Raw genomic sequence first — 144179 nt, 5'->3', positions numbered from 1 at the left:
TCTTTTTGTTTATTTTGTTGTTTTATTAAGCATTTGTGTTGTTCTTTTATGTATTTCTTTGTTAATTTGTGTTTTTGCTGTCTTTTTTTTTTTGCTATATTTTTATGCATTTACTTTTAAGGTCGCCAGTTTCCCATGTTTGTGATACACGCACAACTTATTATTATTATTTTTTACCAATCTTAAAGCATGGTGATGTTATTTTAGCCTGTGTTGCATTTTCCATCAGCAAATTTAACCCAGAATTGTCTTTCTGGTCAGACTTTGTTTGAATTGAAATTATCGTGATTATATTGTATATCGCCATTTTGAGGAAGAAATATTGTGATTTAAGTTTTGGTCCATATGGCCCAGCCCTCAATACATTACCTTTAACCAAGGTCAGGGTCAATTATAATTGTAATCCCTTAATTGATAATAATTACAATTATGACATAATTATAATAATCTTATATATCTATAAAAGCAAAGAAGGTCTGCGTGCGTGCATATGTGCATGCGTGTGTGTGTGTGCAGTGCAAATTTCTCCCTGATGCAGTGTTTGTTGGACCTGAAACTTTATGAACGGCTTCCAGATACCCCGAGTTAGTACATCCGTTAATTTGGAGTAATTTATCAATCGCATGTCCCATAGAATTAATCCAGGGAAATCACAAACACTATTTTACTTCACACCCACAAATAAACCCCTTTATAACACTACAGAGTACAGAGTATGTACACCTCTTTGTACATCCAACCTTCAAACACATACTTGGCCATAAGTGACTACTACTTGAGCTCCTCCCACTACATGAATACATACTTCTGACGGGCACTGTACTAGTAACTATCAGTGACCTGCCGTGAGCACTAGGGTTGGGTAGGCAGGGCTTTGCAAATCCAGACCACCAAGGCAAGGCAAGACAAATTTATTTGTATAGCGCATTTCATACACAAGGCAACTCAATGTGCTTTAATTGTTTAAAATCAATAAGAACATTTAAAATCATCAGTAAAATCAATTAAAATCATCAACAAACAGATGACATCATCAACAGGACCATAAATCTCTCTCAATCATATGCAGTAGATAAAAAAAAGTTCCTTTAACTTTGATTTAAAAATGTTCACATGTGATGCTGACTTCAGCTCTGCTGCAGTTTGTTCCACTTCTTTGCAGCATAACAACTAAACACAGCATCACCATGGTTACTGTGAGCTCTGGGCTCCACTATCTGACCTGTGTCCATAGATCTCAGAGACCTGCTGGGTTCATACCTGACTAACATCTCACTGATGTATTCTGGACCAAACCCATTCACACATTTATAACCAGCAGCAGAACTTTACAGTCTCCTCTGAGGCTGACTGGGAGCCAGTGTAAAGACTTTAAAACTGGACTAATGTGTTCTGACCTCTTTGTTCTCGTTCAGACCTGAGCTGCAGCGTTCGCCAATGTCGACACCAATGACAATTTCATGTTTTTGTTGGCAAGTGTTAATCTAACCAAATCAACATCATAAACACCATAAAAGAAACATAAACATTATTTAACATAGCCTCCATACTCTATATATTAGTATTAGTATTATCTCTGGTCTTTTGGAGAGAGCAGACGTGTTTTCACTCGCACCGATAACTCGACCTTGGCTACAGCTACAGCTGAACAGCCTGAAAAATTGGGCCCAAGATGAAAAGAAAAATGGCTAAGAAACCGCATGGAGGCCCTCCAGAACCTGATCCAGGTTTGGAAGAGGTCAAGGAGATGATATGCGAGGGTCTACGAAACCTCAAAGACAGTCTATCTGCTCTACGAATGTGTGCTAACAGATTTTTGAGCCCCAGTGTTGGAAAAGGGTGATCACATATGGATGTGCTGACGTGGTGACGTATCGATCATTTCCTGTTTACGCTCTACCGCTGTTTGCAGCGCTCTACTACTGTGTTCTGCTAACTCTAATCAAACTTGTTGTCATTGATATTTTAGCCTTGAAAACACTTGTTTTAATTTTTTACCGTAGAGTTAAACGTACGAAGGTTAAGTAAAAAGCAATCTCGCCTCTTATAGGCAGTGTAATCTCCTTTAAACTTCCTTTTGTCCTTAGCTTAGCTTAGCTTAAATTTAGCACCTATGGCTTCTCTCTCCTCCCCTCCGCTCTCCTGCCCGGTGTGTCAGATGTTTAGTTACTCCTCGTCCTCCTTTAGGGACAATGGTAGTTGCATAAAGTGTAGCGTACTGTTAGATATGGAGGCGAGGATCAACAATCTGGAGAAGCGGTTCCGTACCCCTGATACCAAAACTGAAGCTAGCAAGCAGGACCTAGCCAGTGCGGACCGTGCTAGCTCTAGCTTAGCCTCCCCCCCGGCCAGCAATGACTGGGTTACTGTCCGTGGTAAGCATAGTCCAAGGTCAAAAAGCCGCTCGGGACACCACCATGTTCACGTCTCAAACAGGTTCTCCCCCCTCCGTGAGGACAACACACTCACCGGGGAACAAACTCTGATAATTGGCGACTCCATAGTGAGAAACGTGAAGCTAGCGAAGTCAGCGGGCATCGTGAGGTGCATCCCAGGCGCCAGAGCGGGCGACATAGAATCAAATCTAAAGTTGCTGGCAAAGAGTAATCGTAAGTTTGATAGGATAGTCCTCCATGTCGGCACTAATGACTCCCGTCAGTCGGAAGCAACCAAAGTGAACATTGAATCAGTTTGTGCTTATGCTAAAACAATGTCGGACTCCGTCATTTTCTCTGGTCCCTTACCAAATCTGACCAGTGATGACATGTATAGCTGTTAGGGTCCAAGCAGTGAGGCAAGGAGACAACAGCGTTACATTTCCAAAAAAGGTGCTTTATTGGCCACAGACTAACACAGGCCAAGAACAGAGGTAGCATGTGCAACGAGAACTAACACAAAACCAACTGCCTCAAATGAGACAGGAGTCAACTTAAATACAGTTTGGACCATACCAAATATAAATAAGGAGAAACACAGGGGATAAACAACCAAAACTAAGGGACAAACACAGCCCCCTTAACCTCAGTCCCCCTCTGCAATGGTCTGGTCCACTTAAGGCCGCCTCCAGCTCTCTCCAGGCCAGCCCCTCACCACCTCTGTTCTTAAAGGGACAGAGAATAATGTCAGTGGCAATCATCAAATGATTTAGGAGCTGTTACCTCTGTGTGGCCCGGCCATCACACACCCCCCCTCTTCAGGACTCTCGCTACCCCAGCGAGAGAGATAATCGGCTGTTACATTATCCTTTCCTGGGATGTGTTGAATGGAGAAACAAAAAGGCTGTAGGGCAAGATACCACCGTGTTATTCTCCCATTAGTATCTTTCATCCTTTTGAGCCATTGTAAGGCTTTGTGGTCCGTCTCCAGGGTAAACTCACGGCCGAGAAGGTAATATCGGAAAGAATCCAGGGCCCACTTGATGGCGAGAGCTTCTTTTTCCACTGTTGAATATCGAACCTCACGGGGGAACAACTTCCTGCTAATGTAGGCCAGTGGGTGGCGATCATGCTGGGGTCCCTGCAAGAGGACAGCTCCGAGTCCTCTTTCCGAAGCATCAGTTTGCACAATAAAGAGATCATTAAAATTTGGAGAATATAAAACTGGATTCTTACTCAGTGACTGACGTATGTCCTGAAAGGCTGCCACTGCTTCCTTTGTCCACTGTATGTGGTTCGGATTCCGAGATCCTGTCAGGTCAGTCAGAGTTGCCGCCCGAGCAGAAAACTGGGGAATGAAGCGATGGTAGAAGCCAGCCATCCCCAGAAAGGAGCGCAGCTGCTTCTTTGACTGGGGCAGGGAACAAGATTCCAAAGCCTTTATTTTGTTTACCTGCGGCCGCAGCACTCCACCCCCAATGACATGTCCGAGGTACTCAGTTTGGGAAGCTGCAAAGACACACTTGGCTGGATTTACAGTAAGGCCAGATGCTTGCAAACACTGCAGAACAGCTTGCAAGTGGTCCATATGCTCCTCCCAATTTGAACTGTAAATGACAATGTCATCCAAATATGCTGCTGCAAAACTTGAAAATTCCCTGAGTACCTGCTCCATAAGTCTCTGAAAGGTTGCTGGTGCACCATGTAATCCAAAGGGCATCACCGTGAACTGGAAGAGTCCCCATGGCGTTCGGAAGGCGGTCAATTTCCTGGACCGCTCAGTGAGGGGAACCTGCCAATATCCTTTAGAGCGATCTAGAGTTGTCAGATATTTGGCCTTCCCAAGCCGTTCAAGCAGGTCATCAATCCTCGGTGTAGGATAGGAATCAAAGAGTGATATAGAATTAAGGTACCTAAAGTCTATGCAAAACCTTATGGTTCCGTCCTTCTTTGGAACCAGGACCACAGGGTTACACCACTCGCTTTTCGAAACTTCAATGATCCCCAGGGACAGCATTAGGTCAACCTCCTTCTTTAACGAGATCCGCAGGCGCTCAGGAATCCTGTAACTGAGTCTTTTAACAGTAGCACAATCTTGGAGTACAATATCATGCTCAACAATATCAGTTCTTCCTGGGTTTTGCTGAAAAACATCCATTTTACAAAGTGTGCTCACCTGGCCTCTTTGTTCTTGTGGGAGGTATGTTAAATCAAAGTCCTGACCAGAAGCTGCAGATGGAAGGTATTGCTCTTCAACCTCCTCCTCTTCTTCCACTCCTCTAATTAGCATCACACTCCTTCCAGGCCTCTCCACCCACTCTTTCAGTAAATTTATATGCAGCACTTTATTTGAGTGGCGCTGTCCTGGACCTTCAACCTGATATGTTGTCGGACCGAGCTTCTTGATCACCTTAACTGGCCCCTGCCATTTAGCCAGCAGCTTATCGTTTTCACTCGGCAGAAGCACAAGAACTTGTTGTCCAGGGCTGAACGATCTCTCACGAGCTGACTGGTCATACCCGGACTTCTGCTGCTGCTGGGCCTTCTTCATGTGTGCTTGAGCCAGTTCGCTCATCCTTTCCAGGCGCTCCCTCATCTGCACAACATATGAGACCACATTAACAGGTTCCCCCCTCCCCTCCTGTTCCTCCCAGATCTCTCTGAGCAATGAGAGTGGTCCACGTACCTCATGCCCATACAAAAGTTCAAACGGAGAGAAACCTGTGGAGGCCTGGGGTACTTCCCTGTAGGCAAACAGGAGGTATGGCAGCCATTGGTCCCAGTCTGTGCCCGTGTTGTTGACAAATTTCCGGAGCATCTGCTTTAAGGTCTGATTAAAGCGCTCTGTCAGCCCATCAGTCTGAGGATGATATGGTGTAGTCCTCAGACGTCTGATGCCAAGGAGCTGATACACCTGTTTTAGCAGAGTGGACATAAAGTTAGTGCCTTGATCTGTCAATATTTCTCGAGGAAACCCAACTCGTGAAAAAAACTGTACCAGGCAGAAAGCAACAGTTTTCGCCTTGATATTTTTCAATGGAAAGACCTCTGGGTACTTGGTAGCATAGTCACTTATAACTAGCATGTAGCGATATCCAGATTTACTCCTTTCAACAGGCCCAACAATGTCCATTCCTATACGTTCAAATGGAGTTCCAATAATTGGCATGTTTTGGAGTGGAGCTCTGGAGGGCATTCTTGGTGATGTAATTTGGCACTGAGGGCAACTGTGGCAGAACTGTGCTACGTCCTTGTGGAGTCCAGGCCAATAGAAATAGTGAAGAATGCGTGCTGCTGTTTTGTGCTTACCAAGATGACCAGCCCAGGGCACTGAATGGCCCAATTTGAGTATTGTACTCCTCACCACTTGGGGGACAACCAGCTGCTGTACTGTCCCCTGCTGGCGATACAGTATGTCATTATCCAGTATATACTCGAACATCTCTCCGGCTGCTGCTCCAACTTCCTGGAAAAGAGGCACTAAAGATGGATCAGACTTTTGCATTTCAACAATATCTGTAGGCATTTCAAAATCAATAGACAACTCTGGTTCCGTATTTTCGATAGGCGTCACAATTGTATGTTGAAACTTTTCTTGTCTTCTCTTCCTCCGTGATTTCCGTGCCTTTCCAGGTTTTGTCTCAAACTCCTCATTATAAAAGGGCAAAGCACTAAGCAGATCAAAAGTCTCTTCACGTTTTTGAGCTTGAGCACGAGTAAAAGCAGCACAACAAGTTTGGCTTTGATCCTTCTCCAGTAAATCAAATAACACTGGTAAGTCCCGGCCTAAAACTACCGGGTATGGCAAACTGTCCACAATGCCAACCTTCAGCAAGTAAGTTTGGTCGTCTATCTTTAGATACAAATCAGCTGTAGGATAATTTTTCTTATCTCCATGTATACAACAAATGGGTATAGTATCTGCCACATTTATCTGGTTCAAAGGGATATGTTCTTTATGAATCAAAGTCTGGTCACTCCCAGAATCCAATAGAGCTTTTAGAGCAGTCCCATTCACTTCAATGTTGGCCATTTTCATAGTTTGGAGATTATTTACTGAAAGTTCAGTTTGCGACCAGGGAGCATAACACATTTGGGTCATTTTAGCTGTATTTTTGGGACACATCGGTTTTATATGACCCTCAATCCCACAAAGGAAGCAGATAGGTTTTCTCCCAGAATATTTCTGTGGCCGCCTTGATTGATTTTCAACATTTTGAGGTTTACTCACACCTTCTGCCCCTAGGTGGCGCTGTGGAGCCGAACCATAGTCCCAGGTCATCTTCCATTCTTCACGGCTCCATGTTTGTCCTTGCTCTCGCGCAGCCACAAAAACGTCAGCCAGTTCCGCTGCCTTCAGGGCAGTTTTGGGGTCACGTTCTTTAATCCAGACCTGAAGCTCAGGGGACAACATTCTCAAGTATTGCTCCAAAATAATCACTTCACCAATATCATGGATGGTTTTACTTTTTGGTTCAATCCACTTCACATACAATTCTTTCAGCCGTGCATACAGTTCCTTTGGGCTCTCACCTGCATGAATCTCAAGAGAGCGAAATCTCTGCCTGTAGGTCTCTGAACTAATATTATATTTTGACAAAATTGCAGATTTTACTTGTACATAGTCAAGTGAATTTTCAAAGTCCATGTGCACATATGCCCCTCTTGCTTTCCCTGTTAATAATGGAATTAGATGGAATACCCAATCAGATTTAGGCCATCGGCATGCAAGGGCGATACGTTCAAATGTGATCAAAAAATGTTCCATATCATCATTATCTGTTAGTTTTTCCATTCTAGGTTCATGACAAGTGTGGGACTGACCAGTCAGAGTTTGTGAGGAAGACATGTGCTCTGCTTTAGCCTGTGCATCAGAAAAGTCAGCTTGACAAGATTCAGATCCTGGCTCTCTACTTGATAGTGGATCGGTGTTTTCACTACTCACTTCTAACTGCAAGAGTTGAAACTTGTGTTCCAGAGCTGCAAATTGTTGCTGTTGTTTGACCTCTCGAACATTCTGCTGCCCCATGTGTGTCTGAAGAATGGCCATTAGGTCTGAGAGTGTTGGCTCCTCCCCTTCTTCCTCAGTGCCCTTTACCTCTCCAGAATCTCTATTTTCCTCCATTTCTCCTTCAGAGTCTTTTCTTTCTACTACTCCATGTGGTTCTTTCCGGGGTCGTCCTCTTCCTCTCACAGGCATTCCCAAAAAAAAAATTGAAGGTATGATCCAAAAAATGATCAATGAAGACAGAAAAAAACCTTGTCCTCACTGGCTGATTCCACCACTGCCACCAATTGTTAGGGTCCAAGCAGTGAGGCAAGGAGACAACAGCGTTACATTTCCAAAAAAGGTGCTTTATTGGCCACAGACTAACACAGGCCAAGAACAGAGGTAGCATGTGCAACGAGAACTAACACAAAACCAACTGCCTCAAATGAGACAGGAGTCAACTTAAATACAGTTTGGACCATACCAAATATAAATAAGGAGAAACACAGGGGATAAACAACCAAAACTAAGGGACAAACACAGCCCCCTTAACCTCAGTCCCCCTCTGCAATGGTCTGGTCCACTTAAGGCCGCCTCCAGCTCTCTCCAGGCCAGCCCCTCACCACCTCTGTTCTTAAAGGGACAGAGAATAATGTCAGTGGCAATCATCAAATGATTTAGGAGCTGTTACCTCTGTGTGGCCCGGCCATCACAATAGCCTATAGCATGTCATCATTTAACCGCTGGATATCGAGGTGGTGTCCAGAAAACGAGGTGGGTTTCATTGATAATTGGAGATCCTTCTGGGGAAAACCGAACCTGATAGGAAGAGATGGAATCCATCCTACTTTGGAGGGAGCATCTCTACTATCAGAAAACATGGTACAGTCACTGTTATGACATCTCATGAATGAGACCATGTTACAGAGGGGGAGTCCTCCACGCCCCTCTGCGCTTGCCTTAGGACAGTTTCCCTCCCATTGCTACTATGATATCTGTGTTCATCGCCATGGCAACTGTTGTGATGGTGGTGAATATTATTTTATAGAGACGGTGTCTGTCCCCCGACCCATATTTCACAATGATTTTAACATAAAATCAAATAAAAGAGCTATCAATTATAAAAATCTGAAAAAAATTAAAATCTCAAATCTAGAAACACCAAAACATAAAAGCATTAGATGTGCTCTATTAAATATTAGATCACTGAGATCCAAATCTCTACTAGTAAATGACCTTATCTCAGAAAATAACTTTGATTTATTCTGTTTAACTGAAACATGGCTGTATCAAGATGAATATGTTAGTTTAAATGAAGCCACTCCTCCCAGTCATTTAAATACTCATATGCCACGAGACATAGGCCGTGGAGGTGGTGTAGCAGCTATTTATCATTCCTCTCTCCTAATCTATCCTAAACCAAAGGCCAGTTACACTTCCTTTGAAAGCCTGGTTCTAAATTTATCTCATATCGAATCAAAAACCTGCCAGCCAGTCTTATTTGTGATAATTTACCGTCCTCCAGGCCCTTATTCTGAATTTATATCAGAATTCTCTGAGTTTATATCAAACTTAGTCCTCAGTTCTGATAAAATACTGATAGTAGGAGATTTTAATATCCATGTGGACAAAGATAGTGATAGCCTGAGCTCAGCCTTTATGTCCCTAATAGACTCAGTTGGCTTTTTTCAAACTATTAATGAAGCTACTCATCGTTTAAATCATACTCTTGATCTTGTTCTAACATATGGCCTTGATATTAATGAACTAAAAGTCTACCCTGAAAATCCTCTGCTATCAGATCACTTTTTAATATCTTTTAACATTATCCTAGAGGATCTCGCACTGTGCAATAAAATAGTTACGAGTAGAAATCTGTCCAACAGTGCTGTGGCTAAATTTAAAGAGGCCATTCCTGCTGCCTTAAACTCAGTGCACCATCCAATAAATAACTATGATATTAATTATAACCCCTCTCAACTGGATCTGCTTGTCGATAGCTCTGCTAGTCTACTAAAATCCACCTTGGACTCAATTGCCCCATTGAGGGAAAAAACTATTAAACGTCAGAGGAAAGCTCCGTGGTTTAGCTCTGAAACTCACACACTCAAACAAACAACCCGTAAATTAGAGAGAATGTGGCGCTCCAATAAAACAGAGGAGTCACGAATACTCTGGCAAGAAAGTCATAGTAAATACATGACAGCCTTACGACATAGTCGATCTACATACTATTCCTCACTAATTGAAGAAAATAAAAATAATCCGAGGTACCTTTTCAGCACTGTAGCCAGGCTAACACAAAGTCAGAGCTCTATTGAGCCCATGATTCCTCTAGCCCTCAGCTGTGAGGACTTTATGACATTTTTTAACCATAAAATTCATAAGATTAGAGATAAAATTAGCCACTCCCTGCCTTCACCTGGGCCTGCTGTACCATTAAATGTAAATAGGCCTAACCTAAACTGTTTCACACATATAGGACTTCAGGAACTTAACTCTATTATTTCATCCTCCAAACCATTGACCTGCCTTTCAGATCCGATCCCAACTAAGCTGTTTAAAGAAGTTGTTCCCCTGGTCTGCCCATCTTTGTTGGAGACAATAAATATATCCCTATCAATAGGCTACGTGCCACAGTCCTTTAAAGTAGCTGTAATCAAACCCCTTCTCAAAAAACCTACTCTTGATTCCAGCACTTTAGCAAACTACAGGCCTATATCTAATCTTCCTTTTATTTCAAAGATTCTTGAGAAAGTTGTGGCGGCTCAGCTCTGTGAATTTCTTCAAAACAACAGCCTGTTCGAGGACTTCCAGTCAGGTTTTAGAGCTCAACACAGCACAGAGACTGCTTTAGTTAAAGTAACTAATGATCTACTCTGGGCTTCAGATGAAGGACGACTCTCAGTGCTGGTTTTATTAGATCTTAGTGCAGCTTTTGACACTATAGATCACTATATTCTACTAGAGAGATTAGAGGAATTACTTGGAATCACAGGGACTGCCCTAAACTGGTTTAAGTCCTACCTATCTGATAGGTACCAGTTTGTACACGTGAATAATAAGTCTTCTGTGTACACTAAAGTAAGCTACGGGGTTCCTCAGGGCTCTGTGCTAGGTCCAATCCTCTTCTGTATCTATATGATCCCCCTTGGTAATGTTATGAGAAAATACTCTGTTAACTTCCACTGCTATGCTGATGATACCCAACTGTATGTATCAATGAAGCCAGGTGAGACAAATCAGCTATCTAAACTTGAGGTCTGTCTAAAGGACATTAGGGCCTGGATGGACCAAAATTTTCTTCTTCTCAACTCAGACAAGACTGAGGTCATTGTACTGGGCCCACGACACCTTAGAGAAACCTATGCTAGCCTAACTGCCCTAGATGGCATTACTCTGGCACGAAGCACAACTGTTAGAAATCTTGGGGTTCTATTTGATCAGGATTTATCCTTCAACTCTCACATAAAACAAACTTCAAGAACTGCCTTCTTTCATCTCCGTAACATTGCTAAAATCAGATCTATCCTGTCTCAGGGCGACGCCAAAAAACTAGTCCATGCTTTTGTTACCTCTAGACTGGATTATTGTAATTCTCTTTTAGCAGGCTGCCCGAGCAAGTCGCTTAAGACACTTCAGCTGGTTCAAAATGCTGCAGCACGTGTACTGACTAAAACTAGGAGAAGAGATCACATTACTCCTGTATTAGCCTCTCTGCATTGGCTTCCCATAAAATATAGAATTGAATTCAAGATTCTTCTTCTCACTTATAAAGCCCTAAATGGACAGGCACCAGTCTATCTCAAGGAGCTTGTAGTGCCATACAATCCCCCCAGAACACTACGCTCTCAAAATGCTGGACTACTCGTTGTTCCATTTGTCTCTAAAAGTAGTATAGGAGGAAGAGCTTTCAGTTATCAGGCCCCACTTCTCTGGAACCATCTACCAACCACGGTTCGGGGGGCAGACACCCTCTCTACCTTTAAGGTTAGGCTCAAAACATTCCTCTTTGGTAAAGCTTTTAGTTAGGAACCAGCTCATAGCTCATAATTACGATGCAATAGGCATAGACTGCCGGGGGGGGGGGGGGTCTGGCATGCTCGGTTGGAGAGAGGTTGGAGAGGGCGTTAAGAGAGAGGTCATTTAGGCTAGAGAGGGACCAGAGAGGGTCCCATTCCTCTCTCAAACACTCCCTCTATGTCTGCTTCTTCCCTTGTGTGTTTGCTCCTGTACTCCTTCTGGCTTTTGTCTTGCAGGTCCGTGGGATCCTCAGTGTGGAGTTACAGAGTCTCAGCGGCTCTGTCTCCACCCTCTCCTCTGCACACACCCAACACAGCATAACATGGATGGCTGTTCATCATAGGAATGGGATCCACACAAGGTTCCTGCTGCTTAACAGAAGGTTTTCCTTGCCGCCATGATGAATTCATGTTGGGTGTGGGATACATATGTATGTGTATATATGCATATGTGTGTATCCATAAAATGAAGAGTCCGTCCTTAAGACTGCTCTACTGTAAAGTGCCTTGAGATACCATTGGTTATGATTTGGCGCTATACAAATAAAGATTGATTGATTGGAAAAGATGCTGGAAAAATCACTGGAAAACCTTCAAAGTGAAGCAAAGGTATTGAAACAACAGAATGAGAGAAATGCTGAAGAGATAAAACTGTTGAACGCGAGGGTTGAAGAGCTGGAACAAAAGGAAAGAGAGAAAGATGTCATCATCACAGGCCTAAAGATAAAACCCAGGAGTTAAGCGAGTGACGAAGAAACAAAATCGATTGAACAACAGGTCATTGACTACTTGGAGTCGAAGGACATTGTCCTGAACCCTGACAACATCAACTCCTGCCATCTCCTGCCAAAGAGAAATGAAAACAGAGCTGTAAAAATCCCCTTCATGAATGTGAAATTTAAAAGAGAACTACTGAAGCAAGGCAAAAAACTGAAGGAAACGAAGGTATTTATTAATGAAAACTTGACAAAACGAAACGCAAGCATTGCATGGAAGGCACGCCAAATAAAAAAAGGAGGAAAGATTCTAAAGACGTGGACGAGAAACTGCAGGATTTAAATCACACCACTGGGAGAAGAGAACGGAAAACCAATATTCATCAAAATGATGGAAGACTTGGGAAAATACGAAGGATCCACCTAAACAACAACATTACTGATTGTAATCACGGACATGGACCAAAATCTATATAAGCACTGGAAACAAAACTCAGACTGTGATTATTACTGACACTGAATTCAATGTGGAAACCAAGAGTAAAAAAGGTTTGTCACTTATTCATTTCAATTGCTAGGTGGTGGGGTGATTAAGGATTACGTGACTACCTTGCTTTTGAACTAAGACATAGTAATGTGTTTATACAAGAAAGAACTAACAACAGCTGGAATATCCTTGATGTACAGACAAAACAAGCTGCAAACTTGTGTGTCCAAAAGAGACATTCCTGAGTGGTGATGTCATGGATGGAAAGGGAAAAACCTTTCAAACAACTTCGAAAGAAGATGAACTTTTCTTGAAATGGAGGAACGCAAACAACGTCTAGCAGGGAACAAGGCCGACACGAACAACGATAGAGAGGAGGAGGAATAAATTTTAAAAAAAAAATAGACAACACTGACTACAGATGAGAATAAATCCTACACAAAAAAGGACTGTTCAGAACAACCTAAGAATGTTTGACCAGAGAGACAAGCTTTGATGTAAATTTTCGGTGTACAAAACAGGGGACGGGGCCTAGATAAGCAAACTGCTTCTCTCGTCTCCTTTTTCGGCATGTACAAAAAAAAACAAAAAAATATAAAAAAGAGTGAATGTAACCATGTCGGAAATAAACTGAATAAAAAAAAAAAAAAATTTAAAAATATCTCATGACACGGCAGCACATCTGTTGTTTGTGTTTGAAACACAGAAACATGGAGAAAATGACAATAACGAGAGACAGAAGGCGGAGTCTGATGGAGTAGGACGTGCTTTGTGGAGGCTCCCGTGGATCTGATTTTTAAACAATTTCAGGGTATTTTATTTCACCGATAACCAACATGCTAACAAAACCTAGGAACATGAACAGCTTGGGAGGTGCAATGTCGCAGCCTGCTACCACTGCCTCATCCTCTGCTCTTAGTGATCCAGCTCCAGCCCCACTCCTGCCACGAATCTGGACCCTCACTGAACATAGCCAACACAGATTCCAAAGCGGATTTGCTTGCTAGTCTCCTAGAAGAGATGGTATACAGGAGTATTTAAAACTGAACTGGAGACAGCTATGACCGATACTTTAGCCCAAATAAAGTCTGTGACCACAGAGCTAAGTGGTAGCATATCTGCTATCAGAGCTGAGGTTGGTGAGCTCAAGGGGGCGGTACATGCTATGGAGAGCTCATTAACTGTGTGCAATGATGACGTGATTTCGCTCAAGACAAAAGTCGTGAGCTGATCGACACAGGTTCTCCCGCTTATACAGGTCACTTCAGCAAGACCTGAACCTGGTGAACATAGAAGAAACATGGAAGAAACATGGAGAAACATGGAGGAAACATAAAGGAAACATGGAGGAAACATAAAGGAAACTTGGAAGAAACATGGAGGAAACATAAAGGAAACATGGAGGAAACATAAAGGAAACTTGGAAGAAACATGGAGGAAACATAAAGGAAACATGGGGGAAACATAAAGGAAACTTGAAGGAAACATAGAGGAAACATGGAGGAAACATGGAAGAAACATAGAGGAAACATAAAGGAAACATGGAGGAAACATAAAGGAAACATTGAGGAAACATAAAGGAAACATGGAGGAAACATAAAGAAAACATGGAGGAAACATAGACGAAACATGGAGGAAACATAAAGGAAACATGGAGGAAACATAGAGGAAACATAGCGGAAATATGGAGGAAACATAAAGGAAACATAGAAGAAACATAAAGGAAACTTGGAAGAAACATGGAGGAAACATGGAGGAAACATGTAGGAAACAAAAAGGAAACTTGAAAGAAACATAGAGGAAACATGAAAGAAACATGGAAGAAACTTGGAGGAAACAGAAGAAACATGGAGGAAACATTGAGGAAACGTAAATGAAACATGGAGGAAACATAGAGGAAACATGGAAGAAACATAGAGGAAACATGGAAGAAACATAGAGGAAACATGGAGGAAACATAAATGAAACATGGAGGAAACATGGAAGAAACATAAAGGAAACATGGAGGAAACATGGAGGAAACGTGGAGAAACATAGAGAAAACATAGAGGAAACATAAAGGAAACATGGAGGAAACATAAAGGAAACATGGAGGAAACAGAAGAAAAATGGAGGAAACATGGAGGAAACTTGGAGTTGTACTTATTATACAGAAAATACCAACAGTCCTCACAGTTTAAACAGTTTAAAGGAAATGTGGTGCAGTTAGATACAAAATATTTTAGGTTATAGGTTTTCTAACTTTTGTTGAGAAAAGTTTTTTTTTTAGTTATAAATAAAGTGTCCTGAATATTTTTTATTTCAATTCAGAAACAAACAAATCAATTAAAAAACATGGATGGATGGATGGATGGATGGATGGATGGATGGATGGATGGATAGATAGATAGATAGATAGATAGATAGATAGATAGATAGATAGATAGATAGATAGATAGATAGATAGATAGATAGATAGATAGATAGATAGATAGATAGATAGATAGATAGATAGATAGATAGATGGATAGATGATGGATGGATGATGGATGATGGATAGATGGATAGATGGATAGATGGATAGATGGATGGATGGATGGATGGATGGATAGATGATGGATGGACGGATGGATGGATGGATGGATGGATGGATGGATGGATGGATGGATGGATGGATGGATGGATAGATAGATAGATAGATAGATAGATAGATAGATAGATAGATAGATAGATAGATAGATAGATAGATAGATAGATAGATAGATAGATGTATAGATAGATAGATGTATAGATAGATAGATGTATAGATAGATAGATGTATAGATAGATAGATGGATGGATTGATAGATGGATGGATTGATAGATAGATGGATGGATTGATAGATAGATGGATGGATTGATAGATAGATGGATGGATTGATAGATAGATGGATGGATTGATAGATGATGGATAGATGGATGGATGGATAGATGATGGATAGATGGATGGATGGATAGATGATGGATGGATGGTCCTGGCTCGGCTGGCTGCTTGTGGCTGGCTCTCTTCTGCTGGACTGCTCAGGGCTGTCTGGCTCTCTGGCTCGCTGGCTCTGCTGCTGGCTGCTGTGCTGCCTGGCTCAGCTGGCTGGCTGGCTGCTGCTGGCTGGCTGCCTGGCTCGCACTGGCTCGCTGCTGTCTGGCTTCTGGCTGCGGCTCACTGGCGGATTGCTCGCTGGTCGCTGGCTCGCTTGCTCTTGCTGGGCTGGCTCGGCTGCTGACTCGCTGGCTGCTCGCCGCCTGGTGGCTCGACTGCTTGTTGATGGATGGATGGATGAATGGATGGATGGATGGATGGATGGAGGGATAGATGGATGGATGGATGGATGGATGGATGGATTCCTATCTTTAACAATCTAAAGCTAATCCCAAACTTCTGAATAGTTGTTGTTCTGCTATGTTCAGTAGGTCTACTATTCTTCCTCCTACAGTCCTGGTGGTAAAGTTATGGTTCTGAGATCCTGAGGAGGTCTCCTGCTTAGTGCTTCCTGGTCCTCCTTTGTTCCTGTTGAGTAAAGAGGTCTCAGTGAACAGAGCTAATGGACACGCTGGTCTCACTGGGGACACTGGTGACCTTGGCCCTTCTTTGTAAAAGCTTTGTTCCTGTAGCTACCAAAGGGGGCGGAGCCAGTCAGTGTGTTTAGTGAACATCTGTTTGTGTCACAGTGATGTCGTCCAGTCTTTTTCACATCTTTCAACATGCCATGAAGCGACTGAAAGCTCCCAATGGTTCCTGAGCTAAAATCCATACACACACACACACACACACACACACACACACACACACACACACACACACCTGTAAATCAGCATTCTGATCACACTTCCCACTGTCCACTTGTTCTCAATCAATACGCAGTGAGCAAACGCCTTAGCAGACACAGATAACTGCACTGACTGATCAATACAAGCCCCGCCCACTCAGCTACCACACACCAGTCGTGGGGCAGTGGGTCCCTGAGGTGGGCTAGTGGAAGATGTTACATGTCAGAAAGACTCAGTCACTCTTTAACCACACTGTTGGGGTACCAGGGTCCTGTTGGGAGTGATGGAGGCTTTTATCCTCCGTATCCATTGAAATGTTCACTCAACTGTTACACTTTGTATTTCACCTGTCACATGACCCCTGGTACCTCCTTTAGCCTCTTAGCTTTAGCTCATACATCAGTTGTTTTCACTAACTTCACATATTTTCCTTTGGATATATATATCTATATATATATATATATCTATATATATATATATATGTACAGACCCTTTCCAAAAAATTAGAATATCATAGAAAAGTTCTTTAATTTCCATAATTCCATTCAAAAAGTTAAACTTTCATAGATTATAGATTCAGGACCCACAATTTATATGATCAAGTATTTATTTGTTTATTTTTACATAATTTGGGCTTCCAGCTCATAAAACCCACGAAAACAGGTTTTCAAAAAAATAGAATACTGTGAAGAAATCACTATTTTTTTTCCAGTTTTTGCAGAAAAGAAGAGAAGGACTAAACTGTTGGTCAGTGGTCCATGGTCCTCTTTTCTGATGAAAGTAAAGTGTGTCTTTCATTCTGGAATCAAGGTCCAAAGGTTTGGAGGAAGACGTGTGAGGAACAGAACCCAGGCTGCTTGAAGTCTACTGTGAAATATCCACAGTCAGTCAATGTTCTGTTCTGTTCCTCACCCACTCAATTGTGTATATTTATAGTGTATAGTAGGGCTGTCACTTTAATGCAATAATTGCGATTAATTAATTACAGGAAAATATAACTTTGTTAATCACTATTTCTTTTAGCACTCCAAACAGCACAGAACCTTTCTTATGTCTAGAGTTCCCGTAATACTCATAATACTGATGCACAGACCACAATACAAGACGGGAGACTGCTGAGCTGCTTTTAAAAACACCGGATGGAAAACTAAAGCCTAGTTGTGTGTGAATTGTGCAAGAAAGAGTTTGCCTTCGCTACCACCTGAATGCTAAACATGTAGCAGCTAGCATGGACACTCGGACAGTGCTAACTGCAACATGCTAAGAGCATGCCGTGTCTGAAAAATGAACAAACTCACTGGATAACGATTATTATCTGAAGGAGAGAAAAAGCAATTAACTTAAAGCACTGCATATGACATTTTATTTATTTAGTATTTTCTATTATTTGGAGATTGATGTTGTGGCAGTTATTATATTTATCATCATATCATCAAATGTGTGTTAATGTGAACAATTTATCGTGTGTTTATACACAATGACTGCATTATATCGTTGTACTTTTGAACAGAGACGTTGCTCCTTTGCTGAGTCATGTTAGATTAGAAAACTCTCAGTACAGACAGATTGTGCTGTATTCACAATGCCAGCAAAAACCAGTCTCTGCTCAAGGTCTCATACCAAAGCAGAGCTCTCTAAGTGATTTTCCATCTAACTTCCTCTTCATCAGCTATAAAATATATTGTTTACTCTTTCAACGCGTCCTTTGCTCTTTTCTTTATTAAATATGTTTTTTATACATTCCCGTCTCAGCGTGGACTTCATCAATGCAGAGCAACTGTTGGGTCTAAATCAGAGGACATCTGAAATGTAGCCTTCATATTGACTGAAGAACAGATCATTATCATTATGACATGCAGCGCTAGGACTAATAGTCATATATATATATACATATACATATATATATACAGTATATTTAGCTTTTAATTCATGATATCAGTGAGACCGCTGCTTCTGTTTGTATGATTAAAGGGATCCACCATTGTTTTTTATTTTTATGTCATTATTATTTGGGCCATAGTATATAGTCATCTTAAAGATGTATTTTATTATTATTTTGTTTTATTTTATTTAGATTTTTGTACATTAATTAACTAATTGGTTTGAACCGTGTTCCTGTTGTAATTTACTGTGTGGAAATTCTGAGAGTTTTAGTCTAGACTTGGTGCTTTGTTTTATCAGTAATTATTGTTATTTGTCAAACATGTTGTATTCTCTCTGTTTTTAATACCTTTTATATGTTATGTTGCTTTTTAAAATCTGGCCAGGGACACCAGACCAAAACTAGCCTCTTTTGGCTAAATCTGGCTCATTTACAGCACGTCTGTTTATTAATGCATTGCAATTCAATGTAAATCCTTGTTTTAATCGCAAATAAAATGGGTTAAAAGTGTCCAAAAATGGTGGAAAAGGTGGTGAAATGGGATTTAAAAACCACAGAAATTGGTTAAAGTTGCAAATTAGAGCGTATAAAAACAGAGATAAAAAGTGGTAAAAAGGGTTCAATGTGTTAATATTGGCTTCAAAGTGGCAGAAATGGGGGAGGCATGACAAAGTGGGAAAATGTGCAGAAAAGTCATTGAAATGTGATGTAGAAGTGTCAGAAATGGGAGTAATGTAGCAAAAATACATTAAAAGGAACAAAAATATGGAAAAAAGTGATGAAAATTGGTCAAAATATGCTGAGTTTGGTGTAGGAAAAGCATAAAAATAAGCAAAAACAGGCTCAAATTATTCATAAAATATTATTGGTTTGTAGAAGGCATCTGGTGTCTCTCGACCAAGATTGAGAACCGCGGTGTGGACGGATAAGAAGCGTTGGTGTGTTGTGTAAACTCAGACCAGGTCCAGTTTATGTTTGTCAGTGACAACAAAAGCTTTGGGGTCATTAATGTTTCAGATGATGCCAGAGGGAGAGCCTCATTGCTCTGCTGGGATCCACTTCCTCTGACTCCGCCTCCTTCTAATGGAGCGATTGACAACACATGAAAACAAACAGTTTGTTCTGCTTCAATCTCCACAGGCCAGGGTTTGACTCAATTATAACTGTAATTGTGTAACTGATAATGAATTACAATTATGACGTAATTATTATATGTGTATAGAGACAGAAAAAAGGCTCAGACGCCCTCACCATAAATATTAATACCAATATTTTTCATTGATTAGGAAGCCTAACGAGATAACCAATAGATGAGAAATGAATTAGATGATAAATAATATTTATTAGTGTATTTAAAGCTGATTTAAGGCATGGGTCAAACTGACCTGTTAGCATTAGAGATGCTAACAGAAAGCTAACACAACATGAAGGTTATGTAATAAGGGAATATTTATTAAAGGATCATTAATAGTGATTATTGTAACTGAACTTTAGTAACAGAATCAGAGGTGAAAGTAATAGTACACACATTACTGTAATTAAGTTGTTTTTATGTGTACTTGTACTTTTCTGAGTATATTTGTAATACAGTAAATTCACTTGTACTTAAATATGTTTTAATAGAAGTAAAGTAATTAGTTACAGTTCTACTCTAAACCGTTACTGAGTGAATTACATTTTTTGTGATATTTTTTTAAATTTTTGTTTTATTTCTGATCAAAGCCACTTTCTGTGGTTCAGGTTGTAGTTTTCTACATATTATATTGTATTGTATTGTATTGTATTATATTATATTATATTATATTATATTATATTATATTATATTGCATTGCATTGCATTACATTACATTACATTATATTATATTATATTATTTTAGAGTTCATAATTGTGACTATACTTATATTCTGAGAATTTATTTTATTTTGCATTGAATTCATTGGTGTTGTTTTATTTTTTAGAAAGAAACAAACCTTTTATTTTAATACAGATTTTTGTGGAAAATAAATGAAGTTCTAATTGTGGTTGATTGTGTCTTTTCCTTTTTTAGTTTCTACATGAGATGTTTACTGTATGTAAGGGAACCGTACTAAGATTTATTAGCAACAATAAAGGTGGGGTGTTAAGGGAACTATTGGTACTATTTGTGATTATTTCCCTGCTCCAGACCTTTGGGGCTGAGGAAGTACTTACCCAGTGCTTTGATGCTGCTGCAGTCTGACACATGACCACACAGACCCCTGGATGGGCATTAGTGCAGGCTTCAGCAAACCCAACATCACTACTGCCACCGCTCAAATCATTCATTAAATCAGAACACAAAAAGTAACTTTACTTGAATGCTTCAGCATAAATATTTGATCAGGGCTGAGAATAAATCTTTGTGGTTTGGATCTCCTTCCTCCTGCTGCAGGCTCTTCCTATACATCTCCTCACTTTGTTATTTAGATGCAGCTGCATGCTTGACTTGGTCATTTATGAAATGGATCTTATGAAATTTTTACAAAGATTCAAAGCTACAATCACATTCACTCACGTTCACGTCAGTAATATGAGCTGAAAGATGCTAAATGTACCAATGTTATCACACGTTTTCCTCTGTTCAACACTTTACTACATCAAACACACATTTTGCCTACGTGATAATAAAGCTGTGTATAGAAAAATGATAACATTACTAACATTACTAACCATGATGTCTAATAGTAGAGTTGGGTCAGTCGCTCACATTTGACTTAATAAACACATCATCCATCATTGTGATTGGCCTACTCTGGTTCAGTGAACAACAATACGTATACTTAATGTATACTTTATTAATCACTACGGTGATTACAAATAAAGTATATATTATTATTTATTCTTATTCTTATTATTAATATCATTATTATTCTTATTATTAAACAAGCTGTGATTTAAACCAAGGAATATATTCAAATTAGGACTGGGACTTTAGCGTGTTAATTGCTTTTAATTATTGCAGACAAATAACGCACTAAAATAAAATAATGCAATAACTCCAAACAGCCTTTATCATTGCATGAGTTCCCAGTAAACACATAATACTGATGCACAGACCACAACACATGAAACAGGAGAACCAGAGAAGACGTCGTTGCTGTGCTTCGTGGGCGTATAAAAACACTGGATGAAAAACTAAAGGCCAGTTGTGGAGCAGAGCTCTGCTAGCGCCTCAAACAGCTAGCACTTCAATGCTAACAATGTAGCAGCTAGCACCTCAATGCTAAACATGTAGCAGCTGGCACTCCATTGCTAACATGTAGCAGCTAGCACCCCAATGCTAACATGTAGCAGCTAGCACTCCAATGCTAACATGTAGCAGCTAGCACTCCAATGCTAACATGTAGTAGCTACCACTTGCAGTGTTCATAACACTGGTAGTAGCTGAATAAGAGTTTTAATTAATTTAAGTTCATGTCTAACACAGACACACGTAGGAGTGGGTGATATGGGGAGAAAATCACATCACAATTTTTTCTTTGTAAAATCACGATCACAATACAATTTTTTTTCATTCAAATCATTTAGACTATTTTAACGTTATTTACCAATAAAACAAACCAATTCACTTACTTAAAATCATCTCCCTAAATGGAAAAAAGGGAATAAAAGATGATTTAAGACAATGTAATTTTCAAATATTTTTTAAAATTGTGTGTAAGCAATTTATCAAACTGGTTCTAAGTATAATTATCATTAAACTAAAGGTCTGACATGTTCTTATAGTCACACAGTATTTTTACTTTGTTTAACTAAAGTAGTGTAGCATTAGCATTAGCATCACATGCTACATACCAAGGCATCATATCAGTCTAGTGATTTCTATTAGTTATTGAGGTAACACACTCATATTAATAAAATCATACTTTAAACAGTGTTTGAACGCCTTATTTCACACAGTTTATACAATCATATCCTTTACAAGATAAAACGTTACTGCTTTGGTTACATTAGGCCTGGGTGATATGGACCAATATTCATATCTATATATTTTTTACTCTAAATGACAATAGGTGATATAAACCATTTATTTTTAATCAATAGTTTTACTAAAAAAAACAATAATAGGTCAAAGTCAGTGGAGCCACAAAGACCCTTTTATTAATCACTAGCAGCACAATAACTACATTTTGTGTCACTTTTGACTTTTTCCTTCATTAAGGCTGAAATGTGATTAAATGATGTCGTGATGATTTTTTCAGGGCAGCTCTGAGTTGTTGAAAGTAGTTTTTAAAGTAAATCACATTCAGGACACTGTCTCTTTAAGAATGTGTAAACAGCCCCGTTAGCTGCAGCAGCAGCAGAGTTAGTTAGAGAAGAGAAACACATGCAGTGTTTCCTCAAACATCTCTCAGTGTTTAACAGACAGACAGACATCTGCACTGAGCCTCTGACAGACAGTCACTGACACAACTGACTGTGTGTCTGTGTACTGGGGGGGAGGGGTTAGTTTTTTAGTCGAGTAAACTAACACTATAACACACACACACAGCAATATATACAGTGAACAAAAATATGTAGTTACATACATCTCAGACAGTCTGTCCTCTAGAAATACTTTAGTTCTGAAAGGATGTCGATGAGTCGGTGCATGTTGTGTGATGTGTCTAGAGACGGCTCATCAAGACCCGCCTTATGTTGCTTCTGATTGGTTTATTATTACGTGATGCCTGCCGTGGTTGGTTAGATTTAGGCACAAGGAGACATGGATTGGTCTGGGATTGGTTATCTCAGTCAGTCAATCAGAGTTACTCGAGCTACGGCAAGCCGCGAGTATTGAAAAGTATTGAAAGAGTATTGAATGGGGAAATATAAGCGTGAGAAATGTCGTGTGGCGTGTGGCGTGAGAATGAATTAAATTGCGTGACTGTCACACTCAAAGCGTGAGGCTTGGCAGCTCTGCTAATATGTAGCAACTAGCACCTCGATGCTAATATGTAGCAGCTAGCACCTCATTGCAAACATGTAGCAGCTAGCACCTCAATGCTAACATGTAGCAGCTAGCACCTCAATGCTAACATGTAGCAGCTAACACCTCAATGCTAACATGTAGCAGCTAGCACCTCAATGATAACATGTAGCAGCTAGCACCTCAATGCTAACATGTAGCAGCTAGCACCTCAATGCAAACATGTAGCAGCTAGCACCTCAATGCTAACATGTAGCAGCTAACACCTCAATGCTAACATGTAGCATCTAACACATCAATGCTAACATGTAGCAGCTAGCACCTTAATGCTAACATGTTGCTGCTAGCACCTCAATGTTAACATATTAGAGTTAGAGTTAGTTAGAGTTGAGTTTATTTGTCATTGCACATGTTACAGAGCAACAAAATTACATTTCAGTTTCATCCCGTCCAAGAAAAACATGAAAAGACAATCATAACATGGGAGCACAGGAGCGGGAGAACTGCGGTTCGCCACAAGGGCGGCGCCCCTGATTTAGATGAGAAATAACAACGATGGGGAAAAAGAAGAGATAAAAAAAAAAGGCAAAAACCAAACTAGGCCCTTGTAGAGAGGGGCGGAGTTTGGGATCATGAAAAAAACTCTTCAGCAACATTGCGACAGAAACCAACAAACACAACATTCAATTCAATACAACAGCACGTTAGCACAGGGTCTTTAGGATGAGTTGTTCGCAGGTCAGCCACAGTGTGGCGCTGCCCTTATGGCGCGCCTCCTACTGCCCAACCGCTGGGAGGGAGGAGGGTTGGTGCCAGAGGAGATGGGGACAAAGACAGGATATGTAGTGATGTAGGGGGAGTGAAAGTGTTTGTTGAGATAAGCCTGTTTACTCAGACTCTGCTGCTGACTCTCACATAGAGATGACCTCGAGAGTTCGTGGCAGAGCCGGGCCCAGGTGTACATGAAAAGTGAGAGTACGGTCACAGCATCTTATCAACATTCCGTCCTTGGAGAGTGCTGCCAATGGGCGCTGCTACCACACCTCCATGCAGCATGGATGGGAGGGTGGGCGGAAAGATGGCCGACGAGGGCATTTGAAATTGAAGACCTGTAGCTGCGCTACTGACAACAGCCGGATGACGTGTGGCAACAGTTCAGCGTCACAGTTCCAGGTGGGAATGTAGGGAAGGAGCGGGGGGAGGGAGTGGGGGGTAAGAGCTGCCGTCTGCAGAAACTTCCTGGTGATAAGAGATGAGACAACCTTGGCTTTAGCCTTGGCTAGCTGGGGAGCTGAAAGGGAGATAAGCAATGTGTTTTTGATACAGGCTATGTCAATTTTCAATAGCCTTCTGTCCTCGGTCTCTCTACTGTAATCAATGAGTGGCATAACTACTTCCACTTCCAAGCCGGGTCTCCAACTTCTCCCAGTTGTTATCCATAACGTGTAGACGATCCATAAGCAGCTCTTGCTTGCTTTTGATGTCGATCAACACATGAGTCTGAGTGTTCAGAGCCCTGCTACATCCTTCAGAAATCACTGGCAGCTTTTCCAAAACAGTTGCCAGCGTAGTACGGACTTTTCGATAGATTAGGAAGCCACCAGCTCCGATCAGCAGCATGCCTACTATCATTATTCCAATCATGTAGATGTTCTCCACGTCTTCCACGGAAAGGATGGACAGACACACAACTCGCCACTTGTTCCAAGGGTCAAGTGCGTATCCAGCCGCAAACGTCCCGCTTGGACATGCGGGTTCACAACCCCTGGTTCTTTTCGTCGAAAAAATCTGATCAATAGCACTGAGAGACCAACTAATTAATTCCATTATTCCGGTTTTGGATGAGTTGCAGAGAGAGACTCTTTTAGGTGCACAGGACCAGACAAAGCAGCAGCAGGGAGAGATTAGAGTGGAAGGGAGGGAGAAACAGAGAGTGCGACTGTCCTCGTCGAGATCAGCAAGAAGAACTGATACTGTCCCTGTTTTATTTAACCCATAAACTCTCCTTTTGCTCTTTGCCTTTTTAAACTGACAAGCTTTAGATTTTACTGTAATATATAGTGTATACTACAGAGTTGTTCTTTTTCCCAAAGAAACAAAAGACTTTGTTACATAGAGATGATAAGGATTCCTAGATTTGACCCTGACTCGTTAGGTCTAAATCTTACTCCAACGCTCTCATAATCTCATCTATTGTGATTTCCACTCGTTCTCTCGCACAATTAAAAGCAAAGTGGTGTTTTGTGTGTAGCATGCAAGGATTTGCTTCGTTCTTCTGCTCATCTGAAATTCTCCACCATGTTAGTGTTTCTGAGTGAACAAGAAAATCATCCATGCACTAAAAGGCTCTGCAGCTGCAGCTCTATGTGCTGTCATCTATGTTCACTGGATTTCTGTGTTTCCTTATTTCGTTTATCAGGGTTGAAACCTTTTAACGTCACCTTTAGGATTCATAGCAGAGCAGACGAGGTGTACTAGTAGATCCAGTGACAGACTAACAGTGGTTCTTTTTGTTCTGGTACAGAGTGAGTGTGTGTGTGTGTGTGTGTGTGGGGGGGGGGGGGCATTGATATGGGATGCTAAATGAACCAGAAAAACATGTCTTTAAATAAGAGGATGGACCCATTCATCAGCCCTGTGGGTCCTCACCGCGACCTGCACCCCTACACACACACACACACACACACACACACACACACACACACCCCACGGGCCCATGCTGTTCTGGGCCCCCAGACCTTCAGAACAGAGCCCGGCTAATGGAAAGCTTTTAGGTTATCTGGAGAAAGTGTCCGATCTCATTTGGCTTCCACCGTGTTTTTTTTTTTTTGCCAGTGCGTGTGTGACAGGTGTGTAACATAGAACACAACAACACTGTCCAAACACACAGGATCATTCTTATGCATTCAACAAAATGATGGTTGTTAAAGTAAAATTCCATCATTAATGAAGGATTTTAGAAAAATGTAAACATTTACTACGTTTTTACAAAATGAAAGCTTTATTGTCTGATTTTTTTTGGTGTTGTTTTTTATTGAAAGCTTTTTGTGGCAGTTGAATCCATAGGCAGAGTTAGAGATTCTTAATGAGGGGAAAAGAAAAAATAGAAATAAATATATAGACCATCTCGAGATCTGCACCAACCACATTGTGTGTAACATATACAATAATGCAAAAAAGATTAGTAACATCATTGATACAGTTGACAACACAAATTTACATCGACGCGTGTTTTAACGTTGTAAATTCTTGATAAAATCTTTCTGCTTCAGTTTTGCTGCAGTACCATACATGACAACAGAGGCAATTACCACCATTTAGTCCGGTTACAGTCTGTGTCACTACACCCGTCCAAAGAGTGGTAGTGACTGTAGTGTTACGCTCTGAGTCTGATCATTGATGTGATTGGACAGAATACAACACACACACACACACACTTACTGATGTGCACGCGTGTACACGCCTGCACTCCTAAGACATAGTGAAGGTCACCTGATCACTATAGCTTCACTCACACCTGTCACTACACCAAACTACTTACATTAGGTAAGTTTAGTGAACGTTAGACACGTGTACACGTGTGTTAAACTGGTGTGTATGAGTTTAGAAGTGATTCACCCCCCATATGGGTGTGTGTGTGTGTGTGTGTGTGTGTGTGTGCGTGCGTGCGTGCGTGCGTGCGTGTGTGTGCGTGTGTGTGTGCGTGCGTGTGTGTGTGTGTGCGTGTGTGCGTGCGTGCGTGTGTGTGTGTGTGTGTGTGTGTGAACATTCCCAGCCCTGGTTGCAGTGTTGCTGAGGCCTCACTTTGCCTCCTGTTATTATTTTTTTACTGAATCATGAATAAATGATGTCCCAGCGTTAGATGACAGCTGTGCAGTTGGTTTTCAGACCAGGTGAATAATGAATAAGTGTGTAGAACAAAAGAGATGTGTCCAATATGAGGCCTGCAGGCCTCTGAGGGACAGGTGAGCACTAATTTAGCTGAAGTGTGTTGGTTCAGAACTATTTAATTAATATTCCATATACTTCCTGATTCAGAGCATTCTAATGAGTGTTTGTAGAAAGAAATCCTTTCCTTTATCACTTTCTCTCACTTTGTGTCTGGACCAACCTGTGTGAAATGTGCTGAGTGAGAGCAAATAGTGCTTTATTATTACAGCACACACAGCCTCAGGCTAATGATCACATTAGCTCACTGTCTCTCAACAAACCGTTCACCAGATGTTTTCCACACTTTAACGCCTGTCAGCTGCTTGATTGTTGTCATAATGCTACGCTACCATGTTTTTAAAGCTTCTCTGATGGTGTCATATTATTCAGCTTTTTAACTGTTTGCAGCAGAACTCCATCTTTAATTATTTATACACTTGTTTCTTATCTGTGCAACTCATGTTGTCAACCAGTGGTTCTCAAACTGTTCTAGTCCATGACCACAAAAATAAAGGTCCCAGAAAGGGGACCCTCCAAAATAAAGGTTCCAGAGAGCGGGGACCCTTCAAAATAAAGGTCCCACTGTAGCTGAAGGTGGTTGAAACACAGACATGAACATTGAAGAACAGTCATGTGGAGTCAGGTTCTGTTTAGTTTTTATTTGTGTTTTGCCCTCTTGTGGTTCTCTGTTGGTTATTCTGAGTCTTTGTTTATTCTGTTTTCTAGTTTGATCTCCTGTGTTTAACTCTTGTCTTTGTGTTTCAGGTATTCCTGCTCGTGGCTCCTCCTCCCAGTGATGTCAGCGTGATTGAGTTGTGACTGATTAGCTGCCTCATGTTTCCACCCAGGTGTGGCCCTTTCCCAATCAAGCCTCCCTCACTATTTAGCTGTGTCTGATCACTGTGTGATGGCTGGATCATTGTTAATGTCAATATCCACTGTTATCTAGTTAGTTTACTATTATTATAGTCATCGTAAAGATGGAAATCCTTTTTTTATCATGAAAAATGGGTTCAAAGTGACCAAAAATTGTGGAAAATGAGGTAAAATGGGATTTTAAAAACCATTGGTTAAAAGTTTAGGTTTAGCGTGGACAAAAACAGATAGAAAATGTAGTAAAAAAGGATGAAAGTGTAAATATTAGAACATTTAGTTTAAACTGACAAATATTGGACATGATAAATGGTGAATGTGGTTAAATTGGCAAAAATAATCATGAAATCTGGTGAAAAGAGGTTCAAAGTGACAATAATGGGTCAACATGTGTGACATTAGGTGTAAAAGTGGTGGAAAGTGTTTATAAGTGATGAACATGTCTGGAAAGTGGAAAAAATGTGTAGAAAAGTCATTAAAATGTGATGTAGAAGTGTCAGAAATGGGAGAAATGTAGCAAAAATACATCAAAATTAACAAAAATATGGTAAGAAATGGTGATGAAAGTTAAAATATGGTGAGTTTGGTGTCGTTGCAGAAAAAGGGTAAAAATAAGCAAAAATGAGCTGAAATTGTTAATACAAAATTCTTCGTTTCTTGAGGACATCTAGCGATCCCCTATCAGTGTCTCACGATCCCAAATGTGGTCCAGACCCAAAGGTTTAGAACTCCTGTATATTTTTTATTCGACTCCCACCTCTAATATATATATATATGTACAGTATATACAGTGGATATAATAAAGTCTACACAGTCCTGTTCTAATGCCAGGTTTTTGTGATGTAAACAATGACACCAAGATAAATAATTTCACAACTTTTTCCACCTTTAATGTGACCTAGAACCTGTACAATGCCAGTGGAAAACATAAAATAAGAATAAAAACTTAAAATAACCTGGTTACATAAACACACCATTAAACTAATACTTTGTTGCAGAACCTTTGGTTTTTATTCCAACACTCAGTGTTTGTGGGTCAGAGTCTATCAGTGTAGAACATCTTGATGAGGTCATATTTACCCACTCTTCTTTACTAAACTGATCTAAATGTGACAGATAGTGAGGACATCTCCTGTGTACAGCCCTCTTCAGATCACCACACAGATGTTCAGTAGGATTCAGGTCTGGACTCTGGTTGGTCCATTCCAGAACCTCCATCTGATTGTGGTGAAGCCATAGTTTAGTTGATGCTGTGCTTAGGATCATTGTGGTGTTAAAAGATAAAGTTCTTCTTCATCTTCTGATTTCTAACAGAAGTCTGAAGGTTTTGTTCCAACACTGTCTGATATTTAGAAGTGTTCATAATTCCCTCCACCCTGACTAAGGGCCCAGTTCTAGCTGAAGAAAAACAGCCCCAAAGCATGATGCTGCCACCACCATGCTTCACTGTAGGTATGGTGTTCTTTTAGTGATGAACAGTGTTGTTTAGGAATTATGGCCAAAAAGTTCCACCTTGGTTCCATCAGACCATAACACATTTTCACACATGTGTTTGGGAGATTTTAAATGTTTTTACAAAATGAAGCTGGGCTTAGATGTTTTTCTTGGTAAGATAAAGCTTCTGTATTGCCACCCAACCCCATAGCCTAGACATATGAAGAAGACAGAAGATTGTTGTCACATGTTCTACAGACAGTACTTGTCAGCCTCCATGACCTCTTTTCTTCTCGTCTAGTCATTAATGTTGGACGAACATCTTGTTCTTAGTAAAGTCACTGTTGTGTCATATTTTCTCCACTTGATGATGACTGTCTTCACTGTGTTCTATGTTATATTTAATTCATTAGAAAGTCTTTTGTACCTTCACTGACTGATATCTGTGAACAATGAGATCCTCTGATGCTTTAGAAGTTCTCTGAGGACCATGGATTGTTCTGGAAGATGTAGCTACAAAAATATGAGGAAAAGCTTCTAGAACATCTGAACTTTATTTGTGGTTAATCAGAGACACTTTACATGGTGACAGATGTGTGCTGACTCCATTTAACATGAGTTAGAATGTGATTGGTTCAATCTGAACACAGCCCCGCCCCCAGTTATAAGAGGGTGTGAACACTTTAGTGACATCATTCTGTCAGTTTTTATTTTTACTTCACCTTCTTTAAAGGTTTCACTTTGTTTGATCATTGTACAGGTTCTAGGTCACATTAAAGGTGGAAAAAGTTGTGAAATTATTCATCTTGGTGTTATTTTTTATCACAAAAACCTGGCATTAAAACAGTGGTGTGTTGACTTTATATATGTATATATATACTGTATATTAGAGGTGGGATATATATCCTTTGTTTTTGTTTTCCAATGTTTTTTGATATTTTCTTTGTTGTCTTTGCGTACTGTGCCTTAAATGTCTAGCTTTTTTGTCCTTATACCTTTCTGGTGTGAAAATAAAATAAAATATTATTAATGCAGATGTGGTCACTGGTGCACTTAAGGCCTCAGACTGCAGCGCTCTGATTACTGGCCCTCGCCCATCGATCCAGCCACATTCTATTCATATTTGATATGCCTGGAGGGTGTGTGTGTGTGTGTGTGTGTGTGTGTGTGTGTGTGTGTGTGTGTGTGTGTGTGTGTCTGTGTGTCTGTGTGTGTGTGTGTGTGTGCGTGCGTGTGTGTGTTTGTGTGTGTGTGTGTGTGTGTGTGTGTGTGTGTGTGTGTGTGTGTGTGTGTGTGTGTGTGTGTGTGTGTGTGTGTGTGTGTGTGTGTGTGTGTGTGTGTGTGTGTGTGTGTGTGTGTGTGTTGCTAGAGCTTCATATGAGGAGGAAACATCACACATGGATGTTTCAGGTGTCTCCTCCTCCTCCTCCTCCTCCTCCTCCTCCTCCTCCTCCTCCCTCATAGATATACTGTACATATAGTGATATATTCACATTTACCTGGGAACAGAGATGAGCTACACTTTCATCACAGTGAGGGCCACAAAAATTAGATTTTGTTGATCCGAGGGCCAAATGATCAACATTCACGTCATGGTTTAGAAAGAGGACCAATCTAAGTTATTTTAATACAGAAAACAACACAGGGTTTGAATGTCTTTGTTGTTGTTTTGGATGTTTTTCTTTCATATTTTGTGCGTATTTGTTGTTTTGTGTGCTTTTCTCTCATTTTTCTTGTCGTTTAATGTTAGAAAATAATAATTTATTTTGTGTCATTTTTGACGCTGATTGATTGAATATTTGAATGTGTTTTGTTTTTTTTACTGATCTCTTATTGTAACATGTGCATTGTGTTTTTTTAGTCTACAGCCTGTGTCCAAAGAATAGGTAATATGGGTAGATACCCCTCCCTCCCCATGACAGAACAAAACATTACTGTATTTTTATCAAAGTATGATTTATAAGAAGTCAAAACAGATTCTTATGGTCACTGGAATTGGTGACAGGCTTTTGTTTTGTTTTAGAACATTTTAATAATATACCCTGAGGAAAATTGTTGCGATTTATCAAAAACACAAAATTGTGAAATAAAATGACTTCAAAACGTTTGTTGATGATGAGACATCTTCAAAAAAAAAAAACAAATTGGTTTGCTTCTGAATCTATTTTGGCCGTCAGATGATAAAAAGTGACACAATAATAGTCAAAAATATTTTTTCTTTGAGAATAATGTTGAAGAAGATTGTCCATAACATCGTCAATATACACGGCAGAGTTTTTTTATGTCCATTCCACAAAATTAGAAAATTAGACTTTTGGTAAGAACAAACAATTATTGTGTGAATATAGTCCCAGAACTAATATTAGTCCTTAGAAAACTAAAACTAACCGAGATGGACTGTGGTGATTTTAATAATACTCCGTCGTGTATTTTGATGATGTTATGGACAATTTTCATTGATTGCAAAGTCAAAATGTTTTTGACTGTTAATTTGTTACTTTTTGTCATCTGACGCCAAAATGGATTTAGAAGCAATGCAAATTGTTCTATTTAAAATGTGTGTCATTATTGTCAACATTTTGATATCAAATATGACATCAAATACTTTTTTGAAATATATTGTTTTGATAATTACGTGTTTTCGATAAATTGCAAAAATTGTCACCAGCGTACATCCCTAAAATGTGTTCAAAAACACTTCTGACACATTTCCAGAGACAACGACAACTTTTTTCTCACTTATATCATATTTTAAAAAACAAGTTCTGATGAATTACGGACGGCCCGCAGAACGTCTCTGCACTGAATAGTACGTACCACGTTCCCAAGAATTCAACCAAATGACTCGGTTCCACTGAGTAAAAAATGTCTCCTAAAGGCTCTAGACATCCGCTCATAGAATATATATATAATAATAATTACAGCCCGATTCAACGAGCATTAACGGAGGAGTAGTCATTGGAAAAATGAGGCCCCATTCATATACTGTATATATATATATGATTATTTTTCTAGTGCTGGCCATAGGCCTATAAAAGATATTTTTATTTACAGTGATAACAAATCACATCATCAACACTTTTTGTGTTTAATGTACGTTTACAGTTTCTCCACCAACAGAATATATTGTGCTTAAAAAAGGTGATAACATTTAGAATCAGGTGATGTGTCTTAAACTCTCCATAAAACTGATGCTGAGCTTGTGTTTACAGTTCATGACCCCCCCCCCCCCCACCCCCCAACAGAAACTGGTTCCTCCTGGTTCCCAATAACAGCCATGAGGGTGAGAGACATTTAACTGTAAATCTGCTCCAACTGTTGAACGTCTAAACATCCAACCATGGTCACAACAAACAGAGGATTCTGGGTAATCAACACAATCACAGCAACAACTGGTGGAAAGTCCTGGTCCTTGATTTGAACCACCACAGATAGAAAGAGTATTATATATATATATATATATATATATATATATATATATATATATATATATATATATAGGGCTGGGCGATATGGAACAAAATTCATACCCCAATATAATTTCTGAAAATGGTGATATATAGGATATAATTGTTTTTAACTTTATAAAGTCTGACTCCAAAGGTAAGACTTATCATTTATGTTATGTTTTGTATTGTACACACAAGAAGGATTTCATGTTTGAATTATTTTCATTTTTCACTTTGTAACATTTGTAACAAGTTTAAATATTTTGATTTAGATTTCAGATTGTGAGTTCAGGTGTGTAGCACCATTTCCTTTGTGTATGTAGCTGCATCACACCTTGGATGAAATAAAATAACATGTAATATTACAGACATATTGATTGATACAAGCAAATGTATCAATCAACGTGTAGCTTCAGTATATGAAAAATGCAAACACACGTGCAAACACACACAGACACACACACTGATACAGTATATTAGCTAGATTAGTTAGCTAGTTAGTGTTAGAATAAAACAATGAATAAAAACTAATAATAGTCATGAATGACACACACACATACAGTACATACAGTAATGTAAGCTAGCTCAATTCGCTAGCTAATGTTAGCTAACTATGTAAGGCTACTACATTATTATTAGCCCACATGCTATTTTCTTGAGTTTGTTGTGACTGTGTCTTGTTTTGTTTTTGGCGTACGCTGAGGATGTTTCTCATAGTTCTACTCTGTGCTCCCCAAAGAGAACTCAGTTTAGAACCTGCCTTTTCTCCCCCTCTCCCCTCCTTTCCTCCCGTTTTCCCACTTTTCATCCTAAAATGATGTCACCGCAGATGGCTGCGTCGGTGTGTTGGTGTATGTGTTCTTTGCTCCAACTGCCAGATAAATTCCTTGTGCTGCTTTTAAACTGTACTTGGAAAATAATAATCTGATTCTGATTCTGACATGATAATAAAACACACACACACACACACACATACAGTACATTCAGTAATGTTAGTTAGCTTAGTTCACTAGCTAATGTTAGCTAACTATAAATAGTTTAATACAATATTACATGATAATAGCACATACTCTTCCACACACACACACACACACACACACACGAATGTGCAAGTATGTTGTTGAAAATTAAATACATTGTTGAAAGATGATAATATTTACAGTGTGTGGTTCCTCACAGCAACAGTTGATTAGAATCAAAGGATTTCATGAGATTTATTAAGTAATACATGCTGGTCATTTTGACCCACTTATGGAACTTTGTGGTAGTAATACAAAAGCATTTTTTAAAAAATGTATAAAAGGTCAATTATTTTTTTTGTTTTTTGAGGAATACATCGAATATGAAATTATAACAAATTTTCATTACGAAAATATTGCAAGAAAAAAATGTCACTGGGTCATTTTTGACCAGTTTATGCATCTAAGGGCAAACAGCCTCTAAGGGACAGCACGTGTGAGTGAGCCCTGTAGTGTGTGTTGTTTAGATAAATGTCTGTGAGAACACACACAGTGTTCATCTATCTATGTTCTGAGGAGTAGAGAAAGAAACATCTCCTAAAATAAGTATTTTAATACAAAAAAAGCTATGAAATTAAAACAAATCGATTTATCCGTTATTGTAATTTTCTATATCGCCAAAATAAAATAAAAACTTGACATATCTTGAATCTCGATATATTGCCCAGGCCTAATATTTACTCAAGTAGAAATACTGGATTTAAAGTCATCATATATAAAATACTCAAGTACAAATAAAAAGTAGCTCAATTAAATATTAGTTAAAGTAAAAGTTACTGTAGTTCATTGTTGGTAATAAATCTTGGTACGGGTCCCTTACATACAGTAAACATCTCATTAGAAACTTAAAAAGGAAGAAACACAATCTACCACAATTAGAACTGAATTTATTTTTCACAAAAGCATCTGTAGAAAATAAAAGGTTTAACAATTATTTTATAAATAAAATATCACCAATTAATTCAATTCAAAATATAAATAAATTATCAGTCTTTTAAGTATAAATACATTTGATGATGTGATACATTACTTTAATCTGATTAGTCAGCTATGATGTGATACATTACGTTTAATCTGATTGGTCGGCTATGATGTGATACATTACGTTTAATCTGATTAGTCAGATATGATGTGATGCGTTACGTTTAATCTGATTGGTCGGCTATGATGTGATACATTACTTTAATCTGATTAGTCTGCTATGATGTGATACATTACGTTTAATCTGATTAGTCAGCTATGATGTGATACATTACGTTTAATCTGATTAGTCAGCTATGATGTGATACATTACTTTAATCTGATTAGTCAGATATGATGTGATGCGTTACGTTTAATCTGATTAGTCAGCTATGATGTGATGCGTTACGTTTAATCTGATTGGTCGGCTATGATGTGATGCGTTACGTTTAATCTGATTAGTCTGCTATGATGTGATGCGTTACGTTTAATCTGATTGGTCGGCTATGATGTGATGCGTTACGTTTAATCTGATTGGTCGGCTATGATGTGATGCGTTACGTTTAATCTGATTGGTCTGCTATGATGTGATGCGTTACGTTTAATCTGATTGGTCTGCTATGATGTGATGGGTTACGTTTAATCTGATTGGTCGGCTATGATGTGATGCGTTACGTTTAATCTGATTGGTCGGCTATGATGTGATACATTACGTTTAATCTGATTAGTCTGCTATGATGTGATACATTACTTTAATCTGATTAGTCAGCTATGATGTGATGCGTTACGTTTAATCTGATTGGTCGGCTATGATGTGATGCGTTACGTTTAATCTGATTGGTCGGCTATGATGTGATGCGTTACGTTTAATCTGATTGGTCGGCTATGATGTGATGCGTTATGTTTAATCTGATTGGTCGGCTATGATGTGATGCGTTATGTTTAATCTGATTGGTCGGCTATGATGTGATGCGTTATGTTTAATCTGATTGGTCGGCTATGATGTGATACGTTATGTTTAATCTGATTGGTCGGCTATGATGTGATGCGTTATGTTTAATCTGATTAGTCTGCTATGATGTGATGCGTTACGTTTAATCTGATTAGTCTGCTATGATGTGATGCGTTACGTTTAATCTGATTGGTCGGCTATGATGTGATGGGTTACGTTTAATCTGATTGGTCGGCTATGATGTGATGCGTTACGTTTAATCTGATTGGTCGGCTATGATGTGATGCGTTACGTTTAATCTGATTGGTCGGCTATGATGTGATGCGTTATGTTTAATCTGATTGGTCGGCTATGATGTGATGCGTTATGTTTAATCTGATTGGTCGGCTATGATGTGATACGTTATGTTTAATCTGATTGGTCGGCTATGATGTGATGCGTTATGTTTAATCTGATTAGTCTGCTATGATGTGATGCGTTACGTTTAATCTGATTGGTCGGCTATGATGTGATGGGTTACGTTTAATCTGATTGGTCGGCTATGATGTGATGCGTTACGTTTAATCTGATTGGTCGGCTATGATGTGATACATTACGTTTAATCTGATTAGTCTGCTATGATGTGATACATTACTTTAATCTGATTAGTCAGCTATGATGTGATGCGTTACGTTTAATCTGATTGGTCGGCTATGATGTGATGCGTTATGTTTAATCTGATTGGTCGGCTATGATGTGATGCGTTATGTTTAATCTGATTGGTCGGCTATGATGTGATGCGTTGTTTAATCTGATTGGTCGGCTATGATGTGATACATTACGTTTAATCTGATTAGTCTGCTATGATGTGATACATTACTTTAATCTGATTAGTCAGCTATGATGTGATGCGTTACGTTTAATCTGATTGGTCGGCTATGATGTGATGCGTTACGTTTAATCTGATTGGTCGGCTATGATGTGATGCGTTATGTTTAATCTGATTGGTCGGCTATGATGTGATGCGTTATGTTTAATCTGATTGGTCGGCTATGATGTGATGCGTTATGTTTAATCTGATTAGTCTGCTATGATGTGATGCGTTACGTTTAATCTGATTGGTCGGCTATGATGTGATGGGTTACGTTTAATCTGATTGGTCGGCTATGATGTGATGCGTTACGTTTAATCTGATTGGTCGGCTATGATGTGATACATTACGTTTAATCTGATTAGTCTGCTATGATGTGATACATTACTTTAATCTGATTAGTCAGCTATGATGTGATGCGTTACGTTTAATCTGATTGGTCGGCTATGATGTGATGCGTTATGTTTAATCTGATTGGTCGGCTATGATGTGATGCGTTATGTTTAATCTGATTGGTCGGCTATGATGTGATGCGTTGTTTAATCTGATTGGTCGGCTATGATGTGATGCATTATGTTTAATCTGATTGGTCGGCTATGATGTGATGCGTTGTTTAATCTGATTGGTCGGCTATGATGTGATGCGTTATGTTTAATCTGATTGGTCGGCTATGATGTGATGCATTATGTTTAATCTGATTGGTCGGCTATGATGTGATGCATTTGATTGTTTAATTTTTTGTAGTTTAATAAACATTTTAAAATAAAATAATAATAATTTACTCAGTAATGGTTGGGTGTAGAAATGTAATTAATGACTTTACTTATTTTAAACATACATGTAATTGTACTTAAGTACCCACAAAAGCAACTGAATTACAGTAATGTGAGTACTTGTAATCTATTACTTTCTCCTCTGGTTTTCTTTATCTATAAACCTTTTTATGCCATTTAAAAATAAAAATAAAAAATAGGAATAGTAAAATAATAATTAAAAAAATTGGCAAAATGAAAAGTATCTCATAATATCTATGTATCTATCATAGTATGTCATGATCATGAGATGGTAAGTCATAACTATGAGATGATTTATTATCTCATAATTATGAGAATTACGAGATTTCTAAATCAAGGAAATAAAAGTTTATCTAATATGAAAGCCAGTTTCTGCCATTATAATATAATAATAATAGTCTATTATGTCGTAATTATGAGATACTAGTAGTATAATAATTATGAGATTACTTAGTATCTCATAATTATGATATACTACGTAGTATAATATTAATTATGAGATACTAATAATGATCTCATATGAGATAACATCATAATTTTGACTTAAAAATATATTATTGTTATTTAACTTTTTGCTATTGTTTTTTTTATGGCAGAAATAAGGAGCTTCAATATTAGATAAACTTTCGTTTCTTTGATTTTAAAACAAATCCAACATAATGGAATAAGAACACAGTGTTTATTTCATAAACATGGATAAAAGAGGCTGAAATTAAAGATGAGTTTATTACATATTTACACATTTTTCATCTTTAATAAAATCATGTTTCATTTATTTCGCAGCTTAAATCTGTTTGTTTTTTCCTTTAAAATGTGTTTTTCTGTTTCTTAAATATTTCTTTATAAATAAGATAAATTAAACATATTCACGTATTAAAAATTAAAATAAAAAATGAATGAATTCAGGTCCTAAAACGGACGCAATAACGCGGCTCCTCTGTCCTTTATTTCATTTTATTTCCTGTTATTTCCCAATGTTTCCTTTTGTTTCCTGTTATTTCCTGTTCTTTCTTGTTATTTCCTGTTATTACATGTTCTTCCCGTTGTTTCCTGTTCTTTCCCGTTGTTTCCTGTGGTTTCCCGTTATTTCCTGTTATTTCCTGTTATTTCCCGTTATTTCCTGTTGTTTCCTGTTGTTTCCTGTTCTTTCCCATTGTTTCCCGTTGTTTCCTGTGGTTTCCCGTTGTTTCCTGTTATTTCCCGTTGTTTCCCGTTCTTTCCTGTTGTTTCCTGTTCTTTCCCGTTATTTCCCGTTGTTTCCTGTTCTTTCCTGTTCTTTCTTGTTCTTTCCTGTTCTTTCCTGTTGTTTCCTGTTCTTTCCTGTTCTTTCCTGTTGTTTCCCGTTCTTTCCTGTTGTTTCCTGTTATTTCCTGTTATTTTCCATTGTTTCCTGTTCTTTCCTGTTCTTTCTTGTTATTTCCTGTTATTTCCTGTTGTTTCCTGTTGTTTCCCGTTCTTTCCTGTTACTTCCTGTTATTTCCCGCTGTTTCCTGTTGTTTCCCATTCTTTCCTGTTGTTTCCTTTTGTTTCCCGTTGTTTCCTGTTCTTTCCTGTTGTTTCCTGTTGTTTCTCGTTATTTCCTGTTATTTCCCATTGTTTCCTGTTGTTTCCCATTCTTTCCTGTTATTTCCCGTTGTTTCCTGTTGTTTCCTGTTGTTTCCCGTTCTTTCCTGTTGTTTCCTGTTGTTTCCCGTTCTTTCCTGTTGTTTCCTGTTGTTTCCTGTCGTTTCCTGTTGTTTCCCGTTCTTTCCTGTTACTTCCTGTTATTTCCTGCTGTTTCCTGTTGTTTCCTGTTGTTTCCCATTCTTTCCTGTTGTTTCCTTTTGTTTCCCGTTGTTTCCTGTTATTTCTTGTTATTTCCCGTTGTTTCCTGTTCTTTCCTGTTGTTTCCTGTTGTTTCCCATTATTTCCTGTTATTTCCCATTGTTTCCTGTTGTTTCCCATTCTTTCCTGTTCTTTCCTGTTGTTTCCTGTTGTTTCCTGTTATTTGAGGCCGTGCTGCGTCTCACGGTGCCTCCGCAGGTCCACTTTCCTCTGGAAGCCTTTAGCGCACATGGAGCATCCGAACGGTTTGTATCCGGTGTGTTTCCTGCTGTGTGTGATCAGGTTGGAGCTCTGGCTGAACGCTTTCCCACACACCTGACATTTGTGAGGTTTTTCACCTGCGAAAGGAGAAACATTCACTGAATGATCCGATCAGAAGAAGGTCCCATGATTTTCTCAGTGTTCCTGTTTATGGAGAGTGCGTAAAATACACAAAAATTATATTATATTATCACTATATAAATAAATATATTATCACTATATTATCATTATATTATCACTATATTATCATTATATTATCACGATATTATCACTATATTATCATTATATTATCACTATATTATCACTATATTATCATTATATTATCACTATATTATCACTATATCATCACTATATTATCATTATATTATCATTATATGATCATTATATTATCATTATATTATCACTATATTATCATTATATTATCACTATATTATCATTATATTATCACGATATTATCACTATATTATCATTATATTATCACTATATTATCACTATATTATCATTATATTATCACTATATTATCACTATATCATCACTATATTATCATTATATTATCATTATATTATCACTATATTATCATTATATTATCACTATATTATCATTATATTATCATTATATTATCACTATATTATCATTATATTATCATTATATTATCACTATATTATCATTATATTATCACTATATTATCATTATATTATCACTATATTATCATTATATTATCACTATATTATCACTATATTATCATTATATTATCACTATATTATCATTATATTATCACTATATTATCATTATATTATCACTATATTATCACTATATTATCACTATATCATCACTATATTATCACTATATTATCACTATATTATCACGATATTATCACTATATTATCATTAGATTATCACTATATTATCACTATATTATCACGATATTATCATTATATTATCACTATATTATCATTACATTATCACTATATTATCACTATATTATCACTATATTATCATATATATCACATATATTATCACTATATTATCACGATATTATCACTATATTATCACTATATTATCATTATATTATCATTATATTATCACTATATTATCACTATATTATCATTATATTATCACTATATTATCACTATATTATCACTATATTATCATTATATTATCATTATATTATCACTATATTATCATTATATTATCATTATATTATCACTATATTATCACTACATTATCACTATATCATCACTATATCATCACTATATTATCACGATATTATCACTATATTATCATTATATTATCATTATATTATCACTATATATCATTATATTATCACTATATTATCACTACATTATCACTATATTATCACTATATTATCACGATATTATCACTATATTATCATTATATTATCATTATATTATCATTATATTATCATTATATTATCACTATATTATCATTATATTATCATTATATTATCACTATATTATCATTATATTATCACTACAGTATCACTATATTATCATTATATTATCACTATATTATCACTACATTATCACTATATTATCACTATATTATCACTATATTATCACTATATTATCATTATATTATCATTATATTATCACTATATTGTCATTATATTATCATTATATTATCACTATATTATCACTACATTATCACTATATCATCACTATATCATCACTATATTATCACGATATTATCACTATATTATAATTATATTATCATTATATTATCACTATATATCATTATATTATCACTATATTATCACTACATTATCACTATATTATCACTATATTATCACGATATTATCACTATATTATCATTATATTATCATTATATTATCATTATATTATCATTATATTATCACTATATTATCATTATATTATCATTATATTATCACTATATTATCATTATATTATCACTATATTATCATTATATTATCACTACAGTATCACTATATTATCATTATATTATCACTATATTATCACTACATTATCACTATATTATCACTATATTATCACTATATTATCATTATATTATCACTATATTATCACTACATAATCACTATATTATCACTATATTATCACTATATTATCATTATATTATCATTATATTATCATTATATTATCATTATATTATCACTATATTATCATTATATTATCACTATATTATCATTATATTATCACTATATTATCACTACATTATCACTATATTATCACTATATTATCATTATATTATCACTATATTATCACTACATTATCACTATATTATCACTATATTATCATTATATTATCACTATATTATCATTATATTATCACTATATTATCATTATATTATCACTATATTATCATTATATTATCACTATATTATCATTATATTATCACTATATTATCACTATATTATCACTATATTATCATTATATTATCAATATATTATCACTACATAATCACTATATTATCACTATATTATCACTACATAATCACTATATTATCACGATATTATCATTATATTATCACTATATTATCATTATATTATCACTATAGTATCACTACATTATCAATATATTATCACTATATTATCACTACATAATCACTATATTATCATTATATTATCATTATATTATCATTATATTATCACTATATTATCATTATATTATCACTATATTATCATTATATTATCATTATATTATCACTATATTATCACTATATTATCATTATATTATCACTATATTATCACTATATTATCACTATATTATCATTAATATATCACTATATTATCATTATATTATCACTATATTATCATTATATTATCATTATATTATCACTATATTATCACTATATTATCACTATATTATTATTATATTATCACTACATTATCACTATATTATCACTATATTATCACTATATTATCATTATATTATCATTATATTATCATTATATTATCACTATATTATCATTATATTATCACTATATTATCAATATATTATCACTACATAATCACTATATTATCACTATATTATCACTACATAATCACTATATTATCACGATATTATCATTATATTATCACTATATTATCATTATATTATCATTATATTATCACTATATTATCATTATATTATCACTATATTATCATTATATTATCATTATATTATCACTATATTATCACTATATTATCATTATATTATCACTATATTATCACTATATTATCACTATATTATCATTATATTATCACTATATTATCATTATATTATCACTATATTATCATTATATTATCATTATATTATCACTATATTATCACTATATTATCATTATATTATCACTATATTATTATTATATTATCACTATATTATCATTATATTATCATTATATTATCACTATATTATCACTATATTATCATTATATTATCATTATATTATCATTATATTATCATTATATTATCACTATATTATCATTATATTATCACTATATTATCATTATATTATCACTATATTATCATTATATTATCATTATATTATCACTATATTATCACTATATTATCACTACATAATCACTATATTATCACTATAGTATCACTACATTATCACTATATTATCACTATATTATCATTATATTATCACTATATTATCACTATATTATCACTACATTATCACTATATTATCACTATATTATCACTATATTATCATCACTATAGTATCACTATATTATCACTGTAATATCACTATATTATCACTATATTATCACTACATAATCACTATATTATCACTATATTATCACTACATAATCACTATATTATCACTATAGTATCACTACATTATCACTATATTATCACTATATTATCATTATATTATCACTATATTATCACTATATTATCACTATATTATCACTACATTATCACTATATTATCACTATATTATTACTATATTATCATCACTATAGTATCACTACATTATCACTGTAATATCACTATATTATCACTATATTATCACCATGTAAAAGCAGTTATTAAGTCAGTTATTCTCAACATGTGGCTCTTTATGTCTTCATTTTAATTATTATTCCCCCAGAAAAAATTCAAAGTGGAAAACTTTTTAAACTCTTTTTATCTTTTTCCTTTTCAAATAGTTCTGACACTTTTTTATACCTATTTTTTTTTGTCGTTTCTTTCATTTTTTGGCCATTTTTCATCTAAATAATCACTTCTTTCCCTTTTTCCTACATTTTTCATCCTACTTTTGGACCATTTGTGATCACCTGTTGCCATGGCTACTTCCACTGGCTCGTCAAAAACGAAACAAAAAACCGAACCGGCCCACCGGGACGATATGCGGTATACCAGATGACCGTGCGCACTCTGCGCACACGTGTGTTTTACGCACAGCTTGGATGAACAGACTGACACTGTCACGTGACCCACCTGTGTGTATGAAGGTGTGCTTCTTCATGTCGGACTTCTGGTGGAACCTCTTCCCGCAGTAGTGGCACGGGTACGGGCGCGTGTCCGAGTGGATGAGCAGGTGCGTGGAGAGCGTGGACGAGCGTTTGAAGCTTTTCCCGCAGATTTTACAGTCGAAGCTTCTTTCCTGGAAATAAAATGAATAAAAATAAACGGCTTAGAGTCGAGGGTGCACGCGCAGGCACGTCCCACTGCGTGTGCGTGCGTGTGTTCACCTGAGAGTGCACGGCTTTGTGCTGCTCCAGGCTGACCGCGTGTCCGAACGTTTTCCCGCACATTTCACACGCATATGGCCGCGTGCCGCTGTGTGACCTGCGCACGTGCACCTCCAGCCCGTGCGGAGTGGAGAACACCTGGAGGGAGAGCAGAGGAAATACATATGAATATTTATTCTTTAATCTTGAGTTTCAAAAAGATACAGAAGAGGAAATAAAAGAATGCAATAATGTATATGATATATTATGTATTATAATGTTTATAATAATAATGTATAAATACACCTCTGTCTGTTTATATAAACAGTGTTTATGGAGCGTCACATCATTCACTTTTGGAAAATTAGAACATTTCACGTCCCTTTGATTTTATTCTATTTTTTTCCAAATAAAACTCATAATTTTTTCATTATATATATATATTTTTTTACTTCTAAATATTTTTATATTCTGCAAAGACATCAAGATGGTCAAAATCTACAATATATCTGATATTAATAACTGTTTCCATTTAAAGTGAGGTTTTTTTTCCCGTTTTTTAGACACTAAATGAAGTGCACACATTATATAACACACTTATATGTCATATACAACGAGCAATAGAACAATGAACATGATAGCATATTAAAAGCCATAACTTCATATACACAGAGGAACAGAATGAAGAAACAAAGAAAGAAAAACACAAGATAAATATTACATAAATGATAATTTAATGGTACAGAAAAAAACACATTTAAAAAGTTTTTTTCTTTCAATGTAATTTATTCTACAACGTTTTTTGCATTATTGTTTTTGTTTGTTGTATTATTTTAAAGGAACATTTTAAAATATTGTAAAAAGCGATTTTCAAAGGCCTTGAAATGAGGTTTGATTTTAGAATTAAAAAAAAATATTTAGCAAGTATAATTATACTGTTAATAAGGAGGATATTGTGTGAATTATTCATTATAATAAAAATCCATTTGTGGGACATTAATGTAGAAATATATATATATATACAATTTTCTGCAGATGAAGAAACGCTGCATTAATTCATATAAATGTAATAAATAGAATATATTGACCTTGCTGCACTTGACACAGGTGTAACACCCCCCACTGAGGAGGAGGCTGGACACCAGCAGCTCAGACTGGGCTTTGGGCTCCGGCTCTTTACCACGCAGAGGAGAACCGGTTCCCCGGTAGTCCCCGTAGGCCCCGTAGGTCCCAGGCTCCCGGTACAGGCCCGGGTGGAAGAAGGCCCTACAGTCCAGCTCCATCCGGGGGGGGAGGCTCTGCTGCTGGATCAGCTGACCTGGACCTGGACCCAGACCGAGGCTACTGCTACTGGGGCAGGGCCAGGCGTAGGGCCGGAACGGGACCGTAAAGTGTGGGGGGTCCTCCAGAGATTTATCAGAGTCCACTGGAAGAAAGAAAGAAAGAAGAAAAGGGAATTAATAGTGGTGTCAATTACATTATTCAATTACAATTGCATCTTCAATTATCCATTTTCAATTACAACTCAAATATGATTACAGTGGCCAGCATTTTTTCCAAAAACAATTAAAATGAAGAAGTATTATCTCTAATGCTAACAGGTCATTTTGACCCATAATCAGCTGTAAAATACACTAATAAATATTATCTATTATCTATTGATTACCTTGTTAGGTTTCCTAATCAATGAATATATTGGTATTAATATTTAATATGTGGGCGTCTGAGCCTTTTTTCTCTCAGTATATCCATAGATTTATATTATTTTAAATAAATAGTAAAATCATCTTAAAGAGAAGTGACAAAGTTTATCAATGAAACATATTTGAACTAAATATGTGTCAGACATAGAACTGTAACATGGTTTGACTTTAATTACATTGTAATTGACAGTTTTTATAGAATGTTCATACCAATTACAATTACAAAGTTAATTATCTGAACTCAATTACTGTACGATTACAACAGCAACATATTTTTTTCAATTACAATTACAAACGTATTTATGTCATAATTGTAATATAAACTATTACACAAAAACATTGTCAGCATGATTGTTGACAAACAAACAAACAAGGAAAGGAATTCAGTGGACATGACTTTATACATATATATATATAGTATATATATATATATACATATATATATATACTGTATATATAATGTAGTACACTGTGATAGATTCTATATAAAGATATATATAAATGGATGAATTTGGACGTTTTCTGCCATGGACGATCTGTTTTATGTCAAACTCAAGGCCCGCGGGCCAAATCCGGCCCACCAGATCATCTGGTCCGGCCCACAGCACAAACATAACTTGGTGTAAATTATTATGGATTATGTAATAAAGTTGTAGATAAAGTGTGACAGGGGTTGCAGTACTACTTTATTTACAGTAATATTAATTCACTTTTCTTTTTTTTTAAACCTGCAAAATTCTCACAAATTATCCCACAGAAATCTGATAAATGACGTTGCAAAGTTAAGGAATTTTCACCAATTGCTTAATTAATTAATTAATTAATTAATCAAGCAATAATTAATTAATTAACATTCAGGATTTAGGTGTGCGTGTGTGCGTGTGTGTGTGTGTGTGTGTGTGTGTGTGTGTGTGTGCGTGTGTGCGTGTGTGTGTGTGTGTGTGTGTGTGTGTGTGTGTGTGTGTGTGTGTGTGTACCTGGGGAGGCAGACGGTGAGGGGGGCCTCCAATAATCTTCATATTCCGGGGAGGGGGCGCACGCGCACAGGCTCTCCGGACTGTGCGTGTAGGTGAAGGGGGAGCGGGGGGAGAAGTCCGGCGGGGGGGGTCCGAACCCCCTCCAGTCCGGGTCCGGTTGGTCCTCTGAGGGTTTATCTGCAGGCTCTAAAGGAGACACGGAGGTAAAGGTGGTGGAATAGATTCAACAATGAACGGGTTTAAAATATTAATAAAACGGAAGAAAATATTCCGTCCTTACATATTTGAGAAGGATATGATATAAATAAATAAATGAATAAATAAGCACGTGCACAGCCTTTAATTTAAAACATTTATAATAATATAAATAATAATAGAGTTTTATTGTCATTCTACGTTCTCCAAGAATGAACACACACTTAAATAAAATATAGTGAAAATAAATATACATATGTCATATTATAATACTCTCTATATTATATACAACATAATAACATGCGATATAAAAATATAAATTGACCTGTTGGTGAGATACATTAATATAACAGTTTATTTATATTAAACACATTTAACACAAACAAGGTTTGACCAAAGCGCTGCACAATAAAACATTAAACTCAGATACAACAATGTCAAATACTAATATTTAAAAAAAACAAACAAACAAAAAACATTTATAATAATAACTAGACATCGACTCACACGGTATAAAAGCCACGTGTTTTAAATGTGAATTATTGCACATAGATATATAGATTTGTGATTATTTATGTTCAGAGTAGCTCAACCTAATTATATATAAATAACCATATTAAATATATATAACATTATATATAAATAACAACATTATATTTAAATAACATTATATATAAATAACATTATATATAAATAACATTATATATAAATAACAACATTATATTTAAATAACATTATATATAAATAACCTAATATATATAAATAACATTATATATAAATAACCTACATAAAGAACATTTTTATAGACAGAAAATTAATTAATTATTGATGAAATAAAGAGTTTGATCACCTGAGCGGATGTGGACCAGGATGGTGTCCATGCTGAGGTCCGGGTCCTGGTCCTGGTCCAGGCCTCTGGGCTGGTGGTAGGTGTGCGCCCTCTTACTCTTTACCAGGAACGAGCGCGGCATCTCTGATCAATAATCAATCAATCAATAATCCACAGAACACCATGCAGGCACGGGCACGAGCACGGGTTGTTGGTCCGCTTCTCAGTCTGTGAGCAGTGTGGGAGGGGGCGGGTCCAACGCGCTTTAAAACAGCAAACCTGACAAACTGAGCATGCGCACAAGCATCCCACGGCCCTGTTCCAAGAAACACGAGCAACGCATCCTGAGAGATCACGTGACGTGAATTCATCGATCAATCAAAGGCTGAGGGAGGCGCGTGCACGCAAAACAGTGCACATGATTATCAATGATTTACTTAAACTGTTTTTATCAATGAATCAATATTTAGAGCCTGATCTATAATCTACAATATATCATACCTAATCTATAATCTATAATAATGTATAATCAATAATATATAATAATATATAATCTATCATCTATAATCATCTATAACCTATAATAATATATAATTTATAATGTCTAATAATGTATAATCTACAACAATATTTAATCTATAATAATATATAATCTAATAATATATAATCAATAATAATATATAATCTAATAATACATCATCTATAATAATATATAATCTATAATAATATTTAATCTATAATAATATTTAATCTATAATAATATATAATCTATAATAATATTTAATCTATAATAATATTTAATCTATAATAATACATAATCTATAATAATATTTAATCTATAATAATATATAATCTATAATAATATTTAATCTATAATAATATATAATCTATAATAATATTTAATCTATAATAATATATAATCTATAATAATATTTAATCTATAATAATATATAATCTATAATAATATTTAATCTATAATAATATATAATCTATAATAATATTTAATCTATAATAATATATAATCTATAATAATATTTAATCTATAATAATATATAATCTATAATAATATTTAATCTGTGGGGTTTTTCGTTCTTTAATCAACATTGAAAGATATTTCTTGATTTCTTATAATAATAAATAGTGTTTCAACATAATAAAGTACTTTTTAAAACAATATATTTATAAAGTTTTAATATGTAATTGCGGCTCAAACCACCATAAATTCACACAATGTCAAAATTCTCATTTGATCAATAATAATAATAATAATAATAATAATAATAATAATAATAATAATAATAATAATAATAATGAAACATTTATAAATTAAATTAACGAAACATTTTGGTAAAAAAGCAACAATAAATAAATTATTAATAATAATAATAATAATAATAATAATAATAATAATAAATTTTATTTTTATAGCGCTTTTACAGTGCTCAAAGACGAAATTAAAGAAAATTAAATAAAAATAAAATAAAAAGAGCATAAAGACTATATATTACTGGTAAAATCAAGTCTTTATGTTGAAAAAGAAAAGATGAGAGAAATGATTAAAAGTGATGATTTAATTTTAGTCAAAGCGTTTTTTTTTTTTGTTTTTTTTTTTGTCTCTGAAAGTAAAAGAAAAAAACATTTAATTTGAAACGTCACAGTTTTTTTATTCACATTGTTACCATGGCAACAATGTGTCAGTGAGCCTCAGGGAGACATTTAAATATTTAACATTTATTGAAAAATATTACATAATGTAAATAATTTCTGACATTTAACAGAATCATTGATGTGTTTGTTTTATTTTATTTTTAAGATTATTAGACTATTTATTGATTAATTAATTTATTGATGTTTTTGGGTTTTGTTGTAACACTCCGCTGCTGAAAGTAGTGCCAGTGCGCAGCAACACTATATATTACATAACATTATATAAACTACATTTACTTTGTTTTCAAATTAAAATAAAAAAAATAAAAATAAAATCTTTTTTTAATTCAAGCTGAACTCCCTCTGCGCATGCTCAGTATCAAGGTATCGCTCGTGTCATACTGATCAGTGATCAGAGGTGATAGATTTATCTGCTCTTCAAATAGTTTAACATATGAATTAAATCCATCCATCATCCATCATCCATCCATCATCCATCCATCATCCATCCATCATCCATCCATCATCCATCCATATTCTGACCCACGTGTTCCTGTTTTCGGGGTCACGTTGTTCTGCTCATTTTGAATTCACTAAATAAAAATTATAACTTTTCAAAAACAAAATAATAATAAAAAACAAAACAAAATATTTTCACACGTCGGCTGATGTGCACGCGCCTGTGCGTAAGGCGTCCAGCTCCGATTATGGAGACGCTTCCTTTACACACGAACTGAGAGGAAGATCACTTTAATATCTGTATTGATTTATGTATTAATATCTGTCCCTGTGTGGCTGTTTAATGTATTTATAGTGAGTCACTGACGTCCCGTCCTTTAGAATAAAATGATGCGTCACAGCGGAGACAGATAGATATAGATATATAGATATAGAGCTGTGAATGATAACGTCTGTTTCTTTTTCTGTTTTTCAGTTGAATTTAGTCAGAAAAGTCTGACTGAAGTTATTAAGTCAGTGTTTTTAAACCGACAACATGCACTGCGGTCAAAGCAGAGCCTCGTTTATTGACGATAGTACAGTAATGCAGTCCAAGGACGGACTTCAAAATAAAAGCACCGACCTATGAACATACAAGTCTGATGTTCTGTGACTTTGTTGAAAAGAAAACCTAAAGCCTCATCGGCCCTTTGTGTAATAGTTTAGTTATTCATTCATTAATATTACCATTTAATTCTGATCACATTGAAGCTTTAGAAGATGGAGGCCATGACGTTTCATCTGTGTGAATAAATAGTCCAACATTAAAAATGAACACAATGGCTAAGATACTTCTAGCAAGTTCTGATGTGTAGTTTCAAAATAAAAGCCCACCAAAGATTGAAATATGAGTGTTATGACCTCATCTATGATGTCAGGTCAACATAAACAAGACGCCACAGAAATCAAAGGTTTATCAAAAGTTTTTATTAACAAAATCCTAAAAGTATCAACATAAACCAAAGGGTCTGGAGACCCTGTCCAAACTGGACCATGTAGGGAGAACACTGGGGTAACCCTATACAGTCCACCTTAAATAAACTATAATAAACCATAAAACATACAAAACACTAAAACTTCCTAAACATGAAAACAGGACGACCAGAAATCTCCATCCAAACTAAAATAAACTTCTAAACATCTCCAGTGGGAGATGAAGAACCCTCCCCACATGTCTGCTGATGGTCTGATGTTCTGCCTCCATCCTTCTGGTCCTCTCAGCCCTTCATAAGCTCCTCCTCCTTCTCAACCTGATTGCTGATGTGAGTCAGGTGTGTTAGGACAGAGGAGGAGGGGCTGAGAGGCCATGAGGCACCAGCCGTAACACCCCCACCCTTAAAATTGTGAATGGGGAGCCCTGCTTCCACAGGGTGGGGGGCGCTGTTCAGTGGGGGGCGGGGCCTGGGCTGCTGTCATTGCACTCTCTCTGCTAGTCTGGCTGCTTCTTCAGGTCCAGGGTTTACAGTAGATGTTCTTACATACATTAGTCTATGATACACTGACATGTCTTAGACTGTAGATAAAACTGAGCTTAACTTTAGACACGTTGATCCTAAATACCTGTTTTAGGTTTTACCTCTCACTCCTTCCCTCTGACCACACCCACCACCATTATACCTAAGCTACACACTGGTCACCTGACTGGTTTGATTACACAACATAATAAACACAATATACACAACTATAACTACACAACTCACTGTACAATAATCAACTCTTCTCCATCCTTTACATTTCCTACCTTGAATTTCTCACTGTATCTGAAGGTGGTTGAACACAGACATGAACATTGAAGAACAGTCATGTGGAGACAGGACCATCTATAAGGAGGAATAAAGGAGAGATTTTTGGGGTCCATCCATAAAGTCAGTAAAATGATGGTCTATTGTTCTATGAATCTGTGATAACCACATTTATTTATTCATCTGAATAATATCCACTGTTATCCAGGAACGTTTATTATTATTATTATAGTCATCTTAAAGATGGAAATCATGGTTTTTATCACTAATAAAATGGTTCAAAGTGACCAAAAATGGTGGAAAATGTGATGAAATGGGATTTTAAAAACCACAGAAATTGGTTAAAAGTTACAAATTAGAGTGGATAAAAATGTGCAGAAAAGTCGTTAAAATTTGGTGGTGCGGACGTGGCGAGGCGGTGGGCCACTGGGGGGCGTGGGAGTGCCTTTCCCCTTTGAGTATTGGTGCTGACCTCGTCTCCTCGTGGTCTTGGGGTCGGTCCCTGCAATGTGTGGGCCCTGTGCGGCAGGGGGTGGGGCGCGAGTTGCGTGGCCCTTTGGGATGATGCTGTTTTCTGGGGGGTGGCGCTCGCTGTTCGGGTGGTTGGGGGCGCGGTCGATCACCTGGTGGGTCTGTCCTGCTATTTAGGGGCCGATGGGTGGGTCTGGGTGCCCTTGGCTGGGGGCTGCTCTACCACACCAGGTGTGTGCCGTTGGTGTACCGCCCTCTCACGGTAGCGGCCGACCGTGCTGTCAGGTGGGGGGTGGGGCCTGGGCTGCTATCCTTGCGCTATCTGGGGCTGTGCAGTTCTGCTGGATGGGGGCTGGCTTGTGGGCTGGGGGGGGGGGATCTCCCTGGGGGGCCCAGCCTAGAGGCTCGCCCTCAGGGGTTCCCAGTGTCGGGGAGCGGGTGCCCTTGGGGTTGGGCGGTCTCGGTCCTGGCGGGGGTCTTCCAGGGCAGCGGAGCTGGCCGTGCCTTTGCATGCCTGGGGGTGCGGAGCGGGCTGGCCCCTGCTTGAGCGGTGCCCTGCAGGGCTGTGGTCTGCGGCTCTGCCTCCTCAGGGCTGTGCGTGCCACTTGCCGGTGTGTCGTCTGACTGGGCCCTTGGGGGGTCTTGACTTTGACAAAATCAAAGGCTCATCGTGCAGGCGACGTCAATGAAGGGTTCTCTGGGGGGCTCGGGGGGTGCTCCGGAGGGCTGGTGGGGTGACTTGCAGCATCCTCTTGGTGATGGCAGCTGGTGATGCGACCAATGCCTTGGGTGGGCTGCTGCCGGTGCTGCTTCTGTCCCGGGGTCTGGTCCCTGCTAACTCTGGCTGCCTGTCCTGGTCGTCTACTGGGTGTGGGCCTTAGCTCCTCCACTGGGATCTCGGGCGGGGGGCTCTTTCTGCTGGCCTGGCTGCGTCTTCTGTCCCTGGGCAGTGCTTGGGTTCCCATTAGTGGTTCTTGCACATACATTGGTCTACGATGCACTGCCATGCCTTGGACTGTGGGATAAAACTCATACTGGGTTTAAAGGTAGGGTAGGCAATTTTCAAAAGCTAGCATGATTTTGAATGTAGCCTCCCCGATGGCACTGCCTTTATCCCCTCGCTCCTCTCCTTTGTGCTCCGTCTCACTCACATGCATGCTCACAGCTGCTGCAGAAGAGGAGCTCAGCTCATCACTTGTATTGTGTAGAAACGTTCTCCTTTCAGCAGTAAATAAACAATTTTAGATTGTTAGATTTTCTTCGTTCCTTTTTCAGAGAACAAAAGATCTTAATTTCTGTCAGGACATAAAGACAATTTCAACCAAAAACTTAAAAGTGTATCTGGAGAAAAATACCTACCCTAGCTTTAACCTTAGTACATTAGGTGTTTAAAGTGGTAGAAAGGGTTTATAAGTGCTGAAAATGTCTGGAAAGTGGAAATGTACAGAAAAGGCATTAAAATGTGATGTAGAAGTGTCAGTAATGGGAATAATGTAGCATAATTACATTAAAAGGAGCAAAAATATGGCAAGAAAAAGTGATGAAAATAGGTTAAAATATGGTGAGTTTGGTGGAGTTGCAGAAAAAAGGTCAAAATTAAACAGAAATGGGTTCAAACTGTTAAAAAACATTAAGTGTCTTGAAGGTATCTGGCGACCCCCTCCCAGTGTCTCACGTCCCCAAGGTTGAGAACCACTGCTATAGTAAAATAGACAAAGAAAGTATAGTTTATAATTTTATTGAAAACTCATCACACGTCATTTAGTGTCCACAACATGTTTGAGTGCGTCATTGTGTTACTGCTGGTGTTCATCACCATCGTCATCACCACCAGGGGGTCAGAGGTCACCTGATAAACACACCCTGGTCCTGGTGGATCAGACACTAACACTCAGCATCTCCTGCTCGCATGACACATCGTTTCCTCGTTCATTTCTGTGCAAAACGTGTAATCCATAAAAACACATTAGTCATGTTAGAACGAACCCGTGTTTAGGTTTATTTAAACCTGATCTTACAGGGACGTCTGTTAAGGCATTAAACCACAAAAGGTTCAAAGTGTTTATTGTAAAAAGCTTTTCTTTATCCAAACATTCGTATCATTCCTTTCTAAACGGAGCATCTGATTGGTCCGTTAAACATCTCATTAATGCGAGTCTGATGATGTCAAATAACCATTTAGTCGCTAATAACGGGAGCAGAGATAAAGTGGGAGGTTCCAGTTTTTAGGAGAAAACACTAAATATTAGTGTCATTTATCCCCTTTTATTAACACATTAAACTAATATCTACGTCCCTTTATTCTGATAGTAATAGATTACAGAGGACATAATTACACATTATACACACGCACATGTAGAGTGTGTAAGAAAAGGCAAACAATGTGTGTGTGTGTATATAAGGCCAATAGGTCACACACACACACACACACACACACACACACACACACACACACACACACACACACACACACACACACACACACACACACACACACACACACACACACACACACACACACACACACACACACACACACACACACACACACACACACACACACACACACACAGTGATGTACCAAATGTTATAAAATGCTTTAAAAGTATAAAAACATGTCTTTATTGCACAGTCTTAGAGGAGGTCCAGGGTCCACGCCCCCTCCCCCCGCTGCCCCTCCTTCTGCTCCGGTCCATAGAGAACATGTGCTCATGGGAGCAGAACCAGCAACACACGGAGATAAATAGTTCAGATCTGAGTGTTTTGATGTGAAATGATAAAGTTCAGATCCACAAACGTCTGAAATGACTGAAAGAAAACGCCTGCCCTCGGCCCGGCCTCAGACCTGCCGCTCACACGGCGGTGGACTTAGTGTTGTTACTCGGGGGCACGATGAGTGTCAGGGGCTGGTCGTCCTCTTCGTCTTCATCCTCCTCTTCCTCCTCCTCCTCGCTGTCCGTCACCCGGAGGTTTGGCCGCAGTTTGACACGCCCTCCGTTGCCTCTGGTCTGAATGGGGTCCTGGACCGCGTCGTCATCCGAGGACTGGCCGGACTCCACCCCCCCGATATAGTGGTTGACAATGTGGATCCCATCAAAGGGGTCAAAGGTCGGCTGATTGGCCACGCCCCTCTGGCCTTTGAGGCAGCAGATCTGTAAGCAGCAGAAGAAGAAGTTATAAGGCGAAGGAGCTAAATGCTAACTCAATGCTAACGCTTTCATTTATGGGTTTGCCAGTGTTTGCCTTGCCAAAAAAAGAGAAAGGTCGTGGTATTTTAATTTGAAGGGCATGTGTAGCTGCAATAATTTGGTATTACAGTTTTTTAAAGCACAATATTTTGTCGATAAAGAGTCTCCTTTAAAAACATTCATATTTATGGTTTTAAGATTAAAAGTGGTCAGAAACAAAAGGCATCATTTGTTCATGTTAATAATCTGTCCTCAGCCAGAGTTAATCATGGAGTTCCACAAGGTTCAGTTTTAGGACCAATACTCTTTACATTATATATGCTTCCACTAGGTAACATTATCAGAGAACATAATATAAATATCCATTGCTATGCAGATGATACACAGTTTTATCTCTCAATGAAATCAGATGAAACTCATCAGTTATTAAAACTCCAGGCTTGTCTTAATGACATCACATCCTGGATGAGTCGTAACTTTCTCCTTCTTAACCAGGATAAAACCAAAGTGATTTTATTTGGTCCAAAACACCTCAGAGATAAATTATCAGAGTAAATAGTGTCTCTAGATGACATTACTCTGTCACCTAGCAACCACAGTAAAAAACTTAGACATTATCATTGATACTGACTTATCCTTTAATTCTCATATTAAACAAATCACAAGGACAGCCTTCTTCTACCTCTGTAATATCTATAAAATCAGGAATATCTTGACCCAGAGTGATGCTGAAAAACTAATCCATGCATGTGTTACATCTAGACTAGATTATTGTAACTCTATACTGTCAGGATGTCCTAGTAACTCACTAAAAAGTCTCCAGTTAATTCAGAATGCTGCAGCTAGAATACTAACAGGAGAGAACATATTTCTACAGTGTTGGCTTCTCTTCATTGACTTCCTGTAAAATCTAGAATAGAGTTTAAGATCCTCCTGCTAGCATACAAAGCTCTACATGATCAAACTCCTGTATATCTATAGAGACCTGTTAGTGTCCTATCGTCCAGGAAGAACACTCCATTCTCAGTTTGCTGGACTTCTGGAAGTTCCTAAAGTATCTAGAAGTAGAACAGGAGGCAGAGCATTCAGCTACCAGGCTCCTCCCCTTTGGAACCAGCTCCCAGTCTTAATAGGCTGCTACTCTCTCCACCTTTAAAAATAAACTCAAAACCTACTTATTTACTAAAGCGTATACCTTATAATAGCATTAACCTAAAACAGACTTGGTCTCGTTGTTTTGGTCACAATCACAGACCATTACATGCAATGGTCAACACCTCAGACCATTGTGAGAGACAATTACATTCAAAACCTACTTATTTACTAAAGCGTACACTGGTGGGTTTTCTGCCTCTTTTGACCCAACTATATTTGGTAGTAGTGATGATGTTGACACTTTAATAGCCATTGTCTGTCTGTTTTGGACACAGTAGCACCAGCTAAAAATACTCCAGGCTCTAATAAGAAACCTTGTCCGTGGATGAATGAAGCTATTTTTAGCTTTAGGAGAAGCTGCTGGAAAGTGGAACAGTTGTAGAAAACCACTAAACTAGAGGTGCACAGACTCTATTTAAAAGAAAAGATAATGGAGCTAAATGAATTAATAAAGCATGCCCGCTCTGCTTATTTTACTAATCTTGTTTTGCAAAATAAGAGAAACCCCAAGGTTTTGTTCAATACTATTGAAAATCTTGTTGCACCCTCACCGTCCCATGTGCCTGTACACACACAGGACTGTAACAATTTTTTAAATTTCTTTGTAAATAAAGTACAAGATATCAGGGCTAGCATCACTCCTCCCTTGGTTAGCTTGTGCAGTGCATCAGCCCCTGTGAGCTCATGGTCCTCCTTCACTCCTGTCAGCCTACAGGATGTTCAGGTTTTAGTAGAAAGATGAAACCCTCATCGAGCACTGTAGACATTGTTCCTACTTCTCTGCTTTTAAACATTTTTGATGTTGTTGGTCCTTGAGTGGTAAAACTGATAAACCTCTCACTTTTATCTTTCTCGCTCCCCAGCTTTTTTAAACATGTGATAATAAACCCCATTCTTAAACAACCCAATCTTGATCCGGGGGAGCCTATAAACTACTGGCCCATATCTAAGCTTCTCTTCATGTCTAAAATCATGGAGAATATGGTTGCTAAGCAGCTAACCTCATACATGGAACAACACAATATTTATGATAAATATTAATCTGGTTTTAGATCAATCCACTGAAACTGATCTTCTGAAAGTTTCTAGTGACGTGATGATGTCACTGACTCTGGTCGTTACACAGTTTTAGTTTTACTTGATCTGATGCTGCCTTTGATACAGTAGATCACAGTATACTGGTTGATCCACTCAAATCTGAGATGGGTTTTCTGGTACTGTTCTCCAATGGTTTACCTCTTACATTAATGGAAGAACCTTTAATGTTACTATTAATGATGTAATGTCTAATATGTCCAACCTGTCATGTGGAGTAGCCCAGGGCTCTGTTCTGGTTCCTGTTTAGTTTTTATTGTATCTGATGCCTCTTGGTCGGTTGATCCGTGGTTTTAAAAATGTGTCTTATCATTTTTATGCTGATGATATCCAGTTGTACTGCTCCTTTAATGACTCAGAGTTTCACTTTTATCTGAGTTCTTAGATTGTATATCCTGTATCAAAAACTGGTTGTGATCAAATGATCTCCAGATAAATTATAATAAAAAGATTCTGTGATTAAAAACTCTCTTGGTGATTTGGGCTCATCTGTTAAAACCAGCCTCAGAAACCTTGTGTTTGTGTTTTCATACACACATTTATATCATCACACATTAACTATTGTAATTTTAATGTTTTAATAAGTCGACCCTAAACAGACTCCAGATCGTACAGACGCTGCTGTCAGACTTTTAACTGGTGCTTCTAGAACATCCCACATTACCATAACTTCTAGTGAAGTTTAGAATAAAATATAAATATTAGTTATTACATTACATGAGCGTTACATGGTCAGACCCCTCAATATATTTCAGACTTGTTGTACCCCTACACTTCAGGGTGAAGTCTTCAGTCTTCAGACCAGGGTCTCCTAAAGACCCTAAAACTACATTTAGAACCTGTAGCTCCCAGACTCTGGAATAACCTGCACCAGTCTCTCAGGGAGCTCAACTGTGTGGTTACTTTTAAAACACTGTTGAAGAAAAGTTTTTAGTTACTGGATTTTAAATTTGTATTATCCTTTAATGTTGCTGCTGTTATGATGTTTATGCATCCATGTTTTATTATTCTATTTGTATTTTTACCACAACTCTGTACAGAACTTTATGATTTTATCTGTGAAAAGTGCTTTATAAATAAATGGCTTACTTACTGTATAATTGTGATATATTAAAGCGGACATGGTTCCCTCTGTAGTGATCGCTGAGATCAATACATGTGACCAGGAGAAGATGAAACCTCGTCTGTAGTGGTAACATTTCATAACATGGTGGATGCTGCAATATGTTTAATATTAATATTAACGTAACCACTAGGAACCAGTGTATCAAACAGAGATTTATTCCTATAACTGTCACTAAATGCTTGATCATGTGGATCTTGTTGGGTTCTTTCTTTTTACTATAGACTTTATATTTTGTTAAGCGCACTGAGATGACTTTGTTGTAATTAACATTATATAAATAAAGTTGAGTTGAGTACGTCCACTTTTTATGTTCTGTTTGAGCAGATTTTACAAATTCATGAAAATGACCTGATTTCTCAGGGACCTTGAATGCATCTTGTGAACATGTTAATTTAAATACTGTAACTCCACTAATATTGACTTTATCTGATATATTCCACCAGTTACATCACATCATAGTCGACCAATCAGATTAAACGTAACGCATCACATTCATTTATTTTATTAATGTTATTTTATTTATAAAATCATTTTAGATTTTGACAAACCTTTAATTTTATACAGATGTCCAATTGTGGCAGATTTGGTGTCTTTTTAAGTTTCTACATGAGATGTTTACGTTATGTATTGATTTTTACACCTGTGGCTGTGATAAATTAACTTTGGTTTCACTTTAAATCAGAGCAGAAAAACCAGCAGAGAATGAAGGAGTGAATGCTTTCTGAAGCGTTGTGCATGTGTAGCGTCATGTGATCTTCACACAGGAAGTGAGCTCTCCTCTGGGTGTAGTTAACACCTCTGATCTGTTATTGATCGTAAATATCAGCAGTTGTCACCTCATGTTTCAGCTCTGATATCTGGTCTCTGAGCTCTCTGATGTACTGGGTGGAGTCACTGTGGTTCAGCTGGACCTGGACCTTCCCTTCTTCCTTCTACACACACACACAGAGACACACACACACACAGAGACACACACACACACAGAGACACGCGCACACACACACACACACACACACACACAGAGACACGCGCACACACACACACAGAGACACGCGCACACACACAGAGACACGCGCACACACACAAAGACACGCGCACACACACAGACACGCACACGCACACACACGCACACAAAGACACACGCACACACACACAGAGACACGCGCACACACACACACACACAGAGACACGCGCACACACACACACAGAGACACGCGCACACACACAGAGACACGCGCACACACAGAGACACGCGCACACACACGCACACAGAGACACAGACACACGCACACACAGAGACACACGCACACACACACAGAGACACACGCACACACACACAGAGATACGCGCACACACACAGAGACACACGCACACACACACAGAGATACGCGCACACACAGAGACACACGCACACACACACAGAAACACGCGAACACACAAAGACACGCACACACACACGCACACAGAGACACAGACACACGCACGCACACAGAGACACACACACACACACACACACACACACACACACACACACACACACACACACACACACACACACACGCACACACACACATTAGTGTTCCTACAGGTTGATACTTTGCTCTGTATAAGTATTTACATTAAAAACCAATAGACTTTATTATAATGTATAAGATTTGTGAATATTGTTTATGGTCTATAGCAGTGTTTCACAAATGGGGGTACGTGTACCCTTAGGGGTACAGGATGGCAGTACAGGGGGTACTAGAGAGAGAGAGAAGTGAACAAATAAAGAGTCAGTGTTGGTTCTACCTCAGACATGAAATGAGCAGAAATAATAAAAACTATAAAAAAAAGAAGACAGTCATCAACATATTTTTCAACATTGAGTTTGGGACCCCATGTGAGGTCGCCTGAAATTTCAGAAAAAATAAAATCGATTTTTGAAAATATTTAATAACTTTATTTTTTATATTAAACAACACTATCCTAAAAATCTGTTTTTCTATACTTTCACTTTGTGAATCTAGTTCAACTAAAATGTAGTGAAATATAAATAAATATCTGAGCTCAAACATGAGCAAAAACTAATTCTAGAAAAAAATGTCTTTGGGGTCACCAGAAATTCTCTTTCAAACTGGGGTCACGATCCAAAAAAGGTTTAGAACCACAGCTTTAAATACTGTTTATTTGACTTATTTATAAAATGAGATTATTTAAAGTGTGTGTTATCACTCATACATTCCATCATTATCATCTATAGATGTTTTTAAATAGTTTAATAAGTAAAACATTGTAGTCAGACAAAGGGGAGACTAGGATTCAGAAATAAGAGAACGAGGGACTAGAACCTAAAAGGTTTAACAACCACTGATCTGTGGCATTTTGTCTGTAATTGTCTCTGTATGAGGCAAAAAATTAAATTAAAAAAAGGAATGTTTGAATAGTTTCTCACTTCTCTTTACAGGAAAACACTTTAACATGATTATTGAGTTTTTATGTTTTTATAATAGAACATGTGTTTAATCCATGTAAGGAAAGAACCTCATGTTTGACCTTATGCTGTGTTCACACACACACACACACACACGCACTGTGAGTGGTTTGGTTCCTGAGCAGAATGTTGAACCATCAACACTAAGCAGAGCATCTCTTTACATACTGTAGCTAAGTGGTTAGCAGATAGCCGTGGGGGGAGCACGCCTCTATTTGTTTTGGTCACCCTTGTTGTTGTGTAGAGCTACATTTGTTTGGGGATAAATAACGGCTCCTTTTACGCTGCTACGTTATTATTTCATGTGTTTCCAGTCTCACTAAAGCAGAGGAAAATTACCACCAATCTATGGCTACAAAATAAACAAACAGTAAATGATAACAAAACCTTGATCTGATTGATCACTGGTTCTAGTCCCTTTTCTCTTAAGTCCCCACTTTGTCCCACTACAACATATTGCTCAGAAAACTATCTTAAAACATCTATAGACCATAAGGATGTAACGGTATTGTGAAAACCACGTAATCTCGCGGTAATACCGTGCCGTGTGACGGTACCAAACAAGAACTCAGAGTTCTCCCGCTACTGTCGTTTTTTCCGGCGCTATTGAGTGGGTCGTTCTGAGAAGCAAACATCATCTCCCATAATCCCCTGCGCAGTGCAGGGTGTTAGTGCTAAAGTGCTACCTGGAGCAACAACAGGAAGTGGCTGTGAGACGCAGTATGTGCTAGTTTTTCTGAAGAACAACCTGTGTCATGTGACTATTGTGTGAGTGAATCAGGGAGATGACATCATTTATTTTTCTCTGTTTTCAACATTTATGAGAGCTTTAATCAGGCCAAAAAAAGAAGAGCTGAATGAAGCCGCTGTTGTTAACTATTTACTAACTACTCCCTAACTACTCCCTAACTACTCGCTAACTACTCCCTAACTACTCCCTAACTACTCGCTAACTACTCCCTAACTACTCCCTAACTACTCCCTAACTACTCGCTAACTACTCGCTAACTACTCCCTAACTACTCCCTAACTACTCGCTAACTACTCCCTAACTACTCCCTAACTACTCCCTAACTACTCCCTAACTACTCCCTAACTACTCCCTAACTACTCCCTAACTACTCGCTAACTACTCCCTAACTACTCGCTAACTACTCCCTAACTACTCGCTAACTATTAGCTAACTATTAGCTAACTATTAGCTAACTATTAGCTAACTATTCGCTAACTATTCGCTAACTATTCGCTAACTATTCGCTAACTATTAGCCAACTATTAGCCAACTATTCGCTAACTATTAGCTAACTATTCACTAACTATTCGCTAACTATTAGCTAACTACTTGCTAACTACTTGTTAACTATTAGCTAACTATTAGCTAACTATTCGCTAACTATTCGCTAACTATTAGCTAACTACTTGCTAACTACTTGTTAACTATTAGCTAACTATTAGCTAACTATTCGCTAACGTGTACGCACATGAATCATCACCAGATTCACTGTAACATCAGCTCCTGGTAAAACCATCACAATTAAACCAGAACCACAGCGACACACACACATACACACACCTTAAAGCCGACATAGGCAACTGGTGGCCCGGGGACCACATGTGGCCTTTGGTCTAATTTTGTGTGGCCCCCAAAACAAAATTGTGATTGATGAAGTTGGAAGTTCTATGAAGTCCAACATAACACAACAAAAGAACACAAAAAGAAAACAAAGACACACTACACAAACACTTAAACACATGAGTACAAAAACAAAAACATGCAAAAGGATTCAAAAACACACAAAATAACAATAACACAAAAACATAAGAAAATAAACACACAAAAAGGCAACAAAAATGTGCCATATTGACAAAAAAATACAGTACACAAAATGAATTAAAAAAATACACAAAATGTCTTAAAAAAAAATCAAAAACAAAATGTTGGAGGTTGTTTCCTGTGTTAATGCTCAGATTGGTCGTGATTCTGAATGCTAACATAAATGTTGATCAGACGCTGTAAACTAAACCCTAAAATACTAAAATTCTCTGCTAAATAGAAATGATTTGTGTATAAAGTAGTCAGTAGTCAAACACTGTCATATTTAAATATCAGTTACTGCCCTCTATGGGTAAAACCAGGATATTACAGCTGAGAATCTTATTTTGTAAATAAGTGAATAAAACAGTATTTAGTTCCTCCTGAATAGATTCATTTATGTCATCATCTCCTGATGTGGAACCAACACTGATCCTTGTATTTTACAATAAATGTGTTCCAAAAAAGATCATTTCTATCAATATGTTGAGTAATTTGCTGTTGTTTGTCTGTTCTTTTTATTATTCAGTATATTTTTATCTTATTTTATGTGTCTTTGTTGTCGGTAATATTTAGTATGATTACCATTTTTAACTAAAATAAATATTATAAACCCCATAGTTTTAATGCTTTCATATATTTCTTTTCCTCTCCGTCTCTCTATAGGACCCCCTGTAGTGCCATAGCGTACCCTTAGGGGTACACATACCCCCATTTGATAAACAGTGCCATAGAGGGTTAGATAATGTATATAATATAATTTACCTGAATTTCCAACTCAGAGATGTGTTGCTGTAGTTCAGCCATAGCAGCGATGTTGTCAGCCTCCCTCAGTCTCACCGCCATCACCTCCTCTTTACTCTGCACACAGACACCTTCATCATCATCATCATCATCATCATCATCATCTACTCTGGTGGACGCTGTACTACCTTGCATTCCATCTCAGCTTGTCTCCTCTTGATTTCCTTCAGCTGCACCTGTAGATCTTTGTTCTGAGCCATTAGAGTGGTCGAGTGCTCCATGTGGCCCCTGCACTCCTGCTCCACCCGCCGCAGCTGATTACTGTGAATCTGGCTCTAAATATGCAAGAGACAAATTAGAATGACATCATCAGTCATGTGTCATAGACACTGGTAGTGGGGTCACCAGATGTCTTCAAGAAACTAACAATATTTTTTCAACAATTTCAGCACAATTTGGCTTATTTTTACCATTTTTCTACAACTCCACCAAACTCACCATATTTGAACCTATTTTCATCACTTTTTCTCTGCCATATTTTTACTACATTTTTATTACATTTCTCCCATTTCTGACACATCTACATCACACTTTAATGACTTTTCTGTACATTTTTAACACTATCCAGACATGTTCAGCACTTATAAACATTTTCTACCACTTTTACACCTAATGTCACATATATTGACCTATTATTGTCACTTTTAACCTCTTTTCACCAGATTTCATGATTATTTTTGCCAATTTAACCACATTCACCTCTTGTCATTCTCATTATTTTTCAGTTTAAACTAATTAATAAACAACACTTTAAACCCTTTTCACAACTTTTTCTGTCTGTTTTTATCCACTATAATTTACAACTTTTAACCAAATTCTGTGGTTTTTAAAATCCCATTTCACCACCTTTTCAACATTTTTGGTCACTTTGAACCATTTTATTAGTGATTAAAACCAGGATTTCCATCTTTAAGATGAATATAATAATAATAATAAACGTTCCTGGATAACAGTGGATATTATTCAGATGAATAAATAAATGTGGTTATCACAGATTCATAGAACAATGGACCATCATTTTACTGACTTTATGGATGGACCCCAAAAATCTCTCCTTTATTCCCCCTTATAGATGGTCCTGTCTCCACATGACTGTTCTTCAATGTTCATGTCTGTGTTCAACCACCTTCAGCTACAGTGGGACCTTTATTTTGGAGGGTCCCTGCTCTCTGGGACCTTTATTTTGGAGGGTTGAGAACCACTGCTCTAATAAACTTACACAGTGAGCTACTGCTGCCCCCTTCAGGCCATGAAGTCACACTACACTAAATATGTTGTAAAAGGCCAAATATTGCTCACATTAATCATTGATACACTAATAATTAAATAGATATTCTTGTAGAAATCCATCATTTAAAGAGCGACTGATCACAGACATGATTCCTGTGAGCTGACCTGTGTCTCCAGTTCCATTATCCTCTGTCGAGACTCCCGCAGCTCCGCCTGTGCCTCGGCCTCCCGCAGCCTCACAGACATCAGCTCGTCCTGCAGCTCGCTCAGCGTGTTTTTCTTGGGGCTGTCCTTCCAGCGCCCAGAAGTACGAGCCAAGTGACGCTGAGAGGAGAGCAGAGATGTTACGCCCTGTAAGAACTAAGAACAGAAGACTAGAGGTGGGTGCTGACCTGCCAGTGGTCCTCCAGGTCTCTGACCTGCTGCCGTAACTCCTTCAGTCCAGTCAGAGCCTCGGCTTCTCTCAGCTTCACCGCGATCAGCTCCTCCTGAAGCCGCGCCACGTTGGTGTCGTCAGGCAGGGACGCGTTTCTCTGAAGACCATGAAAGAGGACCAGGTTTTAAAACTTAAAACAAAGACGACGACATCTTTTCAAAATAAACTACTTGCACATGATTTTATTTGTAATGAAAAAAGATCATAAATGACTCTCAGTCCTGTACCCCTTCAGACATTTAACCTGAACCCATGTACCCCCTACCGCTGCACAAACATTAGAATGTAATGCAGCGTTTTTCAACCTTGGAGTCGTGACCCTGTGTGTGGTCTCCTAGAATTCAAATGGGTCCTCTGAAATGTCTAATAATTTATGATAATACAAAAATACTGATTAAAAATACATTTTTCAAATGTTTTAATTAATAACAAACTGTATTCTATACTTTCACTCTTTCAAATATAAATCTAGTTGAAATAAGAATCAACATCCCCTCCAGATTAGTTCTTATCACTCACAACCTTTTCTTCAATAAGAAAATATTACCACATCAGAATATCAAATTAGTATTAAATAGTTTCTGAGAAAAGCTTTAACTCAGACAGACGTAGCTCAAACCCATGTCACACGTCCACACTTTGAGGTGGGGGATAATAAATCTGTAGCCACGGGTCGTACGCTCCTGACTGCTGGTTGATTTATATTCTACTTTACAATTTTTAGTTTTTATTCTTGTACCCGATGACAATTTGCATATCAGACTTTGGGAACACTGGGTACTATAGCGACAGCTGAACCAATTTAAAGTGGCCATGAGTTAAAATAAAAAAGCAACATTTTACGTTAACATCAAATTGTTTTGAATTATAATATTAATAAAAACCTTGTTTTTCTTTTTCCATGTTGAGAGAAATCAAACAGTTATATTGTCATTGCTATCGACCAATCAGCATGGAGTTGCAAAAGCGTAAAAGACTTCTGAGCTTTTTAATTGGTTTATATTGGAAGCGTTACTATGGCAACTGTTGTGATTGACAGCTGACAGTCCGCAGAGATGATGTTTTTAAAAGAAATGAGCTGCTGCTTTCCTCTCAGACGTCCATTTAAACGGGACTAATGGGAAAAATGGACCGGGAAATGAGACGTAACTCTGAAAACCAGGACAGTCAGTGTTGATTCTGCAATAAATCACAATATTTCACCGCACGATTATCATATTGATACAAAAAAAAATATCCGAATCATGTTTTTTCATGAAAAAAAACATTTAAATGCGCTAACATTAGCATAGCACGTAAAGTCCTGGTCACACATGTGTAATTTCTATAAAAGGTCGAGACAGTGTGTGCGAGTGTTTCACAAATAAAGAATAAAAAGAGGCACGTGAGCCTAGAACCAATGCATATCTGTGACACTGTGTCTATGTTCATAGCTCTAAGCTGATCACATTACAGGGAGCTGAGACATATGCTAAGTAGTTTACTGAAGACCCAAACATGTTCCAGGTGAATATTGAATAATGAAGGAACAATTGAAACAGCTGGAATGACCTTCCTGTAGAATGTACCCATGATTCAACAGTATTAATTTTTCTGGAGTGGTCCTTTACCTTCTCTATATCCAGGATCTTGTCTTGCATTTCCTTCAGAGCACACTGGGACTCCGCCTCCTTTAGTCGTGCCTGCACCAGCTCCCTCTCCAGCTGAAGGACGGACTCCTCAGAGAAACGAGGGGCTCCCTTCTACAACCAACAACACACCACAGCACCAGACATCAGCCTCTGCCAACCAATCATCATCTGAGAGGAGATAACACCAAGTCTTATAGATCAGTGGTTCTCAACCTGTTCAGGCCACAACCCCCAAAATAAAGGTCCCAGAGAGCGGGGACCCTCCAAAATAAAGGTCTCAGAGAGCGGGGACCCCCACTGTAGCTGAAGGTGGTTAAACACAGACATGAACATTGAAGAACAGTCATGTGGAGACAGGACCATCTATAAGGGGGAATAAAGGGGAGAGATTTTTGGGGTCCATCCATAAAGTCAGTAAAATGATGGTCTATTGTTCTATGAATCTGTGATAAACACATTTATTTATTCATCTGAATAATATCCACTGTTATCCAGGAACGTTTATTATTATTATTATTATAGTCATCTTAAAAATGGAAATCATGGTTTTAATCACTAATAAAATGGTTCAAAGTGACCAAAAATGGTGGAAAAGGTGGTGAAATGGAATTTTAAAAACCACAGAATTTGGTTAAAAGTTTCAAATTATAGTGGATAAAAACAGACAAAAAAAAGTGGTAAAAAGGGTTTAAAGTGTCAATATTGGAACAATTATTTTAAACTGGCAAATAATGGACATGACAAATGGTGAATGTGGTTAAATTGGAAAAAATAATCATGAAATACAGTGAAAAGATGTTAAAAGTGACAATAATGGGTCAATATATGTGACATTAGGTGTAAAAGTGGTAGAAAAGGTTTATAAGTGATGAACATGTCTGGAAAGTGTTAAAAATGTGTAGAAAAGTCATTAAAATGTGATGTAGAAGTGTCAGAAATGGGAGAAATGTAGCAAAAATACATTAAAAGGAGCAAAAATATGGCAAGAAAAAGTGTTGAAAATAGGTTAAAATATGGTGAGTTTGGTGGAGTTGCATAAAAAAGGTAAAAATAAGCAAAAATATTCAAATTATTATTGCTTCTTGAAGACATCTGGCGACCCCCCTACCAGTGTCTTGTGACCCCAAGGTTGAGAACCCCTGTTAAAGTAGCTGCAAAGTTCAGTAATATTTCAGACGACATCCTTTCATCTCCACATGAATTATTCACGAGACCAAACAGAACCTTATGTAGAACATTATGTAGAACCTTATGTAGAACAGATGATTCAATTATTCAGAGCGTTAGATGAACACATGGTGAGAGATAGCTGCTGCTCACACTTTTATGAAGACATTACAGAGGATAACGTAGTGTTGTCTATTCATGTACGTTCAGACACAATAACATCACAATCATGTCAACACTCTGCAGAGCGCTGCTCCCAGGATGAGCAGAAGCTAACTGCACCGACCTGGAGGCATGGGCGGAGCTTGTAGGGGGGGCGGAGCATTGTACCCCCTCGTATTCATTAGAAAAAATACAATTCTTAAAAAAATTTACATAATCTACAAATATTTGAAGTGCCATAAACACATTAATCTGAAAATGGTGATTTTTAATGACACGGTTCAGCCTCACAGAGATAAAAAAAGGAGAAGAAAACAGGGCGGAGCTGCTTTCTTCTTGTAAATAGAACGTTACATTTTATTTTTTTTACAGTAGTTTTACTGTGTTTTGGACTAAATGATGGAATTCATTGGATATTTGAATGTTTGAGGCAGATTTTGATGTAATATACGGATTCAGTCAGACATGGCATCATTTTAAAGGCATTTAATGTTTGACTAAATAATTAAGTGTTTGCTGTGATGGTTGTGTCATACAATGAATATCTGGTATATGATACTTGTTATATGATGCTGTATACAGTATATATGAGAAGTATTTAATCCCTGATAAGCGTGAATGAGTGAGTTTTTTTTTGGCACTGGAGTCATGTGACCATCGTCTACTGTTCAAGGCTACAGTGAAACCATGATGAAATGTTATTGATAGTTTAATTTTATTTCTCTGCTGCTTTTATTCTAACATATTACTGTTAGTTTGATGTCACAAATGTTAGTTCTACCTCATCTATGTCCTAATATTCTCTCCTATCTCCTCAACACAGTGGAGGAGGTCACAGGGTTAAGGAAAAGTGTTAGGAGACTTCCTAAAGGAGTTAAGGACATCACATTGATTAGATAATCAGACAAACTTCCACTAGGTGACGTAATAATAATAATAAGAATAATAAGGTTAGTGACATCTGTTATGGTGAAAAAACTACACATTTCCTAAAATGGACTAAAAGTTAATTTCTAACACTTTCACTGATATAATGTGAAAAAAAATCCAGGAATTCACATTGTAGGAATTTTAAATAATTTATTTGTAAATTATGGTGGAAAATAAGTATTTGGTCACTTCAAACAAGACAGATCTCTGGCTCTCACAGACCTGTAACTTCTTCTTTAAGAAGCTCTTCTGTCCTCCACTCGTCACCTGTATTAATGGAACCTGTTTGAACTGGTTATCAGTATAAAACACACCTGTCCACAACCTCAAACAGTCAGACTCCAAACTCCACTATGGCCAAGACCAAAGAGCTGTCGAAGGACACCAGGAAAAGAATTGTAGACCTGCACCAGACTGGGAAGAGTGAATCTACAATAGGCAAACAGCTTGGTGTGAAAAAATCAACTGTGGGAGCAATTATCAGAAAATGGAAGACATACAAGACACTGATAATCTCCCTCGATCTGGGGCTCCACGCAAGATCTCATCCCGTGGGGTCAAAATGATCATGAGAACGGTGAGCAAAAATCCCAGAACCACACGGGGGGACCTGGTGAATGACCTGCAGAGAGCTGGGACCAAAGTAACAAAGGCTACCATCAGTAACACACTACGCCGACAGGGAATCAAATCCTGCAGTGCCAGACGTGTCCCCCTGATTAAGCCACTACATGTCCAGGCCCATCTGAAGTTTGCCAGAGAGCACATGGATGATACAGCAGAGGATTGGGAGAATGTCATGTGGTCAGTTGAAACCAAAATAGAACTTTTTGGTATAAACTCAACTCGTCGTGTTTGGAGGAAGAAGAATACTGAGTTGCATCCCAAGAACACCATACCTACTGTGAAGCATGGGGGTGGAAACATCATGCTTTGGGGCTGTTTTTCTGCTAAGGGGACAGGACGACTGATCCGTGTTAAGGAAAGAATGAATGGGGCCATGTATCGTGAGATTTTGAGCCAAAACCTCCTTCCATCAGTGAGAGCTTTGAAGATGAAACGTGGCTGGGTCTTCCAGCATGACAATGATCCCAAACACACCGCCCGGGCAACGAAGGAGTGTCTCCGTAAGAAGCATTTGAAAGTCCTGGAGTGGCCTAGCCAGTCTCCAGACCTCAACCCCATAGAAAATCTGTGGAGGGAGTTGAAAGTCCGTGTTGCTCGGCGACAGCCCCAAAACATCACTGCTCTCGAGAAGATCTGCATGGAGGAATGGGCCAAAATACCAGCTACTGTGTGTGCAAACCTGGTAAAGACCTATAGTAATCGTTTGACCTCTGTTATTGCCAACAAAGGTTATATTACAAAGTACTGAGTTGAATTTTTGTTATTGACCAAATACTTATTTTCCACCATAATTTACAAATAAATTCTTTAAAAATCCTACAATGTGAATTCCTGGATTTTTTTTTCACATTCTGTCTCTCACAGTTAAAGTGAACCTATGATGAAAATTACAGACCTCTGTCATCATTTTAAGTGGGAGAACTTGCACAATTGGTGGCTGAATAAATACTTTTTTGCCCCACTGTATGTCTGCATATGATACAATATAGTTTTACATTATTTAAAGTGGTTGAAGGCATATTATTCCAGGGTTCTAACCAGAGCTGTTGAGCGTAGGGTCCCCCGACATTGTATTTTGCTCCCCAACAAAGCGATGGCGCCTCAGCAACGTAGGGGGGATTTTCAGTAGTTTTTTCCTTTTTTAATCGGTACGTCGTAATAATTGTTGAACACGGACACAAAGGGAGTTCCAGGTGTGCACAGGTTGTTTTTATTCTCTTTAATCTGCATAACCCAGAAACACATACATCAGCTGCACTATTTATGACATCTGCTCGGATGCTCGTGTCTTTACCTGAGGACCCCTGCAGCCACATAGCTGCCCCCGATGGCGCCTGTGTGACGGGGCGTGTAGCGGCACGTGAAGCTGCTCCTCATGTTCATAACGGATCATTCTACATGTGAAACGTGTTCAGGCCTAAAGAGTCATCGCTTTATTCTGGTCAGACGGGTTTGGGTCGGGTTCTCTCTGGATTCAATGTGTGCATCTTACACACGTGTACGCGCATGTCTACTGCACGTGTGTATGTGTGTGTGTGTGCGGGAGCATCCTCCGCGTGTGTGGCTGTTCCAATATTACTACAGGTCCCATATAATACTTCATTTAAATTTGAAAAGCGCATCTTGGAATCATTCTTTTGAATAAAATATTATTTCTTGTCTTTACAGTGTCTGAGTATTTATTAGTGGAGGACCTATATATACAGTATACAGTATATATAGTATACCTAGATATACACAGTAGGTATATATATATATATACACACAGTATATATACTGTATATATAAGTATGAGTAACTCTCTAACTACATCCATCATGATCCTTCACCAGTTCAACAAATAACTTTTAGCTTTAAAGGCTGGAACAAAGATTAAAAAAAGAAAAAAACCAAACTTTAGCTTTACTTCTATAAATTTGTATAAATTCTATAAATTTATACATTTCAAATTTTTCCACCCCAGTGGCGCCCGACCACGCGCCACGTGATCCCCTATGCTGTGAAAACATTGTGGTGAGAATCCTGTGTTGCATCGATAACTTATATGATCTGTGTCCCTTTAAATGTTGTGAATTGTGGGTCATCATTATCTCGTCTCCTCTGGTAAAGGTTTCCTAGGCTAAAGGAGGTTATAAAGGAAGCATTGAGCTTCCTTTCCTAAGCTTTTAGAGAATTGGAATGCTCCTTATCATGGCCACCACTTAAACACTTCCAGTGTTAAGGAAAAGTGGATAGGAAAGGAGATAGGAGGGAATATTCAGACTCAGTTTTAGGTTGGTTCTTCATCTGTACGGCACTACAGCAAAAATGAAGCAGGAAGATTTTATCATGAATTTACAACATTAAATGATTTGTATTCAACCTCATCAGTGATGTTACTAATCATTTTTGCATCACTGTATACGTTACACACATTGTGGTTGGAGCGAGTCTGGAGAATGTCTATATATTTCATTCTATTTTGTGTTTTGCCGCCCCTGGCCGAGGTCTCACCCTCCACCTGTGGTTGGAGGCCCTTCTTCTTCTTCTTCTTCTTCTTACCGCTTGTGGCTGCTGGAGCGTCATGATGGTGGTCTTGGCCTGCTCCAGCTGAGCACTGGTGTCCTCGCTCTGCTGTCTGACCGTGGCCAGCTCCCGTTTGACCAGGTACGTTTCCTCTGCCTCCTGCGCTCGGGTCACTTGTCCCTTTGGACGTAACCAATAGCAGGAGAGGGGTGTGGCCGGGTGGCGTGGAAGGAAAAGATCAGATTGGAGAAGAAGGGATTCATGCACGGTTTATCAGATCAACATGCACTGAAGATTGGAATTACTTACTTTTAGTCAATTGATTTATTTAATGCATGTGCAACATTTCAAACATGCACATTTTACAAATCAAATACTTGAAATGTAATCTTTTCTTTCAATTTTGATTTCTTTCCAGTTGAACTATTTACTTTATATATATATATAAATATATATACATACGTTTACTTTATATTTGATGCCAACAACAACTTTTAAATGTTGAGACAAGGTTAAGGGTAGAAATGTTTCACATTTTAGTTTCTTTTTAAAACTTCTGATGGCATGACGGCAGAAAGTTTACTTTAAATTTGGTAGATATGAAAAACATGCAACACTCGTCAAGTCTTACAAATATTACTTAGAAAAAACTGTATTTTCTTTCTCCACTTATAACAGTGACCTGACATACTTTAGGTCCTACAATGTTTTTACAAGTTTGTCCTAAAATCTTCAAAATATTCTTATCAGTAAATCTATGTCTAATAAAACACATTATTATGCACCATATTCAATTAATTATATTTTAAAAATGGGACTACTTTACAGTTTAGAGCCTGTTCCTCCATCTTGAAACCAAAAGTAGCACAAGTTGTTATTGTGACTGAAAAATCTACTAAATCATCCAGAAATCTACTAAATAATCTATAAATCTATTAAATGATCTATAAAGCTACTAAATCTATAAATGTACTAAATGATCTATAAATCTATTAAATAATCTATAAATCTACTAAATAATCTATAAATCTACTAAATAATGTATAAATCTACTAAATAATCTATAAATCTATTAATGATCTATAAATCTATTAATGATCTATAAATCTATTAAATTATTAATAAATCTACTAAATGATCAATAAATCTACTAAATAAATTAAATTATTAATAAATCTACTAAATGATCAATAAATCTACTAAATAATATATAAATGTACTAAATGATCTATAAATCTACTAAATAATCTATAAATCTATTAAATAATCTATAAATCTACTAAATAATCTATAAATCTACTAAATAATCTATAAATCTATTAAATGATCTATAAATCTACTAAATCTATAAATGTACTAAATGATCTCTAAATCTACTAAATAATGTATAAATCTACTAAATAATCTATAAATCTATTAAATAATCTATAAATCTACTAAATGATCTATAAATCTACTAAAAAATCTATAAATCTATTAATGATCTATAAATCTATTAAATTATTAATAAATCTACTAAATGATCAATAAATCTACTAAATAAATTAAATTATTAATAAATCTACTAAATGATCAATAAATCTACTAAATAATATATAAATGTACTAAATGATCTATAAATCTACTAAATAATCTATAAATCTACTAAATAATCTATAAATCTATTAAATGATCGATGAATCTATTAAATTATTAATAAATCTACTAAATGATCAATAAATCTACTAAATAATCTATAAATCTACTAAATGATCGATGAATCTATTAAATTATTAATAAATCTACTAAATGATCAATAAATCTACTAAATAATCTATAAATCTACTAAAGAAATCTATAAATCTACTAAATAATCTATAAATCTACTAAAAAATCTATAAATCTATTAAATGATCTATAAATCTACTAAATAATCTATAAATCTATTAAATGATCTATAAATCTACTAAATGATCAATAAATCTACTAAATAATATATAAATGTACTAAATGATCTATAAATCTACTAAATAATCTATAAATCTATTAAATAATCTATAAATCTACTAAATAATCTATAAATCTACTAAATAATCTATAAATCTATTAAATGATCGATGAATCTATTAAATTATTAATAAATCTACTAAATGATCAATAAATCTACTAAATAATCTATAAATCTACTAAATGATCGATGAATCTATTAAATTATTAATAAATCTACTAAATGATCAATAAATCTACTAAAGAAATCTATAAATCTACTAAAGAAATCTATAAATCTACTAAATAATCTATAAATCAATTAAAGAATCTATAAATCTACTAAAAAATCTATAAATCTATTAAATGATCTATAAATCTACTAAATAATCTATAAATCTATTAAATGATCTATAAATCTACTAAATGATCTATAAATCTACTAAATAATCTATAAATCTACTAAATAATCTATAAATCTATTAAATAATCTATAAATCTACTAAATAATCTATAAATCTATTAAATGATCTATAAATCTACTAAATAATCTATAAATCTACTAAATAATCTATAAATCTATTAAATAATCTATAAATCTATTAAATGATCTATAAATCTATTAAATAATCTATAAAAGTATTAAATGATCTATAAATCTACTAAATAACATATAAATCTATTAAATAATCTATAAATCTATTAAATAATCTATAAATCTATTAAATGATCTATAAATCTATTAAATGATCTATAAATTTATTAAATGATCTATAAATTTATTAAATAATCTATAAATTTACTAAATGATCTATAAATCTACTAAATAATCTATAAATCTACTAAATAATCTATAAATCTACTAAATAATCTATAAATCTATTAAATGATCTATAAATCTATTAAATGATCTATAAATCTACTAAATAATCTATAAATCTATTAAATGATCTATAAATCTATTAAATAATCTATAAATCTATTAAATAATCTATAAATCTACTAAATAATCTATAAATCTATTAAATAATCTATAAATCCATTAAATGATCTATAAATATACTAAATAATCTATAAATCTATTAAATGATCTATAGATCTATTAAATAATCTATAAATCTATTAAATGATCTATAAATCTACTAAATGATCTATAAATCTATAAATCTATTAAATGATCTATAAATCTATTAAATGATCTATAAATCTACTAAATAATCTATAAATCTATTAAATGATCTATAAGTCTATTAAATAATCTATAAATCTATTAAATAATCTATAAATCTATTAAATAATCTATAAATCCATTAAATGATCTATAAATATACTAAATAATCTATAAATCTATTAAATAATCTATAAATCTACTAAATAATCTATAAATCTATTAAATAATCTATAAATCCATTAAATGATCTATAAATCTACTAAATAATCTATAAATCTATTAAATAATCTATAAATCCATTAAATGATCTATAAATATACTAAATAATCTATAAATCTATTAAATGATCTATAAATCTATTAAATGATCTATAAATCTATTAAATGATCTATAAATCAGGCTGAATGTTTCACTCTAATAGAAAACAATGGGATGTTTACAGGCAGTGGGGCCGTGTGACATCATCAATCACATGATTTAAATATGGAGGAACACAGGCTCTAAAACTGTAAAGTAGTCCTGTTTTGAAAATATAATTAAACAAAAATGTTGAATAATAATGTGTTTTGTTAGACATAGATCTACTAATAAGGACATTTATAAGATTTTAGAACAAACTTGTGGAGGATCACTTTAACCTCAATTGTGAAATATTGTCTGAGAACCGTTTCTAAGTCACGTGTGATGACGTTAAGCCTAACCACAGCTTTTCAGGGCTTCAGTGTAAAAACAGACATGACTTCTATTGGTTAGTGTGTTTAACTCAGTCCATACACAGGTTAGGTTAAAGCACATGGCCAGCATCAAATCTTAAAGTCCAATTACATTATTAAATTAAAATATTCATAGTGACAAAAATAGGTTGAAATAAATGAAATGTTGCATTAGGTCATGACATCAGTATTTTTGATATAAAAAATCTTACAAAATATCAATAATACAATATATTTTTGGTAAACCATGCATATCTATTATCAAGGTGTTAGATATTATATATATTATATCATATTATTATCTCTTTACAATAATCCTTTAATTAGATGCAGCGTTATTGTAGTCCTTCAGCTAATCAGAGGCATGCAAAGAGCACAGGAAGGTAAAGGTGCAGCACAGGTTAGGAAGAGGAATATACCTGGATCAATCTATCTGCCAAGGAAGCACTTTCCTACAAAACACAAAATATACAGAACAGACAGCAGAGAGAGAGAGAGAGAGAGAGAAACATCCAGAAGAGAGTTTAAAGCTCACAAAAAGAACACTTCAAAGAAGAAGTGCAATGTTCATTTGTCCCTCCAGATACACACAGTGATGCTCATGTTTATGGGTAGAAAAAAGGAACATTGCAGAGAGATGTGATGAAGATGTGATGAAGATGTGATGAAGATGTGATGAAGAGGTGATGCAGAGGTGATGCAGAGGTGATGCAGAGGTGATGCAGAGGTGATGCAGAGGTGATGCAGAGGTGATGCAGAAGGAAACAGTGAGTGAAGCGTGGGGAGCTGGTGACAGCGTTAATGTTCTCGTTGTTGGGTCGGCATAGGGCTGGGCGATATGAACCAAAACTCATACGTCCATATTTTTTCTCAAAATGTCGATATACAAGATTATTAATCTCAATATATTTAACTCAATAAAGTCTGACCAGAAAGATTATTTAGAAATTTGCTGATGAAAAATGCCACATAGACACATTTATTAACAAATCAGCTGTAGAATCTCCTCTCAGGGACAGCACGTGTGAGTAAGCTCTGTAGTGTGTCTTGTTTAGATGAAGGTCTGAATTTGAACACACTCACTGATCATCTAACTAAGCTTTACATGATGTTATGAGAAGTAGCAAAAAGCAGAGACTCCTAAAACCAGTATTTTAATACAAAATAAACTATAAAATATATATCTCAGAAATATAAAACATTGTAAAGAAGAACATTGTTTGACTGCACTCTATAAATAATAGTAAATACTTGTATGATGTGATTTGTACTGTATGATTGTGTAAATCAAACCCAGTTAGAAAATATAAAGATACAGTATGTATCGATACAGGCGATATAGTCATTTTCTATATCGCCAAAATAGAATACTCAAAATACCCTAAATCACGATATATTGCCCAACCCTAGTCTGCATTAGTAACTGCGTTATGGCACTGCTTTAGAACCACAGAGATCCTCCCAGCAGCCAATCACAGAGGAGCGACCACCCTTTAGTATCCATGGTAACGCCACATGCTGACAGTAACACGTAAAACAATATGACATGCTTTGAGATTAATATCAGCCTCCGTCATGTTCTCAGTTAGTCACAGACATCGTCACCATGACAACCAGCAATCCAGATGCATTAGAAATGATCAACAAAGTATCGGCACCCCTGGAATTTTAGCAGAAAATACACCATTCCTTCCAGAAATAGTTACAATTCCAAATGTTTTTGGTCTCTTAGTCTCGTCACATTAACGACAACTCAACCATGCATCCAGGGGTGTCGGACTAGTGGGGGTAGGGTGGGGGGGGGCATTTTAAACATTTTTAGATTATTTATATGTGAATGTAAAGAGTCCTGTGTGAAAATAAGCTGGTTGTTAAGCAAAGCTGTACACTAAAAACAAAAATTCCTGCTGCATCATTGCTCTAGCTCCACCCCTTTTAGATAGGAATAGGGTTAGGGTTCACCCTAACACCGGACATTAGTGATATTCAATATACTGCAATATGTAGCTATGGCCCTGCCTGTGTTAATTTACCATTCTAAACATTTTATCCAGTCCTTTATTTTTAATTGTGTGTAAGATTGTGTACATTTGTGCCTTTTTCTGCTTTTTTGTGTTATTTCAATGCACATAAAGAAAATAAACATGTGTTCATCAGAAATATTTGGAATTGCAACTATTTCTAGGACAAATGCTGTATTTTATGGAAAAATTCCAGGGTTGTCAATACTTTGGTCCATGACTACACATTCAGAGTTTGACAACGCACACACAGGCCAGTCCAGTTAGTGATGGACACAACTGCATGGTGGGGACAGATGCATGATGGGATGCATGTGTTCACACAGCTGAATGGGTTCATGTTCGTACCTTCTCCAGCGTGTCTATCCTCTGCTTCAGCAGTCGATTCTCTGTCCTCAGCCTCTGCACAACAACCAATCAGCTTCAGTCAGACTAACACGTGACTCACACTTCAGTGAAAACTACTGTGTACTTGTACCTTTATCTCCACCTGCTCCTCCATCTCTTTAGTTTTGATTGTAGTGTACTCTTTCTCCAACCTGAACACAGAAACACAAAAGAGTGAAAGTGACGTGAAGTGGACTCACAAACATTTACAATCTGCCACAATTCAACACGCAAGATATTCTTGGACTAATTAGGTTTTTGAAAACATCCTGATTACATGAATTGTTGCAAAATGCTAAAAAAAAAAAAAAAAAAAAAAAAAAAAAACCTCAAGAAACATTAAAGGTCCAGTATTATGCTATTTATCACTCATCTCCATTTGTTCTAAGAACCCTGACAATATTTGAGGATTATTTTCCCAAACTCGGCTGTTTTCTGGAGTTTTATCCTCTGAAAAGTCACTTTAATGACGCTTCTAAAAAATAGGCTGTTTTATGGGCCTTCATGCATATGAATGAGTGTGTGAACATATACGCTACTTCAGGGTGTGTTTATCACAGCAGCAGTAAATCATTAACAGTGTTTCTCCTCCACCTCACCTCTACTGACCACAAGAATAATCATTTAAGACGATAGTCTTGTGACGTCACAACGCGAGAAAAATTCAACTGTCCTGTTTTGAGCTGAGTTTTTACAAAATGTGGGATAACAAGGGAGGGAGGAAACAGAACTTTATCATCTTTGTTTCTCTGAATGAGGCTAAAGAAATGTATATCACTGTAGCTACACCATTAGAAAGTGATTTTTCATAATACTGCTCCTTTAAACTAGAACGATTCAATAGAGCAGTGGTTCTCAACCATTTCATCCTGCGAACCCCAAAATAAAGCATCCAGAGACTTCACCCGGGTCTGCCAGTCCAGAGGCCCAGCACCCCCGATGACAACCCCACAACATCCAGGACCTTGAGGAACCCTGAGTGAATCTCATCCCCCGGGGCCCTCCCACAAGGAGCTTTTTAACCATCTCAACAACTTCAGCCCCAGAGATAGGGGACCCCACTCCTGGGTCCCCAGGCCCTGCTTCCTCATCGGTATGACTGAATGATTTAATGCATTAGCGATGGTCCAGAACCAAAGCCCCACTCTGCGTCGGCGAGCATAGTCTCGCCCTGACCGTTGCCGTGGAAATAGGTGAAATGCAGAGGAAATAATTTGAGATTCTTGTGATTAATAAGTGTAGTTGTTGTGTGCTGCTGTTATTGAGTGGATATAATATTATTATTAGCGTTCCTTCTTAAGGTTTAATAAGAACAGACATGTTTATTTTGGTTTAACTAAAAAATGTGTTATTTGTTTAAGCACATATTTGTTCTCCTGACTTTTCCTGCACTTTAGTTCATAATTCTGTTTGATAAAATTTAGTTACATTGAATGCTACAAGACTGCAAGTCAAAATATCTAAGTTTACAACAGTAATTGAAGTAAAGAAATGGACTGTCACATTTCATTGATTTATTAATTATGTTGAAAAATACATGAACAGAAGACCTTGAAAAAAAATCGCAAATTAAATTGCAATATTAAGGAAATTAGCAATTTTCCAAAACTCGTTCAGCACTGCTCATGGGAAGGCGTGTCGGTGGGATTGAGGAGGATGGTGGTCCAGAAGTCGTTCTCCATGGCCTCACCAAACTCCTCCCTCTCCTGGAGGAGAAAGTTGAAGCTTCTTCTGACGGAGACTCGTTTATTGTGTCTTTCTTGTGGTTTTGTGTGTTACTGGTGATAGTAAGCATTTTTCTGTCTTGATGTGTGTGTTTTTGGTGTCATTTTGTTGTCTGTTCTTTTTATTATTCAGTATATTTTTCTCTTATTTTGTGTTTGTGTTGTCGTTTTGTTGCTGGTAATGTATATATTGATTATTTTTTTTAACTAAAAAATAAACATCATGCTTTCATTTGTTAATTTTCCCCTCGCTCACTCTCTTAAGTACCCTCTGCAGTGCTATTGCGTGCCCCTAGGAGTACATGTACCTCCACTTGAGAAACATTAGTCTAAGGAATCAGAGAATCAGAGTGACAGCAATGTTAAACTGTCATTTTAAATATCAATTGTTGTAGGATTTAAATCAAAAGTGTTTTGAACAAGCATCCTTTACTTTTGTTGCATGAGATTTTAAATATGAATGTTTATACATTAAAGTATAATAACTCTTAATAGCAAAGACCACCAAAAAGACGGTTAGTAATAAGTTGTACATACTTCTTCATCTTCTTGGCGTTGTATTTAACTTGATAGGCAGCCTGAATGACCTTCTCAGGTCCACTGTCCAGCTGGTGGGGGATGATCTTCTGAAAGTGCTGAAACAAGAAGAAAAGGATTAGAGCTCCGCAGCTTACACGTAGTCGTTATTCTGGTTAAAGCTGCAACAACGAATCGACAAAATCATATATCATAAAAATATTTCACTGACTGTGATGCAGAGATGTTTGATTCACCTGCGGAGCTTTGTGTGTGCACACGAGTGTTTGTGTGTGGGCATGAAGTCTTTGTGCACATGAATATTTGTGTGTGCGCGCATGAGTGTTTGTGTGTGCGCGCACCACAAGTGTTTCCGTTCACGTACCATGAGTGTTTGTGTGCGTGCACATGAGTATTTGTGTGTGAATGCACCACGAGTGCGCACCACAAGTGTTTGTGTGCACGCAGAGTGTTAGTGTGTGTGCACACCACTAGTGTTTGTGTGTGCGTGCGTGCGTTACCTGTAACATTCCTTCCATGTCGAGCTGGATCAACTCAGACTGGTTCATCTGGAGGATGGCCAGACCCACACGGAACACAATCTCCAGACCCTACAGAGCACAGAAGACAGTCAATCAGTGTTGGGGTCAATTATATCTTCAATCATGTTAAATTACAATTCTTAAAAAGAGGGAAAAAAAAGGGGAAAAAAAGACAGATTCTTTTTGTAATAGTAAAAAATTGAGAAAAAAGAAAAATGTAAGAAAAAGCACCAGATTTTTAAAATAACAATTATAATCAAGTAATAACTGTAGTTAATGATTAATTATGCAACTACAATTATAATTGAGCCCAACCCTGGTGTGAATCACAATCCAGTGTGTGTTTCCACCAGCAGGGGGCAGTGTTTAATCAAACTGACCTCACACATGAAGATGTCAAAGATCCTGGTGGCCACGGGCAGAGGGAAGGTGGTGAGGAAGATGGTGAGGAACCAGGACGAGGCGTACATGGAGGTGTGGAAGCTCTGAGCCTGGAAGTGAATGTGGAGCTCTGGGAGCTGCTCCTGGATCATGAACTCAAACTGGTACATGCACAGACCCAGCTCCGCCATGCTGGGTTTAAAGAGCTCCCGTAGCCTGTAGTCCTGCATCAGCTTCACAAACACACAAAACGCCTCCTCCTCTGGCATCTAGAACAGAAACAGGACCATGATCAATCAATCAATGGTGCTGATCCCAATTTTTTATTGCACCTTACTGTATATGTTCATATTTATTTTATTGTAAAACATTGCACAAAAGAGCAGCAACTAACAATTATTTTCATAATCGATGAATCGGTCTATGAATTAATAGATTAATCGATGAATCGGATAGTATGGTATGTATTATATACAATTTACAATAACTCAATCATTAACTTTTTATTATTTAAATGTCTTTGCAGTATTAGGTCGCGCACACACACACACACACGCACACGCACACGCACACGCACACACACACGCACACACAAAAAAGTATTTATTCAGCCACTAATTGTACAAGTTCTCCCACTTAAAAAAATAAGAGAGGCCTGTAATTTTCATCATAGATAAACCTCAACTATGAGAGACAACATGAGAAAAATATATCCAGAAAATCACATTGTAGGATTTTTAATGAATTAATTGTTAAATCTCTCTGTACAATAAGTATTTGGTCATCTACAAACAAGCCAGATTTGTGTCTCGCACAGACCTGTAACTTCTTCTTTAAGAGGCTCCTCCTCCACTCGTTACCTGTATTAATGGAACCTGTTTGAACTGGTTATCAGTATAAAACACACCTGTCCACAACCTCAAACAGTCAGACTCCAAACTCCACTATGGCCAAGACCAAAGACCTGTCAAAGGACACCAGAAACTAAATTGTAGACCTGCACCAGGCTGGGAAGACTGAATCTGCAATAGGTAAACAGCTTGGTGTGAAGAAATCAACTGTGGGAACAATTATTAGAAAATGGAAGACATACAAGACACTGATAATCTCCCTCCATCTGGGGCTCCACGCAAGATCTCACCCCGTGGGTCAAAATGATCACAAGAACGGTGAGCAAAAATCCCAGAACCACACGGGGGGGCCTAGTGAATGGCCTGCAGAGAGCTGGGACCAAAGTAACACCCTCAGTAACACACTACGCCACCAGGGACTCAATTCCTGCAGTACCAGACGTGTCCCCCTGCTTAAGCCACTACATGTCCAGGCCCGTCTGAAGTTTGATAGAGAACATTTAGATGATCCAGAAGAGGATTGGGTGACGGTCATATGGTCAGATGAAACCAAAATAGAACTTTTTGGTAAAAACCTCCCTAGTGAGGCGTTCAGGGCACGTCCCTCCGGAAGGAGGCCCCGGGGAAGACCCAGGACACGCTGGAGAGACTATGTCTCTCGGCTGGCCTGGGAACGTCTCGGGGTCCCCCCGGAAGAGCTGGAGGAAGTGGCCGGGGAGAGGGAAGTCTGGGCCTCCCTACTGAGGATGCTGCCCCCGCGACCCGGAAACGGCTAAGCGGGAGAAGATGGATGGATGGATGGATGGAGATGGATGGATGGTAAAAACTCAACTTGTCGTGTTTGGAGGAGAAAGAACACTATACCTACTGTAGAGCTTCATAAGAAGCATTTCAAGGTCCTGGAGTGGCCTAGCCAGTCTCCAGATCTCAACCCCATAGAAAATCTTTGGAGGTAGTTGAAAGTCTGTGTTGCCTAGCGACAGCCCCAAAACATCACTGCTCTAGAGGAGATCTGCATGGAGGAATGGACCAACATACCAGCAACAATGTGTGAAAACCTTGTGAAGACTTACAGAAAACATTTGACATCTGTCATTGCCAACAAAGGCTACATTACAAAGTTTTGAGATTAACTTTTGTTATTGACCAAATACGTATTTTCCACCATAATTTGCAAATAAATTCATTAAAAATCCTATAATGTGATTTTCTGGATTTTTTTTTCTCATTCAGTCTCTCATAGTTGTAGTGTTGTGTTCAAGATCACACTATCCGAGACCAAGACTTGCCCGAGACCAAGACTTGCCCGAGACCAGAATGCACCGAGACCAAGACAAGACCAAGATATTCGGGAGCCGAGACCGAGTCAAGACCATAAACATTTTTTTTTTTTTCAATTTAAAAAAATCTATAAATAAATAAAATTATGACAAGGTTCAACAGTTAAATAACATTCTCTATTTAATTTTAGTTTATTTTAAATACATTTGACGGACAAAAAAGGTGCCTGCAAAAAATTAACTAAAATATTAAAACTACTACTACTACTGATAAATTCACAATTATTCTACATGTTTGAAAACAATATTTTTATGTCAGCTGAATGTACAGCAAGTGTTTAAAAGTATTTCTACCAAGAAATAATGATTCTTGATTCTGATTCTTTGAGTTGTGCAGGTCAACAGGTCACAGAGTTCACAAGATCATTTTTTAGTTTGAAAAAGCCTTTACACAGGCCATTTTTATTAAATCACTTAGTTGATATAGTTTAATATGGTTACTGTAATGTAACTAGAATATTCAATTAACAAAGGTTTCCAACTGTAACTGTAAAAGTGAAACTTTCTGAAATAAAACTACAAACAAGTTGTCATCAGTGTAAAAAACATAGATCTACAGGTAGATGTGAAACTAAATGAAACAAACCCTGGAACAGTCATGTGACAAATTAATCAATATTATTATTATTCTGGATACAGTGGAAACAGAAACTATAAAAATAACTATATTGTGAACCTGTTTATATTGTGGGGAACATATTATATACATAAATGTAATTAGAGTCTAAAGACACAAAAAACACCACTTTATAAAGAAAATAGACTAAAATAAGACCTTTTTACAGTTATTTGACTCATTCTGTGCTTGTGCAACTCTGTGGCGATGACGCGCTGGTGATGACATAAACCAAGATGGCGGCGGCCGGACTACATTTATTCATGGTGATTGTTTTCCGGAGTTTTACTGGGATTTTTACCGGTGATTAGTTCATAACTCCCTTGCGCTCCGCGGTCCAAACTGACACCGTAGTCACACACGTATGAGTGTCACACACGTCACTCAGTCACATTAAGGAAGGTTGTGGTCATTATATGCGGTGGATAAAATAATAAATAAAGGATTGTTTTATCCCGTTCTTCTCCGTGTTATTATCACATTATAAAAAAGTTTAAAAATAGCAGGAATTAGTGCTGGTCTCTAACGGTCTTGATGGAAAATCCCGAGTCCGGGCAGCCCGAGTCCAAGACAAGACCGAGTCAAAATGCTTCAGAGTCCGAGACAAGACCAAGACCTTTAAAATTTGGTCTCGACCACCACAACACTACATAGTTGAGGTTTATCTATGATGAAAATTACAGGCCTCTCTCATCTTTTTAAGTGGGAGAACTTGTACAATTGGTAGCTGACTAAACTGTTTTGCCTCACTGTGTGTGTGTATATATAAGTACAAGTACCTTAAGAAATACTTTAAACAGATGTGAATAGATGTAATAGGTTACTTTAGTCTAAATATAAATAATCCATCCTCACTACATTACAAACCAGTGTCCTCACTCACACTTTAAGGCTTTATCTTTAAACTGTTATCACCATTGTGAATTTAAGTTTATCTATAAAGCTCATTTAAACCCTGCTTAAGATGATTAAAGTGAAATAAACACTGGCGCGCACACACACGAACGCTTGTGGGCGCACACACACAAACACTCGTTTTTTTAATTATTCAAAACCATCTTATGTTACCTTTTTACTGATGGCTTCTTTAAATGTGGTTCAGTCGTTACAATAATATATTTCATCCAAAAGGAAGAAAAAATACATGTAAATTATGTGACCCTTTTTTCATTACAAATAAAAGTACAAGTGAATAGTTTCTTTTGAAAATCTGTTGTATTCTTTGGTTAAAATACTTCGCTCTATGTTAACCTGTGTAGCAGATGCATGATCACATGTTCTAATGGGCGGGGCAGACATTTGCGGAGGTGGAAAAGATGGGTTTGATATGCAAGCATAAGTTAACATGTGGTGAGGAGGAGGAGTCTTACCTGCATGAGTAGCAGCCCTACGATGAAGGCACTCCCCTGGCAGTAGCCCACCTCACGGTCCACCAAAGAGTATGCCTAATAAAACACAACAGCCTCACACATCTGTACACACGTAACCAACTCCAACCAGGGTTGGGGTCACTTAGAATTGCGTAATTATTTACAATTATGGTGTAAATATAAATGGAAATGTAATTTTGAAAATCTGCAATCAATTAATGCAATTAAAATTATATAACAGATTATAATTTAATGCAAAACAGTGGAGCCATGTTACAGTTCTATGTTCAGTTCTACACATATGTAGTTAATAATTAAAATTTGTTTCATATCAAGCTTTCACACATTTTACCATTTAAATATATAGAAATCTAGGCATATACTAACACACCAATAATAATAAAAACCGATATTTTCATTGATTAGGAAGCCTAACAAGGTAATCAATAGATAGGAAATTGATTAATGATAAATATTAGTTATTAGTGTATTTTACAGCGGACTAAGGACCCGTTAGCATTAGAGATGCTAACAGAAAGCTAAAACAAGAGGAAGGTTGACTTTTATTGGCTTATTTATTTCAGGCTCAGTAATTGACTAATGATAAAAAATAACTCTAATTTCATTATAATTGGAAAAAATGCTGTTCACTGTAATCGGAATTGAATTGTAATTGAAAACATAATTGTAACTTAAAACTGTAATTGAGCCCAATCCAGGCTGAGACACTGAGGAACGAGTCGTACCTTCATGACATTAAAGAGCACTTCCTGTCCCAGGCTGTCCTTCTCCTTAAAGAACTCGTGCTCAGGATACGTGCGGGCAATGTCTCTGCGAATCAGCTTCTCGCAGGGCGACGTCATCTTCAAGAGGTCCGAGTACTGGTCCTTGATGGGCATGTTCTGGGCGTTGCACAGCAGCTGCCAAACGATGGCCCGGAAGTGGTGAGGGATTCCTTTTCTGACCAGATCCTGAAGAGTTACAGCACAAGCTATTAACTCGCTCAGTGCCATTGACGAGATAACTCGTCATTTGTGTTTTTTCACAGAGATTACTAGAAAACACCCTGGCGGAGGTCCCTCATCAATATCTAAGCTGTAGTGTGATGTAGGAACTAACTGTGCCCTGAAGGTGGCAGCAGTGCACCTTCAGATGTGAGATTAGCCACTGATGCTACCATTAGCTGGGGGGAGAAGCAAGGATGAGGGAGATTATGGCGCTATGAAGTGATAGTGTGACGTATCCAGCAGCTCACAGCACCACATACTAACACAGAACATGTGTGGACCCGAGTGGATTATTGATTATGTTGCGATCGGGAAATAAAACCATCAACTAACCGGGTCAGTGCTGCGTGTCGGAGGGAAGAGGAGGTAACATCTGTGTGATCGACGGGGGGTGGTGACATGTACGTGGTAGCAGCACCTTTGGATGCAGAGCTCAGATGGAGAAGAAAGGAGTTTATGAGACAGAAAATGTCTCTACGAGAGATGATATCTATGTTCCCATCAGCTCACAGCAGTACACACCCGACCAGAGCATGTGTGGAACTTTAGTCGACGGAAAGTGTGGCGATGGTGAGATAAAACAATAAAAGAAAAAAATAAATGCGGTAAGCAGTGAGACTCTGTATGTCCTGGAGGAAGAGGAAGTTCTGTGTGTGCAGACTGATGGGGGAGAGACTTGGAGGAACGCCAAAATACAGTAAGAAATCCATTCAACTCTGACCCAGATAACAAAAAAATAATAATTTTGCCATCAAAAACCCTGTCTCAGTGTTTTGTTTTGTTTTTATAGAAGGAAACAATGTTCAGATGTTAGAGTTGTCACTAAAGCACAAAAATAACTTTAAAGTCACTGACAGGGTTTTTTTTTTTTTTTTAGAAAAATGCTTTTTTCTCAGCTTTTTGTTCTGACACTAAAGATTTGTGTAAAACTTGCTCTATTCAACGGTTGATTACAGGAGAACGAAACAAGCCAGAAACAAAAAAAAATTCTGATGACAGTAGAGGCTTCAATCTTTCAGAATCTGGTGTCAGATCTCAGTCAGTCATAGTACAAAATATTCTGTGGGTCTTTAAAAATCAGTCAAAATGCTCAAAAACGGCTGTTAAATATCAGCAGCTTTGATGAAGGAACCAGCAAACATATTAATCCCCCACGCTGTGATATGAATCCAACACGCTGTGATATGAATCCCCCACGCTGTGATATGAATCCAACACGCTGTGATATTAATCCAACACGCTGTGATATTAATCCAACACGCTGTGATATGAATCCCCCACGCTGTGATATGAATCCCCCACGCTGTGATATTAATCCAACACGCTGTGATATTAATCCAACACGCTGTGATATTAATCCCCCACGCTGTGATATGAATCCAACGCGCTGTGATATGAATCCAACGCGCTGTGATATTAATCCAACACGCTGTGATATTAATCCAACACGCTGTGATATTAATCCCCCACGCTGTGATATTAATCCCCCACGCTGTGATATTAATCCCCCACGCTGTGATATTAATCCCCCACGCTGTGATATTAATCCAACACGCTGTGATATTAATCCCCCACGCTGTGATATTAATCCAACACGCTGTGATATGAATCCCCCACGCTGTGATATTAATCCCCCACGCTGTGATATTAATCCCCCACGCTGTGATATTAATCCAACGCGCTGTGATATTAATCCAACACGCTGTGATATTAATCCAACACGCTGTGATATTAATCCCCCACGCTGTGATATTAATCCAACACGCTGTGATATGAATCCCCCACGCTGTGATATTAATCCCCCACGCTGTGATATTAATCCCCCACGCTGTGATATTAATCCAACACGCTGTGATATTAATCCAACACGCTGTGATATTAATCCAACACGCTGTGATATTAATCCCCCACGCTGTGATATTAATCCCCCACGCTGTGATATTAATCCAACACGCTGTGATATGAATCCAACACGCTGTGATATGAATCCCCCACGCTGTGATATGAATCCAACACGCTGTGATATTAATCCAACACGCTGTGATATTAATCCAACACGCTGTGATATTAATCCAACACGCTGTGATATTAATCCCCCACGCTGTGATATGAATCCAACGCGCTGTGATATGAATCCAACGCGCTGTGATATTAATCCAACACGCTGTGATATTAATCCAACACGCTGTGATATTAATCCAACACGCTGTGATATTAATCCAACACGCTGTGATATGAATCCCCCACGCTGTGATATGAATCCAACGCGCTGTGATATTAATCCAACATGCTGTGATATTAATCCCCCACGCTGTGATATTAATCCCCCACGCTGTGATATTAATCCCCCACGCTGTGATATTAATCCCCCACGCTGTGATATTAATCCCCCACGCTGTGATATTAATCCAACACGCTGTGATATTAATCCCCCACGCTGTGATATTAATCCCCCACGCTGTGATATTAATCCCCCACGCTGTGATATTAATCCCCCACGCTGTGATATTAATCCAACACGCTGTGATATTAATCCAACACGCTGTGATATGAATCCCCCACGCTGTGATATTAATCCCCCACGCTGTGATATTAATCCAACACGCTGTGATATTAATCCAACACGCTGTGATATTAATCCCCCACGCTGTGATATTAATCCAACACGCTGTGATATGAATCCCCCACGCTGTGATATTAATCCAACACGCTGTGATATGAATCCCCCACGCTGTGATATGAATCCCCCACGCTGTGATATGAATCCCCCACGCTGTGATATTAATCCCCCACGCTGTGATATTAATCCAACGCGCTGTGATATTAATCCAACACGCTGTGATATTAATCCAACACGCTGTGATATTAATCCCCCATGCTGTGATATTAATCCAACACGCTGTGATATTAATCCAACACGCTGTGATATTAATCCAACACGCTGTGATATTAATCCAACATGCTGTGATATTAATCCCCCACGCTGTGATATTAATCCAACACGCTGTGATATTAATCCAACACGCTGTGATATTAATCCAACACGCTGTGATATGAATCCCCCACGCTGTGATATGAATCCCCCACGCTGTGATATGAATCCCCCACGCTGTGATATGAATCCCCCGCGCTGTGATATTAATCCAACGCGCTGTGATATTAATCCAACACGCTGTGATATTAATCCAACACGCTGTGATATTAATCCCCCACGCTGTGATATTAATCCAACACGCTGTGATATTAATCCAACACGCTGTGATATTAATCCAACACGCTGTGATATTAATCCAACACGCTGTGATATTAATCCCCCACGCTGTGATATTAATCCAACACGCTGTGATATTAATCCCCCACGCTGTGATATTAATCCAACACGCTGTGATATTAATCCAACACGCTGTGATATTAATCCAACACGCTGTGATATTAATCCAGGGCTTTTCTGTTGTTTTGTCCTTTTTTTATTTGCATCGTCATAATATATGTTTCACACTTGGACTCAAAGGCACTTCCAGACGTTCACGGGTTGCTTTAACTCTTTTTAACCTAAATGACTAAAACACAAACATCTATTTACTACAGGTGATCTGCTCAGAAGCTCCTGCCTTCACCTGAGGGCCCCTGCAGCCATTAAGCTGCCCTGATGCTGCCTGAGTGCATCCTCTGCTTGATAACCATAATCACCGTCCAACATCAATAGTGAGCTTCATCATCTTAATCCAAACAAAAACTAAATAAAACTATAGAAAAATATCAAATTAATGAGTTGGGGAAGGGACGTGTTAATAACTTATTTACAATTTTTCACAAATAAAATAAACAATAAATGTAATATCACAGAATTATATACACAGTGCAAGATGAGGCAGAAAGCTCAAAGAGTTTAAATTACAATCTGAAAAAACTGTGTTCTATACTTTCTCAAATAAAAACCTAGTTAAAATAAAATGCAGAATAAATATTTGAGGTGGTGCATCTTGTGCACTGATCCTGACTAATCTGTGTTTGTAGCAGTATAATAAACATGATCAAAAAAATCATTTTACAGATATTTGTGATATAAACACAAAAACAACCAACTAAATAAAACAATAGAAACATTAAATGAATGAGTCGGGGTGAGTGTGTGTGTGTGTGTATCAATAACAGTCCCTGTATTACTGCAGGTCCCACATATCACCTCATTTAAAATAGAAATAAAATGTAAGGAAGAGCTCAGAGTAGAACGATGGGATTAACACCTGTTTGTGTCTCTGACAGAATAAACATAAATAATCAAAGTGTAAATTACCAACTTGTCCAGTTGCAGATATCACATTCCCTCATAATACACAAATTCAACGAAACTTTACAATATTTTGCGCTCACAAAAAAAATTAAAAAATCTATTTGAGTTTTTCAGAAATTTCAGGTGACCCCATTCAAACTTTAGGTGACATCACACAGGGTCCTGACCCCAGGTTTAAAATAACTGATTTAGTGGCTCCTGAATAGATTGATTTCTATAGTTTTTATCATTTACACTGACACTTTATTTGTTAATTTTCCACTGACTCTCTCAAGTACCCCCTGTAGTACAATCACGTACCCCCATTTCAGAAACACTGGTCTGAAGGCCCAGATTTGGCCCCCGGGCCTCGAGTTTGACACGTGTTCTAAAACATTTCTGAAATGCTCATCCACTGGGACACACTTTTTACTGCTGAATATTGGACATAGAAAGGAATCTGAAAAGTTAAGGTGAAGATCTAAAGTGTCCTACCTTTCATATCTATATTTATGTCATCATTTCAGGCCCTTTGTACTCCATGAATTACTGCTGATACATTTGATTCCTGTGAGGGAGTGTGTGTGTGTGTGTGTGTGTGTGTGTGTGTGTGTGTGTGTGTGTGTGTGTGTGTGTGTGTGTGTGTGTGTGTGTGTGTGTGTGTGTGTGTAACAGAGGTCCACCCACACATGCTCCACTTTGAAAGGTTAGCCATGACAAACAACTGTATGACTTGTTCAGCATTAGAACAATACTCTATTAACTATTATTATGTACTATCTGTATAAATCTGATGCTTCTCAAACCTTGTTTCTGATGTAAAGTTAATCATTTATAAGAAAAAAATCCCTGTTACAACAGAAATACTTTTCAAATGGTAGCTTTTTTTTGTTCAAATTAAGAGCCTTTCAGTTTATAATACAGATCACTAGTCGTTCTGGCAAAACTCTCACTTTCAAAGCAGCAAAGAAGTTAAAACCAGCCAATGTGATCCACTGAATTGTATCAGTAACTAATGTTAAAGCAGGAGCTGATCGATCAATATAACATCAGATAAACAGCAGTTCCCTGTTTACTCACTGCTGCTATTAGCTAGCCTAGCCTAGCCATACCTAGCACAACACACCATTCAGGTTTGGGGTCAAATACAATTTTCAGTTATACTTATGTTTTCAATTATCCATGTTCAATTACAATTACAGTGACCAGCAATTTTTTCCAATTACAATTAAATTACAATTATTTTTTTATCCTCAGATAGTCAATTACAATTACTTTCTCAATTACTAAAGTTCAGTTACAATTAATTACAATTACTGCACCTGAAAGAAATAAGCTCAGTTAGCTTCCTGTTAGCATCTCTAATGCTAACGGGTCCCAAATCAGCTGTAAAATACACTAAAAACTATTATTTATCATCTAATTTATTTCCTATCTATTGGTTACCTTGTTACTCTTCCTAATCAATGAAAAATATAGGTTTTAATATTGTTAGTGTGGGTGTATTTTTTGGTGTCAGTATACCCCTAGCTTTATAATTTTTTTAAAAGGTAAAATATGTGATATGAAACACATTTTAATAATTAACTACATATGTGTAGAACTGTAAAATGGTTCCACCGCTTAGCACTAAATTAATTATAATAACTTTATAGAATTGTCATGGCAACTACAATTACAAAGTCAATTATCTAAACTTGATTACAATTTAATTACAATTAAGACAGCAAGATCTTCTTAAAATTACTATTACACCATAATTGTAATGAATTATCCATTACACAATTGCAATTATAATGTGTGTGTGTTACACTCTGGACTCATGTTTGTCACACAAATTAACAGTGTAACTAGAGAACTAAAGTCAGACTAAAAGTAGCTCCACAGGTCAACAACTCCAACAGTGACTGGGTCAGTGAGGAAGAGGAGGAAGCCCTGCAGCCTTCACACTGAACACACACACACACACACACTGAACACACACACAAAAACACACACGAGGAGCTGGGAGGAGAAACAGACTGACTCCTGATTAATAAACAGTTATCATAAATTCATGAACTGGTCCAGGGTTCTCACCAGGCAGGGCTGTCAGACACCTATTAGTTCAGGGGCCAAATACGCACCAGTTTGCAGCACCATTATATACATTTCCATTGCTATGCAGATGATACACAGCTTTATCTCTCAATGAAATCAGATGAAACTCATCAGTTATTAAAACTCCAGGCTTGTCTTAATGACATCACATCCTGGATGAGTCGTAACTTTCTCCTTCTTAACCAGGATAAAACCAAAGTGATTTTATTTGGTCCAAAACACCTCAGAGATAAATTATCAGAGTAAATAGTGTCTCTGGATGACATTACTCTGTCACCTAGCAACCACAGTAAAAAACTTAGACATTATCATTGATACTGACTTATCCTTTAATTCTCATATTAAACAAATCACAAGGACAGCCTTCTTCTACCTCTGTAATATCTATAAAATCAGGAATATCTTGACCCAGAGTGATGCTGAAAAACTAATCCATGCATGTGTTACATCTAGATTAGATTATTGTAACTCTATACTGTCAGGATGTCCTAGTAACTCACTAAAAAGTCTCCAGTTAATTCAGAATGCTGCAGCTAGAATACTAACAGGTACTAACAGGAGAGAACATATTTCTACAGTGTTGGCTTCTCTTCATTGGCTTCCTGTAAAATCTAGAATAGAGTTTAAAATCCTCCTGTTAGCATACAACGCTCTACATGATCTAGCTCCTGTATATCTTAGAGACCTGTTAGTGTCCTATCGTCCAGGAAGAACACTCCATTCTCAGTTTGGTGGTCTCCTGGAAGTTCCTAAAGTATCTAGAAGTAGAACAGGAGGCAGAGCATTCAGCTACCCGGCTCCTCCCCTTTGGAAACAGTTCCCAGTCTTAGTACGGGAGTCTGCTACCCTCTCCACCTTTTAAGGCTAAACTCAAAACCTGCTTATATGCTGAAGCGTATACCGTATAATAGCATTAACTTAACCACTAGAGCTGACATGGGCTTGTCTGTGAACTGTCGCATTTACAGACCTTGGAGTCGCTGTTAGCTTACCATTAAACGGGAAGAAATTGGTCACCTTTACAATAAGTGTTGACTAGGCCACTGGGAGTGAGGCCCAAGGCCAAGGCAGGCTGACTTGGTAATACTATATCATGTTTTTCAGTGTCTTCTCTCTCTGCTCGGTTTCAGGTGTTGTGAAGCTGATGATGGCAGTTCCTGATCTGTGGCTCAACTAGTCTGAGACACTTTGATGTTCTATCTCTCTTTCCTGTTATGTTGGTCCTTCTGTCCACTAACCCCATCCAGTCGACACAGATGGCTGCCACCTCTGAACCTGGTTCTAATGGTGTTTCTTCCCACTGTCACTAAATGTTTGTTCATGTGGATCTTGTTGGGTTTTTTTTTTCTTATGAATTTTATATTTTGATAAGCGCATTGACTGTTGTAATTTACACTATAAAAATAAAGTTTAATTGATTTGAATAGTTAGTTACTCATGCTTGGTATAAATCCTCCACTAATAAATACTCACACACACCGTAGAGACAACAAATAACATGCAAGAAACAACAACATTCAAGCAATGATAGAAATCAGTCCCAACAGGATCTTTACTTTAAATTTCCTAGATTTTGTGACAAATTTCTATTAAATTAAGGGAAATAAGGATTTTGTAAGAATGTTTTTTAACAATTCAAAATGACTGCACTTGTGTGATATAAGCACCAGAAAAATTGTGAGCACCTGCAAATGTTTCTTTTTTTACTTTCTCCTGCGGGACAAATTGGATGCTCCAAAGGGCCAGTTTTGGCTCCTGAGCCATGAGTTTGACATGTGGTTTAAATGATGAAGCACATTGTTTATAATAGACTGTGATTATGGTTACCAAGCAGAGGATGCACACAGGCAGCATCAGGGCAGCTATGTGGCTGAGGGGTCCTCAGGTGAAGGCGGGAGCATCTGAGCAAATCACCAGTAGTAAATAGATGTATGTGTTTCTGAGTTATTCAGATTAAAAAGAGTTAAAACAATCCCTTTGAGTCCAAGTGTGAAACAATTATTACCACATGGTACAAAAAAGGACAAAACAACAAAAAAGCCCCCTACTCTGTGTTTCAACCAGCATGGGGGGGCGACATCACAGCATAGGGGATCAAAATCACAGTGTGGGGGATCAAAATTACAGAATAGGAATCAAAATGACAGTGTAGGAAATTAAAATAACAGCGTAGGGGTCAAAATGACAGAATAGGAATCAAAATCACAGTGTAGGGGATCAAAATCACAGCGTAGGGAATCAAAATCACAGAGTAGGAAATCAAAATCACAGCGCGGGGGCCCCCTACGTTCCACTGAACAGGAGAGAACTTTGCATAAACCCATTAAAACGCTCTCCTCTCACCTTAAGTTGTTTTTCCTTCTTCTTGCACACATCCTCCCATTCATTGACGATTCGTCCCCAAAGAATCCATGTGTCCTCCTCCAGATGGGAGAGGTTGGAAGAGGCTGAGGAGCTAGAGACCAGGGAGGAGCCGCTGTTCCGTCGAGATCCATTCATGGAGCGAAGTGACTTGCTGTCTGTCTCCAGCAGCCTGGTGTTAAACATGACGGTACACAGGTTAAAAAAAACTTTAAAAAACATGCTACGCATCACAGAGATGGAGCTAAAAAAAATGTAAAGAAAGCCTTTTTCAACTGCTGAACTATCACTCATCTATCTATATAAAAAAAGAAAGTCTGTGTGCGTGTGTCAGTCAGCAAGACCTGAACCAGAAGGTCAAAAACCAGACCAATCGTCGAGAACACAAGATCCATTGGTAATGTAGGAACTGTTAAACGAACCTGTTAGCACTGGTAATAAGTGTGATTAGTGAAATGTGATAAAGCATATATCCTGTTTCAGGTTTATAACCTGTGGTCTACTGTGGTCTTATTCTACTGTGAACTGTGGTCAATAAATTTGCGTAAAAACCAACAAAGAGAAACACGAGTGGTGAACAATGTGATACCTGGCCGAGCCTTTTCTGAGGGCTGACACCAAAGATCCAAATTGATATAGACCAGGATTGTCTTCAGCTGTAAACCAAGGCCTGGTCTCAAGGAAAGAGGACTGTTCCAATCCTTGGAGCATTGAAGACTGAGACAGGAATAGTCATCAACGACTGTTTAACTTCTGACTGAAGCTAACAGCCCACCCATAAGGCTGTAAGATCATCTGTTAACCTACTAGCCGACGAATAAATAAGTGAAGGCCAAATAGAGGACTACAAAAACCCACCGGCAGAAGAAACTTATAAACTCGATCGAAGCCAGAAAAAATAACAGGATGCTACAGCAAAGGAGGAACTGGAGGTGCTAAAGTAGAAGTACTCAGCAGCCCTGACTGAATCCACTAAGAGGGGCAAATACCTCACTCTCAGGGCTGATGCGCTGGACGAACCTGAAATGAGTAGTGATTGGAGCGCTCTTAAAAGTGAGAATCACCACGTCAGTTGCTGGGATCAGCTATGTCACGGCCTTAAGAAAAGTGGGTGGTGATGAAGCTAAAAGAATGGCAGAAGACACTGATGAGGAAACAGCACTGTGTAACGTGGTGTTTTAAGATGTCAAACAGATAGTCATAGAAAGCTTCTGGACCAGGTTCGCTGAAGAGGAATTAACCACCCTTGCTAGAGAGGCTGAGTCAGCCATGGACCAGGCCGAGGCAGCCGGTCATCAGCAGTCAAGACAGCAGCTTGAACTAATGAATAAAGACCTAGAACAGGAGGTCCACCAGCTTGAAGAGAGTTTGGATGGGTGGAGAGACCTCGTCCTGAGAGCAAAGATCGCTGAGTTCAGAGCCCGTGCTAGAAAGCAAAGGAGACGTCAAGAGATGCTGTCACATTGGTGGCAAGACTGGGACCAGTTTGAATACAAAGAGAAGCCGCACAAATACAAGAGCACCCAGTTGGAGTCGCACATCAAAGTAGAACAAGACCGGTACCAAAACTACTTTGCAGACTCTCAACCACCAGTCGACCACTTCCAGCCTAGTTTGCCCCAACAATGCACCTCCAAATGCTGCAAGCTCGCCCCGTGGTGCCCTTAACGCATCTCAGGGTGTCACCGGCTCACAACTCAAGACCCCTGATCAGTCTAGAGCAAGCACGCCTGCCCATGTTTACTGGTAACATGAGAAATTACTACCGCTGGATGTCTGAATGGGAGAATCTGTAGCAATTGGAGAACCCTCATCAATTGGAAGATGTGAAAAAGTTCCACCTTCTACGCAGCCTGGATAAAAGGGTAAAAAGGAATCTTGTGCTGTCCAGCTGTGGTTCTGCTAGTGACGTGTTCAGGCTCCTAGACAACAGGTATGGAAACAAGACAAAAATAGTGCTGCGGATCTCAAAAGAAGTGCAAGAACTTTCCCCGGTTAAGGGAAACCACCCAAGAAAGGTTATTGAACGGATTCGGGCCGTGGAGAGGGCCCTACGAGATCTGCAAGTCCTAAGACAGGAAGACGGTGAAAAATCAAGTGGTGGTGCATTCGACTGAAAGTAAACTTCCAGACTCCATAAAGGGGAAAGTGGCTCACACACAAGAATGACCCTAGAAGTATCGCAAAACCACTTTGATTGTTTGCTACAGTACCTGAAGAAACAGGAAGACATTCTCGAGAAGATGGACTAGCTACAACCCAGCTTAGCTGATAATCCTGAGGGGTCATACGTCAGACCAATGGAAAAGAAAGCCTCCACCAAAGCCACCTTGGGAAACGCTCAGAGAAACTCCCAACCAAGTTCATGCACCATGTGTGGAGACAATGAGCAGGTAGGCAGGCTATTTGCCTGTAAAGCCTTCAGGAAGCTCAACTTGGTGAGCAAGAAAGCTCAGCTAAAGAAAGCAGGCGCATGTTTCCAGTGCTTGCTCCTTCATGGCGTTGACGAAAGCTGCACCAAAAGATACCTATGCTCAAGAGACGACCGTTGTAGAGAAGGTCCCCAGATCATAACTACTTGCTCTGTCCAAGACCTCAGAACAAGAAGAAGCCAAAAGAAGCCATTAGATAGCTACTATTAATGATATCACTATTATTATTTATTTATTTTTGTATAAAATATTTACTGTTTTGATCAACTGTTAAATGTATACTGTGTGTGTGTGGGTGTGTATGTGTGTGTGTCTATCTATATTTTGCTGTATTTATTATTTTTGAAATATTGTATTGTCTGCTCTGCTGTATCTGTCATTTTATGTAAGTTGAGGACCCCCTCGAAAACAAGATGTTCCATCTCGAGGGGCATATCCTCTAAGCTCATCTGTTACGGGTTGTAAAGCATCGCTAAGGTGAGCCGGGCAGTCTCGCCACAGCGACTAAAGAAATTCTTCCCAGAAGCCGCACTTCGAGACTTGATCCGTCCTAAGAAGATCGACTTGTTGATTAGCCACGGGGGGGGTCGCCTGGTTCCGCAGTCAATAAGAAAGGTAGGAAACCTTGTCCTCTGGGATGGTCCCCTGAGAAAGACCATCGGTGGAACCCATCCTGGCCTCTTTGAAGTGGTAGACCTGGAGGCACACAGGTCTGACACCCACTTTGCGCGCTCGATGAGGACATCTTCCAGAATGTACAAGGAGATACTCGTTGGCCCAAATGAACCAAGCAAAGCAGCCCAGGTGGAAGGTTGAGAAACGATCCACTGAGGTACCACGACTACCAATAAAGAAGTCTTCGAGTGGTTCAAGTGGGACAGTGTTGGCGCGGCATGTGACAGTCAATGTGGTGACTGCAAGTGTGTTAGTTGTGCTCCCGGCGGTAAGGAAATTACCCTAGGAGAGGAACGAGAAATGGAAAAGATCAAAGAGTGCCTCACCTACATCCAGGCCGACAAACACAGCAAACTCCCTCACTTGGAAAGGAGACCCCACAACACTACCAGACAACTGACATGCAGTGGAAGCGACCTTTCGGAACATGGAAAGATGTTTTGAAAAGGCGCCGGAATGGAAGGCTGTGTACAAGGAGAAAATCCATAAGATGGTCTCAAGAGGGGCTGCTGTTAAGTTAACAAAGGAGGAAATTAATGGTTGGAGTACTCCTAAGATTCAGATCTGGGAGGTATGCGGCACTCTGCAAAATGACAAAGATGTACAACTCTGTCTGGCTAAAGGACCGAGAAGTCCATCTCTATCGATTCTTCTGGAGGGATAACGCAGTAGATGCGATCAAAGTCGTCGCAAAGATCCAAACAGTGTGTGTTCGACCTGAAACTTTGTCAATAGCTTCCAAATAACAAAAGTGTGTGCAAAACGTTAATTTAAAGATTACGGCACTCTCGGTAATGAGCACAGTATTGACAGCGCTACTTCCAGTTCCAGTTTCATGACGCCACTGTGTCGCAGTTTGTTTGGGTTTAAAAAAGGTAAATATTAAAAACATTTTTGTACTGCTAAAAGTTATTCAAGTCAATATTTCATGGTTATTTAAAATTAAAATTAAATTTCCTTTAAATCGCAGGTCACCGAGTCCACGTCCTCCTTCGTCTCCATCGCCATGCTATTGTCAGCATCGCCGAATAGATCATTTGAAACCATCAGCCACTGGTGAGTCTCTTACCAACAAGTTCCCATTGTTTAAATTATATAACTGTCCATGTAATTGCTCACTAAGGCGCAGTTTCACGAGAGTCAGTATTGAACTCAACCTGTTCAATACTCCATCTAGAAAACTGTGGATTCTCTGTGGTGCCGCGCATGAAAGTTAAGCTCTGATCACTCGGTTCGAAGGTAAACAATGATTTGTGTTTAAAAAAATAAGACAGCCGAATTGTAGATAATATTTTAATTTGCTTACTCACTCGTAGTTTGGAGCTTTACTTTTTGTTTTGTGCAGTTTTGTTGTTTTTCTGATTGGCGCTACAATGGCCATCTATCTATAAAAGAAAAGAAAGTCTGTGTGCGTGTGTCAGTCAGCAAGACCTGAACCAGAAGGTCAAAAACCAGACCAATCGTCGAGAACACAAGATCCATTGGTAATGTAGGAACTGTTAAATCAACCTGTTAGCACTGGTAATAAGTGTAATGTGATAAAACATATATCCTGTTTCAGGTTTATAACCTGTGGTCTACTGTGGTCTTATTCTACTGTGAACTGTGGTCAATAAAGTTTGCGTAAAAACCAACAAAGAGAAACACGAGTGGTGAACAAACGTTTCGCGTGTGGACACACACACGCCCTCACCACACATAAGGTATTTATAATAGAAAATATTCTAAAAGAGTAAAATAAAACAAAAAACTAAACAATATTTATATAAAGAGTACACAAAACTACAACAGAAATGCACAAAAATATAGAAAAAGGCTTCAAAAACACACAACATGACTCCAAAAAACATACTTTACAGAAAAATACACCAAACAAAAAAAAATTAGTTAAAAAAAACACATTTATCATGCGCATGTCTCATAGAATTAAACAAGAAAAATCACACACACTATTTTACTTTGCACCGACAAATAAACCCCTTTATAACACTACAGAGTATATACACATCTAAGTATGAACTCATTTTTTTACATCCTACCTTCAAACACATACTCATTTGGCCATAATTGACAACTCTACTTAAGCTCCTCCCACTATATGAATACATACTTCCAACGGGCACTGTACTAGTTTGTGTAATACATAAACCTCCAGTATTAGGTGATAGAACATGAATCTAAAAAAACGTTTACACCACATCAAAGCACATTTCAGGTCATTTCTACACGTTTTCAGGACATCCAACACACTTCTGTCTCAAAAAATTTAGAATTGTTTGCTAATTGTTCCGTAACTATCCAATATTCAAAATGTATGTTTTAGTTTGATCGGATGAATATTTTTAGAGATATGGACAATTTAGAGAGAGAGGGGTGTGTCCTTATTTTTCTTCCATCTTCATCTTCCAATATGTCAGGAACTCCATCACAAAGGAAAAGTAAATGTGGTATAGTAATACAGCTCCACCTACTCTCTCAGAATATAGAAAAAGTACACCATAGAACAGATGCCTTGTAAACCAATTTAACTGGTTTCTGATGCATATCTGATGCAGCATTTAATTACTGTTATTATAATAATGATGGATACATATTAATGTAATTTGAAGGAAAAACACCCCCAAAAAAGAAAATGTAGAACATGAGATTTTTTTTATAATTAATATTATGTCCTTAAAAAGAAATGTTTTTTCTGATGCACTGGTTTTTATGTATTTCATGTTAGAAGTGAAAAATTCATAAACAATAAATTATTATCAGACACAGAGCCAAGCTATAATGACCTCATGTAAAGGATTTTCAATTTTCACCAGTGGTGAAATAACCCAAAATAAGTCGCAAAAAGAAAAATTGTTTCACATCCCAATAAAGAGTAAGCTTTATACTCACATTACCACATGCAGTACCTATTCTGTTTGTCCTTCTGTTCACTAAACCCAACCAGTGGAAGCAGATGTTCTCCACCTCTGAACCTGGTTCTAACAGTTTTTTCTTCCTGTCGCTAAAACTAAATGTTTGTTCATGTGGATGTTGTTGGGTTCTTTTTTTTTTACTATGAACTTTATATTTTGTTAAGCACAATGAGACGACTTTGTTGTAATTTGCGCTATATAAATAAAGTTGAGTTGCATATATGCATATATGTGTCTAATCAATGGTGATGTGGGTTAGGGTTATACAAAAAAACTAAATGACAACAGAAACGCACAAAACTACACCAAAAAATATACAAAAATACACAATGATCCAAAAAACATACATTACAGAAAAATACACATCTAAACCTTTAAATACATACTTATTTGGCCATAATTAAAAACTCTACTTAAGCCCCCACTATATGAATACATACTTCCGACGGGTACTGTACTAGTTGTAAAAAGAGTGGAAGATCCCTTTAAGATGTGAACTTCTGCAGATGCTGACACACATGACATGGACACAAACAAAGTGTTCAGATACCTGATCTCGGAAAAAGGCCAAGGTCTGTGTAGTGGAGCCTATGACATCACTGAGTGTGTGCTCTGAATGGTTTGGGTTTCAGACCCAATGAGGTTAGGAAGGAGGCAGAAAAACAAACGGCTAAAAAAAACAACAATCACCTGAGAGGAGGACTCATTCTGATGTAGAATAAACAGAGGTGCTAAAGTACTAGTCTTCAGTACTCTAGTAAAAGTAGAGATACAAGAATAAAGTAAAACTATTGACTTTGATCCCCACTTGCATAAAAGTAAAAAAAGTGCATGCTACTGAATGTAAAAAAGTAATAAAAAAAGCAAAACAAATGTCCCTTCATTAATACGAAAGGGTTTAAAACCAGCAAATTCTATATCGCCATGTTAGCACGTTGACTAGCACTAGCTGCTCCTCCATGTTAGCACGTTGACTAGCACTAGCTTCTACTCCATGTTAGCACATTGACTAGCACAAGCTTCTCCTCCATGTTAGCACATTGACTAGAACTAGCTTCTCCTCCATGTTAGCACATTGACTAGAACTAGCTTCTCCTCCATGTTAGCACATTGACTAGAACTAGCTTCTCCTCCATGTTAGCACATTGACTAGAACTAGCTTCTCCTCCATGTTAGCACATTGACTAGAACTAGCTTCTCCTCCCTGTTAGCACATTGATTAGCACTAGCTGCTCCTCCATGTCAGCATATTGACTAGCACTAGCTTCTCCTCCATGTTAGCACATTGACTAGCACTAGCTTCTCCTCCATGTTAGCACATTGACTAGCACTAGCTTCTCCTCCATGTTAGCACATTGACTAGCACTAGCTTCTCCTCCATGTTAGCATATTGACTAGCACAAACTTCTCCTCCATGTTAGCACGTTGACTAGCACTAGCTTCTCCTCCATGTTAGCACGCTGACTAGCACTAGCTTCTCCTCCAGCTTCGCAGGTGTTGTTTTGCGTCTTTTAACGTCTTGACGTCATTTTCGAAAATCTTAAAAGTAACGAGCTCATTTTTAGAAAGTTTAGGCATTTCTAAATATCAGAAAAACTACTAAAGTTCAGTAACAAAGTATTTGTACTTAGTTACATGTCACTTCTGGGAATAAAACACACATTTAGAGCCGTTTATTTCCAATGCTACAGATAAGTAGTGTGCAGTGTTACACTTGGACCTGAGATACTTTGTTCTGTGTAAATTATTAGCTGAGTAAACACATTTACAAAGCCTCACAAGGACAAAAAGAGAAGAAACTAGAAACTCGTTAAATAAAAAAAACCTAAATATACTTTTGAATGATTGCTAGAAAAAAAATAAGCTCTTGCATTTAAATTTCCAGTTTAATCACCCCAGCTAATGTTTCATTTGAAACAAAATACACTGTATAAGCACTATAACATATAGATCTATGATTCCTCTTTAAAATAAACTACAACAGCATTGTAAAAATAAGGCAAACCATTATTTCAGCATGTTTGAGTTGAAGCACCTTACCAGGTTAAATTCATGGTCTACTATACATATCTCCCCCACTTAGTGCAGATCCCGGACTGAGCCTAATAAACAGGAGCTCTTCATCTCTGTGTGTGTGTGTGTGTACAACAGCCTTTTATCTGCTCTGCAGGGTACAAAGGCCTCACCAAACGCACGCACGCACGCACTAAGCAATGACAAACCATGTCACAGTATCAACACAAAAACCAAAGTCCGCCCTCTGATGCTGCTTCCAGGGTGGGGGTCAATTACATTTTTCAGTATGTATCTTATTTTCTATTTAAAATACTTGTTTTAGGAGTGGTTTCTTTGTAAAGCTCAGTTAGATGATCACAGTGTGTTTTAACACAGACCTGCATCTAAACAAGTCACTACAGAACTCACTCACACGTGCGTCCCATACAGGAGAAAAGCCAAAAGTGGCTCATATTGTGCAGATGTTTAAAGGTCTCATATCATGCTATTTTTCATCATCTCCATTTGTTCTAAGAACCCCAAAAACATAGTATTTGAGGTTTATTTTCCAAAACTCTCCTGTTTTTCAGAGTTTTAGCCTCTGAAAAGTCACTTTCTGATCAACTCTACACAAACAGGCTGATTTGTGGCCTACTTATGCATATTTATGAGTGGGCGTGTCTATAGACGGGACACTGATTCCTCCTCCCCACACAGTGACGTAGGGCTAGAGGACGGCCCACCCACTACGTAGCCGAGCTCATACTGCTTTATAAACACAGACAGAGCGTGGGGGCGGGGCGTTCGCCGGTACATACATAGACTGTAGAAAATACATACATAGCACTGCGTGAAGGACGCTGAAATGCTCACCTTTGTGGGCGTGTCTGTTTACATGTCAATCACGGCAGAGAGCTTCCTGGAGGCGCCAAACGGTGGTACTTGGTGGACGCCCAAAACACGGTAAAGAACCATCCAACTCTGACCCAGATAATAAAATAATAATAATGTTGCCATCAAAAGCCTGTTCTCAGTGTTGTTTTTGTAGTTTTATAAAAGGAAACTAATAAGTTGTCACTGAAGAAAAAAAAAAAGCTTCAAAGTCACAAATAGGTTTTTTCATAAAAAGATGTTTTTTTCTCAGCGTTTTGTCACAAACTGGTGATTTGTGTGAAACTTTCCTTTATTCAACTGATGATTACAGAAGAACAAAAAAAGCTACAAACATTTTTTGATGAAAGTAGAGACTTTAATCTTTCAAAACCTAGTGTCAGATTATCATAGTATAAAATATTCAGTGGATCTTTAAAAATCTGTCAAAATGCTCTAAAATGACTGGAAAGGCAAATTTATTTGTATAGCGCATTTCATACACAAGGCAACTCAATGTGCTTTACATGATAAAACATTCAATTGTTTAAAATCAATAAGAACATTTAAAATCATCAGTAAAATCATCATGACATCATCAACATGACCATAAATCTCTCTCTCAATCATATGCAGTAGAGAAAAAAAGTTCCTTTAACTTTGATTTAAAAATGTTCACATGTGATGCTGACTTCAGCTCTGCTGCAGTTTGTTCCACTTCTTTGCAGCATAACAACTAAACACAGCATCACCATGGTTACTGTGAGCTCTGGGCTCCACTATCTGACCTGTGTCCATAGATCTCAGAGACCTGCTGGGTTCATACCTGACTAACATCTCACTGATGTATTCTGGACCAAACCCATTCACACATTTATAACCAGCAGCAGAACTTTACAGTCTCCTCTGAGGCTGACTGGGAGCCAGTGTAATGTGTTCTGACCTCTTTGTTCTGGTTCAGACCTGAGCTGCAGCGTTCTAAACCAGCTGTAGATGTTTGATGAAGACCATTACAATAGTCCAGTCTGCTGGAGATAAAAGCATGGACCAGTTTCTCCTGATCTTTCTGAGTCATTAAACCTTTCACTCTGGAGATGTTCTTTAGGTGGTAGAAGATGTTTTTGTGATAGATTTGATCTGATGCTGAATGTCAGATCTGAGTCAATCAGAACACCAAGGTTTTTGACTTGGTCTTTATCTTCTAAAGATCCAGACTCAGATACTTGCTGACAGCAGTCCTCTTTTCATTGTTACCAAAGACAATCACCTCCATCTTGTCATGGTTTAGTTGAAGGAAGTTTTCACTCATCCATCAGTTTACTTTTTCTAAGCAGTCACACAACACCTCAATGGGACCATAGTCATCTGGGTTCAGTGATAGATATAGTTGTGTGTCATCTGCATAGCTCTGATAATCAACCTTACAGTTCTGTAAAATTTGTCCTAAAGGAAGCATATAAAGGCTAAACAGAAGAGGTCCAAGAACAGATCCCTGAGGAACCCCACAGGACATTGGTAATCTGTCAGATTCAAAGTTTACTATGTTTACAAAATAACTTTGATCCTCCAAGTAGAACTTAAACCATTACTTTAACATTTAGTCCAACCCATGTTTACAATCTGTGCAACAAAATTGTATGATCTACAGTGTCAAATGCAGACTTAGATCCAATAGAATGAGAACAGATACTTTTCCTGAATCAGTGTTCAACCTTATGTCATTGATCACTTTGATCAGATCAGTTTCTGTGCTGTGATGAGAACCAAAACCTGACTGAAATTGATCAAATATTTTGTTGAATGTTAAGAATTGACTCAGTTGGTTGAAGACCACCTGCAGTGAATGAGTTAATAAATGTGCCAGAAATACACCAAATGACTAAAAAACAAAAACAAATATACACAAAACTAGTACAAAATAAACAAATAGACAACAAAAATACACAGAATGACTCCAAAATATATCAAGTTTTCTATTTTGGTGAAATAGAAAATTATATTATCACCTATAACAATATATATTTATTTTATATCTTATTTTGTATTAACTCATTCAGTGCTAGCCATTTTCAGGATTACCACCCCCCTCAGTGCCAGCTATTTTAGAGCATTATGACAGATTTTTAAAGACCCACACAATATTTTGTTCTAAAACGATATGAAACCACCAAATTCTGAAAGATTAAAGTCTCTACTTTTATCAGAAAAATAAAATTTGTTTGTAGCTTGTCTCGTTTTTCTGTAATCAGCAGTTGAATAGGGCAAGTTTTACACAAATCACCTATAAAACTATAACATCTGAACATTGGTTTCCTTCTTAAAAAAAATAAACAACAACAACAAATGGACTTGGTAAATGGACTTGATTTTATATAGCGCTGAAACAGCCTCAAAGCGCTTTACAAATCAGCTCATTCACCCAATCACTCTCACATTCACACACCAGTGGGACAGGACTGCCATGCAAGGCGCTAGTTGACCACTGGGAGCAACATAGGGTTCAGTGTCTTGCCCAAGGACACTTCAACACATAGTCAGGTACTGGGATCGAACCCCCAACCTCTCGATCAGAAGACGCCCCACTACCACCTGATCCACGGTCAGGTGGTAGTGTTCTCAACGGTCTCAATAACACTGAGACAAGGCAAATGATGGCAAAATTATTATTATTTTGCTATCTGGCTCAGAGTTGAATTTTTGCTGACTGTATTTTGTATTCCCCACCCCCTCCCCCCCGTCAATCACACAGTCGTAACTTCCTCTTCCTCCCGACACGCAGGGATGACCCATTTGCCCCGGTTAGTTGATGGTTTTATCTCACGATCACAACATCATCAATAATCCACTCAGGTCCACACATGTTCTGTGTTAGTATGTGGTGCTGTGAGCTGCTAGATACGTCACAATATCACTTCATAGCACCATAATCTCACTCGTCTCTGCTTCTTCCTCCTTAGCTAATCAGAATCAGAAGAGCTTTAATGACCAGGTACAGTTTAGAACAATACGAGGAATTTGACTTGGTAGTTGCAGTGAAAGAAGACACATCAACACACCGGAGCAGCCATTTGCGGAGCCCACAAATGGCATCAGTAGCTAATCTCACATCTAAAGGTGCACTGCTGCCGCCTTTAGGGCAGCAGGTTGTCACTACATCAACAGAGAAGCCTTCTATTCACAGTAGAACTCTGTCACAGTGAATCCTAGCAACTTCCGTGAAAAAAACGCAATTGACGGGTTTTCTCGTCAATGGCACTGAGAGAGTTAAAATACTTGTTTAGAAGTAGTTTCTTTCTCTACTTCTCAGAACATCATGTAAAGCTCAGTTAGATGATCACTGAGTGTGTTCTAACACAGACCTTCATCTAAACAACACACACTACAGAACTCACTCACACGTGCTGTCCCTTACAGGAGAAACAGACTAAAATGTGTCAGTCCGATTGTATGTTTTTTTTCCTCCTTTTGTGTATTTTGTTGTCCTATGTATTTTTCAGTAATGTTGGATGTCTTTCTGAGTCATTTTGTGTATTCTTTTGGTATGCATGTTGGATTTTTGTTATCCCATTGTGTATTTTCTCCTCTTTTTGTGTATTTCTCTGTACGTTTTTGTTGTCCCATTGTGCATTTTTTTCTCCTTTTATGTATTTCTTTGTTAATTTGTGTTTTTGCAGTCATTTTGTGTATTTTTTTACCGTCATTTACTTTTGGGGGCCGCTCGTTGCCCATGTTTGTGATACACGCACAAGTTATTATTTTTATTATTTTAGTCTGTGTGGCATTTTGCATCAGCAAATTTAACCCAGAATTATCTTTCTGGTCAGACTTTATTTGAGTTAAAAATATAATTATTATATCGTATATCGCCATTTCGAGGAAAAAATACTGCGATCTTAGTTTTGGTGTACATGGCCCAGCCCTAGATCAGAGTGGTGAATTAAGGATGAAACAGCTGCAGATTTCTGCCAACTGGCTAAATTCTTTGTATGTTGTGAGTCCCTCCCATGGTGAGCAGAGAAAACACACAGCTCAGTGTGTGCGTTAGCATTAGCATCAGTGTGTAGTTAGAAAGGGAAAGACAGCAGAGCTCTGTTACACTCACACACCTTTATCTGTGTACAATTCCCTCCATTAGGGTCTTAATTCAGTGGTTCTCAACTTTGGGGCCATGACCCAATTTGGAGCTGTGAGACACTGGGAGATGGTTGTCAGATGCCTTCAAGAAACTAATAATTTTTTTCTGAACAATTTGAGCCCATTTTTACCTTTTTCTGCAACTACACCAAACTCACCATATTTTAATCTATTTTTATAACTTTTTCTTACCATATTTTTGTCTTTATGACTTTATGGATGGACCCCAAAAATCTCTCCTTTATTCCCCCTTATAGATGGTCCTGTCTCCACATGACTGTTCTTCAATGTTCATGTCTGTGTTCAACAACCTTCAGCTACAGTGGGGGTCCCTGCTCTCTGGGACCTTTATTTTGGAGGGTCCCCGCTCTCTGGGACCTTTATTTTGGAGGGTCCCCGCTCTCTGGGACCTTTATTTTGGAGGGTCCCCGCTGTATGGAACCTTTATTTTGGAGGGCCCCCGCTCTTTGGGACCTTTATTTTGGAGGGCCCCCGCTCTTTGGGACCTTTATTTTGTGGGTTGCTGCCTGTAAAGTTTGAGAAGCACTGGTTCAAAGCAGCATGTTACTAAGTAACTAACATCTATGTTCAGGGTCTATATTTTCTTGTCTATAAATCAGCTTGTGAAATGTTTTTCGTAGTTTCTGACAGAATGATGTGAGTAAACGACTGCGTTTCTTGATCAGCAGACGTGTTTTCCAGACGTCCTACATGTCACTGAGGTAAAAGCAGTGACTTTATACCCATAACACAGCTTGAACATAGTTGGTTCTACCACAGAGGAGTTCCTGTCCCAACATGTTGTCACATCTGCAGTGATCACATGAGGCCAAGGTGGGACTTGTTTGAAAGGACATTTAATTTGAAGCTTATACTTGTTCTTCCTCAAGTTGAAAGGTTTTTTTTTTCTTTCTTTAAACACAATAACTCTTTACGTTTGATAAGACAAATGGAATGAAATGACTGGTGGAGGAAAAGTCAGGAAATCTAACATTGATGCATATTGTTTATGCTCATATCCAGGGTTAGAGTCAATTATAATTGTAATTGTGTAACTGATTAGGAAACCGAACAAGGTAACCAATAGATTGGACATAAATTAGATGATAGATAATATTTATTAGTGTAAAATCTAAAATAATGATTTAGGACCTGTTAGCATTACAGATGCTAACAAAAAGCTAACACAAAAGGAAGGTTACATTTTATTAGGATATTTATTTCAGGCTCAGTAATTGTGATTAATTGTAATTGAACTTCAGTAATTGAGAATGTAATTGTAATTGACTTTATGAGGATGGAAAATAATTGTAATTGGAAAAAATGCTGGTCATGGTAATCGTGATTAAATTGTAATTGAATATGGATAATTAAAAACGTAATTGTAACTGAAGAATGTAATTGACCCCAACCCTGATTATAATTGTAATTGCAAAATTGATAATGAATTACAATCATGACACAGCCACCACCATTATACCTAAGCTTCACACTGGTCACCAGATTGGCTTAATTACACAATATACACAACTACAACATCACGTCTCACTATAAAATAATCAACTCATTTACCAGTCATTACATTTACCAGTCATTACATTTACCAGTCATTACATTTACCAGTCATTACATTTACCTCACTGTTAAATTCATTTATTTATTGTGATCAAACAAGCATTTTAAAATATTGCACTTGTTGTAGTGTTGACCTTTGACAGCATGTGCACACAAAGGAAAAACATCATGACGTAACTTGTTACGTTGCTGTTGTAATTATAAATGAATTGTAATCGAGTTCAGATAATTGAAATTGGAATGAATATTCTATAAAAACTGTCAATTACAATTTAATTAAACTCAAACCTAGTAAACCATGTCACAGTTCTATGTCTTACACACATGTAGTTAATTATTAATATATGTTTCATATTAGGTTTTCCCACAACCATTTTATCATTTAAATAAATATATAAATCTATGTACAGAGACAAAAAAGGCTCAGACGCCCACACCATAAATATTAATACCAATATATTCATTGATTATGAAGCCTAACAAGGTAATCAATAGATGATAAACTAATTAGATGATAGATAATATTTACGAGTGTATTTTACAGCTGATTATAGACATGGGACAAACTGACCTGTTAGCATTAGCGATGCTAACAGAAAGCTAACACAAGAGGAAGGTTACGCTTTATGGGATTACTTATTACAGGCTTAATAAATATAATTGAACTTTAGAAAAAACATTTGTAAATTTAATTGTCATTGGAAAAAATGGCGGTCAGCATAATCATATTTGAGTTGTAATTACACAAGGATATTTGAAGATGTAATTGTAATTGAAAAATGTAATTGAGCCCAACACTGCTCATATCTGATCTCCGTAGCAGTTTTACAGTTAACTGTGTATTGATCAGCAGCATGTTTACTTCCTGAGGAAGTTGATATTATACATGTTACACTTACAGGAAGTAATGTGTGTTTATACTACGTTCACATGTTTAAGGGAATGCTAATGGAATTATAAACCATTACATTTTAAAATAATGGCAAATACCCAAAGGAAAATCTTAAACTCATAGTTTTGTTCCATTAAAAAAAGAAAGGGATTGTGTTTAATAAAGAAATCAACATTTCTAGTAGATGCTGATGCAACTGGGAAATATCTTTCTACTTCTGTTGAGTAAAAAACATAAAACACATTGTACTTTCAATCTAAAGAAAATCCTTAAAATGGAAAACTCAGAAAAATGCAGAAATGGCCTCTGATATTCTGTGACTACGTTAAACGGACGGAAATCATGGAAATAACTTCCTGCTGAACCTCAAATAGCTATAGGTGTGGGATCACTGGTGAAAATCATAAAAATAATAAGGATTAAACTCTAATTAATGGGTGAATTATTTATTGTCTAATACAAGGTGGTGAATAGGGGTTTTAAAAACCACAGAAATTGGTTCAAATGGTTTATAAGTGCTGCAAAATGTCTCGAAAGTGTAAAAAATGTGCAGAAAATTCATTGAAATGTGAGTAATGTAGCAAAAACAAGTGACTAGCGTAGCAACAGAGACGCTACAAACACATCACGGAGGACAGCACAGCTGTGGGTGGACGAGGTGGATTCTCCGCAATTCACAGCAAACAACTATATGGTGGGAGGAGCTTCACTTGATGCTAGCATAAACACAATATACAGGATCTGGAGGAGTTGATCGTTGCGTATTTGCAACGTAAAAGGAACCGATAAGCGGAATCGTCAAGCAAGCAAACAAACGATTCCTAGGAATTGGATTACTGGGAACCGGTTCTCAAAAAGAAGCGTTAGTGAGCAATTACACAAACAGTTCACAAACAGTTCTATGATTTAAACAATGAGAAACTTGTCTGTAAAAGACTCACCAGTGGCTGATGGTTTCAAATGATCTAGAGCTCCGTGTTTGAGATGCTAACGATAGCATGGATCAGAAGGAAGTGGAGTCAATGACCCGCGATTTAAAGGAAGTTTGTATCACGGGAATAATCTTAAATAACCATGAAATATTAACTTAAATAACTTTTAGCAGTACAAAAACTTTTTAATATTGACCTTTTCTTTTTTAAATCCAAACAAACGCGCTCAATACCGCTCTCATTATCCAGAGAGCCGTAATCTTAAAATGAACGCAACACAAAATTACTCTAAAATAACAGATACACACACTTGTGGTATTTGAAACCCGTTGAGTAAGTTTCAGGTCCAACTCATACCGTGTCAAAGAGATGTTCACTCCACACACACACAGACACAGACACACACAGACACACACAGACACACACAGACACACACACACAGACACACAGACACACACACACACACACACAGACACGCACAGACACACAAACACACACAGACACGCACAGACACGCACAGACACACAGACACGCACAGACACGCACAGACACACACACGCACAGACATGCACAGACACGCACAGACACGCACAGACACACACAGACACACACAGACACACACAGACACACACAGACACACACACACACACACACACACACACACACACACACACACACACAAACACAGACACACACACACACAGACACACAAACACAGACACACACACACACAGACACACACACAGACACACACAGACACACAGACACACACAGACACACAGCTTTATAGATAGATGTCTTTTAAGGCTCTTATTAAATATTCTAGGCTGAAGTCTGGGCCACAAGTTGCGTAAGTGCAAAATGATCTGAATGAACTTAAAACAGCTTTAACCAAGTTAAGTGTTTACAAGAAATAGGAATTATCTAATTTGAAAATAAAATCGAAATAAACCAGCCACTTAACTCAGATTTAAGTTTGATTTGGAATTAAATTAGCATTAGGAATGAAGTGTTTACAAGGTCAGGTTAAAGAAGAATAAACTTTTATTCCACTTTAAAGATGAATTAAAGCTTGAATGTAAATGTGGCCAATGTCCTGGTGTGTGTGTGCTGTGAATGTGGGTTAGCTACAGTTTTAGCTTCTATAGTTTATTAGGATTACAGAGAGATATAGAATGTGTGATTTCATTCATTCTTTACAACATTTAGACCCATGAGAGTCACGGAGGGTGAAGCTGCCCCCGCCGGTGGGTCTGTTGGGGTTGAAGAGATTAATGAGAATAAAGAGGAGTCACTGCTCACCTGTTCTGCTCCTCTAGCTTGGCCAGGAGCTCCTCATCGTCGGGGCTGAGCTGTGCTGGTGAGGGAGAGAGGCCGGGGGACGACTGGGACCTGGACAACGAGGTGGCGGGGGTCGGCAGGGACGTGGGCGTGGCCACCTGACTAGCCATTTGACTGACGGTGTGGGACACAGAGTTCTTCACCCATGAGAGAGTAGAACTCAGCTTAGCAGAAACTTTATCTGTCGCCACCTGCAGAGGAACCACACGCACAACATCAGAGTCACTACTACACACCAACAAACACACACACACACACACACACACATATATATAGGTTTCAGTTTATTTGTTTTAGTCCAACTAAAAATGTTCAAAAATAAATCACAATTTAAAAATGTATAAACAGACGTAAATCATTACATTCAAGTTACCTTTCTCAGATAATACACACAAAATAAATAAGCATTTAACAAAGTACATTTCAGTTTCTTTTTCAAATTATGCAAAAAAACATTATTTTTAAAATATATATTAGCGCTAGGGCTGGGACAATACCATTTTGTCACGATTTGATTTTACTCACGACTCTTGGGTGTTGATTCAATTTAAATTGTGTATTGAAATTTCACAGTGATGATTATCACAATTATTTTTTTAAATCCGTTCTCCCTGGAATACAGCAAAATCCAAAGTATGTCCATACTTTAGATCTAGATCACAGTTTCATCTCAGGTGTCATTTTGTTCACCAAAAGTGAAATCACAGCTGCTGCTAGTCATCCTCGTGTGTGCAATCACCTGTTGGTGCATTAGCTGACCGCCACCTAGCTGACCGCCACCTAGCGGACCGCCACCTAGCTGACCGCCACCTAGCTGACCGCCACCTAGCGGACCGCCACCTAGCTGACCGCCACCTAGCGGACCGCCACCTAGCGGACCGCCACCTAGCTGACCGCCACCTAGCGGACCGCCACCTAGCGGACCGCCACCTAGCGGACCGCCACCTAGCGGACCGCCACCTAGCTGACTGCCACCTAGCTGACCGCCACCTAGCTGACCGCCACCTAGCGGACCGCCACCTAGCTGACCGCCACCTAGCTGACCGCCACCTAGCGGTCGTCCATGAAAATATGAAAAAACAATAAGAAAAATAAATTCATTAATAAATAATATATATCAATATATCATAAAATGTTTTTTTTTTTCCAACCCTTAATTAGAGCTGGGCAATATATCAAGATTCAAGATATAATGTTTTCTATTTTGAGGATATAAAAAAATGACAGTATTGTCTATATGGATACATATATTTTGTTTTAGGAGTCGCTGCTTTCTCTACTTCTCAGAACAACATAAAAAGCTCTAACTTTAGATGATCAGTGTGTGCATTAGGAATGTGCGATATTTTATTGTTTATGATTTATCATCAAAAACATGTGATTTTTATCATTATCGTGATCAATACCAGAAATTATCAGGATCATTTTTTTTGTCAATATCGCCCATCCCTAGTGTGTATCCTAACCCAGATCTACACCTAAAAAAAAACACACTACAGAACTCACTCACACGTGCTGTCCCTTAGAGGTGAAACGGGCACAAGTGGAACATATTGATCAGCTGTTTGTTAATAGCAAATTTAACCCAGTATTGTTTATCTAGTCAGACTTTACTGAGTTTACAACATAATATTGTATATACTATATAAAGATGCAACTAATGATTATTTTTAGAGTCAACTAATCTATGGATTATTTTTTCAATAAGTTGATTAATTATTATTTTTCTGTTTTGAAACATATTTTTGAAGTTATTTTAACACCAGTGAACGTGTTGTAATGTGACAGCATTGTTTACACAGAGGAATTAAAACAAATAGTGTAGTTGTTATATTTAACACATAAAATATGAGTGAAATCACAATAAATTCATGAATAAATGAAATATCACAAACTTAAAGTGTAAGTTGAGTGGAACAAAGTATTAATATTTAACAAAGAAAGTTAAAGTTAAAAAAGCTGGAGCTATCCTGTAGGTTGTGGAGGTAATGAGGTTTAAACCAATCAGAGCTGCTTTTATTTAAATCAAGTCCATAAAATAAAAGAATAAATAATAACATCTTGTTTGAAATAATAAAAGTTAATAAATTTAATTAATGTTATCCAAATCACATATTTGATCATAAATCAAAGAGGTTTACTGTTCACAATAAACACTAACGTCAGCAGAAAATTATATTTTTATCATTAATTTATAAGATTAAACGCTATAAAATCTGCATTGATTATTTTTGTAGTCGACATTATCCATTATGTTGACTTAATTGTATATCGCCATTGTAAAAAAATATATCGCGAAATGAGTTTTGGTCCTAATCGCTCATCCCTAATATATAAATATATATACACTTTGTTTCATATACAACATTTAACACTATATACTCTTACTCTTACATATTCCTAATACTTTACATCACTTTTCTAAAATATGTTGACATTTTCTTTTTGAAAAAAAAAAGTAATTGATTTTAATTTGTTTATCAACATTATTTCATAACTGAACCCCTGGAACAGACAGATGTCTGTTTGATTTCTAATCTTACCTTTAATAAAATAAACCTAAATGGATCTTTTAGGCTGTATTTGTTGCTCTGTAGTGAGAAGTAATTTTGAACACATTTAATTTAGCTTTAAACATTATTTGTGTTATTTTATAATAAACAACAATATATTTAAATTTCATAAGTTTTGATTTAAATGGATGTGTGTGGTCATAATATCCTGCTTTGTTTTTATCAATCGTACGGCCTTAAATAAAAACAAACAATATCATTAACAATGGTCTTAAAAATGAGTTGTACACGGTACAGAACTCACTCACACGTGCTGTCCTTTATCGGAGAAAAAGCCAAAAGTGGCACATTTTGATCAGCTGTTTGTTAATAAATGTCTGTGTTGCGTTTTGCATCAGCAAATTTAACCCACAATTGTCTTTATTTTAATTAAAATGATCAAGATTTATATCGTATATCATAATTTTGGGAAGAAATATTGAAAAATGAGTTTTGGTCCATATGACCCAGCCCTATGTTACTACTTTGTAACATACTACTCATCAGGGTTGGAATCAATTACATTTTTCAGTTATAATTATGTTTTCAGTTATCCAAGTTCAATTACATTTACAGTTACCAGCATTTTTTCCAATTACAATTTATTTTTTATTTATTCAAATACAATTAATCACAACTGTTGAGCCTGAAATAAAGTGGGGCAAAAAAGTATTTTAATATTAATCTCAATACTTTGTAATGTACCCTTTGTTGGCAATGACAGGTAAAAAAAAAAAAAGTACTTGTACAATTGGTGAATGACTTAATACTTTTTGCCTCACTGTAAATAACCTAATAAAAGTTAACATTCCTCTCATGTTAGCATCTCTAATGCTAACGGCTCCTAAATCAGCCGTAAAATACAGTAGAAACAATGATCTCTCATCTAATTTATTTTCTATTTACTGGAAATAAATAATTAGTGAAAACATAGGTTTTCATATTTTTTTAAATGGTAAAATGTGGGAAAGCTCGATATGAAACAAATAATTGTTAACTACATACTGTGAGTAGAACTGTAACATGGTTCCCCAGTTTTGCGATAAATTATATTTGACAATTTTTATAGAATTTTCATGACAATTACAATTACAAAGTCAATTATCTAAATTACAAATTTATTATGATTACAACAGCAACAGATTTTTAAAATTATAATTACACCATAATTGTAATAAATTATGATTGACTCACACCGTGTCATAATACAACCAAAAATTACACATTTTAAAGGAATAAATTCCCAAACACACTGATCCATCATTCCTTGTAAAAACTCTTCTTTGCAATAACATTTTTTTCTGATTTTCAGACAATGTGAAGCTCCAAAAGAGTTGTTTTTAACGGTTTTCCATAACTTAATAAACCCAGTAGAAGGTTTAGTGTCAGATATTTTCCACCTGTGTGTAATAAACATGTGTGATCACAGCAAACGTGTAATTTATGGTGATCACGCTTTCCAACAGGGGTCAAAGTGCTCCACCAATGAAATCACAGCACAGAAGGAAGTGGAGCTGCAACTAACAATTATTTTCATAATTGATTAATCGGTCAATAAATTAATCGATGAATCAGATTCATTTTAAAAACAGTTAATTTATAATGCACATTTACACTGAAATAAAACCCTGTCTCACGCACAAACAAACGCACGTAAGTCACACACAAACACTGGTGCGTGCACACACAAACACACAATCCCTCGTGTTGCACGCACACGCACAATCCCTCGTGTTGCACGCACACACACAATCCCTCGTGTTGCACGCACACACACAATCACTCGTGTTGCACGCACACACACAATCACTCGTGTTGCACGCACACACACAATCACTCGTGGCAAAATAAAATAAATGATTTGAGGTTTATTCCATAAAGCAGGTTATGTTCAAACTCTGAGTATGTTCAGGCTCAAATGAGGGAAACACCGTAATGAACCTTAACACTCTTCTCTGACACACATTAGTGACATCAGTGTTCCAACAAAGATGATGGTGAACTTCTACAGCTCCATCATCCAGTCCATCCTCTGCTCCTCCATCACCATCTGGTACGCTGCAGCTATGGCCAAGGACAAGGCCAGACTGCAGCGTATCATCCACTCTGCAGAGAAGGTCATTGGTTGCAATCTGCCCTCCTTCCAGGACCTGAACCCCTCCAGGATTTTGAGGCATGCAGGAAAGATTGTGGCCGACCCCTCCCACCCCGGTCATAAACTGTTTCAATCTCTCCCTTCTGGAAGGAGGTTTAGGTCCATCAGGACCAGAACCTTCAGACACAAAAACAGCTTCTTTCCCTCTGCCACCATCCACATGAATTCACCCCAAGTCACCCACTGAACCCCCCCACCACCTCCATGAAGACATTATCTGCTGCACTGTGTGTATATATATATATATTTATCCTATTTATCCTTTATTCTCTATCTATCCTTTATTTATTTATCCCTCATCCTTTATATCTATCATTATTATTATTGTTGCTGGGTTGTTCTTTGTTTTTTGTTTTTGTTTTTTGTTGTTTGTTTTGTGCACCAACTACCAAGACAAATTCCTTGTACTGTCCTTAAAACTGTACATGGCCATTAAAAACATTTCTGATTCTGATTCTGATTCTGATCACACACCACAGACGTGTTCACATCATTACTAATATGTTGCTTTGTGTTTTTTATTTTTTTGTGCAAACGGTAGTTTGAAGTTATGGTGGCGCAGTGAATTATGACACCACTTTTTTTCATGACATATTTTTGGACGTTGAGATGAATCTGGCGACAATATTACATTAAAAAAATATAAAAATGATTAGATATGAAGCAGCAGTCACTGTCTTTATATCCAGTGTAACAGAAAGACTCTCTATGCAGACATCCTATGCTGCTGACACGTCTCCTCAGACACATTTTATTCATTACTCGTCACGTCACTGAAGCGATGAAGTGATAAAGCGACCAAAAGGTGCGACTAATCACAGGTGATTTAATCCACTATAATCACTGAAGGTGCGTTCAGTGTGAACACACCTTTAGAACAGGCTCATATTCCTCAAACACTGGCTTATTTCACCATCAGGGTGAATAAATCACTCTCTTCCAGGTGGTTACCATGGTAGTTTGTGTAATTATCGATCCATTGATGATGGCTTTTTATCGCGCGTGCACATAAGTAACCCCAGGTTTACATACTCAGGGTTTATTAACCCACTTCATACCAGCTGTAATGGAATCAGATACCCAGAGTTTCCCATCACTGGCTATGTTGACCCAGAGTTTATGGATAGACCTAGTTTGTTAACCCTCCTTTATGGAACACATCTGTGTTATTTCAACCACTGCTTGTTGCAGAAAAACGTAATATTGACACTAAAACATTTAGCAAATATATCTCGAGTCATTGTCAATCTTTACTTCATATAAAACTACAGTACGCCAGTTAAGTCAACTATTCATCTGCATGTATGTCTATGCTGTATGAATTTAAGTTTAATGTCACCTAATGCTTGAATATTGTCGGTCTGTTTCTGTTATATACTTTATATGTAATTAAGACCTGGATGTTTAAACTAGAGTACATTAATATTGAAATTGCTCTTTTTATCCGACCTATAATCTGAGATTAAACTGGTCTGTATTTGGCCCCTAAACCTAAAATATTCTCTCTCAGTACAGTGTGTTTTCTATAGTGATCTGAGTATTTTTCTCATTTATTGTGTTTTTGTTGTTGGGTTTTATTGTGGGTTTTTGGTGTATTTTGTTGATGTTTGTCTGTTTTTTATTATTCAGTATATGTTTCTCATATTTTATTGTTGTTTTTTTGAGTCACATGTAATATTTAGTATATTATCATTTTTAACTCAAATTAAACTACAGTGATTTCACACATTTTAAATAAGAAAAAATAATCTTATTTGGTTAATAAGTGACTGAAACAGTATTTAGTACCTCCTGAATAGATTTATTTGTATATTTTTCTTTGTCATTAACAATTCTATTTTCAGTTCATGTTCTAATCAAGATCATTTCCATCATTTTGGGTGTTTTTTGTGTCATTTGGTTGTTTCTCTGTTATTTTTGTGTCTTTTGTAGTGATCTTGAGGTTTTTTTTCTCTCACTTATTGTGTGTCTTTGTTGTTGTTTTTTTTTTCATCATTCAATATATTTGTATTTTATTTTGTTGTTTTGTGAGTTTCTGGTAATATTTAGTAAGATTATCAATTTTTAACTCAAAATAAAATATATAAATCCCCATTTTTTTTTAATGCTTTCATTTGTTAATTTTCCTCTCTCTCTCACTCTAGTATCCCCTGTAGTGCCATCGTGTATCCTCAGGGGTACACGTACCCCCATTTGAGAAAAATTGCTCTAAAGGACCAAATTTGGGCCCCGGGCCTTGAATTTGACACCAATGCACACTAACTAAAAGTGGAAGTTTCACTCCTTTTAGGGCCTTGTGAAGACTTTACAAACGCATCTGCTTCCATAAAGAAAGAAATATTAGAGCAAAATTATTTAAAGAAACAATAGAAAAACATTAGATTCTGGGGAAGATTTTCACCCTGTGGTTTTTCTTTTCTAATTTCAGGAACTAGTCGGTTCCCCTCCTTCTGGTACCAGTTATACATAGTTCACCATCAGTAGATGTTAAGCTAACAGCTAGCAGAAAAAAACACCATAAACCTAACACACCGCGTGTAAACCCATTAAATGTGTAAACATAGAGTATTTACACACACTGTCACACGCTTTAGTTCAGCTGAAACACAGCTGATGGTTAGTGTTTAAAGAGTTGGTTCCAGTAATTAGACGTAGCCCAGAGAAAAAGTGAGAGCTGCTGCCGTACCTTGGAGTGTTTTATCCGCTGTAGAAGCTCCAGGAGCCGGGCTATAGTTCCAGCAGGGCTCCCTGGACTCAGGTCGCCCTGGTTCTACTGTAGAGGAACCAATAGTAGAACCAATAGTAGAACCAGTGGTAGAACCAATAGTAGAAGCAGTGGTAGAACCAGACTGCCTCGTCGCTGGTTCTCATTCACTCATCAATACGTGGACGGAGACGGAGCCGCTGAAGGCCCGAGTGTTTACACCGCACTGAGCATGCGCAAAAGCGGACAACACTGACACCTGGAGGCCACGGAACGCAATTACACCTGATTGTAAACCATTATCAAAATGATTAAAAAAAGTTCTACTAACTTAATTATGTCAAGTTTCTGTAACATGTTCTTCCTTTATCTTTAACAAATCATTTTGAATAAATGGAACTATATTTGTTTATAAGTAAACATAACTCAAACACACAACACATGGTTCACAGCATTTTGTTAAATCTGTTCCTTCTTCATAATTTCATCGACTTTATCGTTTGTGGAACCGGGGGTTCTCCTAAACCCCTAAATCTCAAACACTGGTTCTCTAAGGCGTAATCTACAAATGAAAAACATAAAATTAAAACTTATTAAATCAAATTAAACAGTTTAAAGTAGATTTATCAAAATAAAAATATAATTTCAAAAAAATTATTCCAACTTTGATGTTATGACTTCAATAGTAAGTAATTATGGTCTCCTTTGTAAAATGAAGCTAATTATTTTCTCTTATTGTCAGAAATGTAATAAATGGCCTCCACAGCATAAAACAATCCTGTTTCAATAAATTATAGGGAAACATAATGTTTTATTGAGCAATAATAATGTATGTTTGTGGTATATTTGTCTGGGTACATTTCCCGATTATTATTAAAAATTTGGCAAATCTTTCCTAGTACCCCCTGCAATGTGTTCCTGCACCCCCAAGGGTACATGTACCCCTGTTTGAGAACCACTAACTTAATAAATGTATGTAATTAAATGCAAATAATGATAAAGTCATATTGTTTCAAATAGGGATTATTTAAAAATAGACTTTGTTCATATAGTACTTTAATTTAAATGTTATTAAACTATCAACTTAAAAAAATTGAGGAAATCAATTGCTTTAATTTTTGAAGTTCTGGTAAGTTATTCAGGTTTACAGTGCTCAAGTGTCTGAAGCAGGAGTTCTCAACCTTGGGGTCGGGACCCCACTTGTGGTCACAAGACACTGGTAGGGGGTCACCAGATTAATTCAAGAAACAGAATATTTTCTGAACAATTTGAGACAATTTTTACCTTTTTTCTGCAACTACACAAACTCACCATATTTGAACCTATTTTCATCACTTTTTATTACCATATTTTTGCTCCTTTTAATGTATTTTTGCTACATTTCTCCCATTTCTGACACTCCATCCATCCATTCATCTTCTTCCGCTTAGCCGTTTCCTGGTCGCGGGGGCAGCATCCTCAGTAAGGAGGCCCAGACTTCCCTCTCCCCGGCCACTTCCTCCAGCTCTTCCGGGGGGACCCCGAGACGTTCCCAGGCCAGCCGAGAGACATAGTCTCTCCAGCATGTCCTGGGTCTTCCCCGGGGCCTCCTTCTGGAGGGGCGTGCCCTGAACGCCTCACTAGGGAGGCGTTCAGGGGGCATCCTAATTAGGTGCCCGAGCCACCTCATCTGGCTCTTCTCGATGCGGAGGAGCAGCGACTCTACTTTGAGCCCCTCCCGAATGACTGAGCTTCTCACCCTATCTCTAAGGGAGAGCCCAGCCACCCTACGGAGGAAACTCATTTCGGCCGCTTGTACCCGTGATCTTGTTCTTTCGGTCATGACCCAAAGCTCATGACCATAGGTGAGGTCTGACACTTCTACATCACATTTTAATGACTTTTCTACACATTTTTTCTACTTTCCAGACATATTCCGCACTTATAAATCCTTTCTACCACTTTTACACCTAATGTTACATACGTTGACACATTATTGTCACTTTTAACCTCTTTTCATCACATTTTTTGCCAATTTAACCACATTCACCATTTGTAATGCCCATTTTATTTTTGGCAGTTTGTTGCAATATTCACATTCCACATCCACTCCAATTTGAAACTTTTAACCAATTTCTGTGGTTTTTAAAATTCCATTTCACCTCCTTTTCCACCATTTTTATTCACTTTGAACCATTTTATTAGTGATTAAAACCAGGATTTCCATCTTTAAGATGACTATAATAATAATAATAATAAACGTTCCTGGATAACAGTGGATATTATTCAGATGAATAAATAAATGTGGTTATCACAGATTCATAGAACAATAGACCATCATTTTACTGACTTTATGGATGGACCCCAAAAATCTCTCCTTTATTCCCCCTTATAGATGGTCCTGTCTCCACATGACTGTTCTTCAATGTTCATGTCTGTGTTCAACCACCTTCAGTTACAGTGGGGGTCCCTGCTCTCTGGAACCTTTATTTTGAACAGGTTGAGAACCACTGCTATATGTCATGTGACTAACTGGCAGCTAAGCACTGTTTCCTGTTCTCTGCTCAAAGCGTCCAATGAGCAGAGGAACAGGGAGAAAATGATCCGGTGGATGAATCACATTTTCTTTGATGACTGAGCGATTTATTTTGCTAACGTAGGGAAAAACGCAGCAGCAGCAGTTTAGGCTTGAATGAGTAATAAAGGCACAGATTTATGGTGAGGTTCTCACATACTCCAACAGACATTTTTCATTTTCAATTATTAGGACAGTAAATGCACTGACTTTTACAGAAGAGGATTAGGGCCAATTTTGATGGAGAAAATGATTTTGGGCAAATATAGAATATATTCGTAATGTAATTTAAAAAGTATGAACAATTGGTTTAAACTAAAAGGGTTTATAAGTGCTGAACATTTTCTGAAAGTGAAAAAATATGCAGAAAAGTCATTGAAATGTGATGTAGAAGTGTCAGAAATGTGAGAAATGTAGCAAAAATACATTAAAAGGAGCAAAAATGTGGCAAGAAAAAGTGATGAAAATAGGTTAAAATATGGTGAGTTTGGTGGAGATGTAGAAAAAAGGTAAAAATAAGCAAAAATGAGCTCAAATTGTTCAAAAAATATTTCTAGATTCTTGAAGGCATCTGCGACCATTAAAGGTTTTATTTAAAAAATTTAAAAGAAACTGCCACGAGAACTGAGAGGAAACTATCCGGAAGTTTCCAGATAATCATAAATTAACCTCTTAAGGCCTCTTTTCTTCAAAAATCTCATATTCCATAACAAATAACGTTTTTCTAAGCTTCTTCATGACCTACATGGCTAATTTTAATCAGATTGAAGTAGGACCCTTAGTGGTTACAGATGATGGGAAAGTTTGGAAATATATGATACTGAGTGACAATAAATCATGTTTTAAATACAGAAATCTGTAGTCTGCCCAAAAAAAAAAATGGATTTACATCAAATATAAAACCAATTTTCATTATTGAAGGCTATAAAAGCAGAAATAATTGAACTAATGTATGGACATCAATTGCAGCAAGTTTGCTGATAATAATAAACATTAAATCTGCTGAAATTGTTCAGAAAGGTTTCTTGAAGGCATCTGGCAACCCCCTCCCAGTGTCTCACGAGGTTGAGAACCGCTGACATATACAGTAAACTGTGATGCACACACTTCAGCATTGACTTCTAAAACACTGCAGCGCACTTTAGGTACATTTCTGAGTTATTCTCACACACATTCTTAGGTTTGTGTAATTTTCTTATTCCTGACCACAGGTGCAATAACAGATACAGTAGATGATCATCATCTTACAGTAGGACAGATAAATATTATCTGTGACTGATGTTGACTAAAGTCAACTCCATGGTAGGGTGTTTGCCAGTGTTTCTCAAATGGGGGTACGTGTATATCCCTAGGGCTCTATATGTGGTGAGAGTATGGGTTTTATCATGTTTATTTTGAGTTAAAAATGATAATTATCATAATAATAATACAAATGATCCTGATTAGAACATGAACTAAAAATACCAAAGTGGGCGTGACCAGAAATGATAATGATTTTGAGGCAGTAGGTATTAAAGGTTCAATTCTCCCATGTGCGTAAGTCCAAAAAGCCACACAGCGGTGCCGTTTCTGTCTGTATGCTATTCTCCTCCTGTACTTAAGTCAGTCACTGCACGCCTTCATCCCAGTTACTCACTGTGGGTGGAGCTGTGATCACTCAGCTGCTGCTGTGTGATTAATTAAAACTGTGACAGACACAGACTTCTGTCCTCGTTGGTCACAGTGATTCAACTATTTTATGTCCAACGTAAAGTCACAGTTTGATCCACTACAGAGTGAAACATGCTGTCATATGCAGATGAGGATGGAACACAAACTGTTCCCACACATATTTTAGTGAGGCTCAGGTCACTTTAAACTATTTATATTTAAAACTGTGTATTATGGAAGTTAATAATTCTGTTTCACTGTAAACATCCCTCTGTGTTAAAGCAGGACGATCTGTGGACGCGTTATTACATCATATCTACATCATATAACTCTGTCACACTTTACAGTGATGATGATGATGATGATGATGATGATGATGAAGGAAAGAGATTTTAACTGTGACTCAGTCACACTACAATAATCTGATCAATGATCTGATCAAATCAACCTGTTACATTGTTTATCAATGAAGGCGTTTCAAATTAAAAGTGAATTTTATCATTTTCATAGATTTCAATGACGTTTACAAGCGTTGGTAAAACTCCAGGTTCCGTGATTTCTAGACAGCCTTAAAAAAATGACATCACCGCCTCCTTTCCTTTAGCCCGCCTTCATTCACACATACGAGCTTTTGCTAAAGTCTAGATGGGAGAATAAAACCCTGAATTAGGGCTGCACGATTATGGCCAAAATGATAATCATGATTATTTTGATCAATATTGTAATCACAATTATAATCACAATTATTTATCATGTTTGGAAAATAATCAGTTTTTATTACACTACTTGTACAGTTTACGGTTCAAAATCAACTGCACATAATCAGACCTTTCTGCTGACACCTCGTTTGGCCCAGTCTGGGCATTTTTTGGTTATTTAATAACCATTGAATAGCAATGGCGGCCATCTTTCAAAATGGCTGCCATATTGAATCTTTGAGTGGCCAAAATATTGATCCATAGAGAATGTTTATTCCAAAGTGAATGATTTTTTTAATGAATATTAATCCATCAATTTTATATAGAGCTTTATCATAGACACTCAAAGTTGTTTTACAGAATTAAGACATTATTCTTTCACTCCACACTTAGTGGTGGTAAGCTACTATTGTAGCCACAGCTGCCCTGGGGCAGACTGATGGAGGCGAGGCTGCCATAATGAACCATAGGCCCCTCCCACCACCACCAACACTCACTCACACACTACATTCATACTAGACAATGTGGGTGAAGTGCCTTGCCCAAGGACACAATGACAGATACCACTGAGGTGACTGACACCCACTGTGGCACCTCTCAGTGGTCTCCATCATCTACTGACCAGGACCAGACCTGCTTATCTTCACAGATCTAACGGGATCGACCAATCACAGGCTGGTATGGACACACTATAAAAAATGATCAACTAATTCAGTTCTAAATCTCCTCCAAATACAACAAAATTAAACTGAATTTCACATTATTTGCAGAGCTCAATTTTCCAGTTCTTATATCACATGACACCAGTCATTTCTGAAAAAACTCAAAATTTTTCCAAAATCTGCCAGATTTTCCTCAAATTATTGTACAAAATTTACCCAAATTCCCCAAATCAGGTACATTTAAGTGAAGATCCTGCAGCAACTGATAATAATAATAATAATAATAATAATAATAATAATAATAATAATAATAATTTTTTGGACACTCACTTACTTTATCATTAATATGTGGAACTGTAAAAGACTGCTTTTTTTCCAACCTATAATCTGTGGCCCACTTAAGGTCAAACTGGTCTGTATTTGGCCCGTAGTAAGTGCATTAGTTGTGTGAGGCACATATAGACATTATGTTTAATTCAAACTGCTCACTAGTCTAGAGTTTACTACATAGTGGAGATATATTCATTTATTTTAAAGGACAATTTGTTCATAATAAATTAATATTATGTTTTTCTGATTAAATGATTTTCATATTTTTTTATGTTACTAGTGAAAAACGAATAAACAATGAATGATTCCAAGACACAGGAGGATCATTCCATGTCATTTCAACAAATATCCCACACACACTTCAGTCTAAAGAAATTCTGACATTTTTACCAATTGTTCTTAAATTATTCAATATTCACATTGTAAATGTTTAGTTTGATCTGATTAATACTTTTTGGGGGAGGGGTGGGGGAGGGGTGTGTGCTTATTTTTGTTCTTATTTTTGTTCCATGTTCATCTTCCAATACCTCAGTAACTCCATCACATATAAAGGTAAATATGGTATATTAATAAGCTCCACCTACTCTCTCAGAATATATAAATAGATCTGCTATACATCATATCTGGTGGACATGTCAGCTCCTCTAAATAGTCACACAGTCAGTGTGTGTTTGGGTTTAGAACATGTTTGGGTCTAGAACATGTTTGGGTCTAGAACATGTTTGGGTCTGGAACATGTTTGGGTCTAGTACATGTTTGGGTCAAGAACATGTTTGGGTCTAGAACATGTTTGGGTCTGGAACATGTTTGGGTCTAGAACATGTTTGGGTCTGGAACATGTTTGGGTCTAGAACATGTTTGGGTCTAGAACATGTTTGGGTCTGGAACATGTTTGGGTCTAGAACATGTTTGGGTCTGGAACATGTTTGGGTCTAGAACATGTTTGGGTCTAGAACATGTTTGGGTCTAGAACATGTTTGGGTCTGGAACATGTTTGGGTCTAGAACATGTTTGGGTCTAGAACATGTTTGGGTCTAGAACATGTTTGGGTCTAGAACATGTTTGGGTCTAGAACATGTTTGGGTCTAGAACATAGAGATAAGACATAACAGAGATAAGAAGCAGGAAGCACACAGCAAACGATCTGTTGATTGTAAAACTTTTACACATTCTAGAAAAATCCCTAGTGTAGGTTTAGCTTCTGTTATCACCGTGTGAATCACAGAACACTCACCTCAAGTTCATCATCCAGGAGAAAAAGTGGAGGTTTGGTTCTCACACGTAGAGCAGGTAGTCGTCAGTCACAGGTGAAGAATATCCTCATCCACACTAGCAGTAAACCAGCTCCAGGTTAAGGAGTCATAACAGAGTGAATGCTTTGGTTCTAAACTCACTCTGCAGGTTTATCACTAACGTACACTGACTTCTTTCTGTTTTCTCGTCACTAAGGCTCTGAGACACTCCTCTGTTCACAAAGGAAGCAGCTGACGTCACATGTAGCACCAGGAGCTCCACTGTCTGTACATCAGCCATGGTCACATGATCAACATTCATGTCAGCATTTACAATAATGACCAATCAAACATTAACACAGAGATAAAAGGGTTTTATCTTTTTCATTTTCTTGCCTTTTGTTTTTAAGGATCATATCAAGTGTGTTTTTTTTTCTTGTCATAATTTTGTGTATTTTTCTGTCACTTTCTGTATTTTTGTTGTTGATTCTGTATTTTCCTGTCATGTCAGTTTGTGTGTCTTTGGAACTATTGTTTAACATGTTTTTGTGTGTGTTTTTGTACTCATTTTGTTTATTGTGTCTGTCTTTGTTGTCATTTCATGTGTACTTTGTGCATTTTGCTGTCGTTTTGTGTGTATTATGTTGGGCTTTATATTCCTTCCAACTTCTTGAATTACAATTTTTGGGGATTTGCTTTGGTGGCCGCAAATAAAAATGACTGAGGGCCACATGTGGCCCCCGGGCCACCAGTTGCCTATGTCTGTTATACACTATACACTCAGCCTCATCATTAGACGCTGACTCATGGACTGGCCACACGTTAATGAGGATTCAAATAGATACTGAGATAAATACAGTTGTATCAACCTGAAATGAATATGACATCATTAGAGGGAGTGTTTATAGCTACGCCCACTACAGTTACATTACAATACAATGACAACAAAGACACTACATGAGAGAAAAACACACAAGATCATATAAAAATACACAAAAAATAACAGAGAAACACACAACAACGCCACCAAAAACACACACACTACGATAGAATCATTTAAATACATAATACCAACATAAAAACGACAACTAACACACACAATAAAAGAAAAAAAATAATACTCATTAATAAAAAAAAAAACTGATGATAGAAATAATGTTGAATAGAACATAAACTATAAATACAAAGGTTAGTGTTGGTTCTACATCAGGAGGGAGACAACAGGAAATGATACAAACTATAGAAATAAATCTATTCTAGAGGAACTAAATATTGTTTATTTCACTTATTTATTAAATGAGATTCTGTAAATCATGTGTTATCACTCATTTATTCATCATTATGATTTATAGATGTTTTTACATAGAATTATGAATAAAATGTAGTAGTTGGACTTCAGGGGAGACGAGAGCTAAAACAGAACAACTACTGTATATATGTCATTACATGTAGAAGAGTAGGGGTACATGTAGAAGAGTAGGGGTACATGTAGAAGAGTAGGGGTACATGTAGAAGAGTAGGGGTACATGTAGAAGAGTAGGGGTACATGTAGAAGAGTAGGGGTACATGTAGAAGAGTAGGGGTACATGTAGAAGAGTAGGGTACATGTAGAAGAGTAGGGGTACATGTAGAAGAGTAGGGGTACATGTAGAAGAGTAGGGGTACATGTAGAAGAGTAGGGGTACATGTAGAAGAGTAGGGGTACATGTAGAAAAGTAGGGGTACATGTAGAAGAGTAGGGGTACATGTAGAAGAGTAGGGTACATGTAGAAGAGTAGGGGTACATGTAGAAGAGCAGGGGTACATGTAGAAGAGTACAGGTACATGTAGAAGAGTAGGGGTACATGTAGAAGAGTAGGGGTACATGTAGAAGAGTAGGGGTACATGTAGAAGAGTAGGGGTCACATGTAGAAGAGTAGGGTAATGTAGAGAGTAGGGGACCATGTAGAAGAGTAGGGGTACATGTAGAAGAGTAGGGGTACATGTAGAAGAGTAGGGGTACATGTAGAAGAGTGAGGTACATGTAGAAGAGTAGGGGTACATGTAGAAGAGTAGGGGTACATGTAGAAGAGTAGGGGTACATGTAGAAGAGTAGGGGTACATGTAGAAGAGTAGGGTACATGTAGAAGAGTAGGGGTACATGTAGAAGAGTAGGGGTACATGTAGAAGAGTAGGGGTACATGTAGAAGAGTAGGGTACATGTAGAAGAGTAGGGGTACATGTAGAAGAGTAGGGGTACATGTAGAAGAGCAGGGGTACATGTAGAAGAGTACAGGTACATGTAGAAGAGTACAGGTACATGTAGAAGAGTAGGGGTACATGTAGAAAAGTAGGGGTACATGTAGAAGAGTAGGGTACATGTAGAAGAGTAGGGGTACATGTAGAAGAGTAGGGGTACATGTAGAAGAGTAGGGGTACATGTAGAAAAGTAGGGGTACATGTAGAAGAGTAGGGGTACATGTAGAAGAGTAGGGTACATGTAGAAGAGTAGGGGTACATGTAGAAGAGTAGGGGTACATGTAGAAGAGTAGGGGTACATGTAGAAGAGTGAGGTACATGTAGAAGAGTAGGGGTACATGTAGAAGAGTAGGGGTACATGTAGAAGAGTAGGGGTACATGTAGAAGAGTAGGGGTACATGTAGAAAAGTAGGGGTACATGTAGAAGAGTGAGGTACATGTAGAAGAGTACAGGTACATGTAGAAGAGTAGGGTACATGTAGAAGAGTAGGGGTACATGTAGAAGAGTAGGGTACATGTAGAAGAGTAGGGGTACATGTAGAAGAGTAGGGGTACATGTAGAAGAGTAGGGGTACATGTAGAAGAGTAGGGTACATGTAGAGGAGTACAGGTACATGTAGAAGAGTAGGGGTACATGTAGAAGAGTAGGGTACATGTAGAAGAGCAGGGGTACATGTAGAAGAGTAGGGGTACATGTAGAAGAGTACAGGTACATGTAGAAGAGTACAGGTACATGTAGAAGAGTAGGGGTACATGTAGAAGAGCAGGGGTACATGTAGAAGAGTAGGGGTACATGTAGAAGAGTAGGGGTACATGTAGAAGAGTACAGGTACATGTAGAAGAGTAGGGGTACATGTAGAAGAGTACAGGTACATGTAGAAGAGTAGGGGTACATGTAGAAGAGCAGGGGTACATGTAGAAGAGTAGGGGTACATGTAGAAGAGTAGGGGTACATGTAGAAAAGTAGGGGTACATGTAGAAGAGTGAGGTACATGTAGAAGAGTGAGGTACATGTAGAAGAGTGAGGTACATGTAGAAGAGTAGGGGTACATGTAGAAAAGTAGGGGTACATGTAGAAGAGTGAGGTACATGTAGAAGAGTGAGGTACATGTAGAAGAGTGAGGTACATGTAGAAGAGTAGGGGTACATGTAGAAGAGTGAGGTACATGTAGAAGAGTGAGGTACATGTAGAAGAGTAGGGGTACATGTAGAAGAGTAGGGGTACATGTAGAAGAGTGAGGTACATGTAGAAGAGTACAGGTACAGGCGTGCGTGCGTGCGTGCGTGCGTGTGTGCGTGTGTACGTGCGTGCGTGCGTGCGTGCGTGTACGTGTGCGTGTGACTCACTACTCCTCCGTGGGCTCACACACACGCTCATGCTTCAGCCGCACACACGCACACATCAGGTTGAAACCATAGACTGTAAAAACAAAGCTAAACTCTGCTGTGATCATTAGTTATTATCACCCTACATTGTTGTAATACATAATGGGGTCCCCCCGGTATACTCATGTTAACAAGCTGCAATAAATCATATAACCATGCTTCAAACACACACAGGTTTATTAAAGGATTTTATTATTTTCTTTGTAGCTCAGTATAAGTAGTGGATGTGTTTTTGCACTAGTAATGGATAAAAGTTGAAATGATGTACTGGGTATGATAAACACCTGCTAGAAGAATTGTGATCACTAAAGAAGGACAGAGAAGATAAGATGAGAGGTTGAGAGCAGCCACAGCCAGAGATGCACCTGCCAGACGAGCCGTGAGCACTAAAACACCTGCTGGAAGAGTCGTAGTCACTGGAAGAAGATAAGAAGCCGTCAATCAACTGTTTATCTAGGTCATTACACAGTATAAATGTTTGGAGATTTCTTGGGCTCGGGGTCTTCCTTCTGTGAGACTCCTGCTGCGTCAGATGTCAAGGAGGCCTTGAGCATATTTTTATATGTTCAATAAAAAAAACCACTTCTGTTTCAACTGACCTGACGATCTCCTGAGTCTTCATCATCCTTCTGGTGAGCATCTCACATACACTGCACATGTTTCAGGTTCTCTGCATTTGAGGTCCTAGGGCTAGAACCATGGCATAAGGTTAGAAATAAAATAGAGGATTACCTTAGGGTAATAGGTTGCTGACTAGGATAAAGAGGTATTCTAGGAACACACGACTATTGTGTTCAAATGCTACTTTTTCTTTTAAATAAGTTATTTAAGGTTGAAAAGTGAGATCTGACGATGATTGACAGCTGATGATCTTGTGTAGCTCTCTCTGTGAATAGCAGTTACATCGTGAAGGAAAGCTGAGACGCCATTTAACCAAGTAACAGGAGGACTCTATGTAGACATCCTATGATGCTGACACGTCTCCTCAGACACATTTTATTCATATTATTCACCGCTCGTCACGTCACTGAAGAGTTAAAGTGATGAAGTGATAATAAAGTGTGACTAATTACAGGTGATTTAAGCCACTATAGTCACTAAAGACTGAACTCACCTTTACAACAGGATCATATTCATCAAACACCGGCTTATTTCACCATCAGGGTGAATAAATCACTCTATTCCGGGTGGTTACCATGGCAGCTCGAATAAATCTCTGATCCATTGACGCTGGCTTTTTGTGGCGCACGTGCACGTCAGTAACCCAAGGTTTACATACTCAGGGTTGATTGATCCACTTCATACCAGCTGTAATAGAATCAGATACACAGTTTACCATGGAGGGTATGTTGACCTAGAGTTTATGGATAGACTCAGAGTTTGTTAAACCTCTTTTATGGAACACACCTCTGATATTTGTGAGGCACAGACACACTGACACACTGACAGACAGAGATTCCTTGCTTTTATAAAAATATGTTTGTTGTTGTCTTGCTTATTATGAGGCATATTGTGCGTTTCTGTTGTGCTTTTGTCTATTTTTTCTTTAAATACATGTTTTTTGGAGACATATTGTGTACTTGTGTGGTCATTTTGCTTTTTTTATAGTAATATTGATGTATTTCTGTTGTCTTTTTGCTTGTTTGTGAGGACTGTGGGTTTGCTGAGTCATTTTTTGTGTTTTTCTTGTCTTTTTGTGTATTTCTGTTGTTATTTTCTGTAACTGTTTATCTTTTCTGAGTTGTATTATTGTTGTGTTTTCGTCGTAATTGTGTGTATTTTTGGAGTATTTTTTGTGTTTTCTTTTCTATTTTACTGCAATGTTGTTTTTCTTTGTATTTTTTATGTATTTTTGTTCTTGTTTTGTGTATTTCTCTGTCATTTTGTACTTTTACTTTGGAAGCCGCATGTCTGTACTAAAACAGTGAGGTGTTGATGAGATTCTTACTCCGGCCGATAGGTGGCAGTGTGTTAAATCCCTCCGATGACGTCTCTTCGCTTCCTGTGACGCGCTACATACCGCGCATGCGCACGCTGCTCTTCCTTTTTCCAGTGCAGCGGAGTCGGGCTTCCGTCTCTGACTCAGGCCTCCTTCTGAAGGAGACTCAAAGACTGCAAAATGGTTGGTTTTAGCCGCACATATGCACCATCACCTGTACTCCATGTCTCAATGCACGGCTGCGGCCCATCAGCGCGGTGAAAAAGTGACTCAGCAGCTCAGATGATGTTAGATTGTGTGACACCCGGCTCTGCTCTAACGTGGCCTGTGTGCTGCGTTCACGGACATTTTCTCTTCCTGTTAATTATAAACACGATTAAATGATCAAATTAAGATCTCATGCTATATCTTTAAGTGTTTTTAAAATCACCACACGTGATCCAGTGGCTTTGTAGCCTCATTAATGGTGTGTGTGAATGTTAGCATAATGCTAACACTCATGTGTATTAATGATCTAAGTGTGGATCTGTCTATCCTAGGGGTTCGTTAAAGTGGTGAAGAACAAGGCCTACTTTAAGAGGTACCAGGTGAAGTTCAGGAGAAGGAGAGGTAATCCACCTACCTGTCTCTCACAAGTGTCATTGATTATTTATTAATTATTGATTATTATCTTCCAGAGGGAAAGACTGACTTCTTTGCTCGTAAGCGTCTTGTTGTCCAGGACAAGAACAAGTACAACACCCCCAAGTACAGGATGATAGTCCGCTTCTCCAACAGGGACATCGTCTGCCAGGTAAGATTTGATCTATATTTACTATAGTTAAACGTTATGGTGTAATGTTGTTAACTGTTTCCATTACTTTTGGAAATGTTCAAAATCTAAATATTTCTATAAAAACTCCTGACATCAGTAAAAACACTCAAATGTCATTAAAAAGCTCAATGGAAACACTTTTTACACAAATACACGTCACATGCTGTTGTACGTGGTCACATGACCACTTTGTTCTGAGAAAACATGGCGCGGTACGTGTGGAGAGGAGACCCAGACTCATGGACTGACCGTGAGTCCAGACTACAGACACAATCACATCTAAACAAACCCAATGTGGTGATTGGACAGCTTTGTGCTGTTTAGTGTTTATCAACTGACTGGTTTTTGCTGCAGACAAAGTGAGATCAGAACATCCTGGATACAGACTGTGTAGTAGACTTTACACTAATCTGTGTTTTTATTGGCCGATTCAATCAATGACGTCATTGTCGCGATGAAACTTTCTGTAGATCCGTGACACGGCTTTATTTTACATCTTTGCACAAAGATCAAAACCTGAGTGAATGGTAAAATGAGCACCAGACTCCTTCCCCAGTCTAGTGTGCGTGCTTGTGTGTGTTCTCAGTAAATATATTTGATGCTAACGCTAATGGAGGCTTAGTGTGGTTTGTCTCCACAGCTTCATCTCCAACTCTCAATAGTTGAAGCTTTCCTCAGCTTCAGTGTTAACTCATCACTTCACAGCAGTCATTGAGTAAGACACTCTGGTTTAATACAACAACTGTAGTGTTTATTTTGCCAATCATTAAAAACAACATACAGCTGATAATTGATCTGCTCCGGTCACACACACTCCCTCACTCCGCACACACTGGTCGAGCAGTTAAAGTAACACGCTCTCTGACAACAAATGTTATGTTCAGGTCCTACATGGAAGTTCTTCAACTCTTCCACTCAGTCACAGCCACAAGGCTGCGTTTAGGTCCAGAAACATGGACAGTGTGTATCAGGTAGTACCAAAGGTACCATCTGGTTGGTAGCTAACAACCTGAATGCATATGATTGGTAATGGTTTTATTTAAACTCACTGATTGGTGATGTGTGAAGTCTAGTATCTAGTCTGTTCTGATCCCAATGACTGATCAGAATGATTCAGTGTGAACACTGTCATTGGTCCACCTGGTCTAATGTGACAAAGCTCTTTTTTTGGTGTCATGAAGCTTTAAAACCGGAACAATCCACTAACTAGCTGTGTCATTGTTCAAGCCGTAGGGTTTAAAGCGTGGGGAAAAAGTAGAGGCTTATAGTCCAGAAATTACAGTGCATGTGAAATACAAAAAAATGTATATGTGAAATAGGATTTTAAAAGTGCTTGGATCAGGCCAAACGTGGTATCAATGTCTGGTCCCTCCATATCGAGATGAGTTTTGGTTTATATTGCCCAGCCCTATGTATCAAACACCATGTTGTTGGTTGTGTAGACCTCAGTGCTCTGATGTTGCTCCTTGTGCTTACGTTGTAGATCGCCTATGCCAAGATTGAAGGAGACATGATTGTGTGTGCTGCTTACTCACACGAGCTGCCAAAATACGGAATCACCGTGGGTCTAACCAACTACGCAGCAGCCTACAGCACCGGCCTGCTGCTGGCACGGAGGGTATGTATATTACACCTCTCACGTGACCCCTCCAAGCTGTGATTGTCTGTAAGGGACCACATCCTTAGTGTGGTTTAAAGCCTGCTCAGAGTTGCCCTAAAAGAAGCAATGCTACAGAAGTTAATCACACATTTCAGCCTTAACTCATTCACTGCCAGCCCATATTACCAGGTTTGAGATGATTTTCACTGATTTTTCAAGACCCACAGAATATTTTGTACTATGACTATCTTAAATTTAGTTTCTAGCTTGTTTTGTTCCTCCATAATCAGCAGGTGAATAGAGGCAAGTTTCACACAAATCACCAGTTTGTGACAAAAAGCTGAGAAAAACGTCTTTTTCTGTAAAAAATCTCAGACTTAGTAGCTTTAGTGACACATTAGTTTCCTTCTATAAAACAACACTGACACCATGCTTTTGATGGCGACATTATTATTTTATCTGTCAGAGTTAAAAGTTTTCTTTCTGTATTTTGGCCGTCCTTCAAGTCTCTCCCCCCGTCATTCTCCACACATGAAACTTTCTCTTCCTCCCAGACGAGTGTCAACACCTAGGGCACTAAAACCGCCTTTTTATTTTTTCCCAAATTCTGTTTTCCTCTTAAATTTTTTTAGAAATATTTATCATTTCTTTAAGAGAATCAGTTTTCAACTCCTGTGAAGAAACAAAATAAATACTATAAAATAAAAAACTCATAATTAAGCAAAAATGGGTTACATAAAGAATTTCATTTTACCAGATGTCGTCCTATGAATTTTGTTGCTGGTACTAAAAACCCAAACCATGTATTCTTTCCTCATCAGCTTCTCAACAAGTTCGGCCTGGACAAGGTGTACGAGGGCCAGGTGGAGGTGACGGGTGAGGAGTTCAACGTGGAGAGCATTGACGGTCAGCCCGGTGCTTTCACCTGCTACCTGGACGCTGGGCTCGCCAGAACCACCACAGGAAACAAGGTGTTCGGCGCCTTGAAGGGCGCTGTGGACGGAGGCCTCTCCATCCCACACAGGTAAACACGTTTCTACGGCAACGCCTGTAACCTCTTGATATCAGATTAAAGGCTGAGTACCAAGTGTTTTACTACTACGTTATATTCAACTATAATCAGCTCATTAGGAGAGCTGCACAATAAAGATATTTAAATCTAAATGACATTTTCAGGATGATGCTGATGAGAAGAAAATTTTTAACAAATTAATGATTAATTTTCTTCCCTTTAACTCTCTGAGGACTGCAATAGTAAGGTTTCACCAGAATGTAAATTAGCATTTTTTTCTCATTTACTTAATACTTCACAGTAATTAAAGATGTTAAAATTATTAATTGGAAAATTAAAAATAGTTTATATATATATATATATATATATATATACACACACACACACAGTGCCTCCTGAAAGTACTAATACACCTTGAATCTTTGCACGTATTGTCATGTTTACAACCATAAACATAAAGATTTTATTTAGAATTTTTTACTTCAAGTTCACACACAAGTAACAGACAACCGCAAAATAATACATGATTTTGTTATTTTTCAAAAAATATAAAACCGAAAAGTTGAGCATGCACAAGTAATCATAGAGCATGAGTTAATACTTTGTGGAACCCCTTTTGCTACAATAACAGCAGCAAGTCTTTTGGGGTATGACTCTACAAGATTTGCACATCTAGAGACAGGAAGTTTAACCCATTCCTCTTTACAAAACAACTGGAGCTCTGTCAAATTAGATGGAGAGCATTTGTGAACAGCAGTTTTCAGGTCCTTCCACAGATTTTCTATTGGATTTAGGTCTGGACTTTAACTGGGCCATTCTAACACATGAATATGTTTTGTTTTAAACCATTCCATTGTAGATTTAGCTTTGTGTTTAGGCTCATTGTCCTGCTGGAAGGTGAATCTTCACCCCATGCTGACTCCAGCAGGTTTTCCTCCAAAATGTTCCTGTATTTGGCTCCATCCATCTTCCCAACTATTCTTACAATCTTCCCAGTCCCCGCTGAAGAAAAGCAGCCCTATAGCATGATGCTCCCCCCACCATATTTGACACTGGGGATGGTGCACTCAGGACAATGAGCAGTGTTAGGTTTGTGCCAGACTTAACATTTTGCATTTGGGCCAAAAAGTTAAATTTTTGTCTCATCTGACCAAAGCACCTTCATGGTATCTGTGTCCTCCATATGACTTCTGGCAAACTCCAAACAGATTTCTTATGGCCTCCTTTCAATAATGGCTTTCTTCTTGCCACTCGTCCATAAAGGCCAGATTAGTGTAGAGTACAACAGATAGTTGTCCCATGTACAGATTCCCCAGCTCAGCGGCAGTACTTCACAGATCCTCCAGAGTCATCATGGGGCACTTGGTTGCCTTTCTGACCAGTGTTCTCCTTGTTTGAGCTGTTAGTTTAGGTAGACGGCCGTGTCTTGGTAAGTTTGCAGTGGTGCCATACTCGTTCCATTTCCAAATGATGGAACAGCTGTATTTATACTGAGAGTAGATTACACACAGGTAACCTCTATTTAATCATTAAGGCAAGGTGTGAACATTCAGCAGGCATTAGGAATGTTTTAAAGGCATTTTAATGCACTCAGAAAAAAGCTGTATGAACACTTGTGCACGCCCTACTTTTACCTTTTCTATTTTTAAAGTAATAACAGAATCATTTATCATTTTACTTTCTTTATCTTTGTTTATGGTTGTAAACCTGACAAAATGTGCAAAAGTTCACGGTGTATCAGTACTTTCGAGAGGCACTATATATTTAGCAATTAAACACACAAAGCACATCATAAATATTTCTTAATGTATAAAATTAAATGAGCCCTTTGACACTCCAGTAGTGCAGAGAAGTTTTAATGCTTAAATAAATATAAAAGAAATAAATATTCATCAAAAATATTATTTTTACTATGCAGGTTAATGGAAGTTGTCACCACTTTACGGCTGCTTTAAAGTAATCATTTTTTAATTGAAAACTTAAACAGAACTCTCATAATTGCCATTTTTATCTCGTACCTAAACAAATAAATGACAAATCTTCTTAAACTCTTTATTGCATAAAACTATTTTGGAAACACCAAAGTTCAAACATACTGACGTACATCACCAGAGAGGACTCCGCTGGACGCCCACAGGCCAATTATTGGCAAAGCTCAGATTTTACTGGTGTAACTGGTGTAACTTAACACTGCATGAATGGACCCACATTAAATATAACACCGACCTGGTTTTAATCCGTGTGGAGAAACGGAACATGAGAGACTAACTGAAGAGGTCTGAAAGTAGAGTTAATAAAAACGTCTCTTTTGTAAAGCAAGCAACAAGTGTAGGACGCCATTACTGAAAAAGTAAACCACGCGCAAAGGATTATGGGAACTGTAGGATTTTAAGAAAATTTTGCAAGAAACCATGATGTGACGTTCCGCTCCAAGTCCGCTTTGAGTAAATAAGGTCTGAGGAGCGCAGACTGAGTATGTTTGAGTCTTTAGAATAGAGCAAACATTACATATTAGACCTTTTGAAAGGTCTACTATGTAATGTTATGGCCAGGGTTCCCACGGATCCTTAAAAAATCTTAAGGGATTAAATTCATGAATCTAAAAATAAAGTCTTAGTGTCTTAAAGTGTGGGTATCATGTTTTTTTTCAAGCACATAATACCGTTCTATAGCATACTCTATACCAGGGCTTCTCAACTGGTCTCACCCTGGGACCCACATTTTTCCACGGCCATTAAATCGTGACCCACATTTTTCAAAACTTGCTGTTGAAAACACACGTTCTCCTTTTTAAAACATAAATCTTTATATTTTGTGCAACATGCACTTCACGGAATGTCTGTGAAAAGAAGAGTTTCTTTCAAAATAAAAGACAAGTCCAACATGAGAGACTTAGTATTTTATTTTTGATCAGCTGTTCGCGACCCACTCAATACAGGTTCGTGACCCACTTTTGGGTCCCGACCCACCAATTGAGAATCACTGCTCTATACTATTGGGAAAATGCAGCAAATATTAAAAAAAACTTATCTTTCTAGTACACAGTTCATGATGCTTGTCTGACACGCCCATGAACACGCCCCCTTCAGTACTCATACAAACACACGGATGTTTTTTACTTCTGTTTTCCTGTGCGCTGTGTTTGGATACTGTCTACGTTTTTGAGTGGTTATGAAAGTGAGGAATGCTAAGGTACGTCAGAGGTGAGGTGATCTCTCCCTGTCACTGACACACACACACACACACGCACACACACACACGTACGTGTTGCTGCTGGCTCTATAGAAGTAGTCTTCTTTATGAGTAGGGATCACATTGTTTTTTTAGTCAGTGTACTTACTAATCCACTTTTAGATCATCTCTTGTTTTAAAGCAGTCATCTGAAAAGTGTCTGGAACAAACATAGCAGTTGTTTTTGGGACGAGGGTCGCTTCCAAAGATGAACTCCATCCATTGTTGACCAATTGTTTGATCCAAAAGAAATAAATAAATGTTCTCATTGGAGGCATTTTTAAAAACTAAAGGCAGCAACTACTACGATGAGCAGAGTAAACCGATCCACACGCAGTTATCTCTCAGCTGTTTGCTGTATAGTTGCACGATACCTAAAATACCCACGATACCCCGCGGTGCCAAATTGTAACGGTTCCTACTATACTAGAAATTCTACACGACGGTGCTACCGTAGATTACGATGCTACCGGTGCCAGTTTCCGCTACATAGCGGCTGCCTCTACTCTCCTCCTGGCTACTCACTACACAGTCTAAACTCACTGTACACTACTCACTTGAAAACACACCAACATGGCAACCGGACTACACAGCTGCTGAATGATTGGCTGTTTGCCTGTTACTGGTGATAGCCGGAGATATGATAGGCTGTTAAGACACGCTGGGTCCGCCCGTTTGTAGCTGATTGGCTGTTTGTGTTTCTGCCAATATGAAGGAGCTGAAGACAGCTCCGTTTTAGAAACTTGCTTCAAAACAACAAGCTAAAGTTCTGTCTCGCCTGGACGCGTGCACGGCTTACAGTCACAAACACGAGACAACACATGGCCGAGGCACCGGGCCCGAGCAGCGAGTCTGCCGCGGCGTCTGCGTTGTCAGTGGCATCACTAATTTTGCTCAAAAAAAACAAAATCAAAAAGTCCCATTTGGAACTATTTTGTCTTTAAACAAGGCAGAGACGGTAAAGCAATAGATCTACTGTGCAGGCGCTGTCACCAAAGGAGGAACACTCTTTTAGTTTTTCCGCATGGACTCAAAACGATATTTTTATATTTAGAGATATTTACAATGTTAAAACAATATTTACAAATTATATACATACAAATCACATCCAATCTCATAAAACACCAGTGACGTCATCCAGAAAATACATACAAATATAGTTTTCTCAGTGAATCAGTTCCTGTTTGTTGTATTTTATCTTCTGTGGTTTATTATGTTGGAGAAGAAGCATTATTGTCAAATAGCTTTTTTTTTGTTTTTTAAAAGACAGTAGATTTGTTATCCTAAGTTGTTTATTTATATTAGTTAAACATAAATTGATGTGCAAAGGAAACGATTATTATTAGGAAACGATTATTTTTTTAATATCAACCATATAATTTCTAACTTCATTTATTAGTTGTTTTATTGCTTATATGCTTTTGTTCGTGTACTCTTATAATGCACCAAACAACACCAAGTAATTAATAAGTATTTCTAACTTGTACAAATATACTGCAGTTCATAAAATAATAAAAAAAAGGCTTCAGTATCGTGATATTACCCAGAACCGTGATACTTTGTCTGGTGTAGTATCGTGGTTACTCATTTTGGTATCGTGACAACTCTAGTTTGCTGTGACTGCAGCTGGAAGCGGGGGAGGGGTACGAGTTATTTATTTTAATTTTAATGCATACATACATTAATGAGTATAGACAACATACATGGGTTTCTTACAAAAGTATTTAAAATAAGTAAATGAAAATCTAAATCTACAGAGGCTCGAGCGTAACAGCAGGAAAATAGCTTCTAGTAGGAGATTTAAAGATTACTCAAAAATATGTGAAGCAACCTGAGAAACACTGAGGCATGTTTTTCACTAACATGATATAAAGCTTGAAAAAGTGAATCAATGTTTGAAAAGTCTTAAATTTAATACATAATAATTTTGATTGTTAGTCTTACATTTCAAAAGAAATGGTAAAATATAGGGTTTGGTACCGAGACGTGGTACCACTATGGCACCGGTTTTGAAGTAAACGGTAGTAACCAGACTGAATAAGAACAAACTTTTCAACTTTTTGTTTAATGTTTAGCTCATAACAAGTCGTATTTGTAAACAAAATGTTGAATTTAAGCTTTAACACCACATTTAAAATACAGTTTGTATTTACACGGGAACAAAACAGATTTTCTAGCTCAGGGGTTTACTGCAACCTGCGGCTCAGGTGCTTTTTTTTTTTTTTTTGTTTTTTTTTTTTTTTTTTTAACAGTCTAATAATGATTATTAACAATATTAAGCTCCAGTATTATATAGTTTAATATGTTTTATTTGATATTATTTAAATGTTTTTATTTATTTTTGAAAATAAAATGGTATTGTATTTTGAAAGTGTATGCAGTTTAATTTTTTTTTTTTAAGCACTGGAGCCGTTTAAAAAATTTCGGAGTGAGGGCCGGTATCGGATGAAACCCAACCATAGTTAAATTTGTGTTGTTTTTTAAACATGGGTAAATGTAAATTTAAGGAACATGGCCTGTCCAACAAAGATTTATCATTTAATGGATTTTCTTAATTGTTTTTCTTTTTCTTTTTTAGATTTCTGTGTTTTTAGTCATCTTGGGTTTTGGAGTGATTTTGATTATTTTAGTCTTTGTGTATTTTACTGTTATTTTGTGTATTTTTGTGTTTTCTTTGGCCAGTTGCACGTCTGCACTCGACACTAGAAAAAAATGACCTTAACCTTATGTTATTAATGTAGCGTTTTTTTTCTTCCCCATTTGTTTCACAGTGAAGTTGGTTTTAAATGTAATTTTAAATAGCAATAAAAAGTCATGAATTTATATTAACTGAAGCTGTGGGAACCCTGGTTAAGGGTCACATGACAAAATTATTAATGCTGAATGCAAGAAAAACTGTAATTAGGGTATATAACCTCTTCAACCCCAACAGACCCACCGGTGGGGGCAGCTTCACCCTCTGACTCTCACAGGTCTAAATGTTGTAAAGAATGAATGAAATCACACATTCTATACCTCTCTGTAATCCTAAGAAGCTATAGAAGCTAAAACTGTAGCTAACCCACATTCACAGCACACACACCAGGACATTATGTATAAAGAGGGAAAAGGCGACAACTCAGCAAACTCAGCCTTTTTCCACTGCTCGGAGTCACAAAATAAACACAGATCTCTGTAACATGAGAATACATATGTTACGTACCAAAGCAACACCACAAAAACAGAAACTACAGTGGAAAAAGTCAACAATGATGACATAGTGTCTTACCTTTGTTGTTTCTTATCAAAAGTTGCTCCAATGTGTATAAAATTCCATAGTTTGTTAAATCCAATACATGTTGTCAGACTGATGCCGCCATTACATACATCTGAGCATTTCTTAGTGGAGAAATCCATCCAATGAGGCGCGTAGTGCTCTTGCGTAAATTGGCTGGTCCCTCCTTTACCCAGCTTTGATTGGCCAGGGCTAAAGCCACTCCCATAGTGTTTGATATTGCCAATTTCTACAGGCTCTGAGCTTTAGAACACTGTTGCTGGAGTTGATGTCCATACATTAGTTCATTTCAGCTTTTATAGCCTTCGTTAATGAGAATTGACTTTATATTTGATGTAAATCTGTAGGTTTTTTCTTTTGGCAGACTAGAGTTCTGTAAACATACTATGTTGTCACTCAGTATCATATATTTCCAAACTTTCACATCATCTGTAACAACTCAGGGTTCTACTACAATCTGAACAA

General features: G+C 37.6%; 4 protein-coding genes across 10 annotated transcripts in view; 1 reads left to right on the top strand and 3 right to left on the bottom strand.

Annotated features, from left to right (window-relative positions):
* Positions 1-39230: 39230 nt before the first annotated feature.
* Positions 39231-48111, bottom strand: LOC114462216 (zinc finger protein Gfi-1-like). Its single transcript, XM_028444912.1, has 6 exons — positions 47909-48111; positions 46864-47049; positions 45272-45609; positions 44205-44342; positions 43951-44116; positions 39231-39606 (listed from the first exon to the last, which is right to left on the bottom strand). Exons 1-6 carry the CDS (start codon positions 48027-48029, stop codon positions 39428-39430), a joined length of 1128 nt encoding a protein of 375 aa, XP_028300713.1. The 5' UTR covers positions 48030-48111; the 3' UTR covers positions 39231-39427.
* Positions 48112-52160: 4049 nt separating this feature from the next.
* Positions 52161-53231, bottom strand: LOC114462215 (proline-rich protein 2-like). Its single transcript, XM_028444911.1, has 3 exons — positions 52985-53231; positions 52655-52891; positions 52161-52414 (listed from the first exon to the last, which is right to left on the bottom strand). Exons 1-3 carry the CDS (start codon positions 53229-53231, stop codon positions 52161-52163), a joined length of 738 nt encoding a protein of 245 aa, XP_028300712.1.
* A 1612-nt stretch (positions 53232-54843) lies between these two features.
* evi5b (ecotropic viral integration site 5b) lies at positions 54844-128406 on the bottom strand. Of its 7 annotated transcripts, none has more exons than XM_028443693.1 (19): positions 128223-128406; positions 113645-113874; positions 95908-96097; positions 86931-87155; positions 86185-86259; positions 82007-82276; positions 81606-81695; positions 81106-81203; positions 78936-78996; positions 78806-78859; positions 76856-76888; positions 72624-72767; positions 67176-67307; positions 65522-65662; positions 65295-65453; positions 64028-64174; positions 63861-63956; positions 59646-59741; positions 54844-55397 (listed from the first exon to the last, which is right to left on the bottom strand). In XM_028443693.1, exons 2-19 carry the CDS (start codon positions 113791-113793, stop codon positions 55098-55100), a joined length of 2460 nt encoding a protein of 819 aa, XP_028299494.1. In that variant the 5' UTR covers positions 113794-113874; positions 128223-128406; the 3' UTR covers positions 54844-55097. The 7 variants fall into 7 exon arrangements, with proteins under 7 accessions (XP_028299494.1, XP_028299493.1, XP_028299497.1 ...); XM_028443692.1 differs by lacking the exon at positions 128223-128406 and adding an exon at positions 121077-121319; XM_028443696.1 differs by lacking the exons at positions 72624-72767; positions 128223-128406 and adding an exon at positions 121077-121319.
* Positions 128407-133829: 5423 nt separating this feature from the next.
* rpl5b (ribosomal protein L5b) overlaps positions 133830-144179 on the top strand; it is a 20654-nt gene continuing 10304 nt past the window's right edge. Inside the window, exons 1-5 of the mRNA XM_028444886.1 lie at positions 133830-133966; positions 134323-134392; positions 134461-134576; positions 136081-136215; positions 137019-137221. Of these exons, the coding sequence (XP_028300687.1) occupies positions 133964-133966; positions 134323-134392; positions 134461-134576; positions 136081-136215; positions 137019-137221 (527 nt within the window). The 5' untranslated portion in view covers positions 133830-133963. The remainder of the gene's footprint in view (positions 133967-134322; positions 134393-134460; positions 134577-136080; positions 136216-137018; positions 137222-144179) is intronic.

The sequence above is a fragment of the Gouania willdenowi genome, chromosome 4, assembly GCF_900634775.1.
Source record: "Gouania willdenowi chromosome 4, fGouWil2.1, whole genome shotgun sequence".
In the NCBI taxonomy this organism is placed as follows: Eukaryota; Metazoa; Chordata; class Actinopteri; order Blenniiformes; family Gobiesocidae; genus Gouania; species Gouania willdenowi.
Note: the sequence above shows the minus strand (reverse complement) of the source record. Positions and strands in the feature narration are given on the sequence as shown.

Bases quoted from the DNA above. Each gene is read 5' to 3' on its own strand.
- LOC114462215 (XM_028444911.1), bottom strand. From the start codon at position 53,231: ATGTATGTGCAAGAACCACTAATGGGAACCCAAGCACTGCCCAGGGAC. The intron at 52,892-52,984 runs GTCACCCCACCA...ATTTTGTCAAAG, and splicing joins TCACCAAGAGGATGCTGCAA to TCAAGACCCCCCAAGGGCCC. The intron at 52,415-52,654 runs GCGAGCCTCTAG...GCCCCTAAATAG, and splicing joins GACACTGGGAACCCCTGAGG to CAGGACAGACCCACCAGGTG.
- evi5b (XM_028443693.1), bottom strand. From the start codon at position 113,793: ATGGCTAGTCAGGTGGCCACGCCCACGTCCCTGCCGACCCCCGCCACC. The intron at 87,156-95,907 runs GTGAGAGGAGAG...GTAACTCTTCAG, and splicing joins AGAAGGAAAAACAACTTAAG to GATCTGGTCAGAAAAGGAAT. The intron at 82,277-86,184 runs GTAAGACTCCTC...TTTCTGTTCTAG, and splicing joins TAGGGCTGCTACTCATGCAG to ATGCCAGAGGAGGAGGCGTT.
- LOC114462216 (XM_028444912.1), bottom strand. From the start codon at position 48,029: ATGCCGCGCTCGTTCCTGGTAAAGAGTAAGAGGGCGCACACCTACCAC. The intron at 45,610-46,863 runs GTACACACACAC...TCTTTCTTCCAG, and splicing joins CTCACCGTCTGCCTCCCCAG to TGGACTCTGATAAATCTCTG. The intron at 44,117-44,204 runs GTGAACACACGC...TTTTATTTCCAG, and splicing joins ACAAAGCCGTGCACTCTCAG to GAAAGAAGCTTCGACTGTAA.